This window comes from Muscardinus avellanarius (assembly GCF_963383645.1).
Source record: "Muscardinus avellanarius genome assembly, chromosome: 11".
Classification (NCBI taxonomy): Eukaryota; Metazoa; Chordata; class Mammalia; order Rodentia; family Gliridae; genus Muscardinus; species Muscardinus avellanarius.
This window is the reverse complement of record NC_137797.1, coordinates 65165685-65308057: the sequence shown is the minus strand read 5'-3', so window position 1 is coordinate 65308057 and position 142373 is coordinate 65165685. Positions and strand designations below refer to the sequence as shown.

The following is a 142373-nucleotide window of genomic DNA, read 5'->3' as shown; positions in this document are numbered from 1 at the left end:
ATTGCTCCCCTCTTGAATCCCTTCATCTACACACTAAGGAACCAACAGGTTAAGCTGGTAGTAAAAGACCTAGTCAGAAAAATAACATGGTTCCAAAAGAAATAAGAGGCACCAGGTGTGGTGACACACGCCTGTAATACTTGGATGGCTGAGACAGAAGGATTGCAGGTTCAAGGCCAGCCTCAGCAACTTACCAAGGCTCTATTTTTTTAAAAAAAATTTTTAAATGACTGGAGGTGTAGCCCAAAGGTAGAATTCCCCAGGCTATAATCCACTATATCCCCCCAAAATTAATAAGTAAGAAGCCTACAAAGTGTCTTCCAGGGGAAAAAAATGAGGAATGTGTCCACATGGCACCAGGCCAAGAGGCAGGGCTCTGCGGCTCCCCTCCCCATCCACCCCAGGCCCTGAGGAAGGTGTCCTGCTCTCGTGTGAACTGCCTGCTTCCTAGCTCAGCCTTGGGTTTGCACCTGTTTTAAGTGTTCTATCAGCCAAAGAAATGAGACAGGGCCGCCCTGTGTCCCCAGGTGCCCTCACCCAGACTCCAGTGACAGCCGCGGGTCATCGTCACACTGTTTTCATTTCCATCCCCCGCAATGGTTGTAGGATGATTTACAGTTTCTAAGCATTTAAACAATAGCCCTATTAAGTAGATAGAAAAGTGATTGTTCACATTTTCATAAAGAAATTGAGACTCCAACAATTAAGTGAATTACCAAAGATTACACAGGACATGAGGATTCAAATCCAGAACTTCTAGGTCTAAATACTGTATTTCCTAGGGGTGTGGCTTTATTGTCATCTATTGCTGCATATACATTGCCCCCAAAGCTTAGCAGCTTCAAACACCAACATCAGGTGTCTCGCAGTTTCCGTGGGCTCATAATTTGGGGGTAACTTGACTGGGTGCCTCTGGTCCAGGGTCTCTCGTGAGGCTGCAGGCGAGATTCTGGCCAGGGCTGTGGTCTCTTCTGAAGACTCTCAGGAAAAAGGATTCACTTCTGGGTTCACTCTGGTAGTTGTTGGCAGGCTCGAGTTCTTCCACAGCCTGTGGACCACTCCATGGGACCGCTGTCCACTCGGCCACTGGCCTTTCTCAGCGCAAATAAAAGGATGCCCAAGAAGAAGTCTCTGTAAGCTAATGTTAAAAATGACATCGCATCACTTCTGTCGTATTTCATCTGGCAGAAGGTTTCTAAAATTGGCCACATACCTTGCTTTGGACAACGTGACGCTAGCAAATACCCTGCTTGCAGACACATAAAAAACTTACTTACTGCCCTGGAAACCCTCCACCTGCCAGCCAAACGAGCCTGGGCTATCCTGTGGGATGATAGGAGGCCCATGGCCTGTTTGCCCTCATCCGCACAACTGACAATAATCACACACGCGCACACACACACACACACACACACACACACACACACACACGCACACTCCAAGACAGAACGGCCCAGCCCTTGAGGATGCCTGAGTGAACCTATCAAAGACCAACAGAAGAACCATCCAGTGAGCCCAGCCCAAACTGCCCACCACAGAACCATGGGCTAAGTAAACGCTGTGTAAGCCATTAAGTATTGGGCTGGTTTATTACTCAACAAAAAACTAATCAGCACACTAACAGAAAGTAAGCTATGTACATGGTAAGTACCATCTGTGTCCTGGCTAAGAATCCAGGATTAAGTCCAGGTCAAAGTGTTCAGGTTGATTGAATCAAACCAGGGCACAGAACCTACCTGGTCTCTTGTGGTCTCTGGTCATAGGCAGCAGGAAATTACCAACAAATGAGCTCCCAACAGAGGTATTCTGTTACCCACATCTTGTAGCAGATAGTTTTAATTTTCTTCTGGGATATTAAATACTCTTTTCCCTGGATATCTGGCCTCTGAAATGAGATGAAGATGGGAAAATTGACCTGGTAGGTAGTGAAACTCATCCCAAGAAGCCAGGCTTGCACACATTTTTCTTGTGAAATAAGTTTTTAAAGTCTCCTAGAAAGCTGAAGAGCTGCCGTGGTCCAAAGCTCCATCAGCTCTCATCAGGAGCATCTCTGGGCCACCCCTTTCCAGGGACTCTGCCCCTCAACAAGTGAGAGTGATGCTCTACAAGAGAGATGCCCAGACCTGCTCAACCTGGGTTGTGTTTCTCAGAAGATAAGGAAAACCCGTAGGAGCATGTACTGATCTGCTCCTTTATAGGCTGAGTCAGTCTTGACTGAATGTTTCTCTTTCATTTCCCCAGATCCAGTAAGATACACAATTTATGATCCAGGTTTATATAAACAAATGCTGAATGTATCAAAACTGTACAGAAACATCTTAAACACTAATAAATTGCTTAAGTACCTAGCAAACTCATTCCATCATCCAAATTATTATGATGTAAAAGTAATTCCTGTGAGTATCCTGAGGACCTGTGGAATGAGGGATGGGAGTTGAGGTCCTAGTACATTTTAGCCCTTGTACTTATGAGACACACCAAATTCCCAAAACATGGAGGCTTATGTCCAGGGATCAAATAGGTAAGTGGCTCCCTCTAGTGGGAGATTCTATGCTTACAATATTACACTCGGCACGTTAGACACTAAAAGAACTTAAATTCTCCCGGAAGACAATCACTGTCCAGGAATGACCTAAGCAAACACCTCCCGCTAGTGAGGGTATTTTGTTGGTTTTTTTTTAGAAAATGTCAAATACTGAAAGGGAGTACTCACAGATTCAAGAACTCTGCTTAGATACAACTGTCAAATAGGTGCTTTCAAGACACTCTGTAACAAGTAAAAGATCAAAGTAAAATTATTAAAGGAAAGAGTCACAAGACTGAGGATATAGCTCAGTACTGGTACAGCATGGGAATTCACTACCATCTTCTATATTGTGTCTTTACATAAATTTAAGTGTAAACACTAACGTTTTTTGGTCTCAGGTTTGATGTACTTTCTTTTTGTGTGTGGTGGGAGAAGTTGAACTGAAGAGGGGTTCTACCTCTGAGCTACACCCTTAGTGCGCTCTCTCTCCTCTCTTCTCCTCTCCTCTCCTCTCCTCTCCTCTCCTCTCCTCTCCTCTCCTCTCCTCTCCTCTCCTCTCCTCTCCTCTTCTCTCTCTCTCTCTCTCTCTCTCTCTCTCTCTCTCTCTCTCTCTCCCTCTCTCTCTCCCCGTGTGTGTGTGTGTGTGTGTGTGTGTGTGTGTGTGTGTGTGTGTAGATCACACTCAGGGGCAGTGTACCTCCAAGCTACATCCCTAGTCCTTTTTATTTATTAGTTTGAAATGAGGCCTCATTAATTTGCTGAGGTTTACCTCAAATCTATGATCTTCCTGTCTCAGCTTCCTAGGTACTGGGATTCAAACCTAGGCAGGTTTGGTGTACTTTCTAATGAAAAAGATAAATTACTCTGTAGCAGGGAGCACCTGCAATGGACTTAAAGGTTAAAACGATCACAGATCAAAGTCAGTCATTTAAAAGGCCACAGGTCAACAATGAGCAGTCTCATTAAATGTTCTTTGTTTAGTTCTAGGAAAAGTTTCAGGCCTTTAAAAGAACATGGTTTAAACTGGGCGTGGTGTGCACCCTTGTAATCCAGCACTTGTCATCTCAGCGCTTGGGAGGCTGAGACAGGAAAATTACACAGGTTCAAAGCCATCCTCAGCTACTTAGTGAGGCTCTCAGCAACTTAGTGAGACCCTGTTTCCATATAAAATATAAAATAGGTCTGGGAGTATAGCCCAGAGGTAGAAAAGCTCCTGGGTTCTACCCCAGTACCACAAAAAAAGAAAGAAAGAAAGAAAGAAAGAAAGAAAGAAAGAAAGAAAGAAAGAAAGAAAGAAAGAAAGATGGCTTGCCCGGCATGGTGGTGCACCCTTGTAATCCCAGCATTTGAGAGGCTAAGAAGGGAGAATCGCGGTTCACAGACAACCTCAGCTACTTAGTGAGGTTCTTTGCAACTCAATGATACCCTGTTTCAAAATAAAGAATAAAAAATAGGACTAGGGGTGTAGCTCAGAGGTAGAATGGCCCTAAGTTCCATCCTCAGTACTTCAAAAAAAAAAAGAATATAGAATATGGCTTGAGTCTTCTGCCATTCTATTCAATCTACCTGGAAATCATGACAGTCTTAGAAACACTAAAACCTACAAATACTTCTGTTCATCAGATTTGTCCCAAGTATCCTATCCATCTAGCCTGATAACATACATATGTTCATCTTAAAATAAAATTTTCAAGCTGGGCAGGGTGTCATGCACCTGCAATCTTAGTACTTGGGAGGCTGAAACAGGGGAATCATAGGTCCGAGGACACCCTCAGCAAGTAATGAGACTTTCATCAACCTAGTGAGATCCTATTTCAAACAAAAAATACAGTAGGGAAGGCTGGAGGTGTAGCTCAGAAGCAAAATAATCCTGGCTCAAATCCCCAGTAGCACAAAAAGAAATAAAAAATAAATAGAAGTTTCAAAAATTGTTTTGGAGGCTAAGACAAGAGGATCACAGGTTCGTGGACAATCTCAGCTACTTAGTGAGAACTTATTTCAAAAATAAAAGAATAAAAAATAAGGCTGGGGTGTAGCTAAGACATAGAACTCCTCAGGGTTCCATTCCCAATACCAAAAAAAAAAAAGAAAGAAAGAAAGAAAAGTTGCATCTTTACAAATGAAATTTTTAGCTGGACAGTGGCCCATACCTGTAATCCCACTTACTGGGGAAGCTGAAACTGGAGGATCAACATTTCAAGGCCAGCCTGGGTAACTTAGCCAGACCCTGTATAAAATTTTTAAAAAGGGGTTGGGATGCAGTTAAATAGTAGAGCACCCCTAGGTTCAATCCCTAATACTGAATTATGTTTCAATATAGTACTTAGAAAAAAATTATAAATATAAACTAATTTCTGAGAACACATCCTTTGAACACCTAAAGATTTTATACACAGCAGTCTCAAAAATAGAACCTTTCTCTTCCCTCCCCAGAGAGAATTTTTCAACAGCTTCTAAGCTGAAAGGGGACCAAAACTCCTTTTTATCTCTTATAAAGGGCAATTATAAAGTGTTTAAAATAACACATTGAAAATATTTTAAAATATATACCATTCTAATCCAGAGTTTATATAAGAAAACTTTATATTTACATTCCAAAAACTCCAAGCATTTTAACAAAAACACTGTGATTCATGTCTTGGATTACATTCTAAGTATAGAGCAAGACGGTTTGAAATAAATGTCATGAATAAGAATATTCCTATTCATGGTAGTGAGAAAAATGGCTTCATTGTTACATACAATGCAATTGTTTATTCACATACATATTACTTTATGACTGGGGTATTGGCTTAAGCATTTGGCATCCTAGCACAATTGTTTTATAATAACATTTACTGTATTATGTTTTAGGTGATCCATTGAATGCTTAGGGTGGACACATAGCAAGTGTTTTCTCCTATTTAAAGTGATGGGAAACAGGTTCCCAGTTAGCATGATCACACAGAACGTCTCATTTTAATAAACAGATTATTGGTCTTAAACAGGAGATGCTGAGCTGAGCATGACAGCACACGCCTATAATCCCAGTACTTCAGAAGCTAAGACAGGAGGATCACAGATATTGGTTCTAGACCGGCTTCAGCAACTTAGTGAAACTCTCAGAAACCTAACAAGACACTGTTTGGAAATGAAAAGTAAAGAGGGCTGGAGGTGTAGCTTAGAGGTAGAATGCCCCTGGGTTCCATCCTCAGGACCACAAAAAAAAAAAAAAAAAAAAAAAAAAAAACAGGAGAAGCCTGTGTTTTAGAATGTCCCCTGAGAGTTGTAATCTCAGCAAAGGACAAGTCCATTGTGGTGGATTTACCTGGGTGGTGGCCAAGCTGGTCTGCTGTGGCTGGAAACTGTGGGTCCCTGGGCTGTGGCCTTGGGGGTGATATATGGTTGCTCCTGCCCTTGCTGGCTCTCTCTTGCTCCCAGCCTCCATGATGTGAGGAGTGAAGCCTGTATTCTCCCTCTCCACCACCATGCCCTGAGATCCACGATCCGCAGCCTCACATAGGCTGACCTACAAAATCTCAAAAAAAAAAAAAAAATCATGAGCAAATAAATCTTCTTCAGAGTTACGTGATGGCGCACGCTTGTAATCCCCAGCATTCTGGAGGCTGAGACTGGAGGATCACGGTTCTCGGACAGCCTCAGCTACTTAGTGAGGCCCTCTGCAACTCTGTGAGACCCGGTTTCAAAAAATAAAGAATAAAAAAATAGGGCAGGGGGTGTAGCTCGGAGGTCAAATGTCCCTGGGTTCCATCCCCAGACCCGCAAAAAAAAAAAAAAAAAAAAAAAAAGAATTAAGCTATCTCAACAGCATTGGAAGCTTGAAGACATCAAACAGTACCTTCAAAATTCCATACATTTGAAAGCGGGAAAGATGGCGACTGAGAGCAGCAGCGTTTACGAATCCTGCTAACACTTAGTCACCATTGTCCCAAAAACAGAGTGCTACAAAACCAGATAAGATGTTTAGCAGAGGAAAAGCAATAATACACACAAGAGACGGAAAAAAAGAAGGCCGACTGAGAGGGGGAAAAAAAGAACAAAAAACAGCCCCGCCCACCACATGGGTGCCCGGTGCACTGGCTGCAAAGCCTTCCTGCACAGCTCTGCATGCCAGAGACAAGAATTTAAAGGGAGAGATGGCAGCCCCACGGACTGCTAGCCAGCAGTCTTACAACTTCCATGGAGCTAAACACACCACCAAGGGAACCAGAGTAGAGTTAAGCACCCACCACTCACATGACGAGCCTGCGGACATCATCAACCCAGCCAGCTCAGCCTTCCACGCCCCGCCCCCAGAGTCCCAGCCCAGCGAGCTCCTACAGCAAGGGATTGCTCAGCGCCTTGCCCCTAGGGACTCGCACAGCCACGCTAAACACCCCAGGTCTGTGACTTCCCCATACAGCCCGGAGAAAGTGAGAGAGGGGGCTGCTGTTGGACATAACAGAAGCTCTGACAGACTCAGGCTTTGATTAGCAGAAAATAGTGGGAGGAAAATCTAGCTAGACCCATCTAACAGATCATCACAGACCTCCCATTGGGGATGAAAGTGGAGAAGTAAGGCAAGACCAGCCCTAGCTGCAGAGAGCAGAGTCACCAACAGTGAGTTTGGTCTCAGAGGCAACGTCACTAGTGGTGGCAGGGAGAGACCTAGTCTCCACACTGGTGGAAAGGGTGAGAGTACCTGTGCATAATACATAACACAGCTCAAACAGTATCAGCCATCTTCATAAACTGAGAAAATCGCAGAGAACCGAACCCAAAATAGGAAGGGGGCAGGTGGTACTCAGTTTCTGCACAGAGAAAAACAGCAGAAGATCTATCTGCTAATTAGACATTTAATTGTAGACCTGCATTAATTTGTAGTTGAGGGTTTTTTGTTTTATTTTGTTTGTTTCTGTTTTTTGTTTTTGTTGTTTGTTGTCTGTTTATTCTTTTTTGTATATGAGTATATACACCTGGTTGGTTTTATTGTTGTTTTTATTTTCTTTTGTTTTTATTTGTAACCTATTCCCAAACCCTCTCCCAAGCTTCTTCCTTTGTACATACCAACCCTCTTCTCACTATCCCTTTCCTTTCTTGCTCCTGCTTTTTATCCCTCCCCTGTCTTATATCAAACCCACTTTATATCATTATACCACAAACTCTACATCATTTACCAGAATACTACTTTATTCTTGCTACCTCTAATCCCAAGTATATTCTAGTATATTCTGCTCTACGAAACGCATACTTTCATTCTATTCGACTCTATCTGAGATTTTACCCTATTCGTCCATTCACTCCTGCACTTCCCTCCTTCCTCAATCTCCACTATTGAATACAATAAAAACTCCCCTCAGATATACCAGCTGACACCTAGAAACTGAGAAAATTCTACCAAAAGCAACAAAGGCAAACATCTGAAATCATGAAAAGGAGAAACAACAAAGAAGCCATGAGCTCCCACAACTCCACATTTACAGAACCTGATAACACAGAACTGCAGAGATCTCCAGAAGGTCAAATCAGGAATGTAACTGTAGAATTAATACAGGAATTCCCAAAAGAATTTAGAGAGAGTCTGAAAGAAATAAAGGATGCAATCACTGAAGTAAAGGCATCTATTCAAACAATAAACAATCATTTATTGGAGAGTAGAATCTCGCTACTAGATGATCACTCCAAAACTGAACAAAGAGTTCATAACATAGAAAAAAAATTCCACAACAGGAATTAGACACTGAAGAAATATGGACCCATTTTAAAAGAGCCAACTTAAGAATTATTGGTGCATGCTTGTAATCCCCGCACTTGGGAGACAGAGACAGGAGGATCGCGCAGGTTCAAAGCCAGCCTCGTTGGCTTAAGAGACCCTGTTTCCAAATAAAAATATAAAATAGGTCTGGGAGTGTAGCCCGGAGGTAGAAGGGTTTCCAGGAACCCCAGTACCAACAAAAATAAATTATTGGCATAGAGGAGGGAAAAGCAGGTGAAACCAAGGGGCTCAACAATCTTTTCAAAGAAGTAATAGCAGAAAATTGTCCAAACATTGAGCAAGAGATTGACACATGGGTACAAGAAACTTATAAAAACCCCCTTGAGACAAGATCAGAGAAAAGATTATCCATGCCACATAATAGTCAAAATGACCAATGTAGAAGACAAGGAGAGAATCTTAAAGGCAACAAAAACAAAAGACAAAGTGACATTCAGAGAGAAACCAATTAAATAACTCCAGACTTCCCAAACCAGGTCATGAAAGCCAGAAGGCCCTGGAGTAACATATTCCAAACTCTGAAAGAAAACAACTTCCAGCCAAAAATTTCTTACTCAGTAAAACTATCTCTCAAACTAGATGGGGAAGTAAAATTCTTTCATGACAAACAGAAGCTCAAGGAATTTATGCCTTCAAAAGCAGCACTAGAGAAAATACTCAAAGATTAACTACAAAGAAGAAACAAGACATATACAACAGAACCAGGGAAACAGAATTTCTATCCAACAGACAACTAAGAAGGGAAGAACAAACAGTATTTCAAACAGAAGTAAAATCTCAAAATGTCAGGAATTAAAAATCATCTCTCAATAATCACACTGAATATAAATGGCCTCAACTCCCCAATAAAAAGACATAGAGTTGCAAAATGTATTAAAAACCAGAATCTATCTATATGCTGTTTGCAAGAAACACACCTTACATGCAAAGATTGCAACAAACTCAAGGTATAGGGCTGGAACAGGGTAATCCATGCCACTGAAACTCGAAGACAAGCAGGAGTTGTAACTATATCAGATAAATTAGACTTCAGGCCCAAGCTCCTCAGAAGAGACAAAGATGGTCTTTTTTTTTTTTTTTTTTTTTTTTACTGATAAAAGGATCAATCCAGCATGAGGATATAATGATAATCAACCCCAAACATAAGTGCAGCTACTTTCATAAAACAAACTCATTGTGATATCAAGCCACATATAAATCCCAATACAATAATACTGGGAGACTTCAACACACCTCTCACACCATTACATCAATCTTCTAGACAAAAGGTCATTAAAGACACCTCAGACCTAAAGAACACCATTAATCAAATGGACCTATTGGACACATATATAATATTCCACCCAACTACAAAAGAGTTCACATTTTTCTCAGCAGCTCATGGAACCTTCTCCAAAATAGATCACATCCTGGGCCACTAAGTAAGCACCAGCAAGTTCAAAAAATGAAACATACTTCCCTGTGTCTTTTCAGACCACAATGGAATGAAACTAGAAATCAACTATAAGAAGACTCAGAGAAACCACACAAACATGTGGAGACTGAACACCACACTTCTTAATGAAGAATAGGTGATAGAAAAAGTAAGGGATGAAATCGAGAAATTTCTAAAAACAAATGAAAATAAAGATACAACATATCAAAACCTCTGGGACACTTTGAAGGCAGTATTAAGAGGAAAATTCATAGCACTGAGTGCTCACATAAGAAAAACAGAAAATCATCAAATAAATAACTTAATGACACACCTAAAATCCCTTGATAAACAGGAACAATCGAACCTCAAAGCCAGTAAAAAAAAACAATAAATTATTAAAATTGGAGCAGAAATAAATGAAATAGAGAATAAAAAAAGGTACAGAAAATCAACAAAACCAAAAGCTGGTTCCTCGAAAAAATTAATAAGATAGATAAACCACTAGCCAATCTAACTTAAAAAAGGGGAGAATCAACCCAAATTTTGAAGATAAGAGATGAGAAGGGAGATATCACAACAGACAGTGCAGAAATCCAGAGGACTGTCAGAAATTACTTTGAAAAACTATATTCCAACAAAATGGAAAATCTGGAAAAATTGACAACTTCCTAGAAAAATACAACCTTCCTAAACTGAGTCAAGAAGATATAGAAGACTTAAACCAATCAATAACAATCAAAGAGATTAAAACAGCAATAAAGACCTTACCATCTAAGAAAAGCCCAAGTGAATTTTATAAAAGGTTTCCCAAGTGAATTTTATAAAACCTTTATAAAAGAGCTAATCCCTATACTCCTCAAGCTATTTCAAGAGATAGAGAGATATGAAATGCTCCCAAATACATTCTACGAAGCCAACATCACACTAATACCAAAACCAAATAAAGACAGTTCAAGGAAGGAAAACTATAGGCCATGGACACAAAACTGCTAAACAAAATACTAGCAACACGCATTCAAAACCACATCAAGAAAATCATACACCATGACCAGGTAGGCTTCATCCCAGGGATGCAAGGCTGGTTCAATATACGAAAATCAATCTATGTGAGCCAGGCGTGGTGGCGCATGCGTGTAATCCCAGCATTCGGGAGGCTGAGACAGGAGGATCGCAGTTTGCGGACAGCCTCAGCTACTTAGTGAGGCACTTCGTAACTAAGTGAGACCCTGTTTCAAAAATAAAGAATAAAATATAGGGCAGGGGGTGTAGCTCGGAGGTTGAATGCCCCTGGGTTCCATCCCCACACCTGCAAAAAAAAAAAAATCCATGTAATTCATCATATAAATAGAACCAAAGACAAAAATCACATGATCATTTCAATAGATGCTGAAAAAGCCTTTGATAAAATCCAACATCCATTCATGATAAAAAGCACTACAGAGAATTGGAATAGAAGGAACATACCTCAACATAATAAAGGCAATCTACAATAAACCCACAGCCAATATCATATTAAATAAAGAAAAACTTTGAGAATTTCCCCTAAAAAGAGGAACAAGACAAAGATGTCCATTATCACCACTTCTCTACAATATAGTACTTGAGACCCTACCCAGAGCATTAAGGCAAGAAAAGGAAATCAGAGGAGTACAAATAGGAAAAGAAGAACTCAAACTTTCACTATTTGCAGATGACATGATATTATACCTAGAAGACCCAACAAACTCAACCAAAAGACTTATAGAACTGATCAATAAATTCAGCAAAGTATCTGGATACAAAACCAATCTTTAAAAATCAGAAGCTTTTCTGTACACCAACCATAAATCTACTGAAAAAAAATTCAGATGCCAGGTGTGGTGGTGCACGCTTGTAATCCCTGTACTTGGGAGGCTGAAATAGGAGGATTGCACAGGTTTGAAGCCAGCCTCAGCTACTTAGTGAGGCTCTCAGCAACTTAGTGAGACCCTGTTTCCAAATAAAATATAAAATAGGTCTGGGAGTATAGCCCGGAGGTAGAAAGCCTCTGGGTCCCACCCCCAGTACCACCAATTAAAAAAAAAAAAGAAATTCAGAATACACTTCCACTCAGGACTTCCCACAAAAAAATAAAATGCTTAGGAATAAACTTAACCAAGGAAGTAAAAGACTTCTACAAATAAAATTATAAAACATTGAAAAGAGAAATCAAAGAAGATCTTAGAAGATGGAAAGATCTGCCATGCTCATGGATAGGCAGAATAAATATCATTAAAATGGCCATCCTTCCAAAAGTGATCTACAGATTCAACGCAATACCCATTAAATTACCAAGATCATTTCTCACAGACATAGAAAAATCAGTCCTTAAATTCATTTGGAACAACAAAAAAAAAAAAACCAGAATAGCCAAAGTAGTTCTCAGCAACAAAAACCAATGCAGGAGGAATCACAATACCTGACTTTAAACTAAACTACAAAGCCATTGTAATAAAAACAGCATGGTACTGGCACAAAAACAGATACATAGACCAATGGAGCAGAATAGAAGACTCAAACAAGTCCACACACTTACAGCCAACTGATATTTGACAAAGGAGCCAAAAAACATGCAATGGAAGAAAGACAGTCTGTTCAACAAATGGCAAAACTGGTTATCCATATGCAGAAAAGTGTAATTAAATCCCACCTTCTCACCCTGCACAAGAGTCAACTCAAGATGGATCAAAGACTTGGAAATTAGACCAGAGACCTTGAGGCTCTTTGAAGAGGGCATAGGGCCAACACTGCAACACCTTGGCACAGACAAAAATTTTCTCAACAAGACCCCAAAGGCACAAGAAACTAAAAGGTGAATCAATACATGGAAGTGCATGAAACTGAAGAGCTTCTGTACAGCAAAGGAAACTGCCAAGATCCTCAACCGAGAGACAACAGAATGGGAGATTTTCCCCACCTATTCCTCAGATAGAGGACTAATATCTAGAATATACAGAGAGCTCAAGAAACTCAACACTAAAAAAACAAATAATCCAATTTTAAAAATGGGCAAGCAAGCTAAATAGACACTTCATGAAAGAAGAAATTCAAATGGCCAATAAATGCATGAAAAAACGTTCAACATCATTGGCAATCAGAGAGATGCAAATCAAAACCACCCTGAGATTTCACCTAACTCCAACTAGAATGGCAATCATTCAAAACACAAACAACAACAAATGCTGGAGAGGATGTGGAAAAGTGGGAATTCTAAAACATTGTTGGTGGGCCTCTGGCCCCGACCCGGGGCAGGTGGGCAGGCGCTGGTGGGGCACCCCTAGGTGACCCCCTTTCCACCTGGAAGAACCCTGTGGTCCAGGCCTCTTGCCCCGACCCTGGGCGGGTGGGCAGGCGCTGGCGCGGCACCCCTAGGCTACCCCCTCCCCACCCAAAAGGGCCCCGTGGTCCGGGCCTCTTGCCCTGACCCTGGGCGGGTGGGCAGGTGCTGGCAGGGCACCCCTAGGCGACCCCCTTTCCACCCAGAAGGACCCTGTGGTCCGGGCCTCTGGCACTGACCCCGGGCAGGCGCTGGTTGGGCACCCCTAGGCTACCCTCTTTCCACCCAGAAGGACACTGTAAAAAAGGAAAAGAAAAAGAAAAAAGGAAAATATCAGAGAGGGGTCAAGGAGGCCGTGGCAGATGCCAGGATACTGGAGATGCAGACAAAACTTATCCAAATGAACTGGAATTATTGGAAAAATTCACCGCTAAGGAGGACTGCTTCTTCTCTACATTGTTAAGAATCTTGGACATCACCTGTAAGGAGAGAGAGTTTAGCGGAGACCAAGGAGAAAGGCGGTGTTGAAAGCGGGCTCCACGTTGGTGGTGGAGACTTGTATTCAGGAGAAGCAGAAATCGGAGCCTACCAACCTTATTTTATTTTTGGAGAAATTACACCAAGGTTGAATGCTACCGCCGCGCATGCTTAGGAACACTGGACAACATTCAGAGTGGAAAAAGAGCCTGGGAAGGATTTGAAATGGTGGAGACAGTGGCAATGGCAGTGGCCAGTACTCAGGGGAGACAGAGATCTGGTGAATTATACCTGGAACCTTTGAAGTAATGACCCCAGAGACAGTATGCTATCACCATGCACCCTCGAGAACGTGGGACAAATGGTTGGGCAAAGAGGGTGCTTGGATTAGAGCCTGCCGAGGGGTAAGGCCAGCGACAGACACAGCAAAGCTGGGATTGGAGCCTGTCGTGAGGCAAGGCCAGTGCTGGAGGCTCCGAGGCTGGGATCGGAGCCTGCTGAGTGGTTAGGCCAGTGCTGGGGTCAGTGAAGCCGGGATCGGATCATGCTGTGAGGCAAGGCCAGTGCTGGGGCCTTCAAGGCCAGGATCGGAACCTGCCGAGGGGTTAGGCCGGTGCTGGGGCCAACAAGGCCGGGATTTGAGCCTGCCATGAAGCAAGGCTGGTACTGGGGCCTCCGAGGCCGGGATCAGAGCCTGCTGAGGGGTTAGGCCGGTGCCGGGGCCAATGGCCGACATCGGGGCCTGCCGTGAGGCAAGGCCACTACTGGGGCCTCCGAGGCTGGGATCAGAGCCTGCCGAGGGGTTAGGCCAGTGCTGGGGCCAGTGAGGCTGGAATCGGAGCCTGCCGTGAGGCAAGGCCAGTGCTGGGGCCTTAGAGTCCGGGATCGGAGCCTGCCGAGGGGTTAGGCTGGTGCCGGGGCCAGCAAGGCTGGGATCGGAGCTTACCATGAGGCAAGGCCGGTGCTGGGGCCTCCGAAGCTGGGATCGGAGCCTGCTGAGGGGTGAGGCCGGTGCGGGACCAGTGGCCAGCATCGGAGACTTCCGTGAGGCATGGCTGGTGTTGGGGCCCCGAGGCTGGGGCCAGAACCTGCTGAGGGGTTAGGACAGTGCTGGGAGCAGCGAGGCCGGCATCGAAGCCTGCTGTGAGACAAGGCCAGTGTTGGGGCCTCCAAGGCCGGGATCGGAGCCTGCCAAGGGGTTAGGCCAGTGACGGGGCCAGCGAGGCCGGGATCGGAGCCTGCCGTGAGGCAAGGCCGGTGCTGGGGCCTCCGAGGCCGGGATCGGAGCCTGCCGAGGGGTTAGGCCGGTGCCGGGGCCAATGGCCGGCATCAGAGCCAGCTGTGAGGCAAGGCCACTACTGAGGCCTCCAAGGCCGGGATTGGAGCCTGCCGAGGGGTTAGACTGGTGCTGGGGCCAACGGCTGGCATCGGAGCCTTCTGTGAGGCAAGGCCTCTATTGAGGTCTCCAAGGCCGGTATAGGAACCTGCCGAGGGGTTAGGCCAGTGCCGGGCCCAATGGCTGACATCGGAGCCTGCCATGAGGCAAGGCCATTACTGGGGCCTCTGAGGCTGGGATCAGAGCCTGCCAAGGGGTTAGGCCAATGCCGGGACCAGCGGCTGGCATCGGAGCCTTCCGTGAGGCAAGGTCGCTATTGAGGCCTCCGAGGCCGGGATTGGAGCCTGCCGAGGGGTTAGGCCGATGCCGGGACCAGCGACCAGCATTGGAGCCTGCCGCGAAGCAAGGCCGGTGCTGGGGTCTCGGAGGCTGGGATCAGAGCCTGCCGAGGGGTTAGGCCAGTGCCGGGGCCAGCGGCCGGCATCAGAGCCTTCCATGAAGCAAGGCCGCCACTAAGGCCTCCAAGGCCTGGATCAGAGCCTGCCAAGGGGTTAGGCCGGTGCTGGGGCCATCGGCCAGCATCGGAGCCTGCCGTGAGGAAGGCCGGTGCTGGGGCCTCCGAGGCCGGGATCAGAGCCAGCCTTGAGGCTAGGCTGGTGCTGGGGCCACCGAGGCCGGGATCAGAGCCAGCCAAGGGGTTAGACCAGTGTCGGGGCCAGCGAGACCAGAATCGGGGCCTCCCATGAGGCAAGGCCGCTGCTTGAGCCTGCGAGGTCTGGATCAGTCCACCGGGTAGCCAGGCCACAACTGGGGCCGTCAAGAGTGGGATCGGGACTTCCGGGAAGATGGCGACCGAGAAAAGCGGGGCTTAAGAGTCCCACTAACAACCAATCTCCATTACCACAAAAAGAGCGCCTTTCATAGCCAGAAAACACCATCACCAGAAAAACAAAAAAAACCACCAGGCTCCAGAGAGAAAGCGGACTGAGAACAGAGCTCAGGGCCACAGAGGAGACACACGCGCCCGAGGACGCGGCAGCAGCGCCATACTGCCGGCGGCAGCGGCGAACTCAATGGACGGCTACAGCAAGCCAGGTGAGCCGCTGCGGAACAGCCAGGCGGGATCTTTCAGCGCAGACAGCATTTAAAGCTCCCAGTGGCTGAGCTCAGCACATGCTGCAGGGATTCAGAGTGGAAATCAAAACCAGAGAAGAAAAAATACGCCAGCCTCATGGCCGAGGGCGTGGCAGAGGCGCCATATTGCCACCAGCGGCGGCAGCAGCAGTGAATTCACCGAGTCCAGTACAGCTACATCTGCGTACTCAAGAACAGTGAGTCAAATTGCGGGCCACAGAGGAGAAATCCCAGTACTGTACTCCCTGGGACTTGACCCAGTGGGGGAGTGGCGGTGGCAGAGATATCACACCATAGGAGAACGTGCAACCTGGCACCCCCCATAGTCTAAAGCAGCCTCTATTGACTCCCTGGGTCGGAGACTCTGTGATACAACCCAGTAAAGGAGTAGTGGGGTCAGAGATACTACAGACTCAAGATCCAGAGCACCTTAAGCGAAGTCATAGTGACCCAAGGGAAGAACCCAGAGAAGGCACAAACCTCCGAAATCATGGGAAAGAGGAATAACACTGGAGTAATGAATGTGCACAACCCCACAACATCAGAACCTGATAAAACAGAAAATCAGAGATTTCTAGAAGATCAAATCAGGAAAATAACTGTAGAAATAATAGAGGTGCTTCGAAAAGAACTCAGAGAGAGCCAAAAAGAGATAAAGGATGCAATTAATGAAGTAAAGGCCTCAATTCAAGGCACAAACAACCGATTAGACCACATGGGGAACAGAATCTCGCTCTTAGAAGATGAGCAATCCAAAAATGAATGCATAGTTTCTAATCTAGAAAAAAATATCCAACAGCAGGAATCTGAAATTGAAGAAATATGGGCCCATCTTAAGAGAGCTAACCTAAGAATAATTGGAATAGAGGAGGGAAAAGAAAGTGATACCAAAGGGATCAACAATCTCTTCAAGGAAGTAATAGCAGAAAATTTTCCAAATATAGAGCAAGAGGTTGATACACAGATCCAGGAAACTTATAGAACTCCCTTTAGACAGGATCGGAGAAGAGGATCCCCACGCCATATAATTGTCAAAATGACCAATGTGGAAGCCAAGCAGAGAATCTTAAAGGCAACAAAAACAAAGGGCCAAGTGACATTCAGAGGCAAACCAATTAGAATCACTCCAGACTTCCCAAACCAAGTCATGAGAGCCAGAAGGGCTTGGAGTAACATATTCCAAACTCTGAAAGAAAACAACTTCCAGCCAAAAATTTCCTATCCAGCAAAACTTTCTATCAAATTAGATGGAGAAATAAGAAGCTTCCATGACAAACAGAAACTGAAGGAATTTATGTCTTCAAAACCAGCGCTAGAGAAAATACTCAAAGAGATTAACTACAAAGAAGAAATAGGTAACACTCACCAGAACCAGAGAAACAAGAGTTTCCATCCAACAGACAACTAAGATTGGTTATCTGTGGAGATTCATTATTTATGTTAGTCTTTTACCTATCTCTAAGTTGTATTGTTTGCCTTTATTGTTGTTAATTTTTAGGATTTCTAGTTGGAATATTAATATACCTTCAGATATAGCATTTGGAAATATTTTATCCAATTCTATTAGTAACTTTTAACTCTGTTTACATTGTCTTTGGATATACAATATTTTCTTTTATTTTTTAGGGAGTTTGTATATTCTTCTGTTGCCTGTGCCATTGAAATCATATCCAAGAAATCACTGCCAATTTCAATGTTGTGAGGTTTTATGACCCAGATTTTCTCCTAAAAGTTTATAGTCTTAAGATTTATATTTAGGTCTTTTATCTATTTTGAGTTAATACTTGTATATGGGATTAGGTAAAGGTCCAATTTTATTCTTTTCCATGTAATTATTATTTTTCAACAATATTCAGTTAAAAGATTATCATTTCCACCACCAAATGTTCGTGGAAACCTTGTCAAAAATAACTTGACAATATAGGGAAGAATTTAGCTCTAGGCTTGTATTTAACTCCAATGGTCTATATATCTGCCTTTAGAACAGTACTACACTGTTTCAATTATGGTAGCTTTATATGGTTTGAAATCAGAAAATATATATCTGCTAGCTTTGTTCTTTTTCAAGATCGTTTTGGGTATCTAGAATTCATATTCCATATTAGGATAGACTTTTTTCTGAAAAATAAATATATAAATATATGATAGTTTCACCTAAAAAAACAGAAAAAAATATGCTCTAGTAAGAAAGAAAGCAAAAAGGAATATTGAAATGCTATCTTTAAATCATCAAATGCTTGGTATCAGACAAATGAAACTGTTATGTGAGATTATCATTTTTAATTTTGGATAAATTGCTATAATACTAGATGTCAACCACTAAGCCAAGCATGGGAAGGAGGGATGGGGAGAGAATGGGGTGGGGATCGGGTGGGGGCTGACTGGGCGATGTGTGAATGTATGTCTACAAAAGTTTGTATCCCACTATGATGTATGAATACAGTGCACCAATAAAATAAAATTAAAAATAATAAAAAAAAGAGTGGGATCGGTACTTGCAACGCGGCATGCACAGAGAAATATCGCAAAAAATTAAAACCAGATGCGTCCCCTAATCAGCAATAACTAGGAGGAAAGGGGCAACAGGAAGTGGTCGAGCTATACAAAGGGCCCTATAGTGAAGCAATTAAGGTGACCAATCAGAGGGTATGGAATAGGGGAGGGTGGAGCCTCTTTAAAACGAAGGAGGTACATAAACATATGTATCAAAGTTAATCACCAAACATGCATGGGATCGAGGGAGGGGGAGGGAATGGGATGGGGACTGGATGAGGGCTAATTGGATGATGTGTGCTTGTATATCCTCTCAAGTCTTGTATTCCAATGTGATGTATAATTACAATGCACCAATAAAAATACATTTTTTAAAATAAAAATAAATAAAACATTGTTGGTGGGATTGCAAACTAGTGCAACCACTTTGGAAAACAGTATGGAGGATCCTCAGAAGAATGGGAACAAATCTACCATTTGATCCAGCAATACCACTTCTGGGTATCTACCCAAAAGATAGGAAACCAAACTACCAAACTAATGCATGTGTATCTATGTTCATAGCTGCACAATTCACCATAGCCAAACTATGGAACCAGCCAAGATGTCCATCAACACATGAATGGATTACAAAACTGTGGGATATGTATGCAATGGAATTTTACTCAGCCATTAAAAAAATACAATTACATCATTTTCAGGGAAATGGATGGAACTGGAGGACATTATGCTAAGCGAGACTAATCAGTCACAAAAAGTAAGAAATTGGATGCTTTCACTAATATGTGAAAGCTAACGTGAAAGGGGTCATAGGAGGAGCTCCAGGTGAAAAAGGAGATCCTATATAAGAGCAAATAAGGCAAACTAACTGTGGGGATAGGGGGGGGGAGCTCTTAAAGGTGCATGATATATTTAGACAAATGTATCAATATCAACCATTAAGCCAAGCATGGGAGGGAGGGTTGGGAAGGGAAAGGGGTAAGGACTAAATGGGGGCTGACTGGGTGATGTGTGCATGTATGTCTACACAAGTTTTTTTTTTTTATCCCACTATGATGTATGAATACAATGCACCAATAAAAAAAAATATTGGCATTTCTGGGACATTGATAGTATATATGGACAACAGAAAGAATAGTTGAAATTAAGACTGCCCTGAAAAACTCAAGAAATATCATTCTAAAAATCTGCATAAGAGATAGATCTTTGAGATCTGTGAAATTGAAAACACAAGAGTGGATGGATAGAAGAGTTGCCAAGAGTTCAAGGAAAGACCAAATCAGTCTTGAAGGTCCTTTGGTAAAAAATGAAAGACAGAAGAAAAATAAACTATTCTAATTTTATAATTAAAAAATTCTATACATTCATTCTGTATAAGCTACTACTCAATCAAGTACAAGGGTAGAATGAAGATTCTTTTCAGATATGCGAAGTCAAAACTGCATTTTCCAAGGACCACCAATAGCACGCAGAGCTCCTCGAGGATACACACCACCAAAACAGGAGTAAACTGAGAAACAGAAAGACACGCGACCCAAGGAACAGGAGCTCATGTCAAAAGGGAAATGAAGGGATTCCCGGGCACCCCCAGAGGGAAGCTGTGCGGCATCTAGAGAAAAATCAGTCCAGAGGGAGTCTCTGGACACACTTTCCATACCACCTTCCCCCAGTACACCCCAAACACCCACCGCGTGGCCACACACCTTACTCACAGTTCACACACTTCATGCACTCCAGGCTCAGCTCCCACAGTCTGTACTAACGGGACTCTTGATGCAAGCCCCCAGACTGACTCTCTCAGGCCTCAAGGTTAAGAAGAGGTTGCCTTTAGCTGGGCATAATGGCACACACCTATAATCTCAGTACTTGGGAAGCTGAACCTGGAAGATCACAGGTTTGAGACCAGCCTTAGCAATTTACCCTCAGCAACTTATTGAGACCCTGTTTCAAAATTAAAGAAAAGAAAAGATTGCCTTTTCTTATTCCAAAATATAAATACAGTCCTGATGATTTTCCAAACCAGAGGTCTCTTGCCTGGGTAGGGCAGCCTTCCCTCAGGAACCTCCCTCTACTTCACCCATGCTCCAAGAGTGTGCCTCCTGCCTTCCCGGGCAGCTGGCCTGCCAGCCATCCGTCCAACGGTCTACATCTCCACCTATGCATCCTCAATACAGCTGCCAGCTGCCCCTCCAATCACATGCCTGTCCATCCTCCGGTCAATCAATTTGTCAATCTGTCTGCCTCTCTTGGATTGTTGCCAAGGTAGTTTTCAAACCCCTATCAGTCCCTATCACAAACTCCCCTCAAGGGAGCCTCTGTGACACCTTTATTCCATATCTCTGTGAGGGAGCCAGAGGTGTCACCCCAGGAGCAGGGTGCCTGGCCCAGTTCCTCTGTCCTCAGGCCCAGGGGGAAGCCAGCACACCAGTGTGCACAGGGCTTCTCATCAGACCAAGACTTCTCTCTATATCCTACAATCCAGGAAGCTTGCTCCTGACCCAAATAGAGGGACCCCTGAGATGAGAGAATAGTAGGGCTATTCTCCACGACTGCTCCTGTGCATCCATAAAAGGCTTGTAAGGAGATAGATTGAGATGGCCTCAAGAAATCACATCCAACTCAAGCCTAACTCTGAGACAGGATGGCACAGAGGTGGGCAGGGTGAGGAGGGAGTGGAATCCAGAGGATGGGAGCTGAGAGTCAGGGAAGGGCAGAGCTGGGAGCCAGGGAAAAAAGAGATGCAGGGCCTGGGAACTGAGATTGAGGGGAGGAACAAAATTTGAGAGAAGAGAGACAGTAAAAAGAATCCCAGAAAGAGAGTTTAGCTTGCTTCTTCTTCTTCTTTTTTTTTTTTTTTTTTTTTTTTTTTTTTTTGCGGGCCTGGGGATGGAACCCAGGGGCATTCAACCTCCGAGCTACACCCCCTGCCCTATTTTTTATTCTTTATTTTGAAACCTGGTCTCACTGAATTGCAGAGGGCCTCACTAAGTAGCTGAGGCTGTCTGAGAACTGCGATCATCCGGTCTCAGCCTCCCGAATTCTGGGATTACAAGCGTGCATCACCACGCCCGGCTTTAGCTTGCTTCTTGTGTCTAGTTTGAAAGAATTATGACAAAACTCAGCAAAAGAGTTAAAGGTGCTCAGATGATTAAAATCCGCAATACTGTTTTTAAATATATATATGTATGTATATATGTATATATATACATATATATATATATATATAAAATCTCTTATGGAAATAATTGAACGGGGGAAGGGAATGGGGTAGGAATTGGGGAAGGGCTAAATGAGAGGTGGGTGCATGTATATCTGTCTCTACCATCTTGAACGCCATTAATATGTATGACTACAGCCAGGCATGGTATCGCACACTTGTAATCCCAGCATTCGGGAGGCTGAGACAGGAGGATCATGGTTCACAGCCAGCCTCAGCTACTTAGGCTCTTTACAATTCAGTGAGACCCTGTTTTAATAAAGATGGAAGAGCCAGGCGTAGTGACGCATGCTTGTCATCCCTGCGCTTGGGAGGCAGAGACAGGAGGATCATGCAGGTTTGAAGCCAGTCTCTCTGGCTTAAGAGACCCTGTTTACAAATTTTTTTTTTTTTTTGGTGGTACTGGGGTTCCTGGAAGCCCTTCTTCCTCTGGGCTACACTCCCAGACCTATTTTATATTTTTGAAACAGGGTCTCTTACGCCAGCACGGCTGGCTTCGAACATGCGCGATCCTCCTGTCTCCGCCTCCCAAGCGCGGGGATTACAAGCGTGCGCCACCACGCCCGGCTAACAAATTTTAAAAAATATAAAATAGGTCTGAGAGTGTAGCCCAGAGGTAGAAGGGTTTCCAGGAACCCCAGTACCACCAAAAAAAAAAAAAGATGGAAAATAGAACTTGGGGTGTAGCTCAGAGGTAGAGTGCCCCTGGGAGGTATTCTTCCATCCCCAGTACCACAAAAAAAAAAGAAGAAGAAGAAGCCAAATTCATAGATTTGAGTATTCATTTTAGTTCTTCTAACTAGCTGAACATATATATATATTCACTTAATCTTCCTTCAATGTCCTCCTCTTTTTTTTTCTTTTTTTTTTTTTTTTGCGGGTTTGGGGATGGAACCCAGAGGCATTTGACCTCCCAGCTACACCCCCTGCCCAATTTTTTATTCTTTATTTTGAAACAGAGTCTCACTGAGTTGCAGAGGGCCTCACTAAGTAGCTGAGGCTGTCCGTGAACCGTGATCCTCAGGTCTCAGCCTCCCAAATGCTGGGATTACAAGCATGCGCCACCACGCCCGGCTGGCCTCCTCTTTTTTAAAGTAGGGACACTTATTTTGCAATATCTCTGTGCCAATTTGTTCTGGAGAACTAAAATGAATATCGAAAGCGACCAAAAAAATCACCCTCCTATTTTTTTTTTTTTTTTTTTTGGCCCTGGTATTGAGCCCAAAGGCACTCTACCTACAAGCCACACACACCCCTGTCTTTTGGGGGGGTTTTTTGTTTTTTGTTTTTTGTTTTTGTTTTTTTAACATGTCTTGCTTTGTTGGTAAGAGTCTCGATAAGTTGCTGAGGCTGGTCTAGAACCTGCAACCCTTCAGTCTTAGGGTCCCAAGTACCATAATTACAGGTATATGCCATCTGGCCCATCAAGAACATCACTCTTAACAAGAAAAGGTGGATAAACCACAAACACTTAACTTTTTTTTTTTTTTTTTTTTTTTTTTGGTGGTGGTACTGGGGTTCCTGGAAACCCTTCTACCTCCGGGCTACACTCCCAGACCTATTTTTTTATATATTTTTTTATTTGGAAACAGGGTCTCTTAAACCAGCGAGGCTGGCTTCGAACCTGTGAGATCCTGTCTCCTCCTCCCAAGCGCAGGGATTACAAGCGTGCGCCACCAACCCAGGCAACGCTTAACTTTTCTTGAGGTCATCAGAGAGCTGCGGATGCAAAGCGACCAGGTAACCTGAATCCCAAAGCGTGAGGAACCCCGCCAAAGAGAGGCAGGAAGCTGCTTCGGGCCCCTTGCTTGTTCTTCCCCCCACGGATGCGACCACATAAGCCTTTCGTTCTTCACCCAGAGCATCAGCAGCAACTTCTGGAGCCACACACTTCAGGTAAACTGTACAAAGTTCGTGTTCATCGTCCTGACTTCAGCGAGTTTCTGACAGCCAGTGCTGGGAAGGAGATGCTTAGCTTTATCATGACCAAAGTTTTTATTACAGAAGAACAAGGCGAGCAGAGACCATTTCAGTGTCTCCTGTCCTATTTGGATGCCTTTATTTCTTCTTCTTGATTAATTTCTGGGACTGTCTAGGACTTCCAGTACTATGTTGAATAGAAATTTTGAGAGCCGGGCGTGGTGGTGCACGCTTGTAATCCCAGCATTTGTGGTTGGTGGCCAGCCTCAGCTACTTACTGAGCCCTTTGCAACTCAGTGAGACCCTGTTTCAAAATAAAGAATAAAAAAGAGGTGTTGGGGTGTAGCTCAGAGGTAGAATGCCCCTCGGTCATTGCCTTCCACGTGTCCCACAGGTCTGCAGCTTGGCAGAAACTCGGTCCTTTGCAGAACCTGTGCTGTGAGCGAGTTGGGGAAATGTGATCTTTCACTTTCTAGACTCCAGGAGATAGAAAGAAAGGCATGCTTTGAAAGAGTCAGAATAGAACAGATTGAGCAATCTGCACTATGTGTCTGTATTAGTCAAGGTTCTCTAGAGTATCAGAACTCATAGGATATGTTTATTATATAAGGGGATTAATCCAATTGGCTTGTACACTCATAAAGTGGTGTAGTCCCAGCCGGGTGTGGTGGCGCATGCTTGTAATCCCCGCGCTTGGGAGGTGGAGACAGGAGGATCACGTAGATTCGAAGCCAGCAGCGCTGGCTTAAGAGACCCTGTTTCTAAATAAAAATATAAATTAGGTGTGGGAGTGTAGTCCGGAGGGAGAAGGGTTTCCAGGAACCCCAGTACCCAAAAATAATGTAAAAGTAGCCCGTGTCAGTCAGAGGGCATGCCCCAGCTAGGAAACCACCCTTTTCTCCCAAACTTCACCGCCCCCCACCACCCACCCCGCCCTTCCCAGATTAACAACATTCTGAAGGTTCAACTCCATGAGGACCTGCACAACTCCAATGACAGGAGAGATGCAGAGAGTGGCAGAAACCAGGTCCTTCTTCCCGTGAACCACTAGGGAACCAGACAGGCAATATCCTCACCAGAACATTTTCTTTCTAAAAATTAAACCAAGCGTGAAGACCGATGTGCCTAACTCTTACTTTACTGTTCTTAACTTCCAGAATCTGCCTGAAGTCTCTATATTCAACAGGGAGCTGAAATTCCATACACAGGGAAGAATTCCCCCCAGGAGAATCTAGACACGAGGACAGGAGACCCTTTAAGCCTTGTGCTATCTGGACCCAAGAGACCCTCCATGAGTGGGGAGGCTACAGTGGTGGGGGGCGGGTGATAGGATGTGAGGAAGGAGACAGACACAGGTTGGCCCTGAGAAATGAGCTTGAGGAGAGAAGGACCCAGGCGGCACTGGGGACCCAGGTGGAATCATCTGGCCCATGACACTACTTCAGCTCAGGGTGCCCAGGGAAACCCCAAGAGTCAGGGCCTCCCGGTCCCCAGGGGTAGAGGCCCTATACCTGCTAGAGAATAACCATGGGCTCCACAGAGCTGAGACTCCAGAAGGACGGGGAACGGCAGAGCCTCACCCGTGCCCAGCAGCTCCTGCCCAGGCCGCGTGACCATCTCCACCCCCTGCGCTGGGTAAGTGCCCACACAGCGCCTGCCGCCTCAGGCCTCTTTCTGACAAGGACAGACTGGAGCAGGAACAGGAAGGGGAGAGCGGTGGGCAGATCAGGGCCCACTCGGGGCCTTAGAACCTCTCTGTGTGGGGGGAAAAAACACCTGTCCCCGGGCATGGGAGCAAGGTGTCCGGGAGAGAGTGCCCAAATCTCTCCTTTTTTTTTTTTTTTGCAGAGGTGAGATTTCACTGCCACCGGCCACGCTGCACGGGGAGAGTGGCTGGGAAGGAGCTAGGGAATGACGGGCTATTTCTGCTGAGTCAAACCACAGGCACCCCAGCACAGCAAGTGTGTATGCAGATGGAGTAAGCCTTCGATGTGTGAGGGAGTAGCTGTGCCGGGCACAGGAGCAGGGGATAGTGTGGTAGGCCGTCTAACAGGACAGGGTGTGTGGGGTGAGACGGCGGGCTGTGTACATGGGTCTGTGGTTTGCACGTGTCACATAACTCAGGTGGTCATCACAGCCTCCATGCTGGCTGTGGTCAGTGTCCCTCCAGCTCCTGTTAATGGCCCCCATATCAGAACCCAAAGGTGGAGCTGCCGAGATTGATGTCTCTGCTGCCTCGCACATTCCCAGCTCATACATACTCACACAAACTACCGCCTGCACAGCTCCGATAATACTTGAGGGGAAAAAATTGAATGGACAAAGGTGAAATGCCTGGCCCAGACCTCCCTGACTCCACAGAGACTGTCCCCCCTCACTTCCCAGAACCCCCAGGCTCCAGCTCCCTTGCAGCCAAGACGCCAACCTAACCCTCAGAAGCGGCTTTCTAGTCTATGCACCCTCTAGGGTCCTCGCCTTCCACCCAGGGATCTCAGAGCCCGCCAGGTGGGCAGCCAGACAGACAGACACATCTCCGTCAACCAACCACAGGTTATCTGTTGCCCCATCCACATGTCCATCAGTTGGTCAATTTATCCATCTGCCTCTCTTGCTAAGACTTATAGAAAGCACAGGGATTGTTTTTCTGCTTTAAAAAAGAGCCACTGAGCCGGGTGTGGTGGCGCACGCTTGTAATCCCCGCACTTGGAAGGCAGAGACAAGAGGATCGCACAGGTTCAAAGCCAGCCTCAGCTACTGAGTGAGGCTCTCAGCAACTTAGTGAGACCCTGTTTCCAAATAAAATATAAAATAGGTCTGGGAGTAGAAAAGCTCCTGGGTTCCATCCCCAGTACCGGGAAAATAAATAAATAGATAAAAGACACTGAGAAGTGGAAATGGGGCAGTGTTCAGTGAGGGTAGTGTTTTGATTTTGCAAGGTGAAAAAGTTCTGCGATCTATAGCACAACAAGGCGAATACATCTGTTACTTCTGAACTCAACCCTCAAACATGGTTAAGACTGTAAATGTGTTGAGCCGGGTGTGGTGGCGCACGCTTGTAATCCCAGCATTCCGGAGGCTGAGACCAGAGGGTCGCGGTTCGCAAACAGTCTCAGCTACTTAGTGAGGCCCTCTGCAACTCAGTGAAACCCGGTTTCAAAATAAAGAATAAAAAATAGGGCAGGGGGTGTAGCTTGGAGGTTGAATGCCCCTGGGTTCTATCCCCAGATCTGGAAAAAAAAAAAAAAGACTGTAAATATCATGTGTCTTCGCCAAAATTAAAAATAGTTCTAAAGCTCCTTGCCTGTTTGTGACCCAGTAAGCTATTACTTTCTGTCCTCTCTGCCCCTCTGTGAGGGGCTTTGAAAAGAATAACAGTGGCTTCAGGGCCTGTGCCTCTCTGAAGATTGTCTCAGATGTGTCAGGACATGTGGGAGCTTGGAGAAACTGAAGAGGACAAAGTCAGAGAAGGAACAAAAGTCGGAGCTGAGAAGCAGCGAAGGGTGGAGCAGAGGATGCAGGAGGAGCCTGCCTTTCCACACTCGCAGGCACTGTCATGAAACAAAACTTAATCAGAGGGCCGAAAGTAAAGAAATGCTCACAGCCTGGCACAGATGAGGTGGAGGAAAGGGAGCAGCCCTGGTGAGGACGGGCAGGACTCAGAGCATCCCAGCTTTACAAGGAACAATGGCACAGATGCTGCTCACACATCCAGTTAGAGGAATCCAAAATCATGACAAGACCAATAAAAATGTTCATACTCTTAGCCAATAATTCCACTTCTGGAAATTTATCCTCGGGGAATATGTTCACAGAGGCAGATGGAATTATGCACAAAGATATTGTTTGCATCATTATCCACAATACCAAAAAATATGGAAAAGCTTAAAATTCCAAGAGTGTGAGAAAGAGCTTGTTAATTGTTACTGGAGAAATTCAATGGATTTCTTTGAGAATATTTTTGAAGGGTCATGCAAAATACTATGTGGTCTCATGGCAAAATGCTTACAGCAATTTTTTTGGGAGGGGTGGTACTGGGGTTCCTGGAAGCCCTTCAACCTTCGGGCTACACTCCCAGACCTATTTTTTACATTTTTATTTGGAAACAGGGTCTCCTAAGCCAGCGAACGGCTGGCTTCGAACCTGCGCGATCCTCCTGTCTCTGCCTCCCAAGCGCGGGGATTACAAGCGTGCGCCACCACACCTAATAAACAAACCCGGGTGTGGTTTGTTTAAACCACAAAATAAACCCGGGTGTGGTGGCGCACACTTGTAATCCCAGCATTCAGGAGGCAGAGACCAGAAGATCGTGGTTCGCGGACAGCCTCAGCTACTTAGTGAGGCCCTCTGCAACTCAGTGAGACCCTGTTTCAAAATAAAAAAATTAAAAATGGGGCAGGGGGTGTAACTTGGAGGTCAAATCCCCTGAGTTCCACCCCCAAAACTGCAAAAAATAAAAAATAAAAATAAATAAATAATTAAAAAAACAAAATAATAAATACACTATGATTACAAGCATGTAAATGGGTTTGCAGTAGAACCAAGGCCGAAGGACAATAAGTAAGAAAGAAAATAATTTAATTAAGATGATAGGATCATGGATGGCTTTATTTCAAATATTTCTTTTTTTGGGTTTTTTGGGTTTTGTTTTTGTTTTTTTTTTTTTTTTTGGTACTGGGGATGGAACCCACAGGCATTCTACCTCCAAGATACACCTCCAGACTAATTTTATTTTTTATTTGGAAACAGTTTCTGTGCTTGCTTCAGCAGCACATATACTAAAATTGGAATGATACAGAGAAGATTAGCATGGCCCCTGGGTAAGGATAGAAGCAGTTTCACTAAATTGCTGAGAACCTGGTTAAGTGGCTGAGGCTGGCTTTGAATTTGTGATCCTCCTGTCTTAGGCTCCCAAGTCTTAAATATGTTTAACTAAAAAATAATTTTTTGTTGGTAGTACTGGGGATGGAACCCATGGGCATTCTACCCCTGAGCTATACCCCTAGAACTATATTTTTACTCCTTTTTATTTGGAAACAGGCTTTCACTAAGTTGCCGAGAGCCTCACTAAGTTTCTGAGGCTGGCCCCAAACCTGTGATCCTCCTGTCTCAGCTTCCCAAGTTCTGGGATTACAGTCGTGTGCCACCACACCTGGCTTGAAAAATAACATTTTTATAAATCTGAAAACAACAGAATCCAGTCCACATTATCTAAGTGATGTGAGCATTTGAGGGATTACTGACCAATGGACTCAGCTAATCCTGTCCAAGCTAACAGGATGCAAGTTCATCTCCCAGAAGGGTGCCGTTATGGCCTTCCTGGAGATAAGTAGAAATGGATGGTGGTTCGAAACTCTCAGCATGCTGGTTCCTTATCTGCAATAACAAAAATTAAAATTATCAGTAGAGCTGTTATCAAGGTCAACGGATATTCGGCACAATTCTCAGCATGCACCCATCTCTCAACAGAAGCTTGAGTAACAGTCATCGGCAGAAATTGCAGAGTAAGAAAGGGACAAAGGCTAGGTCCATGAGGCATGGGCAAAAGTTTGAGACTTGCTCTCCTAAACATGAAGATGGCTGAACTAACTTCCTGTGTGGGAAGTTAGATATAATAAGAGCTCCGCAAATCTTAGGGTCCAGGACTTCTGAAAGACTTGAGTCCAATTTCATCATCTCTAACTAGTTGTCTAACTTTAGGCAAACGATTTAATCTTTCTGTTCATTAGTCCCCTGTCTTTATAGCTGGGATTCATTCATTCATCTAATGAATGTCTAGGGACAACCTAGCATGTTCCAAGTTGGGCTAGTTCCAAAGAAGAGGGAGTTGTTTGTTCTAAATGAACTAGTAAGATCAGTTACCAGCTCTAAGACAGCTGGTAACTTAATGACCAAGAGCACAGGTTCTAAAGTTAGATTTGGATTCCATTCCAAATTCTCTCACTTATTATATGTGTGACTTGGAAAAAGTTACTTATACTATCTGGACTTCCATTTCCTTATCTGTAAAATGGAGAAAAATAAAGATTTCTATGTCATAGCATGATTGTGAAGATACAACGATTTAATAAATGTTAAGCTCTTAGCTAGCATAATGCCTGGCAGGGACCAGAGACTTGGGAAACATTAGCAGCTGCTAAAATAGACAAACCCATTCTCCCCCTCCTCACCTTGTCCTGCAGGATCTCACAGCGGAAACTTTACATTAAGAAGTGTTGGGACCAACCTCAAGCAATATCTCATGAGAGTATAGATAAAGGTGACTTCGCAAATACTTGAAGGCTGTCTGGTAAAAAAAAAAAAAAAAAAAGAAAGTGGTTATAAATTCTGTTAGCCAGACCAGCACAGTGGTGTACACCTATAATCTCAGTACCTGGGAGGCTGAGACAAGAGAATCACAGGTTGAAGACCAGCTTTACCAATTTAGAAAGACCCTCAGCAAATTAGTGAGATGCTATTTCAAAATAAAAAATAAAATACGGCTGAGGGTATATCTCAAAGATTGAATGACCCTGGGTTCAATCCACAGGACAAAGAAGAAGAGAAGGAGGTGGAGGAGGGAAGGAGGGAGGAGGAGGAAGACGAAGAGGAGAAAAGGAGGGAAGGAAATTCTATGAACCACTACACATTTAGCCAGACCCATATAATGAAGATTTTTCCAACAGATAGAGCATGCAGAGACTAGAAGGGGCTACTTCACCAGGTGGTGAGCCCTCATCACTGCAGCTGTTCAAACAGGCACTCACATAACACCTTTCTAAAATGCTGCAGATAAGATCCAAGCACTGTCACATAGAAACATGTGGCCTTAAATGTCGCTCTCCATCCTGAAATGCTGTGGACAAATATTTCCAAGAATGAGGAGCACTGAAGGCTGCCGTGGGGAGGTGGAATTTGAGCCAAGGTTTGAAGGTTGAATGGGATTTTTATAGAATGAGTAGAAACGTTCTCTTCAGGGAGGACACTGGCAATGGAGGAGCAACAGACAGTAGGCGGTGTGCTGAGGCAGCAAGCTGGTAGAGCTGATCACAGGGGCCCAGAGAAAAGGAGACGGGAAGCAGGGGTGCCAAAATCCCCACACAGGATGCAGCTAGGAGCATCATCACTAATAGCTATGTCACTGGGTGACCTGCTAAATCCTCAGCTCCCGGTGACCATTAGACACCAGCTTGGGACGATCCCTGGTAAGACCTGGCTTGTTTGGAGCTAGAGTTTCATTTGAATACCAAGGGGCTGAGGCCACAGCAGAGATTCAAGGACAGCCCTGGGGTGGCCAGTCCTTTGTGGGGGCCAGAGCTTGTGCAACAGTGGCAGTATATGAGTCAAGCAGCCTGGATTCCAGGCCCAGCCCTGTCACCCCTTGATATTAGCTCAGGCAACTTGTTTCATCTGAGACTCAAGACTCATTCAAAAAGAGAAGATACTAATTACCTCTTGATTCTGAGAGAAACTGCATGAAAGCGCTTTACTGAATTCCAGAAGTGTCGCTTGCTTCTAAATGGCTTCTCTTTCTTGGCTATGCAGCAGCTTTCAGCCTGAGTGATGGATAAGGAGAACCATACTATGCTGCCTGAATTCCTTCTTCTGGGATTCTCTGACCTCAGGGCCCTGCAGGGCCCCCTGTTCTGGGTGGTGCTTCTGGTCTACCTGGCTACCTTGCTGGGCAACTCCCTGATTATCCTCCTCACACAGGCCAGCCCTGCACTGCGCTCACCCATGTACTTCTTCCTGCGCCACCTCTCTGTGGTGGAGCTCCTCTATACCACCGACATCGTGCCCAGGACCCTGGCTGATCTCACTTCCCCACACCCTCGGGCCATCTCTTTCCAGGGCTGTGTAGCCCAGATGTACGTCTTCATCGTCCTGGGCATCTCCGAGTGCTGCCTGCTCACAGCCATGGCCTATGACCGCTATGCAGCCATCTGCCGGCCGCTGCACTATTCCACCCTCATGAGCCGGCGGGCCTGCGTGGCCATGGTGGGTATCTCCTGGCTCATGGGCATCATTACTGCCACCACACACTCCTCCCTCATCTTTACTCTGCCTTTCCCCAGCCGTCCAATCATCCCGCACTTCCTCTGCGACATCCTGCCAGTCCTGAGGCTGGCCAGTGCTGGGAAGCAGCGGAGTGAAATCTCCGTGATGACAGCCACCGTGGTCTTCATCATGGTCCCCTTCTCCCTGATCGTCACCTCTTATGCCCGCATCCTGGGTGCCATCCTGGCAATGGCTTCCACCCAGAGCCGCCACAAGGTCTTCTCCACCTGCTCCTCGCACCTGCTTGTGGTCTCTCTTTTCTTTGGAACAGCCAGTATCACCTACATCCGGCCCCGGGCAGGCTCCTCGGTCACCTCGGACCGCATCCTCAGCCTCTTCTACACAGTCATTACACCCATGCTCAACCCCATTATCTACACCCTTCGCAACAAGGAGGTGGCCGGGGCCCTGCGACACATGGTCAAGAGGCAGGTCCCCTGACCCTAAAGGGATCCTAGGGCCGCCCACTGGTTCACTGACTGCCCTTCTCCTAGCCTGCAGGTGCTGGACTTGAACCCCAGCCTAACAGAAACCACACAGCACCTCAAAGAAAAAAGGCCTCCTGGTAGAAAGTGCTAGAACCAAAACAAAGATAGATGTAGATCTGATCTCCTATTCCATACCCCAGACTCACTGTCAGAGCATGTGTTATGAGGACAAGATAGAATGAAAATGATGGGAGCCGGGCCTGGTGGAGCATGTTTGTAATCCCAGCATTTGGAGGCTGAGACAGGAGGAGTGCAGTTTGCACAGCCTCAGTTACTTAGTGAGGCCCTCTGCAACTCAGTGAGACCCTGTTTCAAAATAAGGAATAAAAAATAGGGCTGTATGTGTAGCTCAGAGGTAGAATGCCCCTGGGTTCCATCCTCAGTACCACAGAAAGAAAAGAAAGAAAGGAAGAAAGAGAAAGAAAAGAAAAGCCGGGCGTGGTGGCGCACGCTTGTAATCCCAGCATTCGGGAGGCTGAGACCTGAGGATCGCGGTTCGTGGACAGCCTCAGCTACTTAGTGAGGCCCTCTGCAACTCAGTGAGACCCGGTTTCAAAATAAAGAATAAAAAATAGGGAAGGGGGTGTAGCTCGGAGGTCGAATGCCCCTGGGTTCCACCCCCAGACCCGTAAAAAAAAAAAAAGAAAAGAAAAGAAAGGAGGGAGGAAGGAAGGAAGAAAGAGAGATGGGGAAGAACATAGAGCATCCTCTAGGTCACGCTACATTTCTACATCCCTGGGCAAGATGGTTGCAATGGCTACACCAGTAGCCAGGGGACCATGTCAGTCATGAAGACAGATAACTATGAACTTGACCCCCAACTAAGCGGCCCACCCAGAGCCTGTGGCGGAGTTTATCTGGCCTTTGGTTGCGTTTCTTTCACTGTGTCTGAATCAGTTTGTTCAGAGGTATATTTGTTCTGCTCTCGGCCTTCAGAAGGAGGAAGAGCTAAGGGTTCTAAACATGACTCCCTCCTTCCCCAGACACCAGCACAAAGGGAAGATGGGTAGACTGGGGTTGGCCATCAGGAAAGACTTTTTGCCAGGAGATCCTGTGACACGTCTCCCACAAACACACTGGAGTCTTTCGCTCTGGAAGCCTTTCAGGATGGAGCTTGAGGGATTCCAGGAGGCCTGCCGGCCTGGGAGGCAAGGTCCTGAGCAAGCCAGCCAGGGACCCAGAGGCGGGACCTGTGAACAGGAAGCACTTAGAGCCTCGGGTGCTGAGGCCGCCTCCTGTGCATCTCCCCTCAGGCCACTCTGCTTCCCTGGTGTCCACCTAAATGAGAAAGCAGCAAGAGCTGCTGGGAAAGGACATTCTACTGCAGCAATTCCTCCCTGGCCCGCAGTCCCACCTGCGTGTCCTCCACAAAACGGCCTTCAAGAGCTTCAACCTTCAGCAAGGAGCGAGGAGCCCGACATTACATCAGTAACATAAGTTGGGAGGACATGACGGGAACCGAGGCTTCCCTCCCAGAGACCTCTGATCTTCAAGCAGTTCTTGCCCCTCTGGCACTGAGGAGTGCATCGCTCATGAGCATCAAACGTGGTCCTCTGCCGGGCATGGTGGGCAGGGCACGCTTGTAATCCCCGCGCTTGGGAGCCGGAGACAGGAGGATCGCACAGATTCAAAGCCAGACACACTGGCTTAGGAGACCCTGTTTCCAAATAAAAATATAAAATAGGTCTGGGAGTGTAGCCCAGAGATAGAACCCCAGTACCACCAAAAAAAAAAAAAAAATGTGTTCCTCTGCAGCCCACCTCTGCATCCTCTTCTAAGTTCATTTCCCACCACCCATACACACACACACACACACACACACACACACACACACACACAGAGTCATTTTATATTTCTGCAACTTTCTGCAAGCTATTCTGCAGAAATTCCCCACATACATCTTACTTAACATACCCACCTGGCAAACTCCTAATCACCCTGCAAGACCCAAATCAAGAAATTCCTCCTTGGAAGGGAGTAGCAGGATAAAATATGGAAGGAAATACACTGAGAAATTTTGTGCACATATATGAATTTATCACTTTGAATCTCGTTATGATATATGATGATATTGCACCAATAAAATTCTAAAACAAAAACAGTTAAGAAAAAAAAAAGGAAAGAAGAGCCAGGCATGATGGAGCACACTTGTAATCCCAGTACTTGGGAGGCTGACACAGGAGGATCTCAAGTTTGTGGCCAGCCTCAGCTACTCAGTAAGGCCCCCTGCAACTTAGTGAGACCCTGTTTCAAAAAAAAAATTAAAAATAGGGTCAGGGGTTTAGCTCAGAAGTAGAATCCCCAGTACTGAAAAAAAAAAAAAGGAAAAGAGCCAGGCATGGTGGCACACACTTGTAATCTCAGTACTTGGGAGGCTGAGACAGGAAAATTTTGCAGCCAACCTTAGCTACTTAAAGAGACCTGTTTCAAAATAAAACATAAGAGATGGCAACGGAGAAAAGCGGGGCTTACGAGCCCCGCTAACAACCAATCTCTATTACCACAAAATCAGTGCCTTTCATAGCCAGAAAACACCATCAGCAGAGAAACAAAAAAGGTAAATACAAGAGACAGAGAAAAAGAAGGCTGAAAAAACGAGACACCAGAAAGAAACCAGACTGCAGTGCTGCAGCCGGAGCCGTGGCGCAGAGCGGCAGGCGCCATCTTTCCTTCCAGCACCAGGCTCCAGAGAGAAGGGGAACTTAGAACGGAGCTCAGAGCCAGAGAGGAGATAAGCCTGCCTCACAGCCGAGGACGCAGCAGCAGCGCCTTACTGCCGATGGCAGCAGCGAGTTCACCGGACGGCACCAGACGAACGCACTCAACAGCCCACCAGGCTCCAGAGAGGAGCAGCGGACAGCGAGCCGAGGTGAGCGGCTGCAGAACAGCCGGGCAGGATTCAGCAGATTTTTCAGCGCAGGGAGCGTCTAAAGCTCCCAGGGGCTGGGCTCAGAGCACCCTGCAGGGACTCAGAACGGAGCTCAAAAACAAAGAAGAAATACACCAGCCTCACGGTCGAGGGCGTGGCAGCGGCGCCATATTGCCACCGGCGGCAGCAGCAGCGAATTCACCAAGTCCACTACAGCTCCATCGGCGCACTCAATAACAGTGAGTCAAATCGCGGCCCCTAGAGGAAAAATCCCAGTACTGACTCCCAGGGACTTGACCCAGTGGGGGAGTGGCAGTGGCAGAGATATCACACTATATTCACAACTCCATGCAGGAGAACGCCCAGCCTGGCACCCCCCATGAGCCTCAATTGACTCCCTGGTCTGAGACTTTGCGATACAACCCAGTAAAGGAGTAGTGGTGACTGAGATACCACAGACTCGAGATCCAGAGCACCTTAAGTGAAGTCGTAATGACCCAGGGAAGAACCCAGAGAAGGCACAAACTTCCGAAATCATGAGAAAGAGAAATAACAATGGAGCAGTGAATGCCCACAACCCCACAACACCAGAACCTGATAAAACAGAAATTCAGAGATTTCTAGAAGATCAAATCAAGAAAATAACTGCAGAAATAATAGAGGTGTTTCGAAAAGAATTCAGAGACCCAAAAAGAGATAAAGGATGTAATCAATGAAGTAAAGGCCTCAATTCAAAGTACAAACAACCGATTAGACCACATGGAGAATAGAATCTCACTCCTAGAAGATGATCATTCACAAAATGAATGCATAGTTTCTAATTTAGAAAAAAAAAATCCGACAGCAGGAATCTGACATTGAAGAAATATGGGCCCATTTTAAGAGAGCTAACCTAAGAATAATTGGAATAGAGGAGGGAAAAGAAGGTGAAACCAAAGGGATCAACAATCTTTTCAAGGAAGTAATAGCAGAAAATTTTCCAAACGTAGAGCAAGAGGTTGATACACAGGTCCAGGAAACTTATAGAACTCCCTTTAGACAGGATCGAAGAAGAGGATCCCCACGCCACATAATTGTCAAAATGACTAATGTGGAAGCCAAGCAGAGAATCTTAAAGGCAACAAAAACAAAAGGCCACGTGACAAACAGAGGCAAACCAATTTGAATCACTCCAGACTTCCCAAACCAAGTCATGAAAGCCAAAAGGGCTTGGAGAAACATATTCCAAACGCTGAAAGAAAACAACTTCCAGCCAAAAATTTCCTACCTAGCAAAACTTTCTATCAAATTAGATGGGGAAATAAGAAGCTTCCATGACAAACAGAAACTGAAGGAATTAATGTCTTCAAAACCAGCACTAGAGCCGGGCGTGGTGGCGCACGCTTGTAATCCCCGCACTTGGGAGGCGGAGACAGGAGGATCGCGCAGGTTCGAAGCCAGCTGCGCTGGCGTAAGAGACCCTGTTTCAAAAATATAAAATAGGTCTGGGAGTGTAGCCCAGAGGTAGAAGGGCTTCCAGGAACCCCAGTACCACCAAAAAAAAAAAAAAAAAAAAAACCAGCACTAGAGAAAAGACTCAAAGAGATTAACTACAAAGAAGAAATAGGTAACACACACCAGAACCAGAGAAACAAGATTTTCCATCCAACTGACAACTAAGATTGGCTATCTTTGGAGATTCACTATTTATGTTAGTCTTTTACCTATTTCTAAATTGTATTGCTTGCCTTTATCGTTGCTACTTTTTAGGATTTCTAGTTAGAATATTAATATACCTTCAGATATAGAATTTGGAAATATTTTATCCCATTCTATTAGTAACTGTTAACTCTGTGTACATTGTCTTTGGATATACAATTTTTTTTTATTTTTTAGGGAGTTTGTTTACCCTTCTGTTGCCTGTGCCATTGAAATCATATCCAAGAAAACACTGCCAATTTCAATGTCATGAGGTTTTATGACCCAGATTTTCTTCTAAAAGTTTATAGTCTTAAGATTTATATTTAGGTCTTTTATCTATTTTGAGTTAATATTTGTATATGGTGTTACGTAAGGGTCCAATTTTATTCTTCTTCATGTAATTATTATTTTTCAACAATATTTAGTTATAAGATTATTATTTCTTCCACCAAATGTCTGTGGAAACCTTGTCAAAAATAACTTGACAATATATGGAAGAATGTATCTCTAGGCTTTTATTTAACTCCAGTGGTTTATATATCAGCCTTTATAACAGTACTATACTGTTTCAATTATTGTAGCTTTATAACATTTGAAATCAGAAAATATACATCTTCTAGCTTTGCTCTTTTTTGAGATCGTTTTGTGTATCTAGAGTCCATATTCCATATTAGGATAGATTTTCTCTGAAAAATAAATAAATAAATGTATGATAGTTTCACCTAAAAAAAAAAGAAAGAAATATTCTCTGGTAAGAAAGAAAGCAAAAAGAAATATTGAAATGTTATCTTTAAGTCATCAAAAGCTTGGTATCAGACAAATGAAACTGTTATGTGAGATTATCATTGTTAATATTGGATAAATTGCTATAAAACTAGATGTCAACCACTAAGCCAAGCATGGAAAGGAGGGATGGGGAGGGGACGGGGTGGGGATCAAGTAGGGGCTAACTGAGCAATGTGTGCATGTATGTCTACAAGTTTTTTTTATACCATTATGATGTATGAATACAGTGCACCAATAAAAAAATTAAAAATTTAAAAATATATATAAATAAAACATAAAATAGGTCTGGGGGTATAGCTCAGAGGTAGAATGCCCCTGGAGCCAATCCTCAGTACTGCCAAAAAAAAAAAGGAAAAAAATTCCTCCTTGAATTTTGTTATCCAAAATGCAATGTATTACTCACTTCTTTATGCCACTACCATTATAACCCTTTTTGTAATGAATCGTAATCATCTTTCATATTCCTTTATCTATTTCTAAGCTGTTGGTAAATGTGAACACAGGGAAAGAGGTCCCAGTCCCCAGCATCCCCTAAGCTGTTCAATGAATGTTGGTTCATTTAATGAACCACTCAAGTGTGATCATGGTCATAGTGTCATAAACTCCAAAGTGCTACATAAAATTCTGTTAAGCTATTAAACCTCATATTCTAGTTGACTCCCAGTGAGGCTCAAAAATGCCATCTTAGCCTGAGTCCTCCTAAATTATTGAGCCTGATCTGCCTTGAAATATTCTTCATGGCTGAGTGGGGTGATGCACACTTGTAATCCCAGCATTTGGAAGCCAGAGACAAGAGGATCATGGTTCTCGGTCAGCCTCAGCTACTTAGTGAGGCTCTCTGCAACTCAGTGAGACTCTATTTCAAAATAAAGAATAAAAATAGGGCTGGAGAGTGTAGCTCAGAGGTAGAATGCCCCTGGGTTCCATCCCCCAGTACAGCTAAAATAAAATAAAATAAAATATAGGGCTGGGGGTGTAGCTCAGAGGCAGAATGCCCCTGGGTTCCATACCCAGCACTGCAAAAAAAAAAAAAAAAAAAACACTTCATGAATCTTCTTCCTTGCCCTCCCTTTTTTTGTGTTTTTGTTTGGTTTTTTTTTTGTTGTTTTATTTTGTTTTGTTTTGTTTTTTGGTACTGGGTGTTTAACCCAGGGGCATTCTACCTCCAAGCTACACCTCTAGCTCCATTTTATTTTTTATTTTGAAACAAGCTAACCTCAAACCTACGACCTTCCTGTCTCAGCCTCCCAAGCACTGGGATTACAGGTGTGTGTCACTGTGCCCAGATCCACCCTTGATTTCTGGCATCTATAACTGATACCAACACATTCGACTGGACAGGAGGCTCTCCCTGGCTGCACTCGGCCTTTGGATTTATCTGGGTGCCTTCAGCAGCACCCAGACTAGGTGAGCACCTGGGCATGGACACTTAACACTCATTGTGCCCACTCAGCACGTGAACCTCTTTCCATGTCTGGGGGATTGTCTCACTTTAGAAGGATGGTGAGGAAGCTGGGCATGATGGTGCACACTTGTAATTCCAGTACTTGGGAGGCTGAGACAGGAGTATAGCAGGTTCTCGGCCAGCCTCAGCTACTTAATGAGAACATCTGAAACTTAGTGAGACCCTGTTTCCAAAAAAGGAGTAAAAAATAAGTCTGAAGGCATAGCTCAGAGGTAGAATGCCCCTGGGTTCCATCCCCAGTACCTCAAAAAAATATTTTTTTTAAAGGATGATGAGAGAGAGACCTTCTCCATCTGTGACCTGCTTCCACCAATCAAATGCTCCCGGGCCTGAGCTGGTACCCACAAGAGGCAAGCAGCAGTGTGTGGCTCTCTCAGGCAGCAGCAAAGAAGGCCTAGAGCAACAACTGAGCCTGGGGGCAGCACCTATGGCTTCCTCCACTGGCCAACTCCTGTTTGGGAGTTACTCCTGGCAGCTTAGCCTCTGGCATGGTCTCCACCCTCCCCAAGGCTCTGAGAACTACTCTCTGTTTGGTTAATTATTTGCTGCTTCATCATCCAGGTAGTCAAGGATTCTTTGGGGCTGGAGGCAGTAGCAGGAAACATTAACCTTGGTGTACTAGAAATGAAGTAGCCTAGGACCTGTTTACAGAGACTAACAAAAGGGAACTTGGGGTCAGAGAACATCCTCAGACAGAGAGACACAGGTCAGGGAGCCTGAAGCTATCAGGCATTTCTAACACTCGGGAAACAACTGAGAAGGTCCCTGTGCTCATGGGACTCGTGACCTTATGCAGGTCGGGATGAGGCGTTGGAGTGGAGAGAAAGCAAACCAGCTTGAGAAATAGAGGGTGTGAATGTGGCCTAGAAGGTTGATATTTGATAAAAGCATGGGGTTTTTCCTGGAAGAAGTAGGTCAATGCAGTACTGACAGCCTTCCTCACATCAGGGCACAGGATAAATCAAAGGATTCTAGATTTAGAACATCTAGAATAGAGCTTGAAGTAAAAGAAAAGAAGGGTAATAAGTACATTATACAGAATAATAGAGAAGTCTTTAAATACTGGTTGTCTGTGAAACTTCTCAAACACTGATTCCTTCTGTGTACACAATGTCTACATTACATTATGAGCTTGAAAAATGGCTAAACACCTCCTGATCAAGCTCCTTTTTTAATACTGATATTTTAAAATGACTGATGGTCACTGTCAAAGAAAACTGCTCAAAGAAATGGGTGATAAAACATGGAAAACATAACCAGGTGTGGTGGCACATGTCTATATTCCCAGCACTTAGGAGACTGAGGCAGGAGAACTGAAGGTTCAAGGACACCTGGGCAACTTAGGAAGACCCTGCTTCAAAACAAAAATAAAAATAAAAAGGGCTGGTGTGTATCTCAGAGAGAGAATGCCCCTGGTTCCAATTCCCAGAACCAAAATAAATAAATAAGCAAACAAACAAACAAATAAATAAATAGGGCTGGGAATGTAGCTCAGTGATAAAGCACCCCTGGTTTCAGTTCCCAGTACCACCAAAAAATATATATAAACTCTTTTTCAAAGTTATTAAGAATTTTGCAATAGTTGAAATTATATGTAACTCAAGCCGGGCGTGGTGGCGCACGCTTGTAATCCCCGCGCTTGGGAGGCAGAGACAGGAGGATCGCGCAGGTTCGAAGCCAGCCGCGTGCGCTGGCTTAGGAGACCCTGTTTCCAAATAAAAATGTAAAAATAGGTCTGGGAGTGTAGCCCGGAGGTAGAAGGGCTTCCAGGAACCCCAGTACCACCAAAAAAAAAAAAGAAGAAGAAATTATATGTAACTCAATAGCCCCTCCTTTTCTTTCACCAAAAAAAAATGATAATGTTGAAAACTTCTCATTTTATTGAAAAAAGATTTCATATCCTCAGACTGTTTCAATGTTGAGTATTTCAAAATATAGCATGGCTGGAGGTGCGATACACAGAACGTGCATTTAGAGCAGTCCCTGTGTGGCTGGTTTAGATAGGACACCACAGCAGGTAACAGAGTTTCCTCTGCACATAGGAACAGAAGTCCAGAATCAGCATGCGGAGGGGAGCCTGCAGGAGGGCCCAGGGTCTCACCACCCTCAGCCCCTGAGGGCCACACTGTGATCTCACTCTGCGTCCCTGAGGCACTTGGATCAGCTCCAGGCCCCTCATCCATATTGGGCAGCAGGGCTCTCAGGAGCTGGCTGCTGGGATGGATAAGGAGTTGGAGTCAGCTGCCCTCGGCCGACCCAGGGCAAGCAGGTGCTTCACATCCCACGGTGCATTCTCCACACTTAAAGGGGACAAGCAGGTCACTCTCTTAGTGACCACTTCCAGTGTGTGTGGCCCACTAGCATGCCATTCTAAGCCCTCAGGAAAGCTTTGAGTTATACATTTGTTCAGAAAATGTCATGTCAAGCCAGGTGCCAGGAATTTGGTTACAAAAGAGAATAAAGCACAATCTAATGGAGAAGACAGGCCAGTTAACAGGCAACTCAAGTTATACAATATTTTATGAATGTGTATCAAAGATAGCAAGGCAGGCAAAGGAGAGGCCACTATACCAGGCTGAGAGAGACAGAGCGGGCTTCAAGGAGGAGAGGAACATACATACACACACACACACACACACACACACACACACACACACACACTGTGGACTGGACTCAGAGGGGCATTCTACCTCCAAGGTACACCTCAGCCCTTTTTTTTTCTTTTTCTTTTTCTTTTTTTTTTTTTTTTGAAACAGGTAACCTTATTAGGTTGCTAAGGCTGGCCTCAAACCTATGATCCTCTTGTCTCAACCCTCCAAGTACTGGGATTACAGTTGTGTGCCACCACACCTGGCAGAAAAAAAAAAGGCTTATTTAGCTCCCAGTTTGGGAGGACAAAATTCCAAGATTGGGTAGCCCCATCAATTTGGCTTCTGGTGAGAGGCCTCGGCTACATCACATCATGGCAGCTGGCTGGTGAGAGCACGGGGTGAGGTAGGAAGCCAGACAGCAGGGAAATGTCAGTCTTGCTCTGTATAACAACGCTGTCAGGAGACCTAAGGGTCCCACGAGTACTACCTTAATCTCCTCCAAGGACAGAACCCCCACTGACCCTTCAACCTTGCTGTATAGAGCACGGGATATATAACAATTTCAGAAATTCAGAAATGACTTGTTCTGACATGGCAGCATTTAACTCAGACAACTTCAGAAACTCAAAAAACTTGCCTAAACATGTAAACATAGGGCTTAGACCAGGACATCCATCTGTGCTTCAATTGATAATGGACCCTTGAATCTAACATCCCTTCTCAAACTGGGCGTGGTGGCGCACGCTTGTAATCCCAGCATTCAGAAGGCTGAGACAGGAGGATTATGTTTCGTGGACAGCCTCAGCTACTTAGTGAGGCCTTCTGCAACTCAGTAAGACCCTGTTTCAAAATAAAGAATAAAAAATAGGGCAGGGGCTGTAGCTCGGAGGTCGAACGTCCCTGGGTTACATCCCCAGACCCACTAAATAAATAAATAAATAAATAAATAAATAAATAAATAAATAAATAAATAAATAAAATCCCTTCTCAGCTCTGATGGACTTACATCATCAATAGATCTGACAAGAGTCTGGTAGGGTTCGATTAGCCTGGATGAGTTTGCCAGGCCCTTGGCAGCACCCACAGAACACCCTACAAAAGGGCAGTTTTTCCTGCAAGGGATGCACTGAGCTTTGCTTAGGCCCCGCGGTCTGCCCTGTGTGACTCCGCTCCAGCGACTAGCTTCAGTCCTGCCCTTCTCGCCGACCGAGGACCAGTGCAGGACCAGCCAGTCTGCTCTGTACTGGCCAGCTCCTGACGCTCCTCTTCCCATCCTGGATTTGCTCATTATTCCTTACTCCATCCGTCTGTATTGTGTTACCTTTCTAACGTTTGAAAGGCTTTAAGTAGAGTGTGTGTGCTGTCTAGAACACTCATCCAACCTAAATTGTTAGGTCTGCTAGTGTGAAGTGTATTGTTTGCTCATTCATTGCTACAACTTCCAGCATCCGAACTTAGCTTAACTTTATGTACACAATTTCCCCATAAATTCCTGTGTGCTTTAACCTTCAGGTGTTGAATTAACCTCGTGACATTGTGGAACTGTGTGTGATGTCCTAGGACCTCGCAACCCATTGCTCATGACATTTGCACTGGGCCCCACTCCCAACGTCACCACACCAAGGATCATGCTCCAACATGCGAACCTCTGGGGGACACGGGCAAGTGGAATCACTGTGCATCTCATCCTTTTGAGCTCTCTACAAAGCAGGGAATATATCCTGGAGTTAAATGGGGAACAAAACATCAGCTTTATTCTAGTAAGACTGAATTAAAGGACACGGCTCAAACCTAAAGTTAAAATATGCTTCCCAGCTGGGCATGATGGTGTGTGCCTGTAATGCCAGTACTTGGGAGGCTGAAATATGATAGCAGGTTTGAGACCAGTCTCAGAATCTCAGCAAGACTCTATTTCAAAATAAAACTATAAAGCCGGGCATGGTGGCGCACGCTTGTAATCCCCGCGCTTGGGAGGCTGAGATAGGAGGATCGCACAGGTTCGAAGCCAGCTGTGCTGTCTTAAGAGACCCTGTTAAAAAAAAAAAAAAAAAAAAACTATAAACCGGGCGTGGTGGCGCACACTTGTAATCCCCGTGCTTGGGAGGCAGAGACAGGAGGATCACACAGGTTCAAAGCCAGCCGCAGGTGCTGGCTTAGGAGACCCTGTTTCCAAATAAAAATGTTAAAATAGGTCTGGGAGTGTAGCCCGGAGGTAGAAGGGCTTCCAGGAACCCCAGTACCACCACACACACAAAAAAAAAAACTATAAAAAGGGCTGGGGTAGCTCAGACATAGAATGCCCCTGGGCTCAATTTTCAGTACAAAAAGAAAAAAAATGAGTTTCCTGCCCCACACATTTACTGTCAACCCTCACAGGCAGAATCTTCACCAAGAACAGGGCCGTGCAGGAAGGGGTCACCATGTGAAGGAGAAAAGGGTGTGCAAGGTAAGGATGCTCCACACAGTACCACCACCAAGGAGGCGCGGGAGCAGCCAGGGGCTAGGCCGAGGCCAGTGCTTCTGTCTGGTTCTCTTCTGGGTGTGGAATAGAGCATCCCTTCACCTTGCAAAAACCTGAGGGTCAGGATAATTCGGCACGCTCTCACCGACCACACCCAGCACAAGACAGGGGGCTGACTTGGAAACCTGGAGTCTCATCCTGAGGGAGACGAGACAATCAGATCTATTTCTAAAAGATCGTTCTAGCTCTGGTGTGGAGAAGAAATAACAGAGGCACAAAAGAGAAGCACAGGGACCTGATAACTTTCCTGCTAACACCGCAAGGCAGTAACGGGCTTCTTTCCAGCCTAGAGCCCACATGCTTAACCTGCTACCCTATGAATTCTCTCTCCAATAACATGCGTTTTTAAAAAGTACTTACAGAGTCAGGCATGGTGGCACATACTTGTAATCCCTGTACTTGGGAGGCTGAGACAGGAGTATCCCAAGTTCACGGCCAGCCTCAGCTATTAGTGAGGCCCTCCGCAACTTAGTGAGACCCTGTTTCAAAATAAAGAATAAAGAATAGGGCTAAGGGTGTAGCTCAGAGGTAAAACACCCCTGGGTTCAATCTCCAGTACCACAAAAAAAAAAAAAGTACAGATATCCGGGTGCAGAAATGCACACCTGTAATCCCAGTACTTGGGAGGCTGAGACAGGAGGATCAAAGGTTCAAGACCAGCCTCAGAAACTTAGTGAGAATCTCAGAAACCTAGAGAGATCCTGTTTCAAAACAAAAACATAAAAAGGGCTGAAGGTGTATCTCCGAGGTAGTGTCCTTGCATTCAATCTCTAGTACCACAATAAAAGGAGAGAAAGACAGAGACAGAGACAAAGAGAGAAGGGAGAGAGAGACAGAGGGAGGGAGGAATGGAGGGGTAAAGTAGAAAGATGAGACTAGAGAAGGCATTAAGGAAAATAGAGAGGCTGGAGGAAGAGGAGATTAGTGATGGAGAAGACAGCGCAGGCCAGGAAGCGGCCAGGAGCCATTGGTCCAGCCTGGGCTGAGCTTGCATGTGATGTTACTATTCAGGGACTGCTCCAGAAGACATGCATTTGCCTTTCTCGTCTCACCTCAGGGTTGCGTCAACTCTAACTCTATGCTTAATCCACAGCGTGGGCGATCATCTCACCACCCCACAGGACGTGGCACTGGCCCACTGTATTGATGAGATGGTGCTGATAACTCCTGGAGAGGAGAAAATCGTGGCTTTCTAGAGGTACACTCATACCAGAAAGCAGGAGAGGAGCCAGCCAACTCAAGGGCCTGCCACCTCAGCGAGGCTCTCTAGGGATCACAAGATGCCTCCTCAAGTGGCCAGGCATGGTGGTGCACGCCTGTAGTCTCAGTACCTGAGAGGCTAAGACAGGAGGATCGCAGGCTTGAGGCCAGCCTCAGCAATTTAGCGAAGCACTCCGCAATTTATTGAGACCTTTATAAAATAAAAAAATAAAATAGAGCTGAGGGTATAGCTCAGAGGTACAACGCCCCTGATTTCAATCCACAGTAGCAAAAAGAAAAAAGAAAAAAAGATATCTCCTCGAATTCTTGCCTTATCTTTTTCTCCCTACAGTACAAAATAGAGCTCCTGGGTTCTCTGAGTTTTGGAAATGACATACAGCCCATTCAGATGATCTGCTTCATGGGAGGCGAAGCTCCACCTTTGTCTACGGAAGGCAATAAAGCAAAGTTACTGGCTTCCCTAAAGTGCCAGCGGGACACGGGTGGGAGGCCCTAGCTAGATCCAGTGGATGCATCTGTCTACAGCTTTGAAACAGGTGCAAGTGATGTGAAGCAGAGGGAGTCTCCCAGTCATGCCGTTGATGGTGACATCCACAGCCCCGAGGCGCCAGTGCGGGCACCATGCCGCGGGGTGGGGATGGAGAGGTCTCCGGCACCGGTGTTGGCAGTACCCGCAGCTCCTAGCCCTGCGCAATGACCTGGGCTGAGGATCTGGCCTCTCAGCTTCTCTCCGTTCCCTACCATTTTCTAAGCTGTGTTTTCCAGAACTTCCTTCAACTCCACACATCAGATTTTCTGTTTCTGGAGACTGAACCCAAGGGTGTTCTACCTCCTAGCTACAACCCTAGCCCTATTTTATTTTTCATTTTGAAACACGGTGTTGCTAAGTTGCTGGGGCTGGCCTCAGACCTGTGATCCTTCTGTCTCAGCCTCCCAACTACTGGGATTCCAGGTGTGCATCACCATGCCCAGCAAGTCCTCAATTTTAAAGATATCTAAAAACCTTGATGGGGTTCATGGGAAGACAAATGATGGTAGAGGAATCACAGCAGTAACTGAAGTAGATTAGTCTATTCTTCATTATTTACCATTCACCGCATCAAGCAATTTTCATATATCAATTTATTAATTTATTTTACAACTATTTCTTGAATATCTTCTATGTGCCAGACACTATTCTAGGCATTGGGAATACACTAGTGAATAAGGCAGACAGTATCCCTACCCTTATGGGACACTGCATTTTAGCAAAGGGAGAAAAATGGTAGACTAATAAAGAAGTTAATTTCTGGTCATGCAAAGTGATTGTGTTGTAAAGGATAACAGGGAGACGCCCACATTTAATCCTCCCAACAATCATGTGAAACACAGAAACTATTATAATCAGAGTTTAGATAAGGAGGGCGACGTTCACACGTGTACCAAGAATGGGCCTCTGCTCAGACAAAAGACTCAATCAGAGGAAAACAGTCCCCAGGTGGCTTCCGTCTTCCTAAATGGAGGTGATGGGAGCTCTCTGCCTACATCCTCACCTCTAATTGCAGTTCCAGCCCTACTGGGACAGCACCTGGAGATAGGGTTGCTAGGTTTAAAAACAAAAATAAATGCCAGATACAGTAGTGTACGCCTGTAATCCCAGTACTAGGGAAGCTGAGACAGGCGGATCACAGGCTAAGGCCAGCCTCAGCAAGACCCCGTTTCAAAATAAAAAGAACCAGGGAAGTGACTCAAAGGGAGTCCCGGGGTTCAATCCCCAGTACCAAAAAACACAATTATAAGACACCTGGTTAAATTTGGATTTCTGATAAACAATGAATAATTTTTTTAGTGCAGATATGTCCAAAAGATTCCTTTCCCCAGAAAAAAGAAACAACCTGAATCCCTCTGGCTAAATATTTTAAGAAGCTGGGCATGGTGGTACATACCTATAATCCCAGAATTTGGGAGGCTGAGATGACCGAAGGATCACAGGTTTGTGGCCAGTCTCAGCAACTTAGAGAGGCCCTCCACAACTTAATAAGACTCTTTCAAAATAAAAATAAACCCAGCATGGTAGCACATGCTTGTAATACAGTACTTGGGGGGCTGAGACAGGAGAATCGCAGGTTTGAGAACAGCCTCAGCAATGTAGAGAAACTCTCAGCAACCTAGCAAAACCCTGTTTCAAACAAACAAAAGATTAAAATTATTTTTTAAAAAGGCTGGGAACTTCTGGGAAGATGGCAACACAATTCACCATAGCCAAACTATGGAACCAGCCAAGATGTCCATCAACAGATGAATGGGTTACAAAACTGTGGGATATGTACACAATGGAATTTTACTCAGCCATAAAAAAACACAATTACATCATTTTCAGGGAAATGGATGGAACTGGAGGATATTATGCTAAGCGAGATTAGTCAGTCACAAAAAATAAGAAATCGGATGCTTTCCCTAATATGTGAAAGCTAAGAAGAAATGGGTCATAGGAGTAACTCTAGATGAAAAAGGAAATCCTATAGAGGAGCAACAAGACAACCTAAATGAGGGGATGGGAGGAGGGAAAAAGGAAATTCTCTAAAGCACACAATGTACTTAAACATATTGAAGTCAACCACTAAGCCAAGCATGGGAAGGAGGGATGGGGAGGGAATGGGGTGGGAATTGGGTAGGGGCTAAATGGGCAATGTGTACATATATGTCCACACAAGTTTTTTACCCCAATATGATGTATGAATACAATGCACCAATAAAAAAATTATAAAAAACAAATAAAGAATAAAAAAATACAAAAACAAAAAGAAGGCTGGGAGTGTAGCTTGGCGGTAAAATGTCCCTGGGTTTGAGCCAAGAGTGGTGGCCCACGCTTGTAATCCCAGTGTTTGGGAGGCTGAGACAGGAGGGTCGCACAGGCTCGGCTACTTAGTGAGGCTCTCAGCAACTTAGTAAGACCCTGATTCCAAATAAAATAGTCTGGGAGTGTAGCCTGGAGGTAAAAGGCCCCTGGATTTCATCCCCAGCACCACACACACACACACACAAAAAAAAAAATGTCCCTGGATTTAATTCCCCGTGCCACAATAAATAAATAAATAAGGCTGGGGGTATAGTTCAGAGGTAGAATGCTCCTAGGTTCAATCCCAGTCCCCCACCCATAAAACAATTTCAAGAGATGCACTTATACCAACAACTTATTTATTGTTTAGCTGAAATTCAAATTTAATTGGACATTCTGGTTTTGGGTTTTTTTTTTTTTTTGGTGGTAATGGGGTTCCTGGAAGCCCTTCTACCTCCGGGCTACACTTCCAGACCTATTTTTACATTTTTATTTGGAAACAGGGTCTCCTAAGACAGCGCGTGTGGCTGGCTTTGAACCTGCGCGTTCCTCCTGTCTCTGCCTCCCAAGCGCGGGGATTACAAGCGTGCGCCACCATGCCCGGCAAGGTTCTGTATTTTATCTGGCAACCCTACCTGAGTATCATGAAAATAGGGACCTCCGTGTCCAGGTGACGTCACCATGTTGGGTGGGAGAAGCAGGAAGCCACAGAGAGCTGAGCCCGCCAATTCCAGCATCTCCTCCTTTTGCCTCCATCTCAGCTCAGAGCAAAACAGAAAAAAGTCAAAGTCTAGAGCCAGGAATGGTGGCCCAGGCTTGTAATCCCAATCCTTGGGAGACTCAGACAGGAAGATCTCAGGTTCACAGCCAGCCTCAGCTACTTAGTGAGGGCCTCCGCATTTTAAAACCTGTTTCAAAATAAAGAATGAAATAGGGTTGGGAGTATAGCTCAGAGGTAGAATGCTCAGGGTAGAATGCTCCACAGTACCAAAAAAAAAAAAAAGTCAGTCTCTTCTTGTCTTGTTCAGACACCCAGCTCTACCAGAAAATGCCTCCTGAGTCTAATTTTGTTGCCTGATGGTGTATCTCCAGTCCAAATACATCTCATCCTGTCCTCGGTAAACTGAGGAAATGCCAGGTCACGTCCTTCTCGTTGGACACCTTCTGCCTCTTTAAAGTATTAACCATCGAGCCGGGCATGGTGGCGCACGCTTGTAATCCCCACGCTTGGGAGGCTGAGACAGGAGGATTGCACAGGTTCAAAGCCAGCCTCAGCTACTTAGTGAGGCTCTCAGAAGCTTAGTGAGACCCTGTCTCCAAATAAAAATATAAAATAGGTCAGGGAGTGTAACCCAGAGGTAGAATGCCTCTGGGTTCCACCCCCAGTACCACCAAAAAAGAAAAAGTATTAACCATCTACCTACATCTTCCCCATCCTTCTCCTCCCGGGCCATCTCTCCCAACTCTTTTTTGACTCTTAGTTCATTTCTCTATCCTGAAAACTGTGCACTCCATTGTACTATAAAACAATAAAAACGCTTGTGAAGAAAAACTTGGCAAAACTTCAAAAACATTTTTTTTTTTATGTTACTGGGGTTCCTGGAAACCCTTCTACCTCCGGGTTACACTCCCAGACCTATTTTTATATTTTTATTTGGAAACAGGGTCTCTTAAGTCAGCGAGGCTGGCTTTATTTTTTTTTTTTTTTTTTTTTGGTGGTGGTACTGGGGTTCCTGGAAGCCCTTCTACCTCCGGGCTACACTCCCAGACCTATTTTCACATTTTTATTTGGAAACAGGGTCTCCTAAGCCAGCGCGCGCGGCTGGCTTCGAACCTGTGTGATCCTCCTGTCTCCGCCTCCCAAGCGCGGGGATTACAAGCATGTGCCACCACGCCCAGCCAAAAACATTTTGACTCAACAATTCTGTTGAGAATTTTGTACTAAAGAAAGCATAAGATAAATATACAAAGATATAATTGTAACAATATCTATGTCAACAATATTTATGTCCAAAAAATTAATTCCAATTATAGGAGATCGCTTAAAATTATAGTGGAGCCAGCCAGGCACAGTGGTGCATGTCTATAATCCCAGTACTTGGGAGGTTGAGACAGAAGGATCACAGGTTCAAGGCCAGCCTCAACAATTTAGCAAGACCCTCAGCAACTTAGTGAGACCCTGTTTCAAAGTAAAAAATAAAATAGGACTGGGATGTAGTTTGGTGGTAGAATACCCTTGGGTTCAATCTCCAGTATCAAAAAAAATGTAATACATCTATATAGTACACTACTATATGGATATTAAAATCATGCTTTACAAGTCTCCTCGTATGGCACAATGCTAAAAAAATATATAACTTATTAGAGTAGAAAATAAATTAGGCATGGTAGCACATGCCTATAATCCCAGCTATTCAGGAGGCTGAAATGCCAGGATCTCAAATTAAAGACCCACCTATGCAATTTAGCTAGAGCCTATTTCCAAATAAAACAAGAGCTGGAAATGTAGCTTAGAGGCAGAACACTCTGGGCTAAATTCCCCAGTACTTCAAGTAGATAAATGAAGTAGAAAATAACAATCCCAAAGCAATTTAGACAATATAATCTCATTTTTTTATTTTTAGCAATATGCATTTGTATATATACAATATGCAGTTGTATAAATCCAGACTGCAGAAATTCCTCCAAAACATATTAACACCAAAATGTTAATAGCTAACTTCTTTTCCTCTGGTTGCAAAATTATCTGCAACTGACAGTGTTACTTTTATAAACTAGGAAAGAATATCAGTGCTATTTAAATTTATTTGCTGCCAGGCGTGGTGGCGCACGCTTGTAATCCCCGTGCTTGGGAGGCGGAGACAGGAGGATCGCATGGGTTCGAAGCCAGCCGCACTGGCTTATGAGACCCTGTTTCCAAAAATAAAAAATATAAAATAGGTCTTGGAGTGTAGCCCGGAGGTAGAAGGGCTTCCAGGAATCCCAGTACCACCAAAAAAAATAAAAATAAAAATAAAAAATTTATTTGCTGTGCAGGGCATGTTAGCGCACGCTTATAATTCCAGCATTTAGGAATTATAAATTCCTAAATGCTGGAATTTATTTCCATAAGTTTATTTTATTCTTTGTTTTGAAACAGGGTCTTACTAAGTTGCTGAGAGCCTCACTAAGTAGCTGAGGCTGGCTTCCAACCTGTGTGATCCTCTTGTCTCAGCCTCCCAAGTGTGGGGATTACAAGTGTGGGGATTTTATTCAAAATAAAGAATAAAAAGTAGGGCTGAGCTATAGCTCGAGGTAGAATGCCCCCAGGTTCAATCTCCAGCACAGCAAAACTAAAATTTAAAAAGGGCTGGAGTGTAACTCAGAGGTGGTAGAGCAATAGAGCCCCCTTGGGTTTGATTCCCAGCACAGAAAAAGAAAAATAAAAGTCTCAGCTCCTGAACATCCCAAACCAAACCAACTACTTCCTGACCTTTCCTGGCAGCCTGAAACCCCGGCTGGACATGGCACCTACAGTAGAGGAGCTTTTGTTTGATTTGGTACTGGGATTGAGCCCAGGTACATCTACCTCTGAGATACATCCCCAGCCATTTTTAATTTTTTTTTTTTTGGAGGGGGGGTTGAGGTTTTTTGTGTTTTGGGTTGGTTGGTTGGTTGGTTGGTTGGTGCCGGGGATGAAACCCAGGGGCATTCTACCTCCTACTGACACTTCCAGCCCTATTTTTATTCTTTATTTTGAAACAGTGTCTCACTGAGCTGCAAAGGACCTGCTAAGCAGCTGTTAACCACAATCCCCCTGTCTCAGCCTCCCCAATGCTGAGATTACAAGCATGCGCCACCACGCCTGACTTGTTATTTTGTATTTTGAATCTCACTAAGTTGCTGAGGTTGGCCCCAAACCTGTGATCCTCCTGTCTCGGCTTCCCAAGTACTAGGATTCCAGGCCTGTGCCGCCATGTCCAGCACGGAGCAGCAGAGGTGACTGATGTCAGAGAGGAAGTCTTGCAAGAGGGAGTCTCTGGAGAAGGAGTACCAGGGATATCTCAAGAATCATAAGCCCAAGAGGCGCCTGAGCCTCAGAATACTCCAGAAATTTGTAGATCATCATCCCAACCGCCTTGCCTCTCCAACCTCCCTTCCTGAGTGTGTCTGTCTGGCCCTGCACCCACAATCAAGCCAGGCAAGGCCACAGGAACAGGCCCCAGCAGAGGTCAGCACATCTGCACCTGGGTCCCCACACTCACTCCAACGCAGAGCGGTGTTCCATCCTTAAAAATGTCGGGAGATCAGCCGGCCCTCACTCCAAGAACTGGGGCGTGGGAAGGGTGGTCAAGAGCCCCAACAGTATCTCCTCAGGAGCCTCCGCAGGGCCCCCGTGACCTCCTTGTTCCTCAAAGTGTAGATGAAAGGGTTGAACATGGGGGTGACCACCGTGTAGAAGACGGCAAGGATCTGATCCGTGTCTCGAGAGGAGGCTGCCTGAGGCTTCATATAGGCCACGGTCCCGGTCCCAAAAAAGAGCACGACCACGAAGAGGTGGGAGGAACAGGTGGAGAAGACTTTCCGGCGGCCCTGGGACGTCGCGACCCCGAGGATGGTGGCCAGAATGCAGACATAGGAGGCCATGATGAGCGAAAAGGGGGCGAGGATAAAGGCGACGGTGATGGCGAGGTTCCCCACCTCGCCCCGCAGGGTGCTGGCGCTCGCCAGCCTCAGCACCGGCAGGATGTCACACAGGAAGTGGTGGATGGTGTTGGCGCCGCGGAAGGGCAGGGTGAAGATGCAGACGGAGTGGGTGGTGCCGGTGACGACGCCCATGAGGTAGGAGGCGCCCACCAGGGCAGCGCACGCGCCAGGGCTCAGCAGCGAGGTGTACTGCAGGGGCCGGCAGATGGCGGCGTAGCGGTCATAGGCCATGGCCGCGAGCAGGCAGCACTCGGTGACGCCGAAGAGCGCGAAGAAATAGAGCTGGGTGAAGCAGCTGGCCAGCGGGATGGTGGGGCAGGAGGCCAGGAGGTCGGCCAGCATCCTGGGCACGATGGTGGTGGTATAGAGGATCTCCACCAGGGAGAAGTGGCGGAGGAAGAAGTACATGGGAGCGCGCAGGGCCGAGTCCGCCAGCGTGAGCAGGATGGTCAGGGCGTTGCCCAGCAAAGTGACCACGTAGATGCAGAGCACCCCCCAAAAGAGAGCGCCCCTGAGGGAGCCGAAACCCGAGAACCCCAACAGAATGAACTCTGTCACCGCTGAGCCATTGCCACCCTCCATGTCCCCAAAGCCAGACTGGGAGACGGCACCAGAAGGGGGCTCACGGGGCCCCAGGAGGCAGCCAGGCAAAGACAAGGGCGCCGCAGGCAAGGTGCGGGGAGCTGCAGCTCTCAGCGACAGGAGGTGCGCGCCCGGCTGCGGTGACTCTCTCCCAGGAAAACGCCTCCAACAGAAGGAAGATAAGCCAGGGCAGTTAGAGGGGAATGGCGGGCCTTCCTGCAGGAGGGACCCAGGAGTGGTGCAGATGCTGGCTGGGGCCTGGGGCTGGGGCTAGGAGCCAAGAGCTGGGAATGGGTGGACAGCTGCCCTTGCAAAAGTGTTTGAGAATATGGATGGAAAGGTGGGCCAGCAGAAGAAACAGGGAAAGCTTGCAGACAGGAGACTGGAAGAAACACGGATTCGCCCCGAGGCAGAGAGTAAGAAAGATAGGAAGAACAAAGAGGGAAAGAAAAGACAAGGGGTGAGAGCTCAAGAAGGAGCCTGTGCCACTTTTACCTGCAGAGGGTCCCCCAGGCCTCAGGAAGCACCTCCTGGCAGCAGCTCAGCCCTCCCAAGAGCCTGAGTCCCCTGTGCAGGATGGAGGGAAGAGGCAGAGGGAGGAGGTGGCTTGTGCTGCCATGGCCCTGGCCTGCACTCCCCGCTGTCTGTCCGGCCAGGCCTGGTGCATCCTCCTATGGAGAGCAGAGGGACCACCCTGGAGAGCCCTTCAGCAAGGCCCCAACACAGCCAGGCCCAGAACCAGTGTTCTAACTCCCTGGCCAATTTCTGAAGCTGGACTGGTCAGCCCACTGCCCTGCGGGCTGCCTTCTGCCCGACCCACCCCAGAATTAGTCCCTCATCTTTTTTCCATGGCCTAGAAGCACCTTTTCAAAGCCCTTTTCTTCAAAGACAAGAACTGTTGGGATAACAATAAATAGAAGTCTGAGAGTGCTTGGGAGGCTGAGACAGGAGAACGGCACAGGTTCGAAGCCAGCCTCAGCTACTCAGTGAGGCTCTCAGCAACTCAGTGAGACCCTGTTTCCAAATAAAATATAAAATAGGCTGGGAGTGTAACCCGGAGGTAGAAAGGCCCTGGGTTCCATCATCAGTACCACAAAAAAAAAAGGAGAAAGAGAAAGAGAGAGAGAGAGAGAGAGAGAGAGAGAGAGAGAGAGAGAGAGAGAGAGAGAGGTGTTTGACTCTCCCCGGCCATGAGAGAAGCTGCAACATTCTCAGAACCTTAGAAGCAGGAAACACTCTCTTAGATCTTACTGGGGTCCGATGATGTCCCCTGCAGCAGGTGACGAGAGAGGTGACCCAAGGCACTGATGGCTCAGTGAATAAGAACCTTCAAATTGTGCGTATCACTTAAGTGAGAGTTTCTCTTCATTGCCACAGTTCCCCCTTTTAGAGACCTAGGGCGCTCCTCTAACTCGAAGCAGCCTGTTGTTTGCTTGGGCTATTTTCCCTTGCAGGTTGTGGAAGTTTATTTATCAAGGATTTCAAAGAATGTATGTAGGCAGTTTCCCCTCCGAGAGGGACAACACAACTCCCTACTCCTTACGCATGGACGGTGCAAACTGAGTTCCCAGGAAGAGGGGGGAGAAGAGGAACTGCAGTGGGGTGACACCCAACGCACCTCGGTCGTGGACCAGGTCGCATCAACAGTGACAAGTCACTCTGAGCGCGCTCGTCTTTGACATGATGTGGGGAAGCAGCACCTCAGCTCTGTGGTCCTCCCGAATCCATAACCCCCAGCCAGCCAGGAGAAGCGCATCAGACGATTCCCATGAAATGCCTGCGCCGTGCTCCTCCACGCTGACTAGGTCATCTCAACAAAGAAAGTCTGAGAAATTCAGGAAACGTGGCAACTAAATGTAATATATCACCCAAGCAAAGGACACTAAGTAAATACTAAGGAAATCTGAATAAAATTTGGGCTGCTGTTAATCATTATGTTTCCACATTGGTTGTTAATTGTGACAGATGTATTAATTTAACATAATGTGTTACTAATAAGAGATGTATGAGAATCCTATGAAAACAAAACTTCTCTAAAGTAAAATGTTGCCATTTAAAAGTTTATTTACAGCCTGGCGTGGTGGCGCACCCTTGTAATCCCTGCCCTTGGAAGGCAGGCGGAGACTGGAGGATCACACAGGTTCGAAGCCAGCCACGCTGGTTTAAGAGACCCTTTTTCCAAATAAAAATATAAAATAGGTCTGGGAGTGTAGCCCAGAGGTAGAAGAGATTCCAGGAACCCCAGTACCACCAAATAAATAAATAATAAATAAATAAATAAATAAATAAATAAATTTTGTGTGTGTGTGGTACTGAGGGTAGAACCCAGAGGCTTTCTACCTCCGAGCTATACTCCCAGACCTGTTTTGTATTTTATTTGGAAACAGGGTCTCACTAAATTGCTAAGAGCCTCACTAAGTAGCTGAGGTTGGCTTCGAACCTGTGTGATCCTCCTGTCTCAGCCTCCTAAGCTCAGGGATTATAAGTGTGTGCCACCACACCTGGCTAAATAAAAGTTTATTTACTAGCCAGGTGTGGTATGAGCCAGGCATGGTGGCACACCCCTATAATCCTACTTGAGAGACTGAGACAGGAGGATCACAGGTTCAAGGCCAGCCTCGGCTATTTAGTGAGGCCTTCTGCAACTTAGTAAGACTCTGTTTCAAAATAAAGAATGAAAAAAATAAGGCTTGCATATAGCTAAGAAGTAGGATGCCCCTGGGTTCAACCCCAGTACCACAAAATGATAATAATAATAATAATAATAACAATAATAATAACAATAATAATAATAATTTTTTAAAAGTTGGGCTGAGGTATAGTTCTAAGATAGAGTTCCCCTGGGTCCAATTACCAGCAACACAAGCTAATTAATTAGTTTATTAATTAAAGTTTATTATTTGACATGGAAATAAATTTTTAATATATTGCTAAGCAACAAAAACAAAAGTTAAGACATTAAATTGTCAATATCAAATTTGCATTCAGATAGATAACCAAAGTATAAGAACGATAGACTCTAAGTACAATAGAGTTAGGGCATTATATATGTTCTTTATGTTTTTATGCTTTTATTTTTTTCTTTTAAATTTTTTTATTGGTGCATTATATTCAAACATCATATTGGGGTAAAAAAATTATGTGTACAAACATGTACTCATCGCTGATTTAACCCCTACCCAATTCCCACCCCATTCCCTCCCCGTCCCTCCCTGCCTTGCTTGACTTAGTGGTTGACTTCGATATGTTTAAGTACTTTATGTGTTAGAGATTTTCCTCTTCCCCCCTCCTTTCTCCTCCTTTAGGTTGTCTTGTTTGCTCCTCTATAGGATTTCCTCTTTCAAGATTTCCTCCTATGACCCATTTCTCCCTAACTCTCACATATTAGGGAAAACATCTGATTTCTTATTTTTTGTGACTGACTAATCTCGCTTAGCATAATGGCCTCTAGTTCCATCCATTTCCCTGAAAATGATGTATTTGAGGTTTTTTTTTTTTTTTTGATGGCTGAGTAAAATTCTATTGTGTATATATCCCACAGTTTTGTAATCCATTCACCTGTTGATGGACATCTTGACTGGTTCCATAGTTTGGCTATGGTGAATTGTGCAGCTATGAACATAGATACACATGCATTAGTTTGGTAGTTTGGCTTCCTATCTTTTGGGTAGATACCCAACAGTGGTAGTTTTTATGCTTTTAAATATATATTACTTTTTCTTATTTTAAAAAAATATACACTCCCTTGGCCCAATTTTTTTTTTCTTGGTGGTACTGGGGGTGGAACCCAGAGGCTTTCTACCTCCGGGCTATACTCCCAAATCTATTTTATATTTTATTTGGAAACAGGGTTTCACTAAGTTCCTGAGAGCCTCACTCAGTACCTGAGGCTGGCTTCAAAGCTGTGCGATCCTCCTGTCTCAGCCTTCCAAGTGCGGGGATTACAAGCGTGCGCCACCACGCCCGGCTTATTTTTTATTTTGAAGCAAAATCTCACTAAGTTGCTAGTGCTAGTCACAAACCTACAATCCTCCTGTCTAAGCTTTCTAAGTACTGGGATTACAATAAATACTATCTAAAATGTAAAAGTAATATTATTCATTTTAATGCCAGGCGTGGTGGCAAACGCTTGTAATCCCAACACTTAGGAGGCTGAGACTAGAGGATTGCCAGCCTCAGCTACTTAGTGAGGCTTTCAGCAAATTAGTGAGACCCTGTTTCAAAATAAAGTATTTTTTAAAATGGGACTAGGGGTATAGAAAGCCCCTGGGTTTCACTACCACACCGTACCACAAAAAAAATTATTCATTTTAGTTTATTTTGATATTTCTAATGTCTTTCTTCTCTCTCTCTCTCTCTCTCTCTCTCTCTCTCTCTCTCTCTCTCTCTCTTTCTCCTCTCCTTTTTTTTTTTTTTTTTTTTTCAGTTCTGGGAATGGAACCCAGGGGCATTCTACCTCCGAGCTACACCAGCCCTATTTTTTTATTCTTGATTTTGAAACAGGGTCTCACTGAGTTGCAAAGGGCCTAAGTAGCTGAGGCTATCAGTGAACTGAGATCCTCCTGTCTCAGCCTCCCACATGCTAGGATTACAAGCATGCGCCACCACACCTGGCTTAGTCTTTATTTTCGACTAATTATGCCTATTTTGTGTCTTTGGAACCATTCCGTGACTAGTGAATGTTTCCAATCATCACTATCCATTTTTCAAATGAATGGCTGGTAGAAAGACTACAAGCTGTACTCGGGGTGTAGGTCGCTGGTAGAGTGCCATCCCTGGTGTGGACGGGGGACTACAGGAGGAAGGAAATCAATTAGATTTTTCCAAGCTTTTTTTTTTTTTTTTTAAACTGTAAATTGAACCCAGAGGCCCTCTCTGTCATAGCTGCACCCCAGCCTTTTTATGTATTTTTAAATAGGGTCTCACTAAGTTCCGGAGAATCTCCCCAACTTGCTGTGGCTGTCCTCAAACCTTTGATCCTCCTGTCTCACCCTCCCAAGTAAATACTGGGGTTACAGGCACGTGCCACTGCGCATGGTCTGTTAGAGATTTAGGATGCTCAACATTTCTGTAATTTCCGATTAAAGTGAGTTACAAATAAAATAAATGCAGGAGATTTTGAGAATAGAACAAAAAGTAAGATGTTTTATTTTTAATGGGATTCGTTCGTTTTCTGCACTCTGGATCTGCACAATGCTGGAGTTGGTGTACATGGGATCACAGCACCCCCGTGCGGTGAGTCTCTGAATAGCCACGTTATTATAGCTCTCCCTGAGCTGTGTGACCCATATAGTAAAGGGAGGGGCCTTGGAGACCTATTCCTCCACACTCTTCAGCCTTCACAAAAAGAAACTGAGGTTAAAAAAAAATACTCCTTCTGTTTTTCCAAGGTCACCTATCAAATTAATGGCAGAGCTAAGACCAGTAATAATAAGTATCATATATAGGACATGGCCTTGTTACATAAATCGCCTCTCTTAATCCTAATACAACAAGGCTTAAATAATCCTACTCTACAGATCAGGACTGGAGGTGATGGAAGTGAAGGATCTTTTCCAAGGTCACACAGCCTGACAGAGCAGGGCCAGAACTCGACCTCAGTCCATCTGCCCCAGAGTGGATGGATCCAGCCTCTGAGCCTACCACCAGAGCACACGTGTCTATAATGTGCCTGCCTCTGGATCACAGAGGAAAGATGCCTTGGAGACATCTGTTCTAATTCCATCATGGTGCAGAAGAGGAAAAAAGAAGAGAGAGCTGACCCAATCAGTCACCGTAGGACAGAGCAGAGGCTGGTCAGCGCTGCAGGCTCCTGGTCCAGTGCTCTCTCTAGGCCTCTGCTCCACCTACTCATCTTCTGCAGCTCGGGTGTGTGTGTGTGTGTGTGTGTGTGTGTGTGTGTGCGCGCGCGCACACGCACGCATGTAGGAGCAATCCTACTCATAGCAAGAGTGGCCAGAAGAAAACACCCAGAGCCAGCCCAGCCAGTGACCGCAGCTTTTCCAGTCCACACAGAGGCTCTTAAGAGTCAAAGATTAGGGGAAGGAAGGGACCATTGGTGGCCTAAGGTGCCACACCGGGGCCCTGAATGACTGAGGATGCTTCCATGAGTGCACGGTCTGAGGGACACACTTCCCTGAAGTCCAGGGTGAGGGCCTGGAGGGCCACGCAAGGTCGCCAGAGGACCAGATGTCACACACAGGCAGAGTCCAAGCCGTAAGCCCCTGCCTTGCGCAGGTCGCAAGCCTCTCCCCTGCTCCTGCCTCAGCCACAGATCTCAGTGGTCTTCTTGAGATTCTGGGGGAGGGGGACACTCTGGGACAGGAGCCGGGAGGGTGCAAAGCATGAGTCTGGCAGGAGAGGGGAAAGCAGGGCCAGAGAGAAGGCAGATCTCCCCAGGTGCCCTGAAGCCGGGGTGCCCCATGCCCCCGATCACCTGCCAGCGCAGTTAAGGGCGAGGCGAGGGGCAGCGCAGGACCAGGGCCGCGGGGCTGGGCAAGGTCTGTGCCCGTGGGAGAGGCCCTCCCACCCCCGTGGGATGTCTCCATCCCGGTGCCTGTGGAGTGAGATGCTGTGGTGTCCAGAGTGTGGACTGGTTGTGGAGGGGGCCTGGGGGAAGCCATGGAGAGGCAAGACCAAAGGAGGCATGATGAGGGAATAAGAGAAAGAGGACCAGTGGCTGTTGGGCAACTCCACAAAGGTTGGAAGATGGACTTGGCCTCGAGTTGTAGCTGAAGACCCGAGAAGCTAAAAGTGGGGTGGTCTATCCCTAGAGACCCTGAAAATGCACAAAGCTGGGACTACCCTTTATCCTGAGCCCAGAAGTCCTGGACTCTCCCGGGGAACTGTCTTCTCTTATGGAAAGTGTGTAAGAGAATACTTCACACATGCTAAGAGCTCCAGTGAGCACTTGAGACGCCTCTCCAGCCCCCTGAGAGCCTTTTACTCTGCAAGTCTGAGTGGTAACTTGCATCCACCCAGGAGCCGCTCAGTGATTAGCAAAGGCTTCCTCCCCATGGCTGCTGGGTACGTTTTAATTAATTCCCTGGGCTCAGCCAAGTTGTCCCAGCTCCCCCGGGCCTGCTCCCCAGCCTCACGGCCCCAGTGCCTCTGCAGTAGTAATTACCTGTACAAATGAGAGCGCCTCCACATAGCAGCACCAATTACAGCCACAAGAAGTTCTCAGTTATTTTTGTCCCTCGACATTAAAAAAAAAAATTTTTTTAAAGAGTCCGGGCATGGTGGTGCATGCCTGTAGTCCCAATACTTGGGAAGTTGAGACAGGAGGATCACATATTTGAGGACAGCCTCAGCAATTTAATGAGGTCCTCAGCAACTTAGCAAGATCCTGTTTCAAAATAAGAAAGGAGAGTTGGGCATGGCAGCACATGCCTGTAATCCTAGTTCTTGGGAGGCTTAAACAGAAGGATCACAGGTTCAAAGTCAGCCTCAGCAACTTAGCAAGGCTGTTTCAATATTTAAAAATAAGCCGGGTGTGGTGGCACACACTTGTAATCCCAGCATTCAGGAGGCTGAGACAGGAGGGTTGTGGTTCATGGACAGCCTCAGCTACTACTTAGTAAGGCCCTCTGTTACTCAGTGAGACCCTGTTTCAGAATAAAGAATAAAAAATAGGGCTGGGGGTATAGCTCAGAGGTAGAATGCCCCTGGGTTACATCCCCAGTGCCCCCCAAAAATATTTTTAAAATAGGTCTGGGGTGTATCCCAGAGGGAAAATGGCCCTGGATTCAATCCTCAGTAACATACATACCAGCACACACACACACACACACACACACACACACACACACACACACACACAGCTGGGGATGTATCTCAGAGGTAGAATAACACTGTTTTTTACCCCCATATTAAAAGGGAGAATATAAAACAGGAATGAAACTAAAAAATGTTTAGAGTAGCCAGGCGTGGTGGCGCACGCTTACAATCCAACATTCAGGAGGCTGAGACCAGCGGATCGTGGTTCGTGGATGTCCTCAGCTACTTAGTGAGGCCATCTGCAACTTAGTGAGACCCTGTTTCAAAATAAAGAATAAAAAATAGGGCAGGGAGTGTAGCTCGGAGGTCAAATGCTTCTGAGTTCCATCCCCAGACCCGCAAAAAAAAAAAAAAAAAAAAAAAAAAAAAAAAAAAAAAGTTTAAAGTAAGACCTATGCTCTTCTTAAGAGCAGACCACAAGTTTGGCTCAAAACTGTTTACAGCCAACCCAAAAAGGACAGTCTGGTCCATTTTGCAGTTAACTGTCTCTATGAGACAAAGTAGACACGGATTACTCAGGGAAGTACAACTGTTCTTGGAACTAAAACCAGACAGGAATTTCTCCCAAGGACACTCCTAAAGCCATGACTGTGGCTCCCTGACGTTGCCTGGATAGGGGCAATGATGCATCTATCACTTCCCTCCACGGGGTGTGGGCGCCCTCGCACCTGGGACCGCTGCAGTCGGGGAGACAGGTGCTCCCGGTCCCTGCTCTTTCCTGATGGAACTCACCGAAGGCAGAGTCTCTCAACTTTAGCACTATTAGCATTTGGGTCCAGATAATTCTTTGCTGTGGGAGTTGGTCTATGCATTGTAGGATGTCTAGCAGCATGGCTGGCCTCTGTCCCCTGGCTACAGTAACACCCTTCCCTCCAATTGCAACACAGAATATCTTCAGACATTGCCAAATCTATTTTGTAAATCACCCCCAACTTAGAGCCAATGAGACAAGGTTAGAAGTCAGTGTTCCTAGTTCTTTAATGTAGAGAAGCAAAGAAGAAACACCTGGTTTTATTTTTATTATTTTTAAAGCTCTATTGAGGTATAAGTTATGTACCAGAAAGTCCGCTCATCTTAACACTTGCAGTTCGGTCTTCTCAGCATACTTACAAGGTTGTGTGACCATCAGCACTATCCAAATTTGGAACATTTTCATGATACCAAAAAGTAACTCTGTACCCTAACAGTCACTGCCCGTGCTCCCCTCCCCCATCCCTCCGCAACGGCTAACCTAGACTCTCTACGTATTTACCTATTCTGAACATTTTATGTAAAATAATCATTCAAAAGGCAGGCATGCCTGTGATCTCAGCTATGCTGGAGGCTGAGGCAGAAGGATCGCAAGTTCAGGGCCAGCCTGAGCAACTTAGCAAGACCCTGTCTCAAAATAAAATAAGAAGAGCTGAGGATGTATCTCAGTGGAATAGTGCTTTCCTAGCACATGGAGGCCCTGGGTTCAATTCCCAGTGCCAAAAAAAATCATTCAATAGTTGTTCATGACTTGCTTCTTGCACTCATCATCATAGTTTCAAGATTTATCAACATCATAACAGTCTTTTCACTTTATAAGGTCCTTAGAAACACACGTTTTTAATTTGGAAAAGGTAACCTGTAGCTCTTCTTCTTGACCACTTAGCTATTTAAGAATAGGTTGTTTCAAGTGGGCGTGGTGGTGTATGTTTGTAATCCCAGCATTTGGGAGGCTGAGACAGGAGGATCGCGGTTTGCAGACAGCCTAAGCTACTCAGTGAGACCCTGTTTCAAAACAAAGAAAAAAAGATATGGCAGAGGGTGTAGCTCAGCGGTCGAAAGCCCCTGGGTTCCATCCCCATTACTGCAAAAAAAAAAAAAAAAAAAAAGCAATACACACCGGGGATGATGGCACAAACTTGTCATCCCAGTACTTGGGAGGCAGAGACAGGAGGATCGCAGGTTTGGGCCATCCTCATCTAACAAGACCCTGTTTCAGAATGAAAACTAAAAAGGGCAAGGTGTCTATCGCACATGTAGAATGGCCCTGGGTTCAATCACAAGTACCAAACCAAATAAACAAAAATGGTGGGGAGAATAGAATGTTCACAGTTTCAGAACACACAGAAGCATGAGTAATGTTTTACAGCTGTCAGAGCTGATTTTACGCAATATTTCATGCTATAGAGCTGGTGTCATAGCTAAAACTCACGTACAGCAAGCAGGGCTTCTCAGAGATTAGGGAGGGCTAGATTTGTTCCACTATGTAGGTATACTAAAAATTGAAGCAATGCCAGAAAAGAGTTACTAAAATAGTAGTATATTTCAGATGCTTTTTTTTTGGGGGGGGGGGGTGGAGACATACTGGGGATTGAACCCAGATGCCTCTGATTTATATAATCTATATTCCTACCCTTTTCTTTCTTTCTTTCTTTCTTCCTTTCTTTCTTTCTTTCTTTCTCTCTTTTTCGGTACTGGGGATGGAACCAGGGTCATTCTACCTCCAAGCTACATCCCCAGTCCTATTTTTGATTCTTTATTTGTTGAAGCAGGGTCTCACTGAATTGCAAAGGGCCTCACTAAGTAGCTGAGACTGTCTGCCAACCACAGTCCTCCTGTCTCAGCCTCCCAAATGCTGGGATTACAAGTGTGCGCCACCACACCCGGCTTTTTTCTTTTCTTTTGAAACAGGGTCTTGCTAGGTTACTGAGGGTCTTACTAAGTTGCTGAAGCTGGCGTTGAACCTGCAAACCTCAGTTCTCAGCCTCCCAAGTACTAGAATACAGACATGCACCACCACTCCCAGCTTAGAAGCTTATCTTTAACCAACCAAATTTTTGAATAAGCCAATAAATATAAAAACAACTCAATCTTTTGGGCAATAACAGTGCAGTCTATACGTGAGGCCCTTTGTGAGTACGCGGCCCAGGCCATAGTTTTCTAGTTTCCCCAAGTGATAAGATGACCCTTCTTTCTACTCTGCTAGGGAGTTCTCTGCTTCCCTATGGGAAGAGGAGAGTGAGAAGTCAGATAAGTCAGCCTTGAGATCTTTCTTGCCAAATGAACCTAAATCTCCCCACTTCCCTGCCTCCCAATGGAACCACTGTTTTGTTTTCTTGTGGCTCAGTGGATCAGATGCTGGATTCTCCTAGCAGACTCTTGGGATGGGAGAGCTGCATTCTCTCCTGCTCTGGCTCCATCTCACCGCAGAGCAATGAACAGAGTGGGAAGGCTACAAGTTGCAACTTTATCTAAATAGCTCATTCCCTGCATCACACATGCAAAAAAGCCCTTACAGACCTAGGTTTTAATAAGAAAGCCTCTCTCTTGTGGACTCTACTCTTTTTCTTCTTCTTCTCCTTCTCCTCCTCCTCCTCCTCCTTCTCCTTCTTCTTCCTCTTCTTCTTCTTCTTCCTCCTCCTCCTCCATCTTCTTCCTCTTCCTCTTCCTCTTCTTCTTCTTCTTCTTCTTCTTCTTCTTCTTCTTCTTCTTCTTCTTCTTTTCTCTCTCTCTCTCTCTCTCTCTCTCTCTCTCTCTCTCTCTCTCTCTCATACTCAAGCTTCAATTTTTGGACAAATGATAACAGAAGCTTTCTCTGTCCAGGTTTTACCAAGCCTATCTCTAGTCCCAGGAATGAAGTCGACATTGTATGCTGCAGCTCAGTTACCTAAAAAGCAATTAGGGATGGGGGGATGGCTCAGTGGTAGAACATTCGCCTCGCCTGAGTTCAATCCCCAGTACCACAAAACAAAAAATTACCAAAAGCAAATACATCTCATCATAGTAAGGATTAATTTTTCTCTCAAGCCAATTAAATCTGGTCTTACATAAAGAAAGTATATATTATCCTAATGTTAAGGTCCTCGCCCTATTCCTTGAAAAACAGTATCTCTAATATGACTGAGACATCCTTGACTTCGTTGTGAGCCTGCGTTAGCTCCAACAGGTTGCTCAGCTCCTCCCAGGCCAGAATTTCGTTGCAAGCTCCAAATTCTGACCCACAACTCTCTCCCCTGACTGAAGGAAGAAGTCAGTCTTAGCACTTCCTAACACACACCATAGTTCAGGCATAACTCATATCTGGTAGCGTTAATCATGTTTGCTGTGAAATATCAAAATGTCATGTTGGGACACAGGAGCCACGCGCAGGAGCCCCACAACAAATGTTTATGACAAGAAGAGCAGGCGGGGTACCGGAGGCCACGCGTGTCCATCCCTCGCCCTGCCCCAAGCGCTCTGTGAGTTGTCCTTATGACCAGAGCAGGCCTAAAACTGCCAGCTGCAACATAAAACAGGGCATTTTAGCAACCACCTCTTCCAAAGTCAAAAAGATGCTTTGAATTACAAGAATGAAGTTTGCACTAGACGTCTTGACCCTGAACCTCGCCCCATTCCTGAAGCTCACCCTTTCCCTGACCCTCTGAGCTGAGGGCCCAGCCCCAGCACCTGCCCCAACCCTAGGAATCACATCCGCTGAGGCTCTGGCCCTGACCCCTGCTCACTGCCCTGGCCTCTCCGGCCTCTTGCCTATCAAGCCCATGTAGGCCCACTCCTGCTACCCAGCCTGCCTGATCGTGGTTAGACTGTTTGGACCTATCCAGCCAAGCTATTTGACCCTGACTGTGAGGTGTGGGGTTTCCAAACCTGCCCATCAGGGCACACCCACTAGATCAGAGGTTTGGGCTGTAGCTCTCCCGAGGTCAAGCCTAGCATCTGGTCAGCCAGCCCCACAGAGCTTTGCCTCCTGGGCCAGTAAAAGAGACCAAGGATTCTGAGTTCACAAGCTTTATTACCTTTCCCAGCCAAAATTTTCCAGACCAATGTTTCTTAAACTGGAATGCACATATAAATGACCTGAGGGTCTTGTTAAAATGCAGATTCGGGCTGGGTATCCTAGTGTGTGCCTGTATTTCCAGTACTTGAGAGGCTGAGACAGGAGGATCGTAGGTTTGAAGACAGCTCAGCAACTCGTGAGCCTCCCATCAACCTACTGAGACTCTGTTTCAAAACAACAAATAAAAAGGGCTGAGGGTGTGGCTCAGAGGTGGAACATCCCTGGGTTCAATCCCCAGGAATGAATGAAACAAAAATAAAGGAGTTCACAATAACAACATCCCTAATTTCCACGAAGGGAAGAGGAGACTGTATTCACTCACAGAATGAATGGTGCAGTCCACAGAACCTGGACTCTCTCCCATACATCTTTGTAAGGGGGTGGGGGACTGGGGATTAAACCCAGGGGCACTTTACCTCTGAGCTATAACCCCAGCCCTATTTTATTCTTTATTTTGAAACAGGATCTCACTAAGTTGCAGGAGGCCTCACAGGGAGCTGAGGCTGGCCATAAACCTAGGATCCTCCCATCTCAGCCTCCCAAGTACTGGGATTACAAGCGTGCACACCACGCCCAGCTCCCATACATCTTTTTGTACTTATAACATGGGGTATTGCTTTGAATTTTACTTAATAGTTTCTTACATGTGTATTTTATTTACTACTTATCCACTTGGTTTCTTTACAACATTCATTCAGTCTGTAAGCATGATTGATTATTACTCAGCTGGGGTCACAGAAACAGAGGAGATGGTCTCTGTGCTCAATAAGCCAGCAGGCCATTAAAGAAGACAAATACATAAACAGATCTTTTCAGCACAATATGTTAAGTACAATAATAGTGTCTGTATGTAGCATGGAAGAAAAAGAGGCCCATAACCTCAGCAGCGTTGGGAGGGGGTAACAAGCAAAGCCATTTAGGGCTAAAAGGGGCCTGAGCAGAATCTAACAAAAAGAGGTAGTGAGTCAGATGAAGAGTAGGGTACCCGCAGCAGAGGAGCAGGCTGGGAGAGGCACAAAGCAGCTGGGTGGGAGAAGGCTGCACACGCTTGCGTTTTGGAGCATGGTGAGCAAGGGAGAAAGTCTCCAAGGAGAGGCTCACCACAAAGCATGTGTCTGCCTCGCCAAGAGCTTGGGCTTCGCCATCTGAACAACGAGGAAACTTGAGTCCATGCAGGGCCAGTTTGGGCTTTAGGCACATCATGCCTGGCAACTGTGCAGAAAGTGGAATTGAAGGTCCCAAGCCTGTTTTCATGTTCCAGGGACCAGATGAGGAGGAGGTTGGGATAAAAAAGGGGACAGAGCAAGACACACTTTGAAGGTATTTGAGCTGGGCGTGGTGGCGCACGCTTGTAATCCCTGCGCTTGCGAGGCTGAGACAGGAGGATCGCACAGGTTCAAAGCCAGCCTCAGCTACTTAGCGAGGTTCTCAGCAACTTGGTGAGACCCTGTTTCCAAATAAAGTATAAAATAGGTCTGGGAGTATAGCCCAGAGGTAGAAAAGCCCCTGAGCTCCACTCCCAGTACCACAAAAAAAAAAAAAAGGTATTTGGAAATGCACACCTGGATTTAGCTACGGGCCGAATGGAGATGGGATGAGAGGATGGGAGAGGGCAGAATGACTCCCAGGTCCTTGGTCCAGAGATGTATCCAGCCAAATCAGAGAGGACAGAATGATTTTCTACCTTGGAGTATAGAGCACGATCCCACCTCTATTCTGCTGGGCCTCAAATATTTATCAGCAACTAAAATATTCTTTGAATTTCCAGACTCTCATCTACCTCAAAGACAGCATGTCAAAACCAAATCCACTACCATATTTTTTCAGTACTGAGAATTAAATTCAGGGTACTCTATCACTAAGAAAGATACATTCCCAATCTGTGTGTGTGTGTGTGTGTGTGTGTGTGTGTGTGTGTGTGTGTGTGGTACTGAGATCTGAAACCAAGGGCATTCTTCCTCCAAGCTATACCTCCTGCCCTACATTTTTTTTTTAAACTGGTCTGCCGATGGAATCCAGGGGCATTAGACCTCCAAGCTACACCCCCTGTCCTGTTTTTTTTATTATTATTATTTTTTTTTTCTTTCTTTTGAAACAGGGTCTCACTAATTTGTGGAGGGCCTCACTAAGTAGCTAAGGCTATCCGCAAACCGCTATCCTCCTGAATGTTGGGATTATAAGCGTGCCCCCACCACGCCTGGCTGAGAGCATTGTTAAGTTGCTGAGGCCGGCTTTGAACCTGTGATCCTCCTGTCTCAGCCTCTCAAGTACTGGGATTACAAGCATGTGCCACTATGCCCAGCTTTATTTTGAGAGAGGGTCTCTCTAAATTTTTCAGGCTGGTTTTAAATTTACAATCCAGAAATTTGAACCCAGTTCAAATTCTTTCTCTCTCTCTCTCTCTCTCTCTCTCTCTCTCTCTCTCTCTCTCTCTCTCTCTGTACTGGTAATTAAAACTGATAGCATTCTACCTCTGAGATACACCTCAGTCCTTTTTATTTTTACTTTGAAATAGAGTCTTGCTAAGTTACTGAAGGTCTTGCTCAAATTCTCTATCTAAAATTTTAAAAAAACAAATAATGAATAATGAAAAGTAGAGCAATAGTACTAGGGTCAGAGAGGAAGATATTTACATAGGTATTAGAAAATCACATTTTTTAGCCAGGCATGGTGGTGCACGCTTGTCATCCCAGTACTTGGGAGACCAAGACAGGAGGACTACGCAGACTCAAGGCAACCTTAGCTACTTAGTGAGGCTCTCAGCAGCGTTGTGAGACTCTGTGTCTAGATAAAATATAAAATAGGTCTTGGAGTAAAGCCCGGAGGTAGAAAGCCCCTGGGTTCCACCCCCAGTACCACAAAAAAAGAAAAAAGAAAAAACCTTCTTATTCTACCCAGTAACCAAAGTCAGAATCCTCAGAGTAATCTGCCAGCAATTATCAGTTTGGTAGTGGCCAGGGGCTAAGAAGAGTTACTGCTTAGTAGTGAAGAGGTTCCGTTGGAAAGATTCGAAAGCACTGGGGATGTATGGTGGTGGTTGGTGGTTGCAAAGCAGTGCCGCGTGCTCAACACCCTGTGCTCTGCACTTAAAGAAAGTTCAGATGGTAACTCTTCAGTGTCAGTCTCAGCATCCTGGATGAGGAGGGGAGGGAAGGGGGAGGAAGGGGGAAGCCACCAAGTGCTGTGTGCATACATGTCACTAACTACATTATGATCGAGACTACAGAGCACCAATAAAAGTGTGTGTGTGTGCACGCGCGCGTGTATTTTTTCCTCTACTGAGGAAAAATAAAATGTTAATTTTTTCGAGGGGAGAGATGCTGGGGATTGAACCCAGGTTTACTAAGCTATCCCTCAGCCCCTAAAATGGCACTTTTTATGTTAACGCATATTTACCAAATTTTTAAAAATAAAAAAATCCCATTGTCTTTCTTTGTATGTGTGTGTATATGTGTATGTGTGTGCATGCGGCACACCCAGGCCTATTTTACTTTTTTAGTTTGAAACGGGACCTCACTAAGTGCTGAGGCTGGCTGCAAACCTGCACTCCTCCTGTCTCAGCCTCCCAAGTACTGGAATCACAAGCATGCACCACCATCCCTGGCTCTGAGTTCCTATATTCTTGCACACAAGACGTATGGAGACACTTAATCACTGAACATACTTATTAAGCACTTGCTATAGACTGAGGGAAAAAAAACAGCAGCAAAATAGACTCATGGAGCCGGGCGTGGTGGCGCACACTTGTAATCCCAGGACTTGGAGGCTGAGAAAGGAGGATCGCACAGGTTCCAAGCCAGCCTCAGCTACTGAGTGAGGCTCTCAGCAACTTAGTAAGATCCTGTTTCCAAATTTAAAGAGGAGGAGGGCCTGGGAGTGTAGCCCAGTGGTAGAATGTCCCTGGGTTCAATCCCTAGTACCCACAAAAATTAAATATTAAAAAAATGCACAGACCTAGTTAAAATTTAAATCTCAGCAAAACATTTTTCCCTGCAAGTATAAAATCCTGTTCCCATCCCCAGATCAGCCTTCTTTTGGTTTTTCCTGAGAATTTTTAGACTAGCAACTGCCTGACTTCACCCCTGCCTACTGACTCCCCTCTCTCGGACTGGCTAGGACCTTTTAGGAAACTCAAACCTTCCTTAGCTGGGCATACAAGCGCACACCTGTAATCCCAGTACTTGGGAGGCAGGGAAAGGAGGATTGCAGGTTTGAAGCCAGCCTCAATAATTTAGTAAGGCCCTCAGCAACTTAGCAAGACCCTACAAGTGTGGTGGTTCATCCCCGTGCTTGGGAGGCTGAGACAGGAGGATTGCACAGGTTCAAAGCCAGCCTCAGCTACTTAGTGAGGCTCTCAGCAACTTAGTGAGACCCTGTTTCCAAATAAAGTATAAAATAGGTCTAGGAGTATAGCCCAGAGGTAGAAAGCCCCTGAGTTCCACTCCCCAGTACCATAAAAAAAATAAAAAATAAGCAAAATAAAAAGGGCTGCGGGCATAACTTGGGGTAGAATGCCCCTGGATTCAATCCCTAGTACAAATTTCAAGTTTCTAAACTTGTATGTGTTCCTTTTTATTTTACCAATATTTCGGGTTTCTTAATTTTAAAAAAGTGCTTCTAGTCAGGGATGGTGGCTTGTGCCTGTAATCCCAGTACTTGGGAAGCGGAGGTAGGAGAATCACAGGTTCAAGGCCAGCCTCAGCAATTCAGCAAGACCCTCAGCAACCTAGTGAGACCCTATTTCGAAATAAAAATAGGGTTGGAGGTATGGCTCAGAGGTAGAATACCCCAAGGTTCCATCCCTAGTACCACAAAAAAATAAAATAAGGCTGGAGGTATACCTCAGAGGTAGTAGGCCCCTGGGTTCAATCCCCAATACCAACATACACACAAAAAAAATTAGAGGGATAGATTGTAGGAGAAGAAAGATGAACAGTAGGAGAGGATACCATAAGCGCGTGAGCAGATGACTTAGAGTGTAACTCTGAAGTCAACCTGTAAAAAAAGGGGTGAACATGAGATATGGAGTCAAGAGAGTTGGTTGAAATATATTAGATGCTGAAATATGTTAGAGTGTGTTAATATGCTGAAAGAGCCATAAAGAGACAGAGACCGAGGGCTTAAAGAAAGAAAAGACAAAACTCAGAATTCAAGACAGCATTATTTCTGGGGGTGGTGGCACACACCTGTAATCCTAGTACTTGGGAGTCTGAGACAGGAGGATCGCAGGTTCAAGGACAGTCTCAGCAATTTAGTAAGACTTTCAGCAACCTAATGAGACCCTGTTTCCAAACAACAACAAAAAAAGTTAGGAGTGTAGCTCAGTAGAATGCCCCTGGGCTCAGTCTCTAGTACCACATACACACACACACACACACACACACACACATAAAAAAAAAACACCAGCATTATTCATAATACCCAAAAAGTGGAAACAACTCAAATGCCTATCAATCTGAGGAACGAATAAGTAAATTATGGCATATCTTTACAATGGAACTTAACTGGAACATAAAAAGATAAAAAGGATGGATACTGACTGATATATGCTACAGTATGGATTAACCTTAGAAGCATTACGTAAAGTTGGGCGTGGTGGCACACACCTGTACTCTCAGCACTTGGGAGGTTGAAACTGGAGGGTCGCAGAGTCTAAGTCAGCCTGAGCAACTGAATGAGGCTCTCAGCAACTTAGCAAGACCCTGTTTCAAAATAAAATAGGGCCAAGGGTATAGAGCCTGGAAATAGAAGTCCCCTGGGTTCCACACCCCAGGATCACAAAAAAGAAAAGGCATTAGGCAGAGTGAAAGAAACTGGTCACAAAGGCCACATTCATCATAACTCCTATTATATGAAGTGCGTGGAATGGGTGTCTCATAGAGGCACAGCAGCCTGGTGGCTGGGTGGTCAGGAGGGAAACAAAAGTGCCCGCTGGTAGATGCAGGGTTTCTTTTAGGGGCAATGAACTATTCTTTTTTTTTTTTTTTTTTTTTTGGTGGTGGTGGTACTGGGGTTCCTGGACGCCCGTCTACCTCCGGGCTACACTCCCAGACCTATTTTATATTTTTATTTGGAAACAGGGTCTCCTAAGCCAGCGCACGTGGCTGGCTTCGAACCTGCGCGATCCTCCTGTCTCCCCAAGCGTGGAAATTACAAGTGTGCGCCACCATGCCCGGCCTAAAGAACTATTCTAAAATGGATTATAGCTGGGCGTGGTGGCCCATGCTTGTAATCCCAGCATTCGGGAGGCAGAGACAGGAAGATCGAGATTCGCGGCCAGCCTCAGCTACTTAGGCCCTTCACAACTCAGTGAGACCCTGTTTCAAAATAAAGAATAAAGAAGCCGGGCGTGGTGGTGCACACTTGTAATCCCTGCACTTGGGAGGCGGAGACAGGAGTATCAGGCAGGTTCGAAATCAGCCTCGTTGGCTTAAGAGACCCTGTTTCCAAATAAAAAATATATAAAAAATAGGTCTGGGAGTGTAGCCCGGAGGTAGAAGGGTTTCCAGGAACCCCAGTACCACCAAAAATAAAAAAGAAAAATAAAAAAGAAAGAAAGAATAAAAATAGAATTGGGGTGTAGTTTAGAGGTAGAATACCCCTCGGATCCATCCCCAGTACTGCAAATTAATTAATTAATTAATTTTAAAAATGGATTACGGTGGTAGTTGCCCAACTGTGAATATACTGAAAACCACTGAACAACTTAAATGAGTGGATTTTAAGGCAGGTATGGTTGTGCACGCTTGCAATCCCAGTACTTGGGAGTCTGAGAAAGGAGGATCCAGGTTTGCGGCCAGCCCCAGCTACTCAGTGAGGCCCTCTGAAACTTAGTGAGACCCTGTTTCAAAAATAAAGGATTAAAAAAAATCAGGCTGGGAGTATCGCTCAGAGGTAGAATGCTCCTGGGTTCAATCCCCAGCACCACACACACAAAAAAAAGGAAAAAATGTGTGGATTTTATTTTATTTTTTTTTGCAGGTGTGGGGATGGAACCCAGGGGCATTCGACCTCCAAGCTACACCCCCTGCCCTATTTTTTATTCTTTATTTTGAAACCAGGTCTCACTGAGTTGCGGAGGGCCTCACTACGTAGCTGAGGCTGTCCGCGAACCACGATCCTCCGGTCTCAGCCTCCCAGATGCTGGGATTACAAGCGTGCGCCACCACGCCCGGCTGAACTGTATCTCAATAAAGCATTTAAGTAAAGTAAAACTTATAATTAGGAGGAGAAACCTGAGAGGAGAGAGGAGATAAAATAGACATAGAGAGATCTACAGGAGTAATAAAATATCCTCTACGGTCACAAAGAGGGAAACAGAAAAAGAAATAATTTGTAGGTAGTTTTACTGTTATCATTTTTTGTGGGGGATTTGGGAGGGTTTGTTTTGGGTTTGGGTACTGGGGATTGAACCCCGGGACATTCTACCTCTGAGCTACAGCTACAGCCCTTTTTGGTTCTTTTGTTTTTTTGATTTTTGTGTGTGGTACCAGGGATTGAACCCAAGAGCATTCTACCTCCAAGCTATACCCTAGCCCTGTTTTTTATTTTTGAAATAAGTCCTTACTATGTTGCAGAGGGCCTCAAGAAGTAGCTGAGGCTGTCTTTGAACCCATGATCCTACTGTCTCAGCCTCCCAAGTACTGGGATTCTAAGTGTGGGCCACCACACCTGGCTTGTATTTTATTTTTGAAACAGGATTTCATTAAATTGCTGAGGGCCTCTCTAAATTGCCAAGGCTGGCCTTGAACCTGTGATCCTTCTGGCTAAGTACTAAGATTACAGGTGTGCGCCACACCCAGCTTGTAGTTAGGTTTTATGCTAGAAATAAAGGAGTGTACATCTAACAGTTCATATCACAAAGTGTGAGGCAAATTCACCAATTACAAGTAAAGTCAGCCAGACATGGTGGCACGCACTTGTAATCCCAACTTTCGGGAATCAGAGACCAGAGGATCAAGGTTTGTGGACAGCCTCAGCTCCTTAGAGAGTCCCTTCACAACTCAGTGAGACCCAGTTTCAAAAATAAAAAGAAGCTAAAAAAAAAAAATAGTTCTGGGGTGTAGCTCAGAGATACAATGTCCCTGCATTCCATCCCCAGTACTGCAAAAAAAAAAAAAAAAGAGAGTAGAGGCAGAAGGGGGTGAGGTTTGAGGACAGAAGCTTTGGTGTGAAACATCCATCTCAAAACTTAACACAGTGAAATGTTTTCATCTCAACTCCAAACTCCCCACCATTATTAATGGTTATACCTGTCAAGGTCCATATAGGCAAACAGAAACCACTCTGATAGTTTCAAACAAAATAAATGTAACCAAGATGGTGGCAAACACCTGTAATCCCAGCTACTTAGGAGAGTGACCCAAGGAGAGGATCACAAGTTCAAGGCCAGACTGGGCAATGTAGTAGACCCTGTCTCAAAATAAAAAAAATAAAAGCTGGGCGCAGGCTTGTAATCCCAGCATTTGGGAGGCTGAGACAGGAGGATGGTGGTTCGCAGACAGCCTCAGCTACTTACTTAGTGAGGCTCTCTGCAACTCAGTGAGACCCTGTTTCAAAAATTAAAAAAAATAGGGGACTAGGGATGTAGCTTGAAGGTAGAATGCCTCTAGGTCCCATCCTCAGTGCTGCAAAAAAAATAAAATAAAATAAAATAATTTAAAAAGGAGCCAAGGCAGTGGCACCTTTAATCTCAGCACTTCAGAGGCTGAAACAGGAGAGTTGTGGTTTCGAGGCCAGCACTTTGTAACTTAGCAAGTCTCTGCTTCAAAATAATAAAATAAAAAAGGCTGCAGTAGAACCTCCCTCCTGGGTTCAATCCCCAGTACAACAAGGGGAAAAAAAATGCTTAACTGCCTTTGGTCTCTCTGCAGGTGGTGCTCAGCTTTGGGGACTGTGGCACTGTGCATGTGAGGAAGGCTGCCTCCACTAAATAACCCGGGGCCTTTGTGCTAAAATCCTGCCAGCCAGCCGTCTGGCTTCTGAGATTTCACTCCCTCATGGCAGTGTCTGGGCTGGTCCTGAAGCCTGGGGATCCTGGGCTGTGACCCAAGTCCCCAAGGGGCTATGAGGACACCCACGGTCAAGCACTTACCCTGCTCTCCTTAGATCACAACACTGTGGAATTGTGTGAGGCCCTCCAGCCTCCCCTTGTCTCCCCATTTTATGCATGAGAAGTTGAGGCCTGGAAAGGAAAGACTAAGACTTCTTAGGACCCAGGTCTCAGAGCTGGGCGTGGTGGCCCACGCTTGTAATCCCAGTACACTGGAGGCTGAGACAAGAGGATCTCAAGTTCCAGTACAGCCTCACCTACTTAGTAAGGCCCTCCCTCCACAATTTAGTGAGACTTTGTTTCAAAATAAAGAATAAAGAAGCTGGGCGTGGTGGCACACACCTGTAATCCCTGCGCTTGGGAGGCTGAGACAGGAGGATCGCACAGGTTCAAAGCCAGCCTCAGCTGGCTTAAGAGACCCTGTTTCCAAATAAAAATATAAAATAGGTCTGGGAGTATAGCCCAAAGGGAGAAGGGCTTCCAGGAACCCCAGTACCACCAAAAATAAACAAAAAAAAAAATAAAGTATAAAAAGTAGAGCTGGGGGTGTAGCTTGGAGGTGGAATGTCCCTGGGTTCAATCCTCAGTACCATAAAGAAAAAGAAAAAAAGGATCTGGTTTCTCAACTGCTTCTGCGCACTGCTGCTTTTTTTTTTTTTTTTTTCCTCCTTTCTCTCTATTTCTAAGGCCTTGCAGCCTTGAATTTAAAAACAAATACCAGTCAGCTCAGAGAATGCCTTTCTTTTGACCAGTAACTGCCCTCTTTCTTATGACCAATCAGGCCTAAGCCCAGACATTCTGTGCTGGCTCTCCATCTGGGGCAAAGGCACGTTACGGTTTATAAACCCCGGGTGTGTGCTGGGAAACTGCCAGCTTGCATAACCTAAGCAGACCCGACGGAGATCAGAGTGAGGACAGGACGGGCCCATGAATCAGCTCTGCCCCCAAGAAGGGATGATCTGAGACATGGCCCTGTCCCCTCCCCACTGACCCTGAGGTGAGTCGGCCATGCCGCTCTCCTCAGCTGGGCAGAGTGCCCCAGGGAGCAGGAACACGGGCACCATTTGTCCCTTGGCTCCACACAGAACTTGTTGAAGAGCCCGTGGGCTGTCTGGAGGAATTCTACACGCCCACTGAGCCCCCGTAAGGAGAATTGCCAAGCAGGACACAAGGAGCAAAGTCCTGTCGCGGGAGGAGGGGAGGCTGGGCAGAGAGAAAGGCCAGTGCCCCTGCAGCAGCACCTCCCAGAGCCGGTGCCATGGATGCCCTGGTCCGCCTCCTGCAGCTGCTGCTGCTGTTCCTCACCCTGCCCCTGCACCTCATGGCTCTGCTGGGCTGCTGGCAGCCTCTGTGCAAAAGCTACTTCCCCTACCTGATGGCTGCGCTGACCGCCAGTACCAATCGCAGGATGGAGAGCAAGAAGCGGGAGCTCTTCAGCCACATAAAAGGGCTGATGGGAACCTCCGGGAGGGTGGCCCTGCTGGAGCTGGGCAGTGGCACCGGCGCCAACTTCCAGTTCTACCCGCCCGGCTGCAGGATCACCTGCCTGGACCCGAACCCCCACTTTGAGAAATTCCTGAGCAAAAGCATGGCTAAAAACAGGCACCTCCAATATGAGCGGTTTGTGGTGGCTCCCGGAGAGGACATGAAACAGCTGGCTGATGGCTCCATGGATGTGGTGGTCTGCACACTGGTGCTGTGCTCCGTGCAGAGCCCAAAGAGGGTCCTGCAGGAGGTCCGGAGAGTGCTGAGGCCGGTGAGCAGGGCAGGAAGGGTAGGGCCTGGGGCAGGCAAGCACAGCCCCCGAGGGCATTCTGTACTGGCAGGTCAGACCCCTCCACGCCCTCCTGCTGCTGAACAGGAGGCGTGCCCATGAAAGGCATGAGAGGAACCCCAGGAGGGTCACCTCATGCAGGGGTTGGGGCATCCAGGGAGGACACCCAGGAAGTGATGTCTAAATTGATATATGAGGGGTTATGCTGGGTGTGCAGGGGTAGGGGCGTCCAAAATGTCCTAGTAGGGAGGGGTATTGGAGGAGATGGAATTCACATTCCACATGATTTTGAGCTGGGTATGGAAGAGAGAAAACAGAATAGTTTCCAAGTTTCTGGCATGAGCAGCTGAAGGGAGTGTAGATCCAAGCGTCATGGGCTAAAACAAAAGAACCTGCTGGGGACTTGTTCAGTCTCCAGAGCTGCTGAGACAGCCAAGCTGAGGAGTCACATGGCAAGGGAAACCCAAGTCTGGAAGGCAGAAAAAGATGTAGCCCCAAGATAGAGATTTTGACATCACCAGCTTGTAGCTGGGGGGGGGGGGGTGAGTGACCTGGGGGAGTGCAGGAGAGCTTGAGGAGCCCACGCCGCAGCTGGGCTGGGTCCAGGGCCACGCTGGGATGCTTGAGGAGATGTCCAGGAAGAGGCTGCTGTATGCTCCTGAGTCTCAGGAGAGATGCCACACTCGTCTGTACACAGTGAGCTGTCTGCCTGTTTCTCTGTTGCCCTTCTGTCTGCTCGGCTATGCAGTCCCTTGGCCATCTTGGGGTTTTATTGATACTTGTTTTGGGGCACTGGAGATTAAACTGGGGTGGGGGTCTACTCTGAACTAGTCACCCAGCCCTATTTTATTTTTTATTTTGAAACAGGATCTCACTAAATTGCTGAGGCTGGCCTCAAATCTGTGATCCTTCTATGTCATCCTCCCAAGTACAGGAAATACAGATGTGTATCTTCTGCTTCTAGCCACGCTAGGTTTTTATTTTGGCTTTGGTTTTGGTATTAAAGTTTGAGTTCAGTGGTACGTTCTACTTCCAAGCTACACCCCTGGCCCTTTTTCAAACTTTTTTTAAAATAGGGTCTTACTAATTGCTGAGGGTCTTACTAAGTTGCTGAGGTTAGCCTTGAACTTGTGATCCTTCTACCTCAGTCTCCCAAGTCCTGGGATTAGAGGTCTATGCTACCTGGCCATATTTTAATGATCTCTCATCAGTCATCCCTACTCAGTTACAAGATATTCTCTTTATTTTATTTCTGTACTAGTGGCAGAATCCAGGAGTCTTCTACCACAGAGCTATATCCCCAGCCCTTATTTATTTTTATTTTGAGACAGTCTCACCAAATTGCCCAGGCTAGCCTTGAACTTGTGGTCCTCCTGCCTCAGCCCCGCAGTAGCTAGGATTACGGAGTGCCACCTTGTCCCACCGATAGAGGTGATTTATAGGTACTCTGAGGGGGGGTAGGAGCAGGGGGTGCAGAAAATGTCAGAGCAGTCTTTTTGTGTTTCGTTTTATTTTGTTTTGTTTTTTGGTGGTACTGGGGGTGGAACCCAGGGGCTTTCTACCTCTGGGCTATACTCCCAGACCTATTTTATATTTTATTTGGAAACAGGGCTTCACTAAGTTGCTGAGAGCCTCAATAAGCAGGTGAGGCTGGCTTTGAACCTGTGCGATCCCCCTGTCTCAGCCTCCCAAGCGCAGGGATTACAAGCGTGCGCCACCACGCCCGATAGAGCAAAAGGTTTGGGTCCATCAACTCTCAGACCAGCAGCTCTCACCTCGCCAAGAGGTTTGACAGACTTGGAAAGAGGAAGGAGGTGAAGTGAGAAGAAAGGAGCGGAAGGAGCACGTATGTGGCCTTAACTCTCCTCCCTCTGAACTCCAGGGAGGAGTGCTGCTCTTCTGGGAGCACGTGGCTGAGCGGCGAGGGAGCTGGGCCTTCACGTGGCAGCGAGCCGTCGAGCCCACTTGGAAGCACATCGGGGACGGCTGCTGCCTTACCAGAGAGACCTGGAAGGATCTGGAAAATGCGCAGTTCTCTGAGGTCCAAATGGAACGACAGCCGCCTCCCTTCAAATGGTTACCTGTGGGGCCCCACATCATGGGGAAGGCCGTGAAATAAGGGGCTTGTTGGCTCCCTCCCACCTACGGTCAGGACCGGCCGCCCACCGGCCAAGTCAACTGGGAGGAGATGGTGACTGAGAGGAATCCCCCACCCCGACACCCCCATTACCCAGCCAGAGGGAGGAAACCATCGTACACAGTCACTCCTTACCTAGAAAATCCCCGGACTTTGCCCGCCACATCCTAAGACAACTCCTGTCCCTTTCCTGGTCCCCGCACCCACCCCCCACCCCCCTGAGGCTATGCCAGTGTGCCCTTGAAATGGTCGCAAAGGTCAAGGTACAGGCATCCCTACTGAGCCACCTGGGCCTCCCGCCTCAGCACCACCTGCATCCCAAGCTGGAGGGTGCCAGGAGGAGAGACCTGGGGATGAGGGAGCATCACTTAGTAACAAAGCCAGAGGTTTTGTTTTCAATTATTTTTTAATAAATACACCAAACCCATTAGACGGATGCGGCAAACTAAGTCAGAGGGGAGGGGAAAGTAGGAAGGGAGGAGCCCCTGAGTCAGAGACACCATCTCCCTGACCCTCTGGCTAAGGCACTTTGGGGGAGACGGGGACATGGGGTGAATCTCTCCTCCCCACCATGCATCGGGATATCCCTGCCCTTCTCACCCCGCCCCACAGCCCCAGCCCTGATTCGCCCCCTCGTGTCTCACAGCATTCTATGGGGAAGTCTGAGGGGGTTCTCGTGGGTGGGAGAGGTCTGTGCCCCTGAGAAAGCAGGTCCTGCCAAATCTGGATGCAACACCAGCAGTCCACTCCACCCCTTCACGTGGTGAGCCATCCCAGGAGGGATGGAGGGGGCCCACGGGCCAGGGTGGGACTAGCGAAGCTAGGTGGTGCCTGGCACGGGATGCCCGTCAGGGCCCGGCTCTGGATGCCCGTCGGCAGACAGGATGGGGTATGCGTCGGTACCCTCCCACCGGGGGCTGCCCCAGTTGCTCCTCATGATGGTGCCCGTCTTCTCCTCCTTGAACTGTTGTCGGTCTTCCCGAGGGATCTTCACGGCATGGTACTGGGGAACGGTGGCCTCGGGGTGCTTCGCCCGCTTGAAGAATCCCAGCTAGAAGGACACCAAGCCAGACCATGAGGAGCCCGCAGGGCTGAGGCGCCTGGAGCAGATGCCCAGCACAGCCCAGCACCCTGCCCTCACCATCCCTGGGACAGAAAGAACCAGCTGAAGCCGAAGGAAGACAGCTGGCCAGTATCCAGCGCAGCAGACAGCACCCAGGGTGCCGCCCTCAGTGCCAGGCGCCAGGTTCTCACTCACAGAGAGAGAGAGAGATCAGGAGGAGCCATGGCGCAGGACCAAGGAAACCTCCCTTGGCCCCTGAGAGAGAGGATGGAAGCTAGAATACCAGGACCTCTGATCCCAAGGCTTCCACCCACCCAGGCTTCTTAAAAGGCCTCCTAGAGCCCTCCCACAGAACACAAGATCTGAAGAAGGAAGTGGCTCCCTAGAGCCCTGCATGCCCAGAACCGTGCCCCTTGAGCCTCATACATGTACACCCTGTGTGCTTGTACACTAGGCGGCAGCCCCCTTAGGGCAGGCCCCTGTCCATGAATGCAGTGGTGTGGCCCTCCTCAACCATGGCCATGCGGGCCCGACATACCAAAGTGGTAACACACCCCGGCATATGCCCAGGACTGCCCCAGACTCCCACATGCTCAGACCGTACAACATCTCCTCGAACCTTCATCTGCACACACTCATGTCCATAGACATGCATGGGACCTCCCCACGCCCCCACGTGCTCACAGCCCATGAGCCCACCGCTCTCTGTGCATGGCCCAGCTGCACACTTACCCTCGTCACTTGACCCTTTGGATTACTCCTCACCTTGGTTGCTATGACTCACCTCGCCCTCATGCAAACTCCTCCCTGACCCCCTGAATGCTGGAGCTGTACTTACACTTGCACTCACACACGCGCGCGCATTTTTGCATACACACGTGCATACACGCAACAGTTACCCCACGGTCCCTGGACCCTCAGCTTCCATGGCCGAGGGCTGCACTCCCAGATGGGCTCGGTGGTAGTTGGTGGGGAAAGATGAGCTCTGGCTACTCCGACGGAAGAAGCCACACTGGGGTGGTGAGAAAGGGCAGAAGAGGCAAAGGAGGGAGGCTGAGGAGGAAGGGCCCTTGTCTCGGCTCTGTCTCCCTTCCATGGCGCAGGAGGAAGGCATCCTGGGTCTGTTCCACAAGAGTATCAATCTTCCCTAACCTTGGGCAGGTTCCCAACAGCTTGACTGCCATTCCAGAGTCTGGTCCACCACTGATGGCCACTTCTTTTGGGGTTTTGTTTGTTTTTGCGGTACCGGGATGGAACCCAGGAGCATTCTTCCTCCGAACTACACCCCAGGCCCTATTTTTTACTCTTAATTTTGAAACAGGCTCTCACTGAGTTGCAAAGGGCCTCACTAAGTAGCTGAGGCTATCTGCGAACCGCGATTCTCTCGATCTTAAATGCTGGGATTACAAGCATGTGCCCACGCCCACCCGGAGTTTTTTGGTTTTTGTGTTTGGGTTTTGTTTTTGGTTTGGGGTTGTTTTTGTTTGGTTGGTTTGGTTTGGTTTGGTACCGGGGATCAAACCAGGGGCATTCTAACTCTGAACTTTATGTAACTCCAGTCCTTTTTATTTTTTATAAAAAGGTCTCACTAAGTTGTTGAGGGTCTGGCTAAGTTGCTGAGGCTGGCCGGGAACCTGTGATCTTCCTGTCTCTGCCTCCCAAATACTAGAATTACAGGTACATGCCACTGTGCCCAGCTACTGATGGCCAGTCTTGTCCAAAGGGGTACCTGGCCTGTGACTGGTCTTGGGGAGCAGAAGAGAAGTGGGCAGTGTTCCACAGAGCCCAAGGACACGCACGGTTCCGTATAGAGCCCCAGGTGTGGCACGTGACTCAGGGATCATGAGTCCTGGAGATGTATGGGATAGGATTCCCTGAACCAATGTGTGTGTGCGCGCGCGCACTTTTACGTCCAACCCCAGATGCCAAAAGGACTGTCACAGCTGTGTGTGTACAGGAACGTTTCCATGTGGAGCCTGGTATGTGGAAGCTCCGAGTGCAGCCCTGCGGGCAGACCCCTGGAGCTTGCTCTCCACACGTGTTGGCCTTCTTGGCCACAGTTTCAAGCATTCACCGCCACACTCTGCGTAACCCAGACCACCCTCCCACCTCGTGGCTTTGCCTGCCTGTTGGGGCATTCTGGAAGGCTCGGTGGTACCCGCCCCATCGACTCACACCCAGACCCTACTATCCGCCGTCCTGTCTTCCTCGACACTTTCTGTCTTGTCCTCAGCTGAGAAGCTCACCACCCCCACCACAGTATGAAATCCCTCAGGATGAGGTCTGCGACTGACTTATCCTTGAAACCTCCAGGGCCGAAGAGAGGTCCTGGTGCCTGCGGGTTGCATCCACAACGAAGACCCACTGAACACATTGGTGAGAGGGCACAAATGGCGCCCGCCTGCCCAGAGAGCCACCCCGGGGCCCCCAAGCCTCACCTTCCACAGCAGCAGCACCAGCAGCGCCAGCACCAGCAGCCCCGCCAGCACGGCCAGGAGGATGACCCACCAGGGGACGCCCTCTGCCACCACAGCCACGGGGTCCAGGTACACCGTCACTGGAATCTGGGGAGCAGGTCGATGGGTGAGAGCCAGAGGGGGCCGGGAGCCCCTCCCCCACGCCGGCCAGCAGCAGCTCACCACCGTGGAGGCGTCTCTCAGCAGCAAGTTCTTGATGGAGGACTTCACCGTGATGTTGGCTCGCACGATCACTTCCAGGGACTTCACAGCCGCGTACTCCTAAGGGAGTAGGGAAGGAGGCCCTCCTCCTAAATGTCCTGCCATCCCATCCCTCCCTGCCCCTGCTCCTGAAATGATACATGTGTCCAACACAGAGGGTGCATCTGCCTGGCTTGGGTCCGAAGTTTGCTGTGCTTGGACAAGGAGGAGGTAGAAGAAGCTAGTCAGGGTGGGGTGGGGGGTTGCAGAAGAAGAAACCCAGACTGCAGCAGCACCCTCACCTCCAGAAAGGTGCTGTTCCAGAGGCGGCCCCAGACGTGCAGCACAGCGGCGCGGTCAAAGCTGTAGAGCGGGCAGCTGAACACCACGCAGTTGGCCGTGCCCCGGGCGCAGTCCTGGGGACCAGAGGAGGGAGAGCTCAGAGCCGCTCGCCCACCCCACTGAGCCTGCCATCTCTCCCATTTTCTGCACAAGACCTCAAACTCCCCTCCTCCAGAAAGTCTTCCCAAACTAACCCTGTAATCCAAAGAGCTGCCTGCCCCAAATCTGAGCTATTTGGCTTTGAAATGCCGGGCGGGGTGGCATGGAGGGAAACTCTGCGGGGCAACAGGCAGACTATCTTCCCCTACTGATGCTGCGGCTACCTAGTGATGGCCTCCTGGACTGAGCCAACCACCGACTTCATTTAAGTTTCACAGTTTCCACAGGCTGCATATTGTTAACATTTTTCAAAAGAGGAAACTGAGGCCCAAGGGGACCGGGTGACTAGCCCGCCTCAGGTCACAGAGACAGCACAGCTGGTAGACTGTGGAGCAGGTATTTGAAGTCAGGTCCATATTAGACAAAACCACATCCCCATCTAAACCTAAACTAAAGGAGGAGGCAGGTGCTGCTGAAGGGACGGACTCAGACTCGCCTCCTCCCATGCCTGACCTAACCCCATTTTGCCCAACTACAAGTAATAACCCACTGTCTAAAAGCCATGATATATTCACCATGCCACGGTCCATACACAGGAGAATGGCCTTAAGCAAGTTCAAATTCTCCAAATCATCTTTTATTTTGCCACTTTTTTTTTTTTTTTTTTTTTTTGCAGTAACTAGGGATGGAACCCAGGGGCATTCTACCTCTGAGCTACACCCCCAGCCCCATTTTCTATCCTTTATTTTTAAACAGGGCCTCACTAAGTTGCAGAAGGTCTAAGTAGCTGAGGCTGGCCTCGAATCTGCGATACTCCTGTCTCAGCCTCCCAAGTACTGGGATTATAAGTGTGCGTCACCATGCCCGGCTCTGCCACTTTTGAGCAATTCAAGAATCTTTACTCAATTTGTTTAAAAGCAACTGCCTGCTTTAATTTTATGTAAAAGAATCTATTTCAGACATTATGTTAAATGAAACAAGCCAGGCATAGAAAGACAAATACCACATGATCTCACCCATATGTGGAATCTAGCAGAGCTGGATTCATAGAAATAGAAAGTAGAATGGCAGTTACGAGCTGGAGGGTAGGAGGGGCATGAAGATTTTGGCCAAAGGGTACAGTTTTAGTTAGGCAAGAGGAATACTTTGGTGGTACTGGGGGTGGAACCCAGAGGCTTTCTACCTCCGGGCTATACTCCCAGCCCTATTTGTTTTTATACTTTATCTGGAAACAAGGTCTCACTAAGTTGCTGAGAGCCTCACTAAGTAGCTGAGGCTGGCTTGGAACCTGTGCGATCCTCCTGCCTCAGCCTCCCAAGCGCAGGGATTCCAAACCTGCGCCACCACGCCCGGCAAGAGGAATACATTTGAAAGACTTATTCTTGTACCTCATGATGACTATAGCTAATAACAGTATATTGTATTCTTAAAACTCACTAAGAGAAGCCAGGCATGGTGGCACACGTCTGTAATTTCAATTACTTGGGAGACTGAGACCAGAGAATCTCAGGTTCCTGGCCAGCCTCGGCAACTTAGTGAGGACCTTCCCAACTTAGTGACTCTGTTTCAAAATAAAAAATAAAATAGGGCTGGGGTATAACTCAGAGGTAGAATGTCCCAGGGTTCCATCTCTAGCATCACACACACACACACACACACACACACACACACACACACACACACACAAATTTTTTCAAAAGGACTGAGAATATAGGTCAGTGGTAGAGTTCTTACACAGTATGAGTAAGGCCCTGTATTCCATCCCAGTACTGGGGGGAAAAAAGTCACTAAGAAAATAGATTTTAAATGTTCTCATAAATAAAATAAACAGTAAAGTAATGCATGTTAATTAGTTCAGTTGAGCCATCTCACGATGCACACACACTTTCAAAACATCACATTGGCCGGGCGTGGTGACAAGCATTCGGAAGGCTGAGCCTGGAGTGTGGAGGTCTGCGGATGGCCTCAGCCACTTAGGGAACCCTCTGCAACCTATGGAGGTCTGCAGACAGCCTCAGCCACTTAGGGAGCCCTCTGCAACCTATGGAGGTCTGCAGACAGCCTCAGCCACTTAGGAAGTCCTCTGCAACCTATGGAGGTCTGCAGACAGCCTCAGCCACTTAGGGAGCCCTCTGCAACCTATGGAGGTCTGCAGACAGCCTCAACCACTTAGGGAGTCCTCTGCAACCTATGGAGGTCTGCAGACAGCCTCAGCCACTTAGGGAGCCCTCTGCAACCCAGTGAGACCCTGTTTCAAAATAAAGAATAAAAAATAGGGCAGGGGGTATAGCTCGAAGGTTGATTGCCCCTGGGTTACATCCCCAGACCCACAAAAAAAAATCATATTGTATAATTTTTGTCAATTAATAAATAAAGCTGGGCACAGTATTATACCCTGTAATCCCAGTACTTGGGAGGTGGACACAGGAAGATAGCAGGTTCAAGGCCAGCCTCAATAATTTGGCAAGATCCAGTTTCAAAGTAAAAAGGGCTGAGGGAAGAAGTCAGAGGTTGAATGCCTCTCAGTTTAATCCCCAGTACCACACACACAAAAAAAAAAAAATCATGCCAGCATGGTGGCACACACCTCTAATCTTAGTACTTGGGAGGCTGAGATAGGAGTATCAGAATATCAAAGACAGTTTGGGCAACATGTCAAGGCCCTCTGCAACCTAGTGAGACCCTGTTTCAAGATTAAAAATGAAATAAAATAGGCTAGGGTATAGTTCAGAGATAGAATGCCTCTGGGTTCAATACCTGGTACCAAAAAAATAAAATCAAATCACTAAGAGAGACAAGTGAAGTGCCACACAACTGTAATCCCAGTTACTCAGACGGCTAAGGCAGGAGGATCACACATTTGAGATGAACCTGGGCCATTTAATGAGATCCTGTCTCAAAATTTTTTCAAGCTGGGTGTGGTGGCATACACTTATAATCCCAGGACTTGGGAGGCTGAAACAAGAGGATCACAGATTCACAGCCAGCCTCAGCAACTTAATGAGACCCTACTTCAAAAGAAAAGAATAAACCCGGGTATGGTGGCACACATTTATAATCCCAGTATTTGGGAGGTTGAGACAGGAGGATCACAGGTTTGAAGACAGCCTCAGCAAGTAGTGAGACTCTCATCAACCCAGTGAGACCCTGTTTCAAAATAAAATTAAAAATAGGGCTGGGGGGGGGGGTATAGCTCAAAAGTAGAATGTCCCTGAGTGTAATCCCTAGTGCCGCAAAATAAATAAATAAATAAATAAATAAATAAATAAATAAAAGAACAAAATAAGGCTGAGTATGTAGCTCCAAGGTAGAATATCCCTGGGTTCCATCTTCAATACCATCCAAAAGAAATTTTTTTCAAAAGGGTTAGGGATATAAGTCAGTGGTAGAGTATTTGGCAAGATCAAGGCCAAATCAAGTATTTAGCATAAGCAAGGCCCTGGACAGTAGAAAAAAATCACTATGAAAATAGATTTTAAAAGCTGGGCGTGGTGGCACACTGTTGTAATCCCAGCATTTAGGAGGCTGAGACAAGATCATGGTTCATGGACAGCCTCAGCTACTTAGTGAGGCCCTTTGTAACACAGTGAGGCCCTGCTTCAAACCAAAGAATAAATAATGGGGCTGGGAGTATAACTCAGAGGTAGAATGCCCCTGGGTTTCATCCCCAGTACTGCAACAACAACAAAAGAAAAAAGAAAATAGATTTTAAGTGTTCTCATCACACACAAAGAAATGTCATGAAGTAGTGCAAATGAATGAGCTCAGTCAAGCCATCCCACAATATATACACATTTTTAAAACATCGACTTGTATTTGTCAGCTAATAAATAAACCTGGGCACATCTGGGCCAGCCTCAGCTACTTGGTGAAACCCAGTTCCAAACTAAAAAATAAAAAGGGCTGCTTGTAATCCCAGCCTTCGGGAGGCTGAGACCAGAGGATCGCAGTTTGCGGACAGCCTCAGCTACTTAGTGAGGCCCTCTGCACCTTAGGAAGACCCTGTTTCTAAATAAAGAATAAAAAATAGGGCAGGGGGTGTAGCTCGGAGGTCGAATGCCCCTGGGTTCCATCCCCACACCTGCAAAATAAAAAATAAGTAAAAAATAAAAAATAAAATAAAAAGAGCTGGGGGAGTAGCTCATAAGTAGAACATCCCTGGGTTCAGTAAGTACGTAAGTAAATAAATAAATACATAAAATCTGTTTCAAAGTTCTTATTAGAAGCTGGGTGTGGCCAGGCGTGGTGGCGCACGCTTGTAATCCCAGCATTCGGGAGGCTGAGACCGGAGGATCACGGTTCGCGGACAGCCTCAGCTACTTAGGAGGCCCTCTGCAACTCAGTGAGACCCAGTTTCAAAATAAAGAATAAAAAATAGGGCAGGGGGGTGTAGCTCGGAGGTCGAATGCCCCTGGGTTCCATCCCCAGACCCACAAAAAAAAAAAAAAAGCTGGGTGTGGTGACGCACACTTGTAATCCCAGTACTTGAGAGGCTGAGACAGGAGGATCGCACAGGTTCAAAGCCAGCCTCAGCTACTTAGTGAGGCTCTCAGCAACTTAGTGAGACCCTGTTTCCAAATAAAATATAAAATTGGTCTGGGAGTATAGCCCAGAGGTTGAAAGCCTCTGGGTTCCACCCCCAGTGCCACCAAAAAAAAAAAAGTTCTTAATAGAAGAGAGGCCTCTCAGAAGAAATCAGTCTTGTGGCGAAGGAAGGACCAACCACATACTAGAGCAACGGCAGGTTCACAGGCCCATGGTCCCTGGAATTCTTTAGCTCACCTCAGACCATCCTCACAGGGAAGTGGGCAGACTGAGGCCCAGAGTAGGGACCAGGTGTGACAAGGAGCTCCCACCAGCTCCTTGGCAACAGAGCTGGTGCAACTGCTCTGCAAATGTCCCTCTGGCTCTCTTGCTCACCCTGCCCCACGCAGGCTTCTCCTCTGCCTCCTTACATCTAAGCCCCACACCCTCTAGTCGATGCCCCACCACATTCCCACCGCCAGCGCCACCAAGAAGGGACAGACAGTGCACTAAGTGTTGAGTCCACTAAAGCAGCCTGTAACCTCAGCTGCTCAGGACGCTTAAGCAGGAGCACATGTTCCAGACCAGCCTGAGCAACTTGTCCAGACCCTGTCTCAAGAGAAAAAAATAAAAGGGCTGGGTGTGTAGGTCAGTGGTAGAGAGCTCGCCCAGCATACATAAGGCCCTGGGTGCCAACCCAGTGCTGCCAAAATAAAAAATAAAAATGTAATCCCGAAGGTGGCTAACCCCATTCCTCCCCTATAAAATGTAACATTGTATATAAATGTGGGGAGACTCAGTTGCTTGGCTGACTTGCTGGCTGTAGGAGCCCTGCTCTGGGTGCCTGCAGTGTCAGCAGCTGCCTCACAGACGTCCCCTCCCTCAAGCTGTGCCGCAAACGGGACGCTTGATTCTCCCAGGTCGGGCCACCCTCCCTAGACACCCACCGCCCTGATGGCATCCCCATCACCCGTGGCCCTCCCTTCTCCCCACCCTCACCAGGGTGATGTTTCTCTTCTTCTCAGCAGAGGCCACCGGCCACCAGGACGTGCTGGGCTCCAGCTGCTCAGAAGGCTCCTGCTGCTCCAGCTGCCCTAGCTCCCGCCGCCGCCTCTCCCTGCTGTCCACATCCTGGATATATGGAGCGGGAGGGGCCCGTGAGTGCCCTCCAGATACAGCGTCCCCAGGGCACCTCTCCTCCGCCCGCCCACCCTGCCCAAGGCTCACCAGGCGGAGGATGTTGGGCCTAGGGGAACAGAACCCTTTCTGCCCAGGGCCCTGGCCGCCCTCCAGCTCCACCCGCATGGGGTACAGCAGCCACTTCCCATTGGCAATCTCATGGGGCCACATGATGTTGAGGAAGGCAGAGCCCAGAGTGTTGAGTGACTGGCCTTGATTGGAGACCTGTGGGTACAAGACCAAGTGGGGGAAGGTAGCTCGGCTTCTGAGCAGACTCTAAACCCACAGAGATAAAGAGGGCCGGCGCAGGGGGTCTCAGATCTAGAGCAGACTAGGTACCATTCTCTCCCAACATCAAACCTAGGAGACCTGGAGGTCACCTGGGCCAAGTGCAGGCAGAGTTCTGAGGAAAGACAGACTCCATTCCCAGGTCCCATCCCCCTGCTAATGCCCTGCAGAGAAGCTTCCCTGTGCCGTCCCAGCCCCTCCTCCCAGACCAGCCAGCCCTGAGACTGAGAAACAGTCAGTTGAGGTCCCAGAACCAACATCTGCCCACAGCCAATGCCCAGGTGCACAGCAGGGCCTCCCACTCACTAGGCCACCATGCAGCCCTGGGCCAGGCCTTGGCCTCCTGTCTGTGCCAAGGGGGAGGGTTCCCTGCATGGGGGAGGCCAGGACACCTACCGTGACCTCATACTTGACCTTGCTGCCCACATCCCGCTCTGACCGCATGGCGCTCTCACCCCTCACCACGCCGGAGAAGAAGAGTTGCTGGGGAATGGCCACCCTGCATGGAGGGGTCAAAACAAGGGCTAAGGAGGCCTGGGGCTGGCTGAGTGAAGGGTCAGGAGAGTAAGGCCAGACCAGGGCTCAGGCACGACGCCCCACCCTCGGGCGGAGGCGCCCGTGTGGGCAGGCTTACCCCGCAATGGACAGTGGCAGCTCGATAAAGACTCGGGCCCGCGCAGAGACCGGATGCAGCTCCTGCTCGCTGATCCTGGCACGTGGGCAGGGACAGGTGTGGGCGGCAGGTGTGGGTGGCACCCAGGGCACCATGAGGTCAATCCAGATGCCCCCTTCCCCGCCCCGCCTGCCAGGCTCACGTGGCCAACAGCAGCTCCACCTCCAGCTCCGTGGTCTCGATGGTGATCCCAGAGGTGCCCAGGATGAGGTAGAAGGTGACCTGGGCCGGAGTGCAAAGAGAGGGTAGTCAGGGGAGGGCGAGGATTGATAATGAGGAGCAGCCCTCAGACAGGGTAAGGGCAGTATGCCAACCTGGGCACCCCTCTTCATAGGGTTCCCCAGCTCACACTCCACATGGGAGGCATTCTCATTGGACACGCAGAGCGGCTTCTCCTGGAGAGGGAGGAAGACGGTCAGCTGAGGTTCCCAGAGTCCCCCAGACCCCACCCCACCCTCCCCAGGGGCCTCACCACAGGATCCAGGCCCCGGACTCCCGAATAGTGTAGCGTGGCAGGGAGGGTGACCAAGAGCTGAGCTTCGTGGGCATCGTCCCCATCGACCTGGGGCTGGGCTGGGTCCGAGGGCAGGTTGGTGACCGTCAGTTCCAGGCCGATGACTGGCTGCCCACTCAGTGCAAACAAGGCTGTCGTCCCATCCACATCCCTGGAGGGTCAGACCCATGCACTCTAAGACCCCAACCCTTCCCCTGCCTCGCCACTCGCAGCCCCCACACCCAGGACACCCCACCACCTCCGCACCCCAAGCATCGCCTCCCACTGCAGCTCCTCCACGTCACGCACCAGGCCAGTCGAGCCAGGTCCTTCTATGCACAAATGAGGGTCAGAGGAGCTCCAGTGTCCTCCCAGCTCTACCACATACTAACCCTGGGCAAGAGTCTTAACCTCTCTAAGGCCTACGTTTTCAATCTATAAAATGAGACTAAAAATTCCTACCTCCTGGAGTTGTGAAATAAGATGTGGGTAAACCACGCATTGTTACATCAGCCAGGGAAGCCCCCGGGCTCCTAACTGACCCTCATCTCCCAGCCTCTTTGCAGCCACAGACCCTCCTCTGCCCCACTTCCTGAGGGCACTTCCTCCCATCCCTGAGCTCTCACCCCCCACACACACGAGTCCCACCCTCTCACAGGGGCAGAGGCTGGAACTCTGTGTCGCTGACCCGGGCGCAGAAGCGGGCATGGACCAGCTGCAGGTTGCTCTGACAAATCTTGTCTTCACCACAGCCTTGCTTCAGGAAGTGGATCTGCAAAGGGAGTGGAGGAGAGGGTCATTCCCGGGGGTAAGGCAGGGACCGACATGTCACCAAGGGACAGAGCACCACACACAGGGCTCAACGACTCTAGGTCTGCTCTTTCCCATCTGTGTGGTACTGAGCTGGTCATTTAACCACTCTGAACTGTAAGATGGAGCATCGCCATGCTGGGGTAGAGGCTAGCAGGTTACTCTGTGGCCAGACTGTGTTTGCCCAGACTCGACAGCACGTGCTGGATTCCACGCTGAAGACGTGGGGAGTGGCAAAGGGTGCCACCCCTTCCTGCCAAGGACCACCCTGCAAGAGCTTCCTGCTCCCCTTGCAGCTGAGTAGGAGGAAGAACTCTGGTGGCCACATTTGAAGATGATAGAGCCCATCATGAGCCTGGGACCTGAAGGATGGCAGGGAGGACAGGAGCAGTGTCTTCCTGGACCAGGAACACACAGTGTTGGGCCATTTTGCATCTAGGGGTCTCCTTATCGCAGCACCTAGAGATCTGAGGACTGTTGGGGTAACGCGTGTGGTTTGCCAGCTATGGGCTGGCATCACTGCTGTGGGGTCAGGATGGCTGTCCTCCCCGCCCCTCTCCCGTGCTCACCTCTGCCCGCTGGGTGCTGGGCTGGTGGGCACTGAGGATGGGGGCCACTGGGGGCAGCCCCTGGCCAAGGGCCTGTCGCCGGAGCCGAGGGGTCTGAAGACTGTAGGACAAGGTCACCACGATGGCCCGAAGCTTGTCTTTAACATTGTCCTGGGAAGGAGAAAGATGGCTCCTCACTGGCACAACACCGGGCCCCGCCAGACAGAGGACAGACTGGGAAATTGTGAAAGAAGCTTAGGAGACGGAGGACCGAGTTGGAGAACTGAGCAAGGGGAGGCAGAGAGACTGCGGCAGAGGAAGACAGGGGCCCAGGACTCAGGGCCCCGAGGACCAGATGTGACTGTGGAGTTTGCCATCTCCACCCCAGGAGTGCAGGACAAGACAGGAGGCGCAAGAACGCGGCGTGAGGCGGAGGTGGGGCTTCTCAAAGCCTAGCTCTTAGGACGAGGTGGCTAAGAGGACAGTGGCCCTCGGAGGCCAGGGGTCAGTGTCCACCTGCAGCTGGAACATGGTGTCTCCACAGACTCGGTCATGCTGGTGCTTCAGCCACACGGTGCCCGAGGCCTGGTGCTTGGGGTCCTCCGGGCTACGGCTCAGGAAGGTCACCCGGGGAACCTGGCCCCGGAGCCTCCGGTCTGTGTCCCCGTCTAACATGTAATCCAGGGCTGGGCGTGTGGGGACAGAAGAGCTAGTGAGCCCAGGGGACGCCAGCCAGCCCTGTCCCCAAGGCGCAGAGGGGACTCACCCACAATGGGGCTGTAGCTGCTGGGGACCGCGATGTAGCTGAAACAGATCCTCAGATCCACACTGTGGGGGCAAAGGTGGCTCCTGAGCCAAACAAGGCTCCCAGCCCCACCAGGCCCACTGCTCTCACCGCCCAGCCCCAGCCCCAGACTGGGCAGAGAAAGGAACAGAGGGACGTGGACCCCAGCAGCTTCCCCTGCCCGGCCTCAGCTCCCGCCTCACCAGACAGACTGGCCACCAGCACAGTTGGGCTGTTCTAGGTCGATGGCCCGCGGAGCAATGAAGACCTCGTGGGACACGTGGAGGACGGGTCTAGCCCTAGGGGTGGGGAGTCCAGGGTACAAGAAGCATGAGAACCAGAGGCTGGAACCACTTTTAAGCCTCAGATGGGCAGTGGAGCGGGGCTCAAGGAGGGAGAGGCAGAGGGGGGGCCCACCTGAAGAGCACGGCCGTGTCCGCCAAGGAGCCCACCAGCAGGTCAGGGTAATGGTTGCCGTCCACGTCCAGGCCGCCCGACAGAGAATAGCCGAAGCTCTTGATGCCCACAGCCTCGCCCTCCAGCACCTGCAGACCAGCCGTCAGCCTCCCCGCGCCCCCTCAGCCTCCCGGCCCTCTGCAGCCCCCACTCCATCCACACCCATCCCACATCCCAACTCCCCTCACCTGTGAAGGTTTCTCCACGACCCCCAGGCTGCTCCCGTGGTAAATGAAGACCTTCCCATCCCCGTCGAAGGGCGCTCCCACCGCGATATCTGGGGGCGTGGGACATGGGCATCACCCTGGGGCGGGTGTGGACAAGGTCCTGACCCCAAGCACCCTCAGGCACTCAGTTCTATATGTTTTCTGTTTTATTGAGAAGCTACTACATCCCACGTACCGTGCATACATAATTTTTAATCCCCTCAGCCACTCCCTTCAGATATTGCTAGCTCAGAAGACTTAAGTAATTCGCCCAACATTACAAAGCAGGGTCGGGTGCAGATGTAAGCCCAGGCTCCTTCTGTCTCTGAGCCCTCAGAAGACCACTCCCCTGACCTCTGAGGAGCTTCCCCATCCCTATCCTGGCCCTTCCCAGTTCCCAGTCATACCTGGGAAGCCGTCCTGGTTGAGGTCCCCCAGGACAGCCAGGCTGATTCCAAACATGGAGTCGGGGGAGCCGCAGAGCCGGAGCGGGGAGACCTCTGCCCAGTGACCTCCCTGGTTCATGTACACATATACAGCACCCCCCAGCTCTTCTTGGCGCTCAAAGAAGTAGGGGGCACCCACTATCAGGTCTGGCCAGCTATAGAGAAAAGGAGAAAGTCAGCATGTAGTTCTCCTAGGAGAAGATGCCAGAGGCCACCTCCACCTCCTGGACCCAGACTCCCTCCCCCAGGCTCTGCCCCCACCACACTCACCCATCATTGTTGAGATCGGCCACGGCCAGCGAGTAGCCAAAGCCTGAAGTCAGGCGCTCCCCAGACAGCGTAACCTCAGGCACCAGGCGACTGGCACTGTCCTTGCGCAAAATGACCACGGCGCCCTTGTGGTTGGCACGGGGGGCCCCTGCCACAAAGCTCAGCTCTTCAGCACGCACCAGACCCTTCCCAGAGTCAATGGAGAAGCCTAGGTATGGGGGTGTGACTTACCGGTGAGTGTTTCCCCAGAAGCTGGGTGCACTCAGGCTCCCCGCACCCTTTGCCCCAGCCCAACAGGTCCAGAGGCCAAAGCTAGAAGGGCCCCAAGTCATCACCACCGCGATGGACCACTCTGCCTCGCCCAAGGCTGGCGGCCCTCCCACACCGTCCTCCCCAGAGACTGAGGTTAGGCATAAGAAGTGTGAGGAGGCCAGCCTGAGGGACCCCAGGGGAGAGGAAGGCGGAGGCAGAGAAGCCAGGTGGCTGGGCACAGTGGGCACAGTGGCGCTGGGCCAGAGCTACTGCCCATGCCCGACCCCGGGAGCAGACTCCTGCCATCCACACAGCCCAGGAGCCCCCAGTCCTACCCAGGGACTCTCCCCATCACAGCAGGAGTGGAAGTCTTCACATAGGTAGTAGAACCAAAAAGAACCTGCTTCACCCCAACATCTCCCAGAAGAGTACACGTGAGGCCATGTAGAGCTTACCAACAAGGCTGGGCCCTTCTTCAGCATGAGCCCGCCACCCACCCCGGAGAGAAAGGCCCCTAAAGTGAGCACGGTGCTTCCCAGGGTTTCAGCCCGTCCCCTTGCTCCACCTGGATCTTTCCCAGGAAGACTCTCACTCACAGCCCGAGGCTGTCACCACAGCCTCCTCTCGGGCTGCTCTCTAGACTCAGTTTCTCCTCTTCACTTTGGGCCCAGCGTGTATTTTCCTGGGAGGGAGGGGAGGCCAGAGCCAAGCCCCAGGGCCCAGGAGGTGGGAGCTTACAAACCTAAGTAGCTATTCAAGGCCAAGTCTACGGCTGGTCCCGGGAGCCGGTCAGCAGGGTCCAAAGTTTTATACACCAGCTGGTCAGGGTCTGAGCTATCAATGTTGGTCACAAAAAGCAACCCTGTGGGGAGGGTGTGGGGGGGAGACACCAGGGAAAGGACACAAGAGACACCACAGAACAGAGAGATAGAGCCAGAAAGGTCAGAAGACAAGGTGGATGGAGACGAGGCAAAGAACATGAGAAAGACAAAGAGCACGGTGGTAAGAATCGGAGACAGAAAGACAGAGGGACAGTGTGAAAGACAGAGACAGGAGGATGGGAGCGTGGAGAGAGAGGGAGGACAAGAGAGAGGATTGGAGGGTTAGAGTGGCTCCAGCTGGGGAGGGGCCCTACCAAAGTAGCTGTTGGCAGGGACCGGGATGAGACGGGGGTCCTGCTCCTTCTCACCCCCCGCCTCGTAAGGCCCGTCGTCCAGGTGCGCCAGATCCCCCGAGCCCTGCGCACAGAGCTCCACCCTGGCCGTGCCTGCAAGGACAGTTTTGTTAGTGCCCAGGACAGGGCGCAGGGAGCACTCTCAGGCGAAACACTGAGTTAGCCCGGCCCCCGGGGAAGCCACTCCTCTCCTTTCCAGCCCTATGCCCACCCTCTCCCTAGCCCAAGCATCCTGGGCCCTGGCCATGACATCACTCACCGAGTGTCAGCTCAGCCAGGGCAGCGTGCAGAGACGGGAGTGGCAGTGATGAGGTGTGGGCCGTGTTGGAGCATGCAGGCCCCAGCAGGGTAGGGGCCAGCTGCGTATGTGGGGCTCATGCCAGCATGTGAGGGCCGCTTGGCCATGCGAAGGAGGCCATACCCCCATTCACGTGTGTGCTAGCATGACAGGAGCAGAAGGCACACGGCACCAGGGCAACGGGACAGTGAACGTGTGGTCATGCATGGCCCGTGCTGCCCGAGGTCCCATCTCTGGGGTAAAAGGAGGCGTTGTCCCCTTCTCCCCTCCCAAGGTGGGACTCACCCTTCCAGTTATAGGTTCCTGGAGCCCCAAAGAGGAGGTAGTGCCTGTCCGGGGAGAAGGCAGCCGCTGTGCCCTGCTGGCAGAACCCAAATTGCTCGTGGCCTTGGGGGCGCCCCTCACAGAACTTCCACTCCCCCCCATCCAACTCTTCACGGGCGGTCAGGTCCTGGCTTAGCACAAAGCAGCGCCCGATCACGTCCCTGGTCTCCAGGATCTGGCCCACTCGCTGCCTTGACTCATATCGGTGCGCGCAGGTCTGTGGGAGGAAGATAGGCAAGGTAAGGTCACTGCATGCCCAGCACCTGCACGCTGCCCGCGGCAGACACGTGGCAGGCACCCGCATGCACACATCTACACTCACAAGCACACCTACACCAGCAGCACTTGTGCACACCCACCACCCCGCCAGTGTTGGCAGGCCTCACCTGACCCAGTATCCTGTCTGCATGCATTCGCTCACCCTTACAGACAAGGACATGTTCCCCCCGGTCATATAACAACCCTGCAACACGCTAAGCTTGGTCCTGTCCCTGGACCTCAGCTGCAAAGAACCTTCTCCTTCTCCACTCTCCTGGTCTGACTTTTGTCTTTGTTGTTGTTTTGGAGTTTTTTGTGGGTGCTGGGGATTGAACCCAGGGGCATTCTACCTTCAAGCTATGCCCCCAGCCCTATTTTTTATTATTTACTTTGAAACAGGGTCTCACTAAGTTGCAGAGACCCTCATTAAGTAGCTGAGTCTGGCTTCAAACCTGCGATCCTCCTGTCTCAGCCTCCCAAGTACTGGGATTACAAGCGTGCACCACCACACTTGGCTTTATTTTTTATTTTGAAACAGGACTTACTAGATTGCTGAGGCCCTCGCTAGGTTGCTGAGGCTGACCTGGACCTTGCGATCCTCCTGTCTCAGCCTCTCAATTCTTAGGATTACAGGTGTGCGCCACCAAGCCAGGCCTGATCTTTTTTTTTTTTTTTTTTTTTTTTTTTCCAGCACTAGGGATGGAAGCCAGGGGCATTCTAACTCCGAGCTACACCCCCAGTCCTTTTTTTTTTATTTTTTGTTTGTTTGGTGGGGGGGGAGGTACTGGGAGTTAAACCCAGGGGCTTTTCTACCTCCGGGCTATACTCCCAGACCTATTTTTATACTTTATTTGGAAACAGGGTCTCACTAGGTTGCTGAGAGCCTCACTAAGTAACTGAGGCTGGCTTCGAACCTGTGCGATCCTCCTGTCTCAGCCTCCCAAGCGCTGGGATTACAAGCGTGTGCCACCAATGCCCGACTTAGTTTTTTTTATTTTTTGAAACAGGGTCTAAGTTGCAAAGGGCCTCGCTAAGTAGCTGAGGCTGTCCGTGAACGGAGATCCTCCAGTCTCAGCCTCCTGAATGCTGGGATTACAAGCGTGCGCCACCACGCCCGGCCCTGATCTATTCTTAAAAGCCTGGTTCAAATTATTCCACCTGAGGAGTCCCTTCTCGTCCCTCTGCACTGCTCCTTTGGATTTCAGGCCAAGTGCAGGCCATACTTGATGTTAACCATAGTCAGCCCCCAGGTGAGGCACGTGGCTATGCAAGCTAGTGAAGTACAGGAGACATAAAAAATATATATATATATGAGAATCTCCATAAGCGTGTAGCAGGGATCAGGCCTCCCCATCTTTGTATATTCTCTCTCAGTAATAGTTCCTGCTGCTTAAAAGAAAAGAAAAAAAAACAGATACAGCAACACAAGCCTGTAATCCCAGAAACTCAAGAGGCTGAGACAAGATCACAAATTTTAGACCAGCCTGAGCAACTTAGCAGGACCCTGCCTCAAAATAAAATGAAAAGGGCTGGGGATGTAACTCAGTGGTAGGAGATCCCTGGGTTCAATCCCCAGTACCATTTAAAAAAAGAAAAGAAAAGAAAGCCAGGCGTGGTGGCGCACGCTTGTAATCCCAGCGCTTAGGAGGTTGAGACAGGAGAATCGCACAGGTTCGAAGCCACCCTCAGTTACTTAGTGAGGCTCTCAGCAACCTAGTGAGACCCTATTTCCAAATAAAGTATAAAATAGGTCTGGGAGTGTAGCCCGGAGGTAGAAAGCCCCTGGGTTCCACCTCCAGTACCACAGAAAGAAAGAAAGAAAGAAAAAAAGAAAGAAAGAAAGAAAGAAAGAAAGAAAGAAAGGAAGAGTCTGCATATGTGTATATATATATACATATATATGTGTATATACACACACACATATATATACATATATATGTGTATACACACACACATATATATATGTGTGTGTGTATATATATATATATGTATATATATATATATATATATATATATATATATATAATGTATATATTTGTTGTTGTTGTTTTGCGGTACTGGGGATGGAACCCAGGGGCATTCTACCTCCAAGATACACTTCCAGTCCTATTTTTTTGTTCTTTAATTGAAACAGGGTCTCACTGAGTTGCAAAGAGCCTCACTAAATAGTAGCTGAGGCTGGCCACAAACCACAACCTCCTGTCTCAGCCTCCCGAATGCTGGGTTTACAAACATGCGCCACCACGTCATTGACAAATGGATAGTTGGTCCATGAAGAGTTAGTGGCACATGCCTGTAATCCCTATACTTGGGAGACTGAGACAGGACAATCACAGGTTCAAGGCCAGCCTCAGCAATTTAGTAAAACCCTGTTTCCAAATAATAATAATAATAATAAAGAGCTAGGAATGTAGCTCATGGGTAGAACACCCCTGGGTTCAATCCCCAGTGCCCCCCCATAAAATGAATAGTTGCATGGTTAGATGTTTTTAAATCATACAGACAGGACCACGTCTGACATGTTTTTATATCTCCCAGAGGTGCTGGGAATCATACCATGTGCCCAACTCCTCGTGTTCTGTAAGCACACTGTGTACATGCATACACCACACACACCTCCTCCTCCTCACATTCTGTTACAGAAGTAGTACTCACGACAATCTTGCCCCCAGGTCCCTGGCTCCGAACACTGACTCCCAACCACTGGTTCTCCTTGCTCTCCTTCTGCACATCAGCTGGAGGTAAGACACCAGGACTTAGGGAGGGAAGGGGAGGCCAGGCCCTCTCCCCATCCTCACCACTTGCCCCACTCCGCCCCGCGGCTGCACCTCCCCGGTCGATGTCCACTCTGTAGCAGTCGTTCTCCTCCAGGCTCAGGGGGCAAGCGAAGAGGCCTCCGGTGCGGTTCGCCTGCTGCCCAGGAAGAGCCAGGGCCTGGGGGGCACCCACCAGCAGCCTGTAGGAGGTGGCAGGGGCTGGTATTAGAAGTCATGAGCTCAGCCTCTCCACAGCTGCCAGGTCCAAGTGCTAAGCAGTGTTCAAAGGCTAAAGATGCCAGGCGTGGTGGCGCACGCTTGTAATCCCCGCGCTTGGGAGGCAGAGACAGGAGGATCGCGCAGGTTCGAAGCCAGCCGTGCGTGCTGGCTTAGGAGACCCTGTTTCCAAATAAAAATGTAAAAATAGGTCTGAGAGTGTAGCCCAGAGGTAGAAGGGCTTCCAGGAACCCCAGTACCACCAAAAATAAATAAATAAATAAAATAAAGATTAAAGACAAGGCACAAAGGTGATTTTTCTCACATTCTGGCAAGGACAAATTGATACACTTGGCCACACAGTCATCATGCCCCATGCTTTCTGGATGAGGGACCACAGGCACAACAGACACACATACACATATGCACAAACACGCCATCCGGAGGCCTGGCCAGCTCTGCTAGTTTGAAAGAACCGCCTGTTCCCAGCACCTGTTCCTGCCCAGTCCTGCCCTCCCCACTATCTGGCCCCAGCCCCAAGCTCTGCCCTGCTCCCCAACCCTGGTCCAGTTGAAACCCTGCCAGAAAGGCCAAGAATGCTGGGAGCAGGAGCAACAGGGGCCCAGACTGGCACCACAGTGTGGCTCAGGGGCTGCCTCAGAGGCCAGGCGAGAGCTAGATATGGGCCTGCTTCCTCTGCCAGGGGCCCAGCAAAGACCAGCCCAGCCGCTCCGCCAGCCAGGACTCTCAGTCACCTTGGCTGGCATGGAAATAGGGACACGTTTCTCATCTGTCTCCAATCCCGCCCCCATCTCCTCCCTACATCCTGAATCCCCTTCCCCATTCTCCCTTCTCCTCCCACATCCATCATCTCTCCTCCCACCCCCACCCAGCCTTCTCTCCCGTTTCCCCCCAGCCTTCTTCCCAGCTATGACTTTCTTGGCAGGACAATTTTCCATGATCACAGCCAAGACATCTTCCCCAGGGGAGAACTGTGCTGGGAATGGAGGCTGCCTGGACCCCTGGAGGCCGAACCCCCTAGACCAGGAGTGAGGTAAGGTGACAGATACCCAGCTAGCTACATGGGTCCTCATTTTGTGTTTGGTTTGGTTTTGGTGCTGGGGATTGAACCCAGAGGCATTCTGGCTCATAACTATACCCTAGCCCTTTTTTGTTATTTAAACGGGTTCTTGCTAAGTTGCTGAGGCTGGCCATGAACCTGCAATCCTCCTGTCTCAGCCTCCCAACTACTGGGATTACAGGCATGAGCCACCGTGCCCAGTTTACATGGGTCCTCCCTGAGCAGGAGAAGCTGAGAAGTGGTGCAGGACCACCTCCAGGCCTCTCTCCCACACTCTGCTTCCCTCTCCCTTCCTGCGTGGGTGGGGGGCCAAGGCCCAAAACTGTCAGGCAGTATTTCAGGCAGGCATCTGTGGGGCACTGTGCCAGGTCTGACAGGGCAAGGGAGAGGGCACAGAGCCATCCTCCCTTCCCACAATTCCCCATCTCCTAGCAGCTGTCATCCCATGTCAGAGTCAGTCAAGAGAGAAGGGGGGTGGGGAGCAGTGGGGAGGAGAACGGCTTTCATTTAGTAACTACTTGTTGACACACTATCACACTCCAAACCCTGAGTCAGGCACAGGTGAGACAAGGACGTGGTATTTATTCAGCACCTACTATGGTCAAGACCTAAACTAGACACAGGGATATGAAGAAATAACATTTATAACTTTCCACATAAGTGCCAGGAACCAGGCGAGGCAAGTCACATGTATTGTCCCATTTGATCTTTACAACAATCCTATGAGATAAGGATTCTTTTCTCGTCTTCCAAATGAGAAACGTCTATTCAAAGACATGAAGCATCCATGCTGGAATTTGAATTCACATCTGCCTAAATCCACTGCCAGGGGAAGACCGGCCTGTCTGCACAACACTGAGATCACTCCAGAAAAGGAGGGAGAGAAGGAAGAGGAGGGCTTCCAGGGCCCAAAAGGAATCCAGGTGACCGGTCCTGGCTAACAGACGCCAGCCTTCAGATAAGTAGCCACGGCCCCAACCTCCAATCACAGAGGTGGTCTTGGAAGACAGGCTTGCTTATTCATCTTTGCGCATACCCCACCGGAAGAGTCGGGGTGTGTTTACTGAACCTTGCCTGGACTCACGGAGACCCTCAAAGCTTCAGCTGGCCAGTGCACAGCTAAGCACCCAGAGAAGCTCAAACATTCCTGCTCACATCTCCCTGGAGGCCGGGAGGGGGAGGAGGGAAGAGCCCACGTGGAGGAAGGAAGCTGAGGACATGGACAAGCCCAGCCCCATTCTTGATGGAGAGCAGACCAACCAATTCCTCCTGGGACAAGAGCGCCCACACGTCACCTTCCCAGCCTTCCACCCCTGCTCCATGCTCCCTCCTGGCTCCGTTCCACAAGCTTCGGCCATCCCAGGCCTCCAGACAGAACAGTAGCCAACGGCAGCCACTGCAGAGAGAAGAAAAAAAACACGTGGGCCGCTGGGGGCAGAGGGAGCCCTGGGGGCCTAAGTGCAGAGGAAGGAGTGCCCACCACCACTGCACCCGCCACTCTCCACACACACGAGGGCTCCGGCCAAGGCCCACCCCTCTGACCCCTCTCACTCTGGGTGGTCAGCTGGGAAGCTGCCTGGCTGCCTACAGGTCCCTCTGGCCAAGCCTAAAGGATGGCTGGAAGGAACTAACATGTGCTCCAGCTCTGTGGATCACAGTACAAGAGCACTGCAAACACTTCCACAGTTCCCGCCAAGGCTGTGTGCTATTCTGAGATTATATATATCATATGTATACATATATATGATATATATATATGTTTTGTATATGTGCATATGTATTTGTGTATGTTGCTGGGGATTGAACCTCTGAGCTATATCCCCAGACCTGTTTTATTTTTATTTTGGTGCTGAGGGCATTCTAGCCTGAGCTACACCCTCATCATTAATTTTTTTGTTTGAACCCAGAGACAGTCTATGTCTGAGCTCTACCCCCAGCCCTATTCCATTTATATTTTGAAACAGGGTCTCGTTAAATTGCTAGGAGCCTGGATAAGTTGCTGAGGTTAGCCACAAACCTGAAATCCTCCTGACTTGGCATTCTAAGTTAATTTTTATTTGAAACAGTGTCTCTCTAAGTTGTGGAGGGTCTCGCTAAATTGCTGAGGCTAGCCTTGAACCTGCAACCCTCCTGTCTCAGCCTCCCAAGTACTAGGATTACAAGTGTGTACCACCATGCCCAGCTATTAAGAATTCTTAAACCAGATGAGGTGACGCATACCTGTAATTTCAGTATTTGACAGGCTGAGACAGGCTGAGATCAGCCTCAGCAATTGAGTGAGACCCTGTTTCAAAATAAAATTAAAAAAAAAACAGACTGGGGGTGTAGTTTGGAGGTAGAACCCTCCAGGTTCAATCCCCAGTGCCAAAAACAAAAGGAACTCTGTTGCCAAACTACCCTATGTGATTTATCTATTGTTTATCTCCATTTTACATTTTATGAAAATAAACGAGTCTCAAGCATCAATCACAGAACAAAGAAAGTTGTAAAACCTCAAAGTCTCATCTGGAGGCACCACTGAAAGCAGGTGAGAAGGAGTACCCACTCCTGCAACTCAAGAGCTAGAGACCCAGCAAGGAACCTGGCCTCTCAGCACCACCCAGCAGCACAGCGCCCCCTGCTGGACGGGGCCAGGTCCAGGCCGCAGACCCCACGGGGAATGCTCCCAGCTTGGCTTGGGAGACAGAATCAGGAGCCACCTTCAAAGAGGAGGGGGAAATGACAAGAGACCAAGCTATTAAAAATAACCGAGAATTTGCCTGGAAATAGCTCAGAGAGTTCAGCATGTCCTAAAAAGGCCTCCAGTCCTGGAACTCTGGCAGATGGGGGAAGAAGGGAGGGGAGTTGGGAATGAGGCAGAGATGGGGAAGCCATGGCAAGGTGAAGAAGAGGTAAAGTCTTACTTTCTCTCCCCCCCCCAAGTTTCAGGGACCACAGACCCTGCTCCCAAGAGACAGGAATAATGGAAGAAGAAAGATCAGGGCTAGCCCCCAGCCCCAGCGGGCAAGGAGAAAGGAGCTCTTGTCTCTGCCCTCTGCCCCAAGGCCAGTGGTCATGGGGAAAAGACAGTCCCTGCAGACATCATCGATCCCAGTAATGGACACTTAATGTGACGGAGAGCAAAGCCCCGCAGGAGGTGGTGGGAAGGGCTCGTCCACTCTGCTGCTCTTCTCACATGCAGCGTGAGCCAAGGGTACAGGAAGCATGGTTGGCCAGCCCAGGCCCCACACAAGGAGTCCATCTCCCAGGGGTCCCGAACTGATGAGGAGAGCGCTGAAAGTGTCTCCTGCCCCTCGCTCCTCCCGCCTTTCCCCACTGCTCAGACTCCTGGAGTTGGAAATTTCCTAAGCGGGAGAGCAGCCTGGCCAGCATCCTTCTTAGATCTTGCTTGCTGCTGCTGTGTCTGCTACTGTGGCAGCTGCTGCCGCTGCCGCCACTGGACTTTGGGGACACTGTTTTCTGCTACTCTGTCACCAAGTCCCCTGATCCTCCTGTGTCTTGAGCCACAGACGCAGTAGCTGCTCCCTCCTGGCACCCCAGTGCCCTGCGGCCCTCACCGCATCCCAGGGCGATGCTCTGGCAGGAAGTTATTCCTGGAGTCTGCCCTCCATCCCTCCTTCCTCTCTGTCCTTTAGCTCTTCTCCTGCCCTAAGCAGAGATGGTCAGCCTCCCTCCCTGGGAAGTTAGCCCTCTGGAAGAGGGGAGCCAGACCCCAGGACCGGAGCAAGGATGCAAACGAGGGGGAGAGGAAGGAGATGGTTCCCGGCCACGACAAAAGCCTTGCTCTCCATCTCATCCCAACGCATCGGCGTGGGTCTGGGGACCTGGATAGGTGCCGACTCTACTCCAGACTCAAGAAGTGAAGCAGGGCTCGGAGTTGGGATGTGGGATCGATATCTGTGGACAGCTCAGGTCTTGGCGGAGTTGAAGGAGACAAGAGATGACCGGACAACGGGGGATGGGTGATCTGTGGCTTGGGCCTGGGGAACTCTGGGCGGGCGAGCGACTCACCAGCTCTGGGGTAGGGGCTGCAACTGCCGGTGCAGGGCCACAGAGAAGCCGAAGAGGCTGCCTGGCTCGCCTTCCTTGCGCAGGGCGCCCATCACATCCAGATTGAAGGCGGCAGCCCGTGGAAACAGCAGTCCGACGAACAAGGAACCAAGAAGGGAGCAAATTCCCGAAGCCCCCCAAAGACCGCAGCCCCGAGTCCGGGCCATGGGCCGAACCCCGCGCGCGCTCCCCGCCATGCAAGGAAACGCTGGCGCTCCGGAGCGTCAGGGCGCCCGCAGCGAGCCCCGGTTGCCGGTCTGGCTGGTCTGTCGGGGGTCTTCCAGTCTCTGACCCCGCCACTCCTCCCTCTCCGCCCCTCCGCCGAGGCACCGGCTGGGACGACTACGGCGCCGCAGCTCCGGCGTCCACTCGGGCCGCGCTCCTCCCCAGGCCACGCCCCTGACACGCCCAAGCCACGCCCCCTCCCGGCAGGTGGAGACGCCCGCGGCAGGGATGCCCGGGACGCCGCTCGCCCGCGCCCCAGCCCCGGCGCTCCGCCCGCCAGCCCCCGGCCGCGCTCCCCTTCCTCTCGCCCCAGCCCTACCCTAAACAGGAGGGAGAGAGAAGTACGTTAGGAGCCGAAAGAGGAGGGAAAGGGGAGAGTGGGGTGAGGCTGCAGGACTCCCTGCGAAGAGACTCAGGTCGAGAGAGGAGAGGGCAGCGGAGCGGCCTGGGCCGGCCCGGGTGTGGTCCTGGGCGATCGCACCCTGTGGGCTGTGGGAACCAAACCACTTAGCACATCCCGGAGTCGGGCGGTGACCAGGGCAGAACTAGCCACGCCGTCTGCTCGAGGGAAGGGAGCGGGTGGGGAGAGGACGGCTATGGGGCAGGAGAAAGCGGGCTCCAGTCGACCACCTCGGGCTGTACTGAAGGGAGGAGCCAGAAAAAGACTGAGGGTGATACAGGAAGAGCAAACTAAATTAGTGGGGAGAAGGGGGCTTTCGCAGAGGGCACCGATGGAGAGACAGGACCCGGAGGGTGGAAAGGGTGTCCCCAGGCCCAGACTCTTCCCAGGACTGAACATTTCCCAGGCGTCCGGAGAGAAGACTGCAGGGGCCAACCTCGGCAGCAGCTGGGTGTGGCAGAAAGGGATCTCCACAGGGACGCAGTGACCGGTCCCTTTTTCCCTCCCTTCCCCCCAGGCTGGGACAGAAGCAAGGGAGGGGACATTTTCCAACTCTCTGCTATTTATAACTCCAATCCAGAAATGGGGCCTGGAGGAGAGATAGGAAATAATTTGGCAAAACTGTAACCTCATTGGCTCGTACTTCCCTTCCTGCTGTGTGTGTGTGTGTGTGTGTGTGTGTGTGTGTGTGTGTGTGTGTGTGTGTGTGTTACCGGGATTGAACCCAGGGGCATTCCACCTCCAGACTACACCCTCAGCCCAACTTTTGTGTGTGTGTGTGCGTGTGTGTGTGTGTGGTACTGAGGGTGGAACCCAGAGGCTTTTCTACCTCGGGGCTATACTTCCAGACCTATTTTATACTTTATTTGGAAACAGGGTCTCACTAAGTTGCTGAGAGCCTCACTAAGTAGCTGAGGCTGGCTTCGAAACTGTGCGATCCTCCTGTCTCAGCCTCCCAAGCGCTGGGATTACAAGTGTGCGCCACCACTCCTGGCTTCCTATTTTTACTTTGAAATGGGGCCTCATAAGTTGCTGAGGCTGGCCTAAACCTGCAATCCTCCGTCTCAGCCTCCCAAGTACTGGGAATACAGATGTGACCAGCTAGAATCATAGTTCACTGAAGAAGAAATAAATAAATAAAACAGGGTGGGGGCTCTCTCTCTCTCTCTCTGCTGGCCCTGGGACAATCCTTACTCCAGGTAAATTAAAATACATTTGATAGTTAGGCCCTCTGTTCTTGTAGTACTTCACCTCTGGATATCCTCTCCAGGGTAGTAGCACATCTCTAAGCAGGTGCTATGAAGAAAACACATGGGCTACCAGCAGGACTAGCACAAGGTCCCAAAATAGGTCCTCTCCATCTTTTTTTCTATCTAAGAGCCCCAGACTTTAGAGAGGAGCTATGAGAAAATCAGGATAGAACTCAGAACTCCTAACTCCCAGCCCAGACCTCTAACCCTGGTTAAAATGCCTTTACAAGCCAGGTGTGGTGGCACACACTTGTAATCCCAGCATTTGGGAGGCCGAGACAGGAGGATCGCAGTTCAAGGACAGCCTCGGCTACTACTCAGTGAGGCCCTCTGCAACTCAATGAGACCCTGTTTCAAAATAAAGAATAAAACAGTGCACCATTTAAAAAAAAAGGAAAAAAAATAATAAAGAATAAAAAATAAGGCTGGGGGTGTAGCTCAGAGGTAGAATGCCCCTGGGTTCCATTTCCGGTACTGCAAAAATAAATAAAATAAAATAAAATGCCTTTACAAGATGAGCGTGGTGGCACATGACTATAATTCCAGTACTTGGGAGGCTGAGATAGGAAGATCACAGGTTTGAGGTCATCAGCCTCAGCAACTTTGTGAGACCCTGTTCCAAAATAATAAAATGAAAAAAAAAATAGACTGGGTGGTGGTGGTGCACACCTGTAATCCCAGTACTTGGGAGGCTGAGACAGGAGGATTGCAGGTTCAAGGAGAGTCTTAGCAAGTAGTGAGATGATCATCAATCTAGCAAGACCCTGTTTCCAAATAAGAAATAAAATTGGAAGCTGGGTGTGGTGGTGCATGCTTGTAATCCCAGTACTTGGGAGGCTGAGACAGGAGGATCACAGGTTTGTGGACATCCTCAGCAATTTGTGAGGCCCTCTGCAACTCAGTGAGACCCTGTTTCAAATTAAAGAATTAAAAAAAGAGCTGGGGTGTAGCTCAGAGGTAGAATACCCATGGGTTCAATGCCCAGTACCACACACACACACACGTCTTTAGAGCCCTAGCTGTGTTCCTCCGTGCAGTTACAGCTTTTGACTTGTCTCTCTCCACTCCATTGGCTTCTTATAAATCCAACACTGAAATAAGACGCTAGGGATGTGTCTGACTCCTCTGCCCAAATACTTGAGAAGTCACCTCACCAGCCACAGGAGGAAGGAGCAGAAGAGAAGAAAGATTGGCCACCCAAAATTAGCCTAGCTATAAATAGTGGGGCAGAGGAGGAACACACGGGAGAGCTAGACCAAACTTGTAAGTGTAGACAAGAAGATCTTCCCTAAAGGAGATCTGAAACCAAATGCTAGAGTGAGGCATAATACTGTAGGTGGAGGAGGAAATGGAGAAACTAGAGGGACCCAAAGAGTGGAGGAACCTACCATTTAAAAAAAAAAAAAAAAAAACCTAGCCAGGAGTGGTGGCACTGGACTTGGTGGCACACGCCTATAATCCCAGATTTGAGAGACTGAGACAAGAGGATCAAAGGTTCACTGTCAGCCACAGCAACTAAGTGAGGCACTCACTTAATAAGATTCTGTTTCAAAAATAAAGAATAAAATAGAGTTGGTGGTGTAGCTCAGAGATAGAATTTCCCTACATTCAAATACCAGTTCCTCAAAAAATAAATAAACAAAAGAACTAAGAAGGGATGCTGGGTGCAGTGGTTTACCACGGCTGTAATCCCAGTACTTAGAAGGCTGAGACAGGAGGATCACAGGCTCCAGGCCAGCCTCAGAAATGTAGCTAGACTCTCAGCCACCTGTTTTAAAACAAAACCCTGTTTTAAAACAAAAAATGAGCCAGGCGTTGGTGGTGCACACTTGTAATGCCAGTACTTGGGAGGCTGAGACAGGAAGATCGCAGTTCTGAGGACAGCCTCAGCAACTAGTGAGACTTACATCAACCTAGGGAGACCCCATTTCTTTGTGGGGGGGGGGGTCCTGGGATGGAACCCAAGGGCATTCGACCTCCGAGCTACACCCCCTGCCATGTTGTTGTTGGAAGACTGAGACAGAAGGATCATAGGTTCACGGCCAGCCTCAGCTACTTAGGCCTCTCCACAATTTAGTGAGACCCTATTTCAAAATAAAGAATAAAAATAGGGCTGGGGTGTAGCTCAAAGATAGAATGCCTCTGGGTTCAATCTTCAGTACACAAAAATAAATAAATAAATAAATAAATTAATTAATAAATAAATAAATAAAACAAATAAATAAATAGGAGCCGGGAGTAGAATGTCCTGGGGTTCAGTCCCCAGTAACACACACACACACACACACACACACACACACACACACACTCACACACACACACACACACACACACACACACACAGCTAGTGTAAGGAAAATCCTTCATGGTACTGAGCTCTGTACTGTGGTTACAGAGGTGGTGATCTAATATGAAGGAACTCAGGCTGGTGAAAATTGAGTAAGACCTCACAGTTACAAGCTGATAGTACCCATGTCAACTTCCGGATTTTGATATTTCCTACCAGTTATAAGTGATGTCACCACTGAAGAAAAGTGAATAAAGGAACACACGCCTTCAGGTGCTATTTTTGCAACTTCCTCTGAGTCTAATTTTTTTCGTTTGTTTGTTTTTTGCGATATTGGAAATGGAACCCAGGGCAGTCTACCTCCAAGCTACACCCCCGGCCCTATTTTTTATTCTTTATCTTGAAACAGGGTGTCACTGAGTTGCAAAGGGCTTCACTAAGTAGCTGAGGCTGTCCTTGAACCACAATCGTCCTGTCTCAGCCTCTCAAATGCTGGGATTGCAAGCATGTACCACCACACCTGGCTTTAAAATTATTTTTACATTCATTTATTTATTTATTTATTTTTGTGGGTCTGGGAATGGAGCCCAGGGCCCAATACTGGGACCCAGGGGCATTCTACCTCTGAGCTACACACCCCCCTCCCTAATAAAAAATGTTAGATACTGTGTGTCTATATGCTTGCATGTATACTATATATCCTGCAACACTTACTGAATATTTATAATACCTCAGACACTTCACATATATTTATTCACTTAATCCCTCCCAAGTACTGAGATTATGCGTGTTGAGCTCCTTGCTTTCTAGCTCCCACCCCCACCCCATCCCACCCACACACACACACAACTCATACTTTTCCCAGCTGTTATCTCTAACTTACAAGCAAACACTTCCAGAACACACACTCTAGGGTTAACTTCTCCCTCTGCCTGTCTGGCAACACAGGCTGGGAGCATATATCCCAGGGTCAGGCTTTCTCTCCCCAACACAGACTTTCTCACCCCACCCACCTCTCCAGCCCTGGAACCCTTCCGCCTGCCTCTCTATTCTGGCCGTATCCAAAGATCGAACCGGGGAGTGGCTGGAAGAGAAAGAACATAAATGTGATTGAAGGAGCCCATAGGGACACGGCTTGACCACTCTGGTCCCTGAGAATCCAAGAGAAACTCTCGCATCTTGGGAAGGGAACTCTGAGGTCACTTCCCACAGGGAGCCATTTAGAGCAGCTTGAGGGCCCCTTTTCTTTGAGCCCGGCTGCAGGCCAACATTTGGAACTTAGCCACACCACCAACGGCCCCCTCTCTTGAAGCCCAGCCAGATTCCCCAGTATGTGAAGCCTTCTCTACTCCCTCCCTGTCCTCCCTCGGTCCTCACCCAACCCCTAAACACCCCCCTGCACCCCCCACCCCCCACCCCAGCTTCTAATGCTTCTAACCCCCCAGCCCTAATGCTTGGTCCGGCCAGTCAGGAGTTTGCTAATTAGAGCTAACTCTAAAAGAGATCTCAAAAGAATGGGGAAGCGAATGGAAAAAAGAGCATGGAATTGCATTCATTCATTCTAAGAGAAAATAATCTGAGAGCTTGTGGGGAGAGAAAGAGATTTCAGATTTCTGAGCCAAGTATGGTGGCACATGCCTATAATCCCAGGATTTGGGAGGCTGAGACAGGAGGATCACAAGTTCAAGGACAGCTTCAACAATGTAGCTAGACTCTCAGCCACCTAGCAAGACCCTGTTTTAAAACAAAATAATAAGGCCGGGCGTGGTGGCGCACGCTTGTAATCCCCGTGCTTCGGAGGCGGAGACAGGAGGATCGCGCAGGTTCGAAGCCAGCCGCGCTGGTTTAGGAGACCCTGTTTCAAAATATTAAAAAAAAAATAGGTCTGGGAGTGTAGCCCGGAGGTAGAAGGGCTTCCAGGAACCCCAGTACCACCAAAAAAATAAATAAATAAAAATAAAATAAAATAAAACAAAATAATAATCCAGGCATGGCAGTGTATGCTTGTAATACCAATACTTGTGAGGCTGAGACAGGAAAATTGTAGGTTCCAGGACAGCCTCAGCAAGTAGCGAGACTCATCAACCTAGAGAGATCCTGTTTCAAACAAAAAAATAAAAAGGATTCCTCTGAGTTTAGCTGAGCATGGTGGCACATGCTTGTAATACCCGTGCTTGGGAGGCTGAGACAGGAGGATCGCACAGGTTCGAAGCCAGCCTCAGCTACTTAGTGAGGCTCTCAGCAATTTAGTGAGACCTTGTTTCCAAATAAAGTATAAAATAGGTCTGGGAATATAGCCCATAGGTAGAAAAGTCCCTGGGTTGTACCCCTAGTACCACCAAAAAAAAAAAAAAATCCCTGAGTTTAATCCCTAGTACAAAAAGAGAGAGAAAAAGTTGGTGCAGCCAGGCTTGGTGGCACACGCTTGTAATCCCAGCATTTGGGAGGCTGCAACAGGAGAATCACAGTTTGCGGACAGCCTCAGCTATTTAGTGAGGCCCTTTGCAATTCATTGAGACCTTGTTTCAAAATAAAGAATAAAAAGCCGGGCATGGTGGCGCACACTTGTAATCCCCGCGCTTGGGAGGCTGAGACAGGAGGATCGCGCAGGTTCGAAGCCAGCCTCAGCTACTTAGTGAGGCTCTCAACAACCTAGTGAGACCCTGTTTCCAAATAAAATATAAAAAAAATCTGGGAGTATAGCCCAGAGGTAGAAAGCCTCTGGGTTCCACCTCCAGTACCACCAAAAAAAGAAGGAAAGAAAGAAAACAAAAGAAAAGAAAAGAAAAGAAAAGAAAAGAAAGAAAAGAAAAAAAGAAAGAAAGAATAAAAAATAAGGCTGGGGGTATAGCTCAGAGGTAGAATGGCCCTGGGTTCCATCTCCAGTACCACAAAAAAAAAAAAAGAGTTGGTGCCCCTCTCTGTCTCTATCTGTCTCTCTTCTCTCCTCTCTTCTTCTTCTTCTTCTTCTTCTTCTTCTTCTTCTTCTTCTTCTTCTTATCTCTCTCTCTCTCTCTCTCTCTCTCTCTCTCTCTCTCTCTCTCTCTCACATACAAGTTGCAATGCATGCAACTTGTATGTATCTCTCACAAAGGCAGATAAAACTGAGCTTTGACCACAACAGAAGTAGAGGTTAAACTCTGAAGCCTAAGGGCCCAGAAAAAGAACAGATGGCTCTGGCCCTGGAGAGATGAGCTGCTGTCCCTGGATGTAGGTGTCGTGTCCACTGCCCAACCTTAGGGCAAAGAGACAGACAGTATGTGAGAGAGGAGGGCAGAGATGGCCGCAGAATCTTGGCAGTGTATACTGACTGTGCAAATGTCAGGAAGCTGTGCCAAGGGGGTGAGGGTAATACTGGATGGGCCTGACACTCTCCCTGAGTCAGCCTGATCTTAACACAGACTCAGCCCTGACGCTCCCACACACCCCCGTTGGCCCCCACCCTCTGCCTTACTTGCCCCTTGTCACCGTTCTCTGGCACCCCTGCCGATGCAAGTCCCTCTCTCCCAGGCCCCACAGCCCTGGAGCGCAGTGCCAGGCATCTTCCAACCTGCCTCTGTTTTGCTTGTTCATTGCCGTTGGACGCTGGGGCCAGAGGGGGAGGCTGGCCCGGCTGCTAGGTGATGCTCTCATGCTTCCCGCTCCTATTTATCAGCCTTCTCTGGACAGAGCCTCTTCCCAAACACCCTCCCCTTGCCAGGACTCCTTCAGCTCATGCCCAGACAGTGAGGGGGCACGGGGACAGGACAGACAGTGATGAGACCAACCGGGAACTGCTCCTCCCCTCCGGGCCCTCTGATCCTGTGTGCAGTCTTGAGAGGTTACACGGGCCCCCCCAGAGTCAGAGAGCCTGAGCTGCCTCCCAGCTCTGCCACATACGGGCCCCATTACCCAGGCTCTGTGCCTCAGGTACACCATCTGCAAATTGACAAGAACAATAATGTTTCAGAGCCGAGCATGGTGACGCACGCTTGTAATCTCAGTACTTGGGAGGTTGAGACCGGAGGATCTGCGTTCATGGCCAGCCTCAGCTACTTAGTGAGGCCCTCGGCAACTCAGTGAGACCCTGTTTCAAAATAAAGAATAAAAAATAGGGTTGGGGTTGTAGCTCAGAAGTAGAATACCCCTGAGTTCAATTCCCCAATACCGCAAAAAATGATAATTAATAATAATAATATTTCACAGAATGTTGGAGGGATTAAGTGAATAAATATATGTGAAGTGTCTGAGGTATTATAAGTATTCAGTAAGTGTTGCAGGATATATAGTATACATGCAAGCATATAGACACACAGTATCTAACATTTTTATTAGGGAGGGGGGTGTGTGTGTTTTGCTGGGAACAGAACCCAGAGGCTCACACATAATAGGCAAGCACTCTACCAATGAGTCTTGTACCCCAATCCCTATTTAAATTTTTACTTTGAGCCAGGCATGGTGGCGCACGCTTGTAATCCCCGCGGAGGTAGAAAGCCTCTGGGTTCCACCCCCAGTACCACCAAAAATAATAATAATAAATAAATAAATAATAAATAAGCAAGCCAGGCATGGTAGTGCATGCTTATAATCCCAGTACTTGGGAGGCTGAGACAGGAGGATTGCAGGTTCCAGGACAGTCTCAACAATTTAGTGAGACCTGTTTCAAAATAAAAGAACAAAAATAAATAAATAAAATAATAAAATAGGTCTGGAGGTGCAGCTCAGAGGTAGAATTCCCTGGGTTCCATCCCCAGTACCACACACACAAAAAAAAAATTTTTAAGTTAAATGGGCTGGGGGTTAGCTTAGAAGTAGAATGCCCCTGGGTTCGATCTCTAGTCATACACACATACACACAAACACACACACACACACACACACACACACACACACACACACACCACATACTGGGCATGGTGATGCATACTTGTAATCCCAGCATTTGGGAGGCTGACACAGGAGGATTGTGGTTATCAGACACAGCCTCAGCTACTTAGTGAGGCCCTCTGCAACTCAGTGAGACCCTGTTTCAAAATAAAGCATAAAAAATAGGGCTGGGTGTATAGCTCAGAAGTAGAATGCCCCTGCGTTCCATCCCCAGTACCAAAAAAAAAAAAAAACACCAAAAAACTGTCTCAGCTCCACTCCTCAGAGAATCTATTTAATAAATCTAGGATCAAGGCATTTTGTTTATTTATTTTTATTTATTTTTGGTACTAGGGACTGAACCCAAGGGCATCCTACCTCCAAGCTACATCTCCAAATCTTTTTTTTCTATTTGAACTCCTCAACACACTCACTCACTCTCTCTCTCTCTCTCTCTCTCTCTCTCTCTCTCTCTCTCTCGCTCTCTCTCTCTCTCCATATATGTGTGTGTGTGTGTGTGTGTGTGTGTGTGTGTGTGTGTGTACTGGGAATGGAACCCAGGGGCTTTCTACCTCTGGGCTATACTCCCAGACCTATTTTACATTTTATTTGGAAACAGGGTCTCACTGAGTTGCCGAAAGCCTCACCCAGTAGCTGAGGCTGGCTTCGAACCCATACGATCCCCCTGTCTCAGCCTCCCAAGTGCTGGGATTACAAGCGTACGCCACCACGCCCGGCTTTAAATCTTTTTGTTTATATTTTCATTTTAGCCGGGTGTGGTGGCGCACACTTGTAATCCCAGCGCTTGGGCGGCTGAGACAGGAGGATGGCACAGGTTCGAAGCCAGCCTCAGCTACTGAGTGAGGCTCTCAGCAACTTAGTGAAACCCTTTATCCAAATAAAGTATAAAATAAGTCAGGAAGTGTAGCCCGAAAGTAGAAAGCCTCTGGGTTCCATCCCCAGCACCACAAAAAGAAAAATGAATATAAGTCTTTTCATTTTTTTGTGTGTATGGTACTGGGGAAGCATTCTGCTTCTGAGCTACACCCCCAACCCCATTTTTCATTCTTTATTTTGAAACAGGGTCTCATTAAGTTGTGGAGGGCCTCACTAAGCAGCTGAGGCTGGCTGTGAACCTGCGATCCTCCTGTCTCAGCCTCCCAAGTACTGGGATTACAATCGTGCGCCACCACACCTGGCTTTATTTTTATGTTTTTATTTTTGAGACAGGGTCTCTCTAGGTTGATGAGAGTCTCACTACTTGCTGAGGCTGTCCTTGAACCTACGATCCTCCTGTCTCAACCTCCCAAGTACTGGGATTACAGGTGTCCACCACCATGCTCGGCTTGTTTTTTTTTTGTTGTTGTTGTTGTTGTTTTTAAACAGGGCCTTGATAGGTTGCTGCAAGTCTTGCTAAATTGCTGAGGCTGGTCTCAAACCTTTAATCTTCGGTTTCAGCCTCCCAAGTGCTAGGATTACAGGTGTACTCTGCCACACCCAGCAAGTTCTAGTATCTATCTCTATCTCTCTCCCTCCCTTCCTCCCTGAATTCAACCTAGGGTACAGTACCTCTGAGCTACACCCCAGCCTTTTTATATTTTGTTTTGAAACGGGGTCTCACTAGGTTCACTAAGTTTCGCTAAACTGCTGAGGCTGTCCTCAAATCTATGATTCTCCTGTCTCAGCCTCCCAAGGATCGCTTACTGTCCACCATGTGCTGCAAATTGCCACATTTTTAAAGCTCCCCCATGTAAATCAAGTGTGATGAATCCAGTGCACGCTGAGACAGGAGGATAGCAGGAAAGAGGCCAACTTCAGCAACTTAGGGAGACACCTGTTTCAAAATAAAAAAAAAATAATAATAACACTTCAAGGTAGCTTTAAAGTAGAATGCACGGGGCGGGGGAAAATAAAAAAAGGAAAAAAAGACTAAAAGCAGAGAGAGTGGGTGTGCAAATTCCCCAGTCACTCACTATGTCGGTGTAAGATGTGGTAAGAGCCGGGCGCGGTTGTGGAAGCCTGTAACCCCTACTACTCGGAAGGACTGGAATTGGAGGCCAGCCTGCACAACAAGGAGAGGCCAGCATCTCCAAAGAAAATGCACCAAGAGAAATGGTAGCAGTGTCAGTAAGTGGAGGCCGTTGGAGTTAATCCTAGAAGCATTCTTTCGTTCGGAGACGCGTTGTATAATTTACCTCTTGCTTTGACAGCCACACTTAATGCTTGTGCTCACGCTACAATGGGTTCGCATTCCCTGACCACAAAAGGACCGGGATGGAATTGTACACTCGCCACACTCAGCCTTCCAGATCAGCACGCCTCCCCGGGAGGGCCGCGTGGGTTGCCCGAAACGCTCCTCCACCGGGACCAGCCCGACTTGGGCGGCCGGCGCGGGTGAGAGAGCGGGCTGGACCCGGGACGGAGCGCCGCAGCCCCGCCAGGAGGTGAGCGAGGGCAGACAAGAATGCCAGCGGGTCGGGGGAGCCTCCGCGGCCCAAACCGCGCCCGCGACGCCGGCGCGCCCCGGACCATCAAAACGAGCTCCGCGGTACGATCCTCAGCGGTCCCAACACCCACCAGAAAGCGCGCAAGGGCGGAGGAGAGCTCGCCGCCGCGCCCTCGGGCCGGAGCCGCCCGCCCCGCCCCGCCCTTCCTCGCGAGGGGCGGGGCCAGCCTCACGTGACGCCGCCGTCACGTGACCCGCCAGGCGCCCTCCAGCTCCCGCGGCCCCAGGGGCCCGGCGCGCCCCCCCAGCCCGCTGCGACCATGCTGTCCCGCCTGCTCAAAGAACACCAGGCCAAGCAGAATGAGCGCAAGGAGCTGCAGGGTGAGCCCCATGTCCGGTCGGCCTGTCCTCCCCGGCCGCGGCCTAGCCTCAGCCCCGGGCCTGGGCCTCGATCCGGGGAGGGGCTCGGGCTAGCGGGCTACGGGTGTGGAGGAGAGGGAACTGCAGGGTGACTTTTTTGGAAATCCCGTTCCCTTGCCAGCTGGCTCGGTTCCCCTGGGGAACTCTCGGGGCCCCTCGGCAACGCCCCCAGTCCCGCCTCGGCGCCACCCCAGCGCGGAGCCTATTGGTCCCGGGAGCCGCTTATCCTGGAAGTGGGAAGGGACGTCCCTGAAGGAGGAGCGTGTGGGGGCTGGGTCTTTTTTTACTGAATCCAAGCTGGGAATCCCGGAGGAACCTACCGATCCTTGGGGCAAAATAACCAACGAAGGATGTTTGGAAATCAGGAGTGCCGGGCGCTGCCATTCACTCGTTTGTGTTTCCAAAAGAGACATCCTCTGTGGGTACCCGGTTCCTCGTCTCAAAAAGAAGGGCAGTTTTATATTTTGCAGTCTTTTACAGTTTGGGCATTCCGAGATTCGTTGGATGTTCCGGGAGTGAGCTAGCAGAATAGTAATGAATGGGTGGGAACCTTTAGCACCGCCCCCCCCTCCAAAAGCAAGTCTCGATCCCTTTCCCTCTCCTCAGAGAAGAGGAGGCGCGAGGCTATCACTGCAGCGACCTGCCTGACAGAAGCGTTGGTGGATCACCTCAATGTGGGGTATGAACCTCTCCTGGTTGACACCAGTTCCCTCCCACCTACCCAAGTGCACAGTAGCACTAGCGCAGGGCTGTTCTTGAAGGGTTGGGAGGGTCATTCATTCCCCTTCCTGCCCTACCCCTGCCTCCCAGTTCAGCTCTGGAGAGAGTCAGCTCTGCCTGCGCACACGGGCTGGGGAAGGAGCAGCTGCGGTGGTTGTAGAAGCAGCCAGATTCCCCCTCCCCACGTTAACTCCGCTGGCACTCACAACTTGATGCCATCTGCCCGCCTCCCTTCCTCCTTCCAAGTCCAGCTGTCGATTTGGTGGGGAGGAGAGCACCCTCTTTCACCACAGCTTGACACCCTCTCCATCTCTGCCGCCCACCCTCTGGCAAGCCTGGAGAACAGCTGGCAGGAAAGAGATGGCACAGCTGGTGGGGTGAGGGTAGAACCTATGCCAGGAGGCACAGGAGAGCCAGGCTTCTCTTCCCTTCCTTCTGAGTCATCAGGGACACCCCTGCCCCAGCCCTAAATGAGAATGCCAATGATAGCCAAAGATGGGAAAGAACAAAGGGCATTGTCTCTTGACCCTGAATGACCCAGAGATGGTGGTCTGATCATCTGTTGGAAGAAGGGAGGCGCTTTGGGCCTTCCACCCCAGGGCAAGTAGAACAGCTTGGTTCAAATCCACAGACTGAGTCACCCACAGGAGTCATGCCCTGGCTGTGGGCTTCCGGCATCGTCCTTACTCATCTGGAGAGAGATGGGGAAGGCAGGCTGCGGTTAGGGCCTCTGGTCTCCCTTCCCTCCAGGCAGCTCTCTCCTCTCCACTCAGCGCTGGGCACGGTTGGCTCCCTCCCACATGGGCGCCCCTCAGGCTCTCTGTGCCATCGCCATTGTTGTGAGCTTGGCCCGGGCTTCTCCCTCTGCTTCCTAGAGGCCAGCCCATTTCAGCTCAGAGGGCAGCTAAGACCCAGCCAGATTAGAAGGGTTCTGTGTTGCTGCCCACGCTCCTCTTATTCCCCAGAAGGGAAAACAAAGGCCCTAACTATCTGAGCCCTGGTCAGGTGTCCAGCCCACTCTCTGGACCCCCCCTCAGCCCTTTGCCTCCTTCAGCCCCCACACATTCCAGGGGGTGGGGACACCGGATGTGGAGTCTCCCAGCTGACCTAGAGCTTTGGGGTGGGGAGTGAAACATTGATCAGTAAAGAGGGGGGTGGACACTGCCAGAGGATTAGGGACACCAACTCTGCTGGTATTCTGTAGCCTGTACCTCAACTGAGGAGAAAAGAAAAGGATCACCTGGAGCAGAGGAGAGAGAGAGAGAAAGAGAGAGAGAGAGAGAGAGAGAGAGAGAGTGTGTGTGTGTGTGTGTGTGTGTGTGTGTGTGTGTATGTGTGTATTCCCATCTGTGTGGGTAAGAGAAGGGTTGAAAGAGAAGCAGAGCCAAGAAGAAACCCCTGGGATATCTTCTCTTGTCTCAGGTTCCTGGGGAAGGGGTTTGCTCTACCATCCAGATTCAGGGAGGGGCCCAGTTTCCCTTCCCAACCTCTTGCACAGATCCCTGAGCTTCCAATCACTGCCAGATGTATCTCACTGCTGGATTTTCCCAGCATCCTCACACCCCCTCCCCTCAGGGATATCCCCCCTGGTTAACTCTCCCTTCCCCCACCCAGCTGCTGGAACTCCTTTGGGGGATAGGAGATTTCTAGTCGCCTCCCAACTTGGCTCTCCTGGGAATCCTGGGAATGGAGAAAGGAGCCAGCTTCTTTTGCATGAACTGGTAGGATTTGCATCACATCCAAGAAGGGCCAAAATCACAAGGTTGTCCCCAGCTCTGACTCTTAGCTGGCCTCCCAGCCCTACAGTGAAATATTTATCCTGGACACCACCTCCAACAAGTTGAATGCGCTAACTTCCTCCCTCCCCAACCCTTAGTGTGGCCCAGGCCTACATGAACCAGAGAAAGCTGGACCATGAGGTGAAGACCCTACAGGTCCAGGCGGCCCAGTTTGCCAAGCAGACAGGCCAGTGGATCGGGATGGTGGAGAACTTCAACCAGGCACTCAAGGTGGGCCATGTCCCCGCATCACACCCTCATCAGAGCTCCCAGTGGCTGCCTCCAGTCAGGAGTTGGGAGGAAGTGAGGACTACCCAGATACCTTATCTATGACCCCAGTATCAGAGAAGCGAGAGAAAAGAATAAAAGCAGGGGCTAGGGTGTAGATCATTAGTAGAGCATATGCTTAGCACACATAGGACCCTGAGTTCAAGTCCCAGCATTACAAAAAATAAAAAGTGCTCAGAACACACCCAGCATGGTATCACACACCTGTAATGCAGGTACTCGGGTGGCTGAGGCAGGAAGATCCCTTGAGACCAGGAGTTCCAGGTCAGGAATGGAGGAGGGGCGGGCAGCTAGTGGGTCCAAGTAAAGCACTTTCCAAGAGATGGATGAAGAATGTTCCTAGACTGGGAGCCACTCTGCCTGCCCTGATTCCTGGGCTCCAACCTTCTCTCACATTTCCCAGGAAATCGGGGACGTGGAGAACTGGGCTCGGAGCATCGAGCTGGATATGCGCACCATTGCCACCGCCCTGGAATACGTCTACAAGGGGCAGCTGCAGTCTGCTCCCTCCTAACCCCTCTCCCCTCTCCCTTCCCCTGCCGCCCCACCCTCCTACCCTACCACAGGGCAGGTGGGAGCCTGACGAGTCACAAATAAAACACAAGTCTGCATCTCGATTTGGTGTGTGGAGGAGCTACCAGTCTTGATGGGGGTAGAACTGGAAGGTTCAGAGGTTTCCCTGAGGGACGAGGGCCTTTTGGGTAGAGGGTGGAACTTCCTCATCCCAGTTCTCAGGCCAACAGAGGACAGAAGTTTCCCACACCTCCCCAGAGAAGGTCCGAGTGGCCCCTGCCCCAAGCTTCCTAGTTCCAGGCTTTGGTGTCCTGCAGAGGAGCCAGAGGGCAGGCCTGGGCCCCCTGCTCTGGCACCAGGCCTTTCCACGTGCTCCTGGCCTCTCCCAGAGTGTCGCCAAGTAGTGTCATGAGTCTGGACCAGGTGGGAGATTAATTTTGGGGGGGCACTTCAGGGCTGAGAAAAAAAAAAGGAATGACAGGTTTAAGGCCACCAAGAGAGGGGCAGCTGCCGTCCTTGATAGCTTCCTCCTCCTGGGAGCCCCTGGCATAAGTGGTCAGGACCCAGCCTGAAAAGACAGCCCAGCAGGTGGCCTAGGCCAGTCTGGCCTCTGCCAAGCCCGAGCTTCAGCGGGCCCCGGGCTCCTCCTCCTCAGCACTCTGTGCCCAAGTCCACCCACTGGACTTTGGCCTTAACTGCAGCCAGTGTGAGAGCCAGGGAAGATTGGGAATAAAGTCTGAGAAGCATAAGAAGCAGCTGCACACATAATACCTGCCAGCTTTCCCACACAGGAGGTAAGCAGGATGCTGGGAGGTGGGGTGCGCTGAGAGGTGTAGCTAGATGTGGCATGCAGTAATAGCTCAAAGCTGGAAGCCCCGAATGTGCTTCCTCACACATCCCTCTGACCTCCACAACCCTGAGCAGACGTGGTGTGTGCTGGCCCAAATACCCAGCATCCCTAGCAAGTTTGGGGACCCCCCTGACTGCAGTGCAGGGCTCTTGGCTCTATATGTTCTTCAACAAATGAGACTCAGGTTGTGCTTAGAAGTTTTCAGTGTCCCTGGTTTAGTAGGAGAGAAAGTGTGACTGCAAACAAGACCCCTCAGCCCCGCTTCAGCGGGTCTGCATACAGAGCCTGGCTCCTCAGTTTTAATTTTACACAGTAAGCCATAGTTTGCCAATTAACTGCCTAGCAGAAAACTTCTCAATCTGCTCTGATCAGTTGCTTCCATCTAGGAAGGATGTTAGGGGCGAGGACTTAAGGGCCAAAATACATGCCAAGCTTTCCTGCCAGGCCTCAGCCGCCACCTGCAGGTCGTTTGGGCCCAGCCATGTGGCTGCCTCTGCTGCTGGGCGCCCTGCTCTGGACAGCCCTGTGGCTGCTAAGGGACCGGCAGAGTCTGCCCGCCAGCGATGCCTTCGTCTTCATCACGGGCTGTGACTCAGGCTTCGGGCGCCTCTTGGCGCTGCAGCTGGACCAGAGGGGCTTCCGAGTCCTGGCCAGCTGCCTGACCCCCTCTGGGGCAGAGACCCTCCAGCGGATGGCCTCCTCCCGCCTCCACACCACTCTGCTGGACGTCACTGATCCCCAGAATGTCCAGCGGGTGGCCGAATGGGTGGAGATCCACGTTAAGGAAGCAGGTGAGGTTGGGGCAGAGCCCCCAGGATGCAGTGTTCCTGGTCCCCTCAGTGAGGGACCCCAGGGTTCCTTACAGGGGCAGCTAGCGGGATTAGTGGGGAGATATAGTGTTCAGATTCTGCTGGGAGGGAGGGAACATGGATATGTCTCATCTCCCCACAGGGCTTTTTGGCCTGGTGAATAACGCTGGTGTGGCTGGCATCATTGGGCCCACGCCCTGGCTGACACGGGAGGATTTCCACTGGGTGCTGAATGTGAATACACTGGGCCCCATCAGTGTTACCCTCACCCTGCTGCCCCTGATACTGCGGGCCCGGGGCCGGGTGATTAACATCACCAGCGTACTGGGCCGCCTGGCAGCCAATGGCGGGGGCTACTGTGTCTCCAAGTTTGGCCTGGAAGCCTTCTCTGACAGCCTGAGGTGAGGAGTGCAGCCTCCAAGCCCAAGGGGTCCATTGAACAAACAGTAGTCAATAGAGGGCGTGTTCCTATAATCCCAGTACTTGGGAGGCTGAGACCAGAAGATTGCAGTGTCAAGGCCAGCCTCAGCAACTTCAAAAGACCCTCATCAATTCAGTAAGATGTGTTTCAAAGTAGAAAATGTTAAAAAGGGCTGGAGGTGTGGCTCAGAGGTAGAATGCCCCTGGGTTCAATCCCTAGTACCAAAAATACAAAAAAAAAACGGTATTGTTCAAAGTTCCATGAGAGCCAGGTGTGGTGGGGTGTGATTGCCTGCACGCTTGTAATCCTAGTACTTTGGAGGCTGAGACAGGAGGATCACGGTCCATAGACAGCTACTCAGTGAGGCTCTTTGCAACTCAGTGAGACCCTGTTTCAAAATAAGGAATAAAAAATAGGGCTGGGGATGTCATTTGGAGATAAATGCCCCAGAGTTCCATCCCCAATGCCACAAAAAAAAAAAAAAAAAAAAATTCCATGAGAGCACAAAGGGGCCTTAATGAGGCCAGTGCACAGGCCCCAGTATGGAGCATAAGCAGAAGCTGGCCAAGTTGAGCCTGCTGCTAAGGAGGCCTGCACACACTGCCCTCAGCTGGTCACTTACACTTACATGTCTACTTTGCCCTGTGCCTAGTCTTTTTCATTTTCCACATCTTCTGACTTAGATATCTACATCTGGACCAGGGCAGTGGGCTGCATCCCACTCTCCCCATCGGGCTCCCCACCTCACCCCAGCTACGCCAGTGTAGACCCTAGTGCCTAGCCTCAGGGCTCAATCCTGTGTTTTGGGAGCTCAGGAATGGCATTCTTCCAGGTCAAGCATTGGCAAACTGCAGTTCTCAGGCCAGATCCTGCCGGCCTGAGAACAGCCACCTTCAAGGCTAATAACGGAGTTTCCTTTGTTTTATGTGTGGTACTGGGGATGGAACCCAGGGGCATTCTACCCCTGAGCTATACCCCCAGCCCTATTTTTTAGTTCTTACTTTGAAACAGGGTCTCACTGAGTTGTAAAGGGCCTCACTAAGTAGCTGAAGCTGTCCACGAACCAAGATCCTCCCGTCTCAGCCTCCCAAAGGTTGGGATTACAAGCATGCACCACCACACCAACTTAAATAACATTTCTTTTTTTTTTTTTTTTTTTTTTTGGTGGTACTGGGGTTCCTGGAAACCCTTCTGCCTCCAGGCTACACTCCCAGACCTATTTTACATTTTATTTGGAAACAGGGTCTCTTAAGCCAGCAAGGCTGGCTTCGAACCTGCGCAATCCTCCTGGCTTTGCTTCCCAAGCACGGGGATTACAAGCGTGTGCCACCATGCCGAGCAAATACATTTTTTAATACATTGTGAGAGCGGAGTGTGGCAGTGCACTCCTATAATCCCAGTCCTTCGGAGGTTGAGACAAAAAGATCACAGATTTTAAGCTAGCCTTCCACAACTTAGCAAGGACTTGTTTCCAAATAAAAAATAAAATAGGGCTGGGGTGTGTGGCTCAGAGGTAGAATGCTTTTGGGTTCAATCCCCAGTACTACCAAAAAAAATTGTAGCTGGGCATGATGGCGCATGCTTGTAAGTAGTTACATAAGTTCCTGATAATATCTTATTTTTGTTTCTTGGTCTTCAGCATCTAAAATATTGACTCAAGATGAGTGTGGTGGCGCACACTTGTAATCCCAGCATTTGGGAGGCTGAGACAGCAGGATGGTGGTTTGCTAACAGCCTCAGGTACTTAGTGAGGCCCTCTGCAACTCAGTGAGACCCTGTTTCAAAAATAAAGAATAAGGAGCCAGGCGTGGTGGCGCACACTTGTAATCCCAGCATTTGGGAGGCTGAGACTGGAGGATCGCAGTTCGCAGCCAGCCTCAGCTACTTAGTGAGGCTCTCCGCAACTTAGTGAAACCCTGTTTCAAAATAAAGAAGAAAAGAAAATAGGGCAGTGGGTGTAGCTCGGAGGTCAAATGCCTCTGGGTTCCATCCCTAGACCCACAAAAACAAATAAAATTAAATTTTAAAATAAAGAATAAAAAAATAGGGCTGAGAGTGTAGCTCGGAGGTAGAATGCCCCTGGGTTCCATCCCAGTACCACAAAAAAAAAAAAAAATGCTAATCCTTACTCTAGATCATAGAATACACAGGAAAACAAACCTCAAAGATAAAAATCCCCGCCATCACACACACCACAGAAAAGTACACCTCCCTGCAGGCAGGTGTAGCTCAGTGTTGGAGCACTTGCCAGCCTCAGTGCTGGGGAATAAAAGGATACCTTCCTCCTCCACTTGCCCTCATCCCATGACAGCAAAGAATCCCCGTCCAGTCAGGGCTCCTGTGCTTGGCCTGATAACTCTCCATCTTAGATTCCCAGCCAATGTCCCTGAGAGTCCCCTCCCTATAGCACAAGGACCCACCAACTCCTCTGCCCACGCTCCAGGCGAGATGTGGCTCCTTTTGGAGTACGAGTCTCCATCGTGGAGCCTGGTTTCTTCCAAACCCCCGTGAGCAACCTGGAGAATCTGGAGAACACCCTGCAGGCCTGTTGGAGAAGACTACCCCCAGCTACACGGGCCCGCTACGGGGAAGCCTTCCTGACCGCGTGTGAGTAGCTGGGCATGTGAAGGCAAATGCAGGGGCCAGAAGGGCCATCCCCACAGGCCAGCGGGGGGGGGGGGGTACGGTGCCACAGCAGAGTGCCCAAGCTGTGTGAAATCTACCAACTCCCCAAACTGGAGAGGGTACTGGGTCTAGGAGCCGAGGATCCAGGGGGTAGGGCGGGTTGGAGAGGGGAAGGAACACTGATGCAGCCACTCTCGGGCTGCAGATCTGAAAGTGCAGCGGCGCATCATGAACCTGATCTGTGACCCGGACCTGACCAAGGTGAGCAGGTGCCTGGAGCACGCGCTGACAGCCCGTCACCCCCGGACGCGCTACAGCCCGGGCTGGGATGCCAAGCTGCTCTGGCTCCCAGCCTCCTACCTGCCAGCCAGCCTGGTGGATGCCGTGCTCGCCCGGGTCCTCCCCAAGCCTGCCCAGTCAATCTCCTGAATCCAGCCCTCTAGCAAGAAACTACTTTTCAAGAGCAAGAAGTTTTCTTTCCCCACCCTGGTACTACCTGGTGCCAGGCACAAAATAGGCACTGAATAAATATGTATTGTTAAGTGAGAGGCTGACCCCATTTAAGTGCTAACTACCCTCAGCTGTTTACTGCCCAAGGTCTCCAGCCTGTCCAGTGCCTGCAAAACAGCTAGCAACTGTGGAGTCAGAGTGAAGCTTTGAAGCTGTACCTGGGAGGGGTGGCCACCAGAGGGCACTTTCCACTTACTTTTCTGTGTGGAGTAAGTACAGTTCTATTTGTACTGGGGATTGATTTATCTGTTTTTTCCTGGGGGAGGAAAAAAAGCAAAGAGGGTTTAGGGCCAGATTGTGAAAATACTCCTATCTAAGTCAAGAACAAGGGATGCTGAGCCGGACGTAATGGCGCATACCTGAAATGCCACTACTTAGAGGCTGAGACAGGGGGATCACAGGTTTGAGGTCAGCCTCAACAATTTAGCAAGGCTCTCAGCAACTTAGCAAACCCAGTTTCCAAATAAAAAGTAAAAGCCCAGAGTGGTGGTACACACTTGTAGTCCCAGTACTACAGATAGATTCGAGGACAGCCTCAAAAAGTAGGCTTAGCTGGGCGTGGTGGCGCACGCTTGTAATCCCCGCACTTGGGAGGCTGAGACAGGAGGATCGCACAGGTTCGAAGCCAGCCTCAGGTACTTAGTGAGGCTCTCAGCAACTTAGTGAGACCGTTTCCAAATAAAATATAAAATAGGTCTGGTAGTATAGCCCGGAGGTAGAAAGCCTCTGGGTTCCATCCCTAGTACCACCAAGAAAAAAAAAAGTAGTGAGGCTCTCATCAGCCTAGCAAGACTGTTTCAGTATAAAAACGAAATAGCCGGGCATGGTGGCGCACACTTGTAATCCCAGCGCTTGGGAGGCGGAGACAGGAGGATCGCGCTGGTTCAGAGCCAGCCTCGCTGGCTTAAGAGACCCTGTTTCCAAATAAAAAAATATAAAAATAGGTCTGGGAGTGTAGCCCAGACATAGAAGGGCTTCCAGGAACCCCAGTACCACAAAAAATAAAAATAAAAATGAAATAGGGAGCTGGGCGTGGTGGCACACACTTGTAATCCCAGTACTTGGGAGGCCGAGACAGGAGGATCATGGTTCGTGGACAGCCTCAGCTACTTAGTGAGGCCCTTTGGAACTCAGTGAGACCCCATTTCAAAATAAAGAATAAAACATAGGGCAGGGGTTAGAGCTAGGAGGTAGAATGTCCCGGGTTCAACCCCCAGTAACACACACACACACACACACACACACACACACACACACACACACACGGCACTGATGGGAAGTTCCAAGGCCACACTGGGCAACTCAGACCGTTTCAAAGTAAACCATAAAAAGGCTGAGAGCAGGGCAGAGTAGCACATGCCTGTAATCCCAGTATTAGGGAGGCTGAGATAGGATCACAGGTTTGAGAACATCGCAGCAGCTTAGAGAGATTGTTTCTAAATAAAATAGGGCTCGGGGTATAGCTCAGAGGCAGAAGAATACCCTTGAGTTCAATCCCCAGTACCAACAAAGGGAGATCTGGTGACACAGCTCAGCAGTAGGGTGCCCCTGGGTCATTGCATCCCCGTGAAAAGGACCGGGTCCTCTTGAGGATAGAGGGGAGGGAGTTTGCCAAGCCCTCAGAGATGTACAGGCCAGAAAGATGTCCAAAATGGGACCTTGGTGAAAAATCCTTTTGACTCATGCAGGAGATGGCTTTGTGAACATCCAGGGCTCAGTCTAGCAGCACAGACTAGGGGACTGGGGCACGAGGCCACAGCCGCCTCTAGGTCCCCACTTCCCTGCTGACAACCCAGCCCACACCTCTTTCCTCTCAAACACCTCCCAAAATACACCTGCCTTTCCCAAGAAAGGCCCCAGAGGAGAAGGAACATGGGGAAGGAAGCGGTCAAGGATCACTCTGAAGACAAATTAAGACCATCTATTTTTGGTCTGAAAAAATAATTCGTTTAATTGAAAAACCTGGAGGGTGCTACCCCACTCCTCCAGATTAGGATGCAGAGACCAGATCCCTACATCACTTCATAACCACTTCGGATGCTCTTCATGAGACAGCAGGCAAAGACAACGCCCAGGATCTAGGAGAGGACAGAGGGGTGGAGAAGAATCAGAGCAAGCTACAGCCCAAAGCTTCCCCACACGCCCACCCGCACTCCCTCGCTGGGCCGGTGCCCCAGCTCCTCAGAAGCCCTGGACTGAGTCCCAGCCCTGCTCAGGGCATTCTCACCTCTACAAAAGCAATGCCCAGGGCCACCCCAGCCACCAGCAGCGTATTCTGCCTTATCCAGATCCCGATCTTCTCCACACAGCCCTGAAGGGACACAGGGAAAGCACCATCAGAAATATCCTACCAGGCAGGGCGTGGGGGCACACACCTGTAATCCCAGTACTTGGGAGGCTGAGAAAGGAGGATCGCAGGTTCACAGCCAGCCTCAACAACTTAGTGAGACTGTTTGAAAATAAATAAAATAGGACTGGGGGTGCGGATCGGAGCTAGAATGCCCCTGGGTTCAATATAAAAAAAGGAAGAAAGGAAGAGAGAAAAAGGGAGGGAGGGAGGGGGAGGGAAGTAGGGAGGGAAGAAAGAAGGAAGAAGGAAGAAGGAAAGGATGGATGGATGGATGGATGAAGGAACTTCCTACCTACCTTCCTAGCTACCACAGTGCAGCTATCTCTTCCCTGCCCTTTCACCGAACCCTTGCAACCCCCATCCCCTCCCCATCCCTGACCCTGTTAACCATTTCACCTCTGGAAACACTGCCCAGGTTTCGCAAAGCCCCATACTACCTCAGTCCTCTCCCTACCTTGGCATGGACTGCAGCCGGGTGAAAATCAGTGCCACAGCCTGCAGTGACATTGACACAGCAGGAGTCAGGGACCCGGTCCTTCCCCATGCTGGGGATATTCTCCCAATCTGTGTAGTTAACAGCCCCACAGCACTTGAACTGGGAATGGAGAGAGATGGGAGGAAAGGTGCTGGTAAGTAACCTCCACCTCAGTGGAGGGGAGAGCCCTCTCCCCCCCTGCCCTGCTCCCAGCAGCCCCACTTGCCCTCTCCTGTGCCTGGTCTAGGACCGAGGTCGTGTGATTGTTTATCAGGTAGTCCTCCATCTTCTGCTTGAAGTTCTTTTCCAACTCTGACACCACCTGGGAATTGGGACGAGCATTGTTGAGGGGCAGAGTTCAGGCAACTGGGCCCCATAGCAGGCTGAGGCAGGGCTCCCCCTGGCCCCGGCTTACCTTCCCTCTGAACACATAGCCAGCGATGGCCACAGCCACCTCCACCACTATAATAAGAGACAGTAAGATGGCAAACTGCAGGAACAAAGGACAGCAATCAGCTTTGGAGAACGGGAGAAGAAAAACCTGCTCTACCACCCCACACCTCACCCACCCTAGTGAGCCCAAACCAAAGACATTCCCTCTGGAGGTCCCACACTGCACTCACTGTGGTCATGAGGCAGTAGTTCTCCTTGCAAGCCCCACAGCAGCCCACAAAGGCCACCAGGAAGAGGAAGACACCCACTGCGATGATGATCACAGGCAACAGGGAGCCAGCGGTCGCCTCCTGGGTTATGCTGTAACTCAGGACAAACTGGGTCGCGACACCCACCGCGATCAGCCCCACTGCACAGGCCTGAGGGGAAGACAGGCAAGGGTGAGGCCGGAACCCCGGTCCAGCAGCCCTCAGCAGTCTTCGGGACAGGGGGTGCACGGACCTAGTCCAGCAGACAGCCTCTTACACCTCCAGGAGACTTTGGACTGAGATGGGGCTGATCGCCCATCCTTGCCCCACAGTGAAGGCTGGGGTGTGGGTCAAGGCACTCGGGGAGTAGGGCGTCAGGAGCCATGCTTGCTTTAAGCAGCTCTCCTGTCAGGTGACTGACCACTTCAAAAAAAAAAGTGCACAGAAAGGCTTGACCCTAGGGCAAGCATTCCTAACCTAGAAGACTTAAAAGTTTTGCTTTTTATGGGGCCCCAGGGCTCCCAGCTAGATTCTCTCCCAGAACTGCCCACACTACTCTCCAGTGACTAAGGTCCTCAGGCCAGGGAGGAGAGGGAAGGAGGGCAAGGGTGCACTCGTGGTGTGCCCCTCCCTGAACACACAGCCGCTCAGGCCAGCAGCAAAGTAAGGTGAGGAGCCCTTCCCGACTCCCAAGAAAGGGGAGAGCGGAGGAGGAGGAGGAGGAGGACGGGCAGGGGAGGAAAGCCTCGTGGCGATAGCATCGGGCCGTTGGCGGTTGCCCCACTGCCCCCATCACAGTGGTTGTGTCGCCAGACAGGAAGGGCCAGGAGTGGGGGGTGGGAGCCGCTGCAACCCAGGGGCCACTCGCGTTCCCGCCAGCCTCAGGGGCCCGGCCGTGGCCGGGGAGTCCTCGCTGCCTTTGGCCCTTTCCCCGGGCTTTTCTCCCACATCTGGTCTCCAGCTGGCGCCGTCATTCTTGGTCCGTCGGCCACCACGGCGCCCCATCGCTCCCACTCCCCACTCACGCAAAAGGCCAGCAGAAGAACGTAGAGCAAGAACTTGACACACTTTATTCCTCCTTCCACCGCCATGGCTGCTGGGCCTGGAGCCGAGGGGGGGGAAGGGGTCAGCGCGCGGGGCTCCGGCTCCCGCGCCCCCCCTCCCCGGAAGCCCGCGGCGTCCACGTCTCCAGCCGGGCGGGGCGGGGCGGGGCGGGGCGGGGGGCGACGCCGGGAGCGGACCCCGGCCCCCCCCCCAGGACGCCCGCCCGCCCAGCCCGGCCTCCGGGAGCGCGGCCCCCGGAGCCCCCGGGGCGCCTCACCTGGTCCCGCGCCGCCGTCCGCTCGGCTCGGCCGCCCGCCCCGCTCATGTGACCGCGGGCAGCCGGGCCTGAGTCACCGCGGCCGCGACCACGTGGCCCCGACGCGGAAGGCGCCCCCGGCCGCGGCCCCGCTGCCCGGCCCGGGGGAGGGGCGGGGCGGCAGGGGGAGGGGACGGGGCGGGCGCGACGGCGGAGGGGGGCGGCCCTGGGGGGCGAGGAGACGGCGCGGGGGGCGGGGGCCTGGCCCCGCCGCCGGGTCCCGACCGCGGACGACTGCTGCCTGGGCCGGCGGACACTACTGGGGGCCGCCCGCGGTCCGCACGTCGGGGCTCCCGGGGCTCCGCGGCCTCGTTTCCAGGGCTTTGGGGCGAGACCAGGTGGAAGGTCCGCGCCGTCGAAGCGGGGCCGTCGGGGAGGCCGGTGGACTGCGGCTCCTGCGGCTCCGTGTTGCTTGCACGGGGCGGGGCGGGCCCTGCGCAGGTGAGGCCGTCCCGGGACCTCCCACCCCACCCCGGGAGAAGGCTGGAGGCGGCGGGGCCAGCTGCCCGGCCCTGGGGTGCCGCCGCCCCAAAGGAGCGGACGGGAGAGGAAGGGTGGACCGGCCCGCCGCCCGGCCCACCCCCTAGGACTCAGTCACCCCCTAGGACTCAGTCAGCCCCTAGGACTCAGTCAGCCCCTAGGACTCAGCCCCTAGGACTCAGTCAGCCCCTAGGGACTCAGTCAGCCCCTAGGACTCAGTCAGCCCCTAGGCACTCAGTCAGCCCCTAGGACTCAGACACCCTCTAGGACTCAGTCACCCCCTAGGGACTCAGTCAGCCCCTAGGACTCAGGACTCAGACACCCCCCTAGGGACTCAGTCACCCCCTAGGGACTCAGTCAGCCCCTAGGACTCAGACACCCCCTAGGACTCAGTCACCCCCTAGGACTCAGCCAGCCCCTAGGCACTCAGATACCCCCTAAGCACTCAGTCAGCCCCTAGGACTCAGACACCCTCTAGGACTCAGTCACCCCCTAGGGACTCAGCCCCTAGGCACTCAGACACCCCCTAGGACTCAAGTCACCCCCTAGGACTCAGCCCCTAGGACTCAGTCAGCCCCTAGGCACTCAGACACCCCCTAGGACTCAAGTCACCCCCTAGGGACTCAGTCACCCCCTAGGACTCAGTCAGCCCCTAGGACTCAGTCACCCCCTAGGACTCAGTCAGCCCCTAGGACTCAGTCACCCTCTAGGACTCAGTCACCCCCTAGGCACTCAGTCAGCCCCTAGGACTCAGCCCCTAGGGACTCAGTCAGCCCCTAGGATTCAGACACCCCCTAGGACTCAGTCAGCCCCTAGGACTCAGTCAGCCCCTAGGGACTCAGTCAGCCCCTAGGCACTCAGACACCACCTAGGCACTCAGCCCCTAGGACTCAGACACCCCCTAGGACTCAGTCACCCCCTAGGACTCAGTCACCCCCTAGGACTCAGCCCAGGCCCCGGCTCGGGAGTACTTCCTGAGTCGGGGGAGGGGCGGTGCCGAGGCCGGGACGCAGCCCCAGCCCGGCTGGGAAGGAACGGAAGGGACCGGAAGTGGGACGCGGCTGGGCGGAGGAGCCGCTCCCAGGTCCACGCCTGGGCAGAGCACCAATCCGCCCTTCTTTCTGGCCCTGGCCCCCGCGAATCCTCAGGCTGGCTGTGGAGGAGGAGTCCAGATGCCAAAGAAAGGAGTATTCATTACTTTCTTCTTTGTGCCGCCACTAGATGCCAGGCATATGCTAGGCACGAGGCAGCAGGGAGAGAAAGATGGTGTACTGCGCTCTGCCAGGAGGCGGAGACAAGTCCTGTCCACCGTAAGGCGGGGTAGAAGGCCCTGGGGCAGCTGGATGAGCTGGGAGAGACAAAAGAGGAGAGTAAATTTCAGGGAGGCAGGTGGTGGTGCTCTCCAAGGTGTTCTCGGTTATTTTGAAGAATATAGGGGCAAGCATGGTGAGCATGATTATGTACACCTGCATCCCAGTACTTGCGGGGGGGGGGGGGGGCTGAGACAGGAGGATGACAGGTTCAAAACCAGCCTCAGCAACTTATCGAGGCCCTCACTAACTTAGTGAAACCCTGTTTCAAAATAAAAAATAGAATAGGGCTCAGAGGTAGAACAGTCCTGGGCTAAACCCTAAGTACCACAAAAAGAAATTTTTTTTTTTAATTTTTTAAAGAGCTGGGCAGCCGGGCGTGGTGGCGCACGGTTGTAATCCTTGCGCTTGGGAGGTGGAGACAGGAGGGTCGCGCAGGTTCAAAGCCAGCCTCGCTGGCTTAAGAGACCCTGTTTCCAAATAAAAATATAAAAAATAGGTCAGGGAGTGTAGCCCAGAGGTAGAAGGGTTTCCAGGAACCCCAGTACCACCAAAAATAAATAAATAAACAAATAAACAAATAAATAAATAAATGAGCTGGGCATAGTGGTGCACAACTGTAATCCCAGTTCTTGGGAGGCTAAGACAAGAAGGATTTGAAGATGGCAGGAAGATTTGAAGTCAGCCTCTTAGCAATTCAGGGAGACCATTTCCAAATAAAAATAAAATAAGGCTGGGGGTGTGGCCCAGAGGTAGAATGCCCTTGGGTTCAATAACCAGCACCAAAAATACATACATACATACATACATACATACATACATACATACAAGCTGGGGGTAGCCCAGCATGGTGGTACACACCTGTAATCCTAGTATTTGGATTTCTTTGTTGCTACTAGGGATCAAACCAGGGTGGTATACTTGCAAGGCAAAAGCTTTGCCACTGAGCTACATCCTAGTCCTTGGGAGGCTAAGACAGGAGTATCACAAATTCCAGATCAGCCTCAGCAAATTTTTTTTTTTTTCAGTACTAGGAATTGAACCCAGGGACATTCTATCTCCAAGCTACACCCAAGCCCTTTTTTTTTTTTTTTTTTTTTTTTCTGGTCTGGGTATGGAACCCAGGGGCAATTGACCTCTGAGCTACACCCCCTCCCCTATTTTTCATTCTTTTTTTTTTTTTTTCTTGTGGTGCTGGGATGGAACCCAGGGGCTTTCTATCCCCGGGCTACTCTCTCAGATCTATTTTATATATTTTATTTGGAAACAGGGTCTCACTAAATTGCAGGGTCTTCACTAAGTAGCTGAGGCTGTCCACAAACTGCAATCCTCTGGTCTCAGCCTCCCTAATGCTGGGGTTACAGCCATGTTCCACCACGCCTGGCTCCCAAGCCCAATTTTTTTTTATTTTGATGGTCTGGGTATGGAACCCAGGGGCATTCGACCTTCAAGCTACACCCCCTACCCTATTTTTTATTCTTTATTTTGAAACCATGTCTTACTGAGTTGCAGAGGACCTTACTAAGTAGCTGAGACTGTCCGTGACCCGCGATCCTCAGGTCTCAACCTCCCGAATACTAGGATTACAAGCGTGTGCCACCATGCCCGGCTCCCAAACCCTATTTTTTAATTCTTTATTTTAAAACAGGGTCTCACTAAGTTGCGGAGGACCTCAGTAAGTAGCTGAAGCTGGCCATAAACCTGTAAGCCTCCTGTCTCAGCATCCGAAGTACTGGAATTACAAGCAGGTACCACCACACCCGGTTTCAGTCTCAGCAATTTAGTAGTGAAGCCCTTTGCAACTCAGTGAGACCCTGTTTCAAAAATAAAAAGACGGGAGCACTCCCCAACCCCAGGAGAAGCCGGGTCCCGGTCGTAGGACCCTGGGTCTCGGGCGGGGGTCAGGCGGGGCATGCCGGACCCCGAAGAACCGAGGCCCGGGTCACAGGACTCTGGGCCCCAGGCCAGACCTTGCAGAACACGCCAGACCCCTGGAGAAACCAGGGCCTGGTCGCAAGGCCCTGGGCCCCGGGCGGAGGTCAGGCGGGGCACGCCAAACCCCTGGAAGAGCCGGGGCCCAGGTCGCAGGACTCTGAGCCCCAGGCGGAGTAGTGCGGAGCACGCTGGACCCCTGTGGAAACTGGGCCCGGGTCACTGTGCTACTGAGTGCCTGATCCCACAACCTCCTCAAACCACACATACTGTCTTATTTAAAAAAAAAAAAAAGAAAAGAAAAGAAAGAAAAATGAAAAGAAAAAGAAAAATATCGGAGAGGCCGTGGCGGATGCCAGGATACTGGAGGTGCAGAAAAAACTTATCCAAATGAACTGAAACTTTTGGAAAAATTCCCCACGAAGGAGGACTGCTTCTTCTCTACATTCTTAAGAATCTTGGACATCACCTGTAAGGAGAGGGTTTAGCAGAGACCTAGGAGAAAGGCGGTGTTGAAAGCAGTCTCTGCGATGGCGGTGGAGACTTGTATTCAGGAGAAGCAGAAATCAGATCCTACCAACCTTATTTTTTTGGAGAAATTATACCAAATGTCGAATGCTACCGTCGCACATGCTTAGGAACACTGGACAACATTCAGAGTGGAAAAAGAGCTTGGGAAAGATGTGAAATGGTGGAGGCAGTGGCAATGGCAGTGGCCATTACTCAGGAGAGGCAGAGATCTGATGCATTACACCTGGAACCTTTGAAGTAATAACCCCAGAGGCAGAATGCTACCACCACACACCCTGGAGAACGTGGGACAAATGGTTGGGCGAAGAGGGTGTTCAGATTGGAGCCTGCTGAGGGGTGAGGCTGGCAACGGACACAACAAAGCTGGGATTGGAGCCTGCCGTGAGGCAAGGCCGATGTTGGAGCCTCCGAGGCCAGGATCGGAGCCTACCGAGGGGTTAGGCCGGTGCTGGGGCCAGTGAGGCCAGGATCAGAGCCTGCCATGAGGCAAGGCCGGTGTTGGGACCTTCGAGGCTGGGATCGGAGCCTGCCGAGGGATTAGGCCAGTGCCGGGACCAGCAAGGCTGGGATCGGAGGCAAGGCCAGTGCTGGGCCTTGGAGGCCAGGATCGGAGCCTGTCGAGGGGTTAGGCCAGTGCCGGGGCCTACGGCTGGCATCGGAGCCTGCCATGAGGCAAGGCCGGTGCTGGGGCCTTCGAGGCCGGGATTGGAGCCTGCCAAGGGGTTAGGCCGGTGCCGGGGCCAATGGGCGGCATCGGAGCCTGCCGTGAGGCAAGGCCGCTACTGAGGCCCCCGAGGCCAGGATCGGAGCCTGCCCAGGGGTTAGGCCGGTTCCGGGGCCAGCAAGGCTGGGATCGGAGCCTGCCGTGAGGCAAGGCCGCTACTGGGGCCTCCGAGGCCGGGATCGGAGCCTGCCGAGGGGTTAGGCCGCTACTGAGGCCAACGGCTGGTATCGGAGCCTGCTGTGAGGCAAGGCCACTACTGGGGCCTCCGAGTCCAGGATCGGAGCCTGCCGAGGGGTTAAGCCTATGCTGGGTCCAGTGGCCAGCATCAGAGCATGCCATGAGACAAGGCCGGTGCTGGGGCCTCCAAGGCCGGGATCAAAGCCTGCCGAGGGGTTAGGCCAGTGCCAGGGCCAGCGGCCAGCATCGGAACCTTCCATGAGGCAAGGCCGCTACTGAGGCCTTCGAGGCCAGGATCGGAGCCTGCCGAGGGGTTAGGCCGGTTCCGGGGCCAGCAAGGCTGGGAATGGAGTCTGCCGTGAGGCAAGGCCGGTACTGGGGCCTCCAAGGCCGGGATCGGAGCCTACCGAGGGGTTAGGCCGGTGCTGGGACCTATGGCCAGCATCGGAGCCTGCCATGAGGCAAGGCCACTACTGGGGCCTCCGAGGCTGGGATTGGAGCCTGCCAAGGGGTTAGGCCGGTGCCGGGACCAGCAAGGCTGGGATCAGAGCCTGCCGTGAGGCAAGGCCAGTGCTGGGGCCTCTGAGGCTGGGATCGGAGCCTGCTGAGGGGTTAGGCTGGTGCCAGGGCCAGCGGCCGACATCGGAGCCTGCCACGAGGCAAGGCCGCTACTGAGGCCTCCGAGGCCGGGATCTGAGCCTGCCGAGGGGTTAGGTCAGTGTTGGGGCCAGCGAGACCAGAATCGGGACCTCCCATGAGGCATGACCGCTGCTTGAGCCAGCGAGGTCTGGATCAGTCCACCGGGTAGCCAGGCCACTACTGGGGCCATCAGGAATGGGATCAGTACTTGCAACGCGGCATGCACAGAGAAATATTGCAGAAAATAAAAACCAGATGCTTCCCCTAATCAGCAATAACTAGGAGGAAACGGGCAACAGGAAGAGGTCGAGCTTTAGAAAGGGCTCTATAGTAAAGCAATTAAGGTGACCAATTAGAGGGTATGGAATAGGGGAGGATGGAGCCTCTTTAAAACGCAGGAGGTACATAAACAAATGTATCAAAGTTAATCACCAAACAAACATGGGATTGAGGGAGGGGGAAGGAATGGGATGGGGGCTGGATGAGGGCTAATTGGATGATATGTGCCTGTATATCCTCTCAAGTCTTGTATTCCAATGTGATATATGATTACAATACACCAATAAAAAAGAAATTAAAAAAACAAAAAATAAATATAAATAAAAATAAAAAATATTAAAAAAAAAACAAAAAATAAAGACTGCTGGGCGCTTGGGAGGCTGAGACAGGAGGATCGCGCAGGTTCAAAGCCAGCCTCAGCTGGCTTAAGAGACCCTGTTTCCAAATAAAATACAAAATAGGTCTGAGAGTGTAGGCCGGAGGTAGAAGGCCCCTAGGTTCCATCCCCAGTATCACCAAAAATAAATTAATTGAATTTTAAGAGACTGAAAAAAGGGCTGGGGGTATAGCTCGGAGGTACAGCGCCCCTGAGTTCCATCCCCAGTACCATAAATAAATAAATAAATAAATAAATAAATAAATAAATAAATAAATAAACATTATAAAATAGGTCTGGGGGAGTAGCTCAGAGGTTCAGTGTCCCTGGGTTCAATCTCCAGTACCAAAAAAAAAGAAAAGGGCTGGGGTGTAGCTTGGATGTTGAATGCCACTGGGTTCAATCCCTAGTACCAAAAAATAAAACATGAAGACCTGGACTACAATATAGAATGGTAAACTGGGCGTGGTGGTGCACACTTATTATCCCAGTACTTGGGATGCTAAGACCAGAGGATCACAGGTTGGAAGACAGTCTCAGCAAGTAGTGAGAGTGAGGATCTCACCAACATAGTGTGACCCTGTTTCTTTTTTCTTTTCTTTTTTTCTTTTTTCTTTCTTTCTTTCTTTCTTTCTTTCTTTATTTATTTATTTATTTATTTATTTATTGGTACTAGGGATAAAACCCAGGGGCATTCTACCTCTGAACTACATCCCCAGCCCTATTTTTTATTCTTTATTTTAAAAACAGCATCACACTGAGTTGCAAAAGCCTCACTAAGTAGTAGCTGAGGCTGTCTGCAAACCATGATTCTCCTGTCTCAGCCTCCCAAATGCTGGGATTTCAACAAGCCTGCACCATCACTCTCAGCTGAGACCCTGTTTCATAATAAAAATAAAATGGGTCTGAGGGTAGCAAGGTGGCATAGCTAGGAGGTAGAATGTCCTGTGTTCAGTGTTCCTGTGTTCCTCTAGTATTGAAAATTAATTAATTAAAATAATAAAGCTGAGCCCGGTGTGGTGGTGCACACTTGTAATCCCAGCATTTGGGAGGCTGAAACTGGAGGATCAGCAGTTCTCTGCAGACAGCCTCCGCTACTTAGTGATACCCCTTGCAATTCAGTGAGACACTGTTTCAAATATAAAAGAATGAAAGCCGGGCATGGTGGCACACGCTTGTAATCCCCACACTTGGGAGGCTGAGACAGGAGGATCACACAGGTTCGAAGCCAGCCTCAGGTACTTAGTGAGGCTCTCAGCAACTTAGTGAGACCCTGTTTCCAAATAAAGTATAAAATAGGTCTGGGAGTATAGCCCAGAGGTAGAAAGCCTCTGGGTTCCACCCCCAGTACCACCAAAAAAAAAAAAAAAAATATATATATATATGAGTGAAAAATAGAGCTGGGAGTATAGCCCAGAGGTAGAATACCCCTGGGTTCCATCCCCAGTACCGCAAATAATATAATAATAATAATAATAATAATAATAATAATAATAATAATAATAATGAAGCTGAATATTAGCCAGGCATGGTGGCACGCGCTTGTAATCCCAGCTTTTGGGAGGCTGAGACAGGAGGATCAGCTTCGAGGACAGCCTCAACTACTACTTAGTGAGGCCCTTTGCAACTCAGTGAGACCCTCTTTCAAAAATTAAGAATAAGCCGGATGTGGTGGCTCACGCTTGTAATCCCAGAATTCGGGAGGCTGAGACCAGACGATGGCAGTTCGCAGACAGCCTCAGCTATTTAGTGAAGCCCTCCGCAACTTAATGAGACCCTGTTTCAAAATAAAGAATAAAAAATAGGGCTGGGGTGTAGCTCAGAGGTAGAATGCCTCTGGGTTCTATCCCCAGACCTGCAAAAAAAAAGGAAGGAAGGAAGGAAGGAAGGAAGGAAGGAAGGGAGGGAGGGAGGGAGGGGGAGGGAGGGAGGGAGGGAGGGAGGGAGGAAGGTTGGTTGATTGATTGAGCCCGGCGTGGTGTAATCCCAGTGCTTGGGAGGCTGAGACAGGAGGATCGCACAGGTTCAAAGCCAGCCTCAGCTACTTAGGCTCTCAGCAACTTGGTGAGGAGACCCTGTTTCCAAATAAAGTATAAAATAGGTCTGGGAGTATGCCCAGAGGTAGAAAAGCTCCTGGGTTTCACCCCCAGTACCATCAAAAAAAGATAACAAAAATAAATGATAAAAAGAATAAGCCAGTGCCGGGCGTGGTGGCACACACTAGTAATCCCCGCGCTTGGGAGGCTGAGACAGGAGGATTGCGCAGGTTCGAAGCCAGCCTCCCCTGGCTTAAAGAGGCCCTGTTTCCAAATTAAAAAAATATATAAAATAGGTCTAGGAGTGTAGCCTGAAGGTAGAAGGCCCCTGGGTTCCATCCCCAGTAAAATAAATAAATAAATAAATAAATAAATAAATAAATAAATGTAAAAAAAATAGAGGGCGGGCGGGGCGGCGGCTCCTTCCTCCTCTGCACCTGCAGGCGCCGCAGAGGTTGTCCTTTGCGCTCTCTTCCCTGTTCCTCAGGGCTCCCCAGGCCGCTCCCGAGCCTTGTCCTTCGCGACCGACACTGCTACCTCCTCCCTGCCCAAGGCGACTGCGGCCGCCCCCCCGAGGGCGCGGGGAGGGGGGGGACGACACCGGGGGTGCCCGGCGCACAGTGGGGCGCCGAGGGCGGGGGAAGGCGGTGGACCTGCTGGCGCAGGACGCGGACGTCGCGTGCCGCTGCCAGCGAGGAAATAATGCTGGCCATACAGTGTCGTAGATTCAGTGGAATATGATTTCCATCTTTTACCCAGTGGAATAATTAATCCAAATGTTACTGTATTCATTGGAAATGGTGTGGTGATTCATCTACCTGGATTGTTTGAAGAAGCGGAGACAAGTGCTCAAAAAGGAAAAGGTTTAGAAGGCTGGGAAAAAAGACGTCATTTCGGACAGAGCTCACACTGTGTTTGATTTTCATCAAGCAGCCGATGGTATCCAGGAACAAGAGAGACAAGAACAAGCAGGGAAAAAATTGGGGCACCACAAAAAAGGGGATTGGCCCAGTTTATTCTTCCAAAGCTGCTCGGAGTGGACTTCAGATGCGTGATCTTGTCTCTGATTTTGATGGCTCCTCTGAGAGGTTCAGAGTTTTAGCTAACCAGTGCAAATCTATATACCCAACACTGGAAATAGACATTGAAGGTGAATTAGAAAAACTCAAGGGTTACATGAAAAGGACTAAGCCAATGGTGAGAGGTGGAGTTTATTTCCTTTATGAGGCCCTACATGGACCACCAAAGAAAATCTTGGTAGAAGGAACTTATCCTTTTGTCACCTCTTCAAACTGCACTGTTGGAGGTGTTTGTACAGGCTTGGGTATGCCGCCTCAGAATGCTGGAGAAGGATACGGAGTTGTGAACGTTTATACCACAGCCGGGCGTGGTGGCGCACGCTTGTAATCCCCGCACTTGGGAGGCTGAGACAGGAGGATCACACGGGTTCGAAGCCAGCCTCGGCTACTTAGTGAGGCTCTTAGCAACTTAGTGAGACCCTGTTTCCAAATAAAATATTTAAAAAAAAAAAAAAGGGTCTGGGAGTATAGCCCGGAGGTAGAAAGCCTCTAGGTTCCACCCCCAGTACCACCAAAAAAAAAGAAAGAAAGTTTATACCACTAGAGCTGGTATTGGTGCCTTTCCTACTGGGCAAGACAATGAAATTGGAGAATTATTACAAACAAGGGGTAGGGAGTTTGGTGTGACTACTGGAAGGAAAAGAAGATGTGGCTAGTTGGACCTCGGTTTACTCAAATATGCTCATATGATCAGTGGGTTTACTGCGTTAGCTCTTACCAAGTTGGATATTTTGGACACCTTTACAGAAATCAAAGTTGGAGTTGCTTACAAGTTAGATGGTAAAATCATACCTCATATCCCAGCAAACCATGAAGTCTTAAAGTCGAAGTTCAATATAAGACTCTCCCAGGATGGAACACAGACATATCCCACGCAAGGGTGTTTGAAGAATTACCTGTTAATGCACAAAATTATGTTCGATTTATTGAAGATGAACTTCAGATTCCAGGCAAATGGATTGATGTAGGTAATTCCAGGGAGTCTATGACTCAGCTCTTCTGATGATTGCCAGCCACACAAGAAACATTCCTTCAGAGGGAGGTGAAAGACTTTAAGTATTTCTTTGTGACCTGCGAGTTGAGGATCAGACGCCGCAGCGAGGCCCAGGATCAGATGCCGCAGCGAGGCCCATTGGTGTGCTTGGCGCCGTGCCAGCCATCGCCGCTCCCGCTGCCTACGGTGCCATGCTTTGTTTCGGTGTGTACTGAGAGTCGGTGTGTATTGAGAGTCGGTGTGTAGTGAGAGTCGGTGTGTATTGAGAGTCGGTGTGTAGTGAGAGTCGGTGTGTAGTGAGAGTCGGTGTGTATTGAGAGTCGGTGTATAGTGAGAGTCGGTGTGTAGTGAGAGTCGAGTCCCAGTCGTCTGAAATCTAGTCACTTTCAAATGCAGTTTTCCTCACTGTCATCACCACGTGTTCTGTTTTGCCCCTGCTAGATGTTAGGAACAATTAATGCAATTTTGCACAAATCTCTTCACATTCTGATCATCTAGTTGTCACTGTAGTCCTTACTGTTAGAAAAAAAAATGTTGAGAAGATAGTTCTGTAAACTTTGGTGATGCTACAAATTCTGTTTAAATTGTGAATTGTCTATTTTCTGCTGAGACCTTTGCAAAATTGAGCTTTGGCAGGGGGTAGGGGGTCTTTTATTTGTACAGAACACAGAATTTATTTCTCTCTATAAAGTATTTAATGCATTGAACATTTAACCAAATGTTCAAAGAGAAAAGATGTTTCCAAACAATATTCTTAATGCTAAAAAAATCATTAAAAAAAACTCTTGTGATATTTGGTGGATATTTTTCTTTAGTTTCAGACATTAACTGAAATGTATCTTTCTTTTATATCATACCATTATTTCTAAGTCTAATGGTTTTGTTTTTTCAACACTGTGCCTATGAATATACCTAGAGATTATAGGTTTCCAAATGAACCTATTGTTGACCAGACTTTTGATCATGCCTTCATTTTTTCTTAAAAATGTGTTATTTTGGCAATTAAATTTAACATATTGTGTTGTAGATTATCCTTAAATGAACTATTAAATGTTTAAATTAGGTGCCACTTAAATTTATTTTATTATACCACCAATAGCTGAATTTAAAAAACCAAATATTTCTAGTAAAAAAAAATAATAAGCCGGGCGTGGTGGCGCACGCTTGTAATCCCCGGGCTTGGGAGGCAGAGACAGGAGGATCGCGCAGGTTCGAAGCCAGCCGCGCACGCTGGCTTAGGAGACCCTGTTTCCAAATAAAAATGTAAAAATAGGTCTGGGAGTGTAGCCCGGAGGTAGAAGGGCTTCCAGGAACCCCAGTACCACCAAAAATAATAATAATAATAATAATAATAATAATAATAATAAGGCTGGATATGGCAGCGCACACTGCAATTCTAATACTCAGGAGGCTAAAGTACAAAGACCACAAGTTCAAAGTCAGCCTTGACAACTTAGTGAGACCCTATTTCAAAATAATGATGATGATGATGATGATGATGATAATAATGATAATAATAATAATAATAATAATAAAGCTAGGAGTGTAGCTGGAAGGTAGATCACACCTGGGGTCAATCCCCTATGCAGTAATAAGATAAAAATAAAAAGGCTGTGATAACCAGGCGTGGTCGTGCTTACTTGTAATCCTGGTACTTGGGAGGCTGAGACAGGAGGATCGTAGGTTCAGCAGCCACTCTCAGCAACTTGTGAGTCCCTCTGCAACTTAGTAAGACCCTGTTTCAAAATAAAGAATTAAAAAGGAGCCAGACATGGAGGTACATGCTTGTAATCTCAGCACTTGGAAGGCTGAGACAGAAGGAGACAGCCTTAGCTTCTTAGGCCCTTTGCAACTCAGTGAGACCCTGTTTCAAAATAAAGACTAAAAGCCAGGCGTGGTGGTGCACGCTTGTAATCCCAGCATTCAGAAGGCTGAAACCAGAGGATCGTGGTTTGTGGACAGCCTCAGCTACTTAGGCCCTCCGCAATTTAGTGAGACCCTATTTCAAAATGAGGAATAAAAAATAGAACAGGGGATGTAGCTTGGACCAGACCCACAAAAAATAAATAAATAAATAAACTTAAAATAAAGACTAAAAAAATAGGGCTAAGGGTGTAGCTCGGAGGTAGAATGTCCTTAGGTTCCATCCCCAGTACCACAAAAATAAATAAATAAATAAATAAATAAATAAATAAATAAAATGGAATTGGGGTATAGCTGGAGGTAGAATGCCCTGGGTTCAATCCCTAGCTTTAAAAAAAAAGTGTTGGAATATAGCTCAGTATTAGTATTAGATGGTCCCTGGGTTAACTCCCCAACACTAAAAAAAAAAAAAATCTGTGGATGGAAGCCAGATGTGCTATCGCACACCTGTAATCCCAGCTACTCAAGAGGATGAGGCAGGAAGATCCACTGAGTTCAGGAAAGGGCCAGCCTGGACAACATAAGAAGACCCTGTCTCTTAAGAATTAATTGATTAATCCCTGGATGGGTGAGAG

General features: G+C 48.9%; 8 protein-coding genes across 8 annotated transcripts in view; 5 read left to right on the top strand and 3 right to left on the bottom strand.

The window, feature by feature from the left end:
• The window catches only part of LOC308269494 (olfactory receptor 2AP1-like), a gene marked incomplete at both ends in the record, with an annotated part of 1968 nt that extends 831 nt beyond the window's left edge, over positions 1–1137 (top strand). The window contains 2 exons of the mRNA XM_080704859.1: positions 1–57; positions 1030–1137. The exon at positions 1–57 is cut by the window's left edge and continues 831 nt beyond it. Coding sequence (XP_080560985.1) covers positions 1–57; positions 1030–1137 — 165 coding nt within the window. The remainder of the gene's footprint in view (positions 58–1029) is intronic.
• Positions 1138–31110: 29973 nt separating this feature from the next.
• OR10P1 (olfactory receptor family 10 subfamily P member 1) lies at positions 31111–32046 on the top strand (the record flags this gene model as incomplete). The annotated part of the gene is made up of 1 exon (XM_080705247.1): positions 31111–32046. One exon carries the CDS (start codon positions 31111–31113, stop codon positions 32044–32046), a length of 936 nt encoding a protein of 311 aa, XP_080561373.1.
• Positions 32047–52373: 20327 nt separating this feature from the next.
• Positions 52374–53312, bottom strand: LOC308269493 (olfactory receptor 10P22-like; the record flags this gene model as incomplete). The annotated part of the gene is made up of 1 exon (XM_080704858.1): positions 52374–53312. The coding sequence occupies one exon, from the start codon at positions 53310–53312 to the stop codon at positions 52374–52376; it is 939 nt and encodes a 312-aa protein (XP_080560984.1).
• A 22893-nt stretch (positions 53313–76205) lies between these two features.
• On the top strand, positions 76206–78908 carry TMT1B (thiol methyltransferase 1B; the record flags this gene model as incomplete). The annotated part of the gene is made up of 2 exons (XM_080706425.1): positions 76206–76703; positions 78604–78908. 2 exons carry the CDS (start codon positions 76206–76208, stop codon positions 78838–78840), a joined length of 735 nt encoding a protein of 244 aa, XP_080562551.1. The 3' UTR covers positions 78841–78908.
• A 770-nt stretch (positions 78909–79678) lies between these two features.
• On the bottom strand, positions 79679–104290 carry ITGA7 (integrin subunit alpha 7; the record flags this gene model as incomplete). Its single annotated transcript, XM_080704857.1, has 26 exons — positions 104067–104290; positions 98831–98958; positions 98658–98737; positions 95706–95961; positions 95084–95215; positions 94691–94810; positions 93697–93904; positions 93388–93581; positions 92963–93051; positions 92736–92863; positions 92522–92617; positions 92301–92362; positions 92051–92220; positions 91556–91705; positions 90833–90948; positions 90156–90348; positions 89998–90078; positions 89826–89905; positions 89645–89719; positions 89407–89509; positions 88771–88947; positions 88543–88674; positions 82881–82994; positions 82561–82659; positions 82360–82485; positions 79679–79909 (listed from the first exon to the last, which is right to left on the bottom strand). The coding sequence occupies exons 1-26, from the start codon at positions 104270–104272 to the stop codon at positions 79679–79681; spliced, it is 3546 nt and encodes a 1181-aa protein (XP_080560983.1). The 5' UTR covers positions 104273–104290.
• Positions 104291–115851: 11561 nt separating this feature from the next.
• Positions 115852–119278, top strand: BLOC1S1 (biogenesis of lysosomal organelles complex 1 subunit 1; the record flags this gene model as incomplete). The annotated part of the gene is made up of 4 exons (XM_080706059.1): positions 115852–115939; positions 116585–116657; positions 118575–118707; positions 119168–119278. The coding sequence occupies exons 1-4, from the start codon at positions 115879–115881 to the stop codon at positions 119276–119278; spliced, it is 378 nt and encodes a 125-aa protein (XP_080562185.1). The 5' UTR covers positions 115852–115878.
• A 1330-nt stretch (positions 119279–120608) lies between these two features.
• On the top strand, positions 120609–124411 carry RDH5 (retinol dehydrogenase 5; the record flags this gene model as incomplete). Its single annotated transcript, XM_080705657.1, has 4 exons — positions 120609–120918; positions 121079–121337; positions 123801–123964; positions 124188–124411. The coding sequence occupies 4 exons, from the start codon at positions 120609–120611 to the stop codon at positions 124409–124411; spliced, it is 957 nt and encodes a 318-aa protein (XP_080561783.1).
• A 2093-nt stretch (positions 124412–126504) lies between these two features.
• Positions 126505–129049, bottom strand: CD63 (CD63 molecule; the record flags this gene model as incomplete). The annotated part of the gene is made up of 6 exons (XM_080705537.1): positions 126505–126570; positions 126720–126803; positions 127297–127437; positions 127733–127807; positions 127941–128129; positions 128984–129049. The coding sequence occupies 6 exons, from the start codon at positions 129047–129049 to the stop codon at positions 126505–126507; spliced, it is 621 nt and encodes a 206-aa protein (XP_080561663.1).
• Between the last annotated feature and the right edge of the window lie 13324 nt (positions 129050–142373).